Source organism: Nilaparvata lugens, chromosome 5 (assembly GCF_014356525.2).
Source record: "Nilaparvata lugens isolate BPH chromosome 5, ASM1435652v1, whole genome shotgun sequence".
Taxonomy (NCBI): domain Eukaryota; kingdom Metazoa; phylum Arthropoda; class Insecta; order Hemiptera; family Delphacidae; genus Nilaparvata; species Nilaparvata lugens.
The window spans coordinates 21,609,454-21,732,306 of NC_052508.1; the positions used below are offsets into that span (position 1 = coordinate 21,609,454).

The 122,853-nt window shown below is 34.8% G+C and overlaps 1 protein-coding gene across 1 annotated transcript; it reads left to right on the forward strand.

The window, feature by feature from the left end:
• Nucleotides 1-14,709: 14,709 nt before the first annotated feature.
• On the forward strand, nt 14,710-121,437 carry LOC120351581. The gene is made up of 4 exons (XM_039429417.1): nt 14,710-15,042; nt 112,342-112,989; nt 118,458-119,105; nt 121,420-121,437. Exons 1-4 carry the CDS (start codon nt 14,710-14,712, stop codon nt 121,435-121,437), a joined length of 1,647 nt encoding a protein of 548 aa, XP_039285351.1.
• Nucleotides 121,438-122,853: the final 1,416 nt, after the last annotated feature.

The window sequence follows — 122,853 nt, forward strand, 5'->3', positions numbered from 1 at the left end:
CCATTATGTTAATGGTCATTTTGTCTCCAAAATGTATGTTAATGGTCATAATTCTCCATTATCCAGAGAGAATTTGTTGTCTCGAATACTATTATGTTTTAGAGGAATAAATGAATAAATGAATAATAAATAGCTTTTAAGCAAAATTCGTAACATAAATAGACTATCAGTAATAGCTTTTATTAGTAGTATGTGACATATCGCAGCTTACATCATGATATAAATGTAATAAATACAAGCCAAATGACATCCCACTGAACCCGCATCATTTTCATTCTAGAGAGTTATGAGAAATATAATAGATTGGTAAGGACTCTTAATTAATAATATGATGTGCCAAATCTTGTAAAGAGTCTCCCCTTATTCTAAACTGAACTTACAAAAAAGAAAGATACGGAAAACATACCTTTATTGATAAGAACTTCATGCAATTGTTTTATATTTCTTGAATGCCGTCCTCCATTGTTGATCCATAGGCTTGGTATTTCCGTACGTTCTCCGTAAGTTCCAACCGACGTCACCGAATTCAACAAATTTGTTTTCCCCCTTCAAATTCTTTTTTTGTGGCTGTGGAAGAGTAGAAACCTTTTCTTACAAATCTGCAAACATTAGTTTGTCCATAATTTATTATGATAGACGTATACGCAGTGTGAAGACGGCTAGAGCCTATTGATTATCTTTCCAGATGTGCGACGATTATCTTTGTTAGAGTATGATTATCTCATATTAACTTCATTATTGATGTGCTTGAATGGAACGAGTTATAGAATCTCAATACAATCAACAACTTGACATGATTGGATCTAATAGATTTATGCGATTTCAAGCATTATTTATGAATACCGAATTCAAGTTTTGAAGTTTCAAATCTCAATTACCACCAGTAGAAATCTCTATAATCAGATAAATTTACTACGTTGACTCGAATTGGTTGAATGAGCATTATAACTCTCAATTTCCCGTTTTATGGTGTACAAATTGTGGATTTATGGTGCATGTGAGTTTAACGGAGCTGTGATCCTACAAGTAAATTCGTTGATAGTAAATACTGAGCTTGTGGGTGGCAAGTGTTGAAGGTGGGCGGCGGGGGGGTTGGTGGTGAGGAAGCAGCAGCGGAACCAGTCATAACTCTGCTGTATTGTCTCATATGACGCAACGCAACGCGAGAGCGGAATTAGCAATATTGGTAAATCAAGCTGGATCACTGGCTGTCACATAAATATCAATGTGGAGTCCGCAATGGTCATGTTCGAAAAATACAGGCATGTCTAATGATGAAAGATGAATGTGAACTTGTGATTGGGCTCAACATTTTGCTTGTTTTGGTCACGGATAACTCAATGAATCTTTTTGTCATTTTCTCTCTCCTTCTTCCTCATTCTCTCTATTCCTCGTTTTGCATAGACATCTCAACATGATGCATCCCAATCATAACTTTGAATATCTTCAGTCCATGCATTTTGAAATTTATTAAATACGTTTTCTTATAATGCGATGTCAATCATTGCTGATCTTCATAATCCAAAATAAGAATTCAATTTCTTATCATATGGAAAGAAATAACCTTTAACTTTGCCAAAATCATCAAGAACCCCTGCTCGTTAGTATTTATTTATTCACAATGATAATAATTACTTGCAACTAGTTTTTGCTTATATTGCTGGAGACTATTGCTAAAATTGTAAGAGCTATCATAGAACAAAATATATTGTATCCAATGGTGTAATTACCTGAAAATCAAAGAAATGTGTTCCCTTCACATCTTTAATTTCTTATTTAGGCATATATTGATAATTTAGAACTTTCCATTTTCTAATCATTCACCTAACTCCGCCTGATAAAGATCGTTTCCATTTCATTTCATTATATTACATCCATTACAATGATAATGAGTGTTCTTCAGATATAGCAGTGTTATGAATATGTTATAATTCGAATCAAGTTAGTGATAATCTCTATGCTGACTTGTTTTCAGTCATTACATCCTCCATTGTTGTTACGTACAAATGTCCAGGTGTAATGAATTGAACATTAGGCCATAGGCCTATGTCATCATCATGTAAACAGCATCATCATGTCAGCAGAATGGAGTGACAAATTATGCCCTGCTCATCAAAACTGGGAATAGCCTACATCATCAAGCTGTCACAGTGATATTCGAGGTTCAATGTGGTCAATTCACCTGCGCAAATTCCACGAAATGATGACACTGCACATATACTTTTTTATATTAATTTATTATCAAGGATACATGGTAAGAAGTGTCTATTGGAGTACCAAATGACACATACTAGCCAACCTTGTCGATTGAAGCTGAAAGTGTGAAAGATGAGAGTTAATTTCAGGAATAAAAATAAAAAAAGATGTTGATGTCACTACTAATCGGAGAATCATCAAAATTACATGAATTTCCATAAGTGTAGGTTATGAGATGAATTCCACCATCCATTAAATGAGTTATTAAAGAAATATTGTAGTGAAATAGTGAAATCTATCTAAATAAAAATCGAGCCTCAAATTTTGACATTCAATAACTTTTTTATTTGTGCACCGAATTTGATGATTTTTTTAGTTGTGTCCCTTACCAGGACCAGGTTTATGGACTATCAAATTTATTATCCGACTTCAGGACTCTTTCCTACGGTCCTTCAAAGTTTACATGTAATCCTTATGGGAGAAGATTTTTGAGCTGGCCACACACAGAAATGAAAATCAGCTATTATAATCAATGCGTCATCCAACAGTCGTCCAAAGATCTGTTTTTCAATTTCCTTTCCTAATGTTTCAAAAAATTTCAATTCCCAATTATGCCGCGGTACGAACGACGTCCAAACTTGGGTTGTAGAACTCAAAATGCTGTAAATTTAGAATATATGCACGGGAAAATCAGCAGCAAGGAGATATACCATTCAATTCCCAGCAAGCTGCATTCAAATATAACTGAAAATACAAACTGCTGCTCAACTAAGTAAGCACATAGGAAGTCCATATTAAGATATAAATGTAAATACTGATTGTTGGATAATTTTCATAAAAATTAGTGCATCAGATTAAGCTAAGACTTAGCACACCTGAGGAGGCGCTGTTTGGTGAGTTTGATCTTATGGAGATTGCCTTATCACACCATTCCACGCCATGCCCGTTTCAGTGTGTGTGAGTTCTTCCATTCAAACTAATAATCAAGTGGCACCTGGATGCAGAATGCCGCATCGAGCCTCCTCAGGTGTGCATCCAGATAAAGTTTGTCATGAGATTCATTAACTATTTGGCGGTACGAAGTTCGCCGGGCCAGCTAGTAATGTAATATAAATGAAACATTAGGTCCATGGAAATGTTTTCATCTCCCATCAATATTCTCACATAATTGTCAATATCATCATCATCATCATCATCTCCACTTCATATTATTATTATTATTATTATTATTATTACCCTCCCACAATACTAGCAGTCACGAAGGCTTCATCCTTGAAGAAACCAATTCTTGATATCTGACAAACTCGGGATTCTTACGTACAAGCTCAAAATAATACTTCTTAGGTATTTATTGAATTAATTCAAATGAGATTTCCTTTGGTTTGAAGTGTGTGGTACCTATTCGATCTATTATGAGCAATATCTGTAGTAGGTAGAACCGTCGAGTGAAACTGCGTTTGAAGACGCGAGTTATGACTGTTGAGCGGCCTTGAAGTGAGTCACGCGCGACCAACAGCGGCAATCGAGGGCAGAGGGCTGAGAGCTGAGCAATGGCAGGCAAGTGGAAGAGACGTTCAATTTCACGAGCCATTAGTTGACTTCTGTTGGTGCAACTTTCATATTTTGCAAGAAAGAGGCGAATAAGCATTTTCGGCTTTTGCGCCGTTCAACCGTCGACTGCAGCCAGCCAAACCCGACCTCCGCATCCTTTCTGCTCGTAAATGGAATTCCCTTGTATCTAACTAAATCCCTTTTCCTCGTATTCCAACCCCTTTCTTCCCTATCTTTTCCTCCTCATAGATATAGCCTAGTCTCCTATTTCACTCTCCCCTCTGATGAACCATAACATTCACTCGTAAATAAAGGTCTTTTTATTTCGTGCTCAATTGATTAATAGGTCAGCAATAGCCCTAATGATGATACATGGGCTGGTCTATGTGTTTCATATCCCTCTCTTTGAATTAACTGTTTTAGAAACCCCCAAAAGTAATCTTCCACAATCTTTAATGTGTTGTAGACTTCATCCTAGGCTCTAGATTTGCGACAATTGTCAATGGAAAATTCTATCGTATACTTAAATTTTTTCACAAGCAATAAACTCAGACACAAAGCACTGTGGCAAATTAGTGTAACAAGAATGAGTAAATTTTGCCAAGCTAGTCTTATGATATGATAGAAATTTCAGGTCGATATGTTATGGCTGATATGGTTTATATTAGTCGATATAATTAATATTTTCCAGATTTCATCTTCGTGCGGTTGACTATAATAGTATTAGTTCGGAAGTAATTATTATCTGATTAGCGAATACACGAGAAACTTACAAAAATGATTGGTAGTATTGATGATGATGATGATGTTGCTGCTGTAGGGTATGATGATGGTGGTGGAGGTGGTGTTGATGGTGGTGGTAATGAGGCTGAAGATGTTGATGATGATGATGATGGTAATTTTGATAATGATAATGATGATGCGGATCGGTGATTTGATTAATGGAAGAAAGTGCTGGAGGCGGTTGGCTTTGTGTTGAATCTAACGAAAATGTTTCCGAAATTCGGCGAGCTGTAGTGGAAGTGGAAGGGATGATGGCTTTATTTAGCAGACCATTAGGCACAGGCACAGGCACAGGCACCAGCAAGGAGTTGAGGTTTCATGAGACTAACAAAGGCTGGCAGGCGTTCACGTGCAACAACAGGTGTGGAGGCACACTCTCGTTGCCATGGAGTAGGGGGCTTAATTAAGGCGTATCTTGTATGTTGGTCAAATGAAAGCCGGTTTTATGAGTTTCGGAAAGCTGAAAAGCGAGAAAATTCAAAACATACTTTGGTTTTAAGCCAGCTCTATGGTGTTGTATCGTATATACAATCAGTCAAACTTCATGTTGGCAGTGCTCTCTCTAATCATGACTCACGTAGCCTAATGCAGAAGATCGAATAAAAGGATGAGTAAGCAGGAGAGGGAGTTTGAAATAGATAGATAATAAATGTGAAACATATTAGACAGAGAGAAGAGACATGTCCAAAGACAGTGTGCACGTGTTTCAGAGAGAGTGGATAAAGAGTGAGTGTGATTGATGACGTGAGTGTTGTAGGCAAGTAAGTAGTAGAAAGTACGGGAGTGGAAAAGAGGACGATAGTGATGAATGTAGATTACCAATATTTTGGTAGAGGAGCGAAATAGCACTCAGGATGGCTGAGTATATCCTTCTGAATGGGCCTGCTGTGTACATGATCGAGATAGTCCTAATGTTGGAACTCATTCTGAAAGAAATTCTACATTTTCAAAACACTCACTTTTGTAAATCCGAAAGTTAGAAGTAAACCATTGTTTCGAGCTGCTTTCTACTCATTCAGCTATCAAATACGGCCGATGCTTCGTATCCAAAATCATTATCATCAGATAATGTGTTGTAGCTTCTCCCATGCATTCAATACTCGCATGCCCATTGCTTGTTGAATGAAATTAAATCAGTCCAAGCTAATGCATGATTCCCTGCTAATTCCATTGGACATTTCAGTTAGCTTCATAATGGATGTAGCACTAAATAATAATGACTGCTGACTACCGAACTGAGGGCTAATTGGTTTGACATACAATCCATTTCGCTATAATGTAACATTTATTTATCTCATATTATGTGTTTCTGTTGGCAAAAGTACAGTTGTGACGCTAATGTGTTGGTGTTGCTGTAGTTGGAAATTGATACTGACAGAAGAATCCATTTCTATCATTTCAAATTAATCAGTGATTACCATCCACCAATTCATTACAATTTTCAAATTTGCTCCTAAATGGACGTACACATAAGTTAGTAATCTATGCTGGCAGGTTTCTCTCTATATTTCTACTATGTCAATAATTATATAATAGATTGGCAATAGATGTTCTACTTCCTTGGAATATTTCATAATTAATAATTGTAATGTATGGGTTTCTGGTAGTAGCAAATTATGTGAAAGATGGTATCAAAACAAAAGTTTTAATCACATCTAAACAAGAGTATTGTTCCAGACCAGAGTTTATGCTACTTGAATTATCCTTATCTAGTAATGATAAATTACTCGTTGGTATCTGTTATCGCCCACCAAAAATAGGTCATTTCACAGATTTCGAAAATGCCTTGCTTTCTCTTATGCCTTGTTATAACCGTATACTAGTTATGGGGGATATGAACACCGACTTGAACATGACGAATCGTAACTTTGACTACTTTCAACTGACTACAATTTCCCAATGCTCAAACATGACTATTTTACCCCTCGATCCAACTCATCATACTAATGAATCAGACACACTCATTGACCTTCTCATTGTTAGTGATCCCAATGAGGTTGTTCAAGCAGGCCAAATCTCAGTCCCAGCTATTTCTAGACATGATTTGATCTATTGTGTACTTTCCCATAAGATACCCAAGCCAGAACAGAAAATTATCACTTATAGAGACTTCAAAAACTTTGATGAAGCTGCCTTCCTGACTGATGTGGCTCAGACTCCATGGCATCAAATTGAAGCATTACCCTCAGTTGATGACATGGTCAAGACTTTCGAGAATTGGACTTTGACTTTGTATGACAAACATGCACCTTATGTGACAAGGAGGATTAATAGAAAACGACGAGTACCGTGGATGACTGAAGACATACTTAAGATGATGGGACGTAGAGACAAAGCACATAGAAAATTAAAAAGACATTTGACTTGGACAGTTTGATAGAGTATAGGAGCCTTAGAAATAGGGTAAACAGGAATTACGGAACTCAAAGATTAGGTACTTGAATTCGTTTATGACAAACAATAGACAAGACTCTAAATCACTTTGGCAGGGAATAAAAGAATTCGGGCTTGGCAAACAGAAATCGAATCCACAAATTGACTTACCATTGAATAATATAAATGACCATTTCGTTTCACACTCTAACCAACGCGACGAAGTTGTCATTGCTAATCATATAGATGATCTTGAAGAGCAGGTTACAAACTTAGATTTACCAATCACTGATCAATTTCATTTCCATCCAATCTCAGAAGAAGACACTTTCAGAGCAATTCAACGTATTCATAGTAATGCTACGGGTGTAGACAAAATTCCTATTAAATTTATCAAGAATATGTTATTTGCTGTTTTACCAACCATTACATACATTTTCAACAAGTCACTTGAAGAAGGCATTTTCCCTGAAAACTGGAAGTTTGCTCTGGTTCGCCCTCTAAATAAAGTTCCATCACCCAATAAAGTTGAGGATTTTAGACCAATCAGTATTTTACCTGCATTGTCCAAAGTGCTAGAAAGACTCATTCATGCTCAAGTTGTAAAATTTCTAGACAACAATAGTAAGCTTCATAACTTTCAATCAGGCTTTAGAAAATTCCATTCAACTGAGACAGCTCTGCTTCGTGTCACTGATGATATAAGGTTAGCTATGGACCAAAGAAAATGCACCATCCTCACCCTATTTGATTTTTCTAAAGCATTCGATACTGTTGATCATACAGTCCTTCTGAATAAGTTTGCTATTCTTGGTTTCAGTCGCAACTCGTTAGTTTGGTTTAAATCCTATCTATTAGGTAGGAAACAATGTGTATCTGTCGGTGACAAAAAGTCAACTTGGAAAAACGTTATGCATGGAGTACCACAAGGTTCAATTTTAGGCCCTCTCCTCTTCACTTTGTATGCTAATGACCTTTCTTCCATTATTAAATTCTCCAGTTTCCATACTTATGCAGACGACCTTCAAATCTATTTAAGCTGTCCCATAACAAAAATTAATGAAACAGTTGGAATAATGAATCAGGATATCAATTCGATAGTGGAATGGACAAAGAAAAATGGCCTTAAGCTTAATCCCATCAAAACACAACCCATTATAATTGGATATTCTCGTCTTATAAACAATATTGACCTTGAATCGATTCACAAAATTAGTGTAGACGGTAATGACATTCCTTACTGTAGCTCAGTTAAAAATTTAGGCATTATTATGAATAATACTCTTGACTGGTCAGAACAAGTGAACAAAACTGGTAAAAAGGTATTCTCAGCCATGCATGCATTGAAGAAAATGCACGATATCCTCCCTAGAAACATTAAATTATTATTGGTTCAATCTCTCATCTTCCCACATTTAATGTATTGTAATTCTGTTCTTAACGATATGCAAGTCACTCTGAATGATAAACTACAGCGTTGCCAAAATTATTGTCTACGTTTCGTCTACTCTCTCCAACGCCATGATCATATCACCCCAGCCCACATTGCTAGTTCAACATTGAAGCTTCCGATCAGAGGCTTTTTCGAATAGTCAAGCTTGTTAGAGATATCTTGAAATACGGTAATCCGAACTATTTTAAAGATGATTTCAAATTTGTCTCTGAAGGTAGGAGGATAGATGCTTCACATACTAGAACCGGAGAAAGTACTTTAAGGATACCCAATCATCGAACTACTATTTTCACAAAATCCTTCTTAGTCAGTGCCTGTCGTGCATGGAATACACTTCCTGTTTCTATCAGGTCTATCGAGAGCCGAGCGAGCTTCAACCTGACTTTAAAAAAACATATTTTGGAGCAAATGACTGAAACTGTCCGGCCCTAGAACGATCACATGACAACCATCCCTCACCCATTCCACCAATATAAACCTTTAAACCATGTTATAGAACGAATTGTATATATATATATATATATATATATATATTATATAAACTCATGTTATTTCAATTATCCACTGCATACTGCTGTATATTACTGAAATTTGATAACCCTGATCTACTTTCAGCCTACTTCATTTTATTAATCAATTATTTGATCTTATCTACCTATATAATTATTTTACTTTATCAATTTTCTGTTTTTTTTTCTCTTCAATATTCATATTGATTAAAACTTTTACAATATTTCCATTAATAAATAAATCCTTAGTTTAAATAACGAAATTAACGTTTTGGTAGAGAGTTAGTGGGGAGGATATTTTTATTATTCTTCCCAAAGAATGGACATTGATATGTCCAAAGCTCCGCCATTTATGTAGATGCATAACAATATGATTATTATCTATAGTTATTATATTACAAATTGCTTTTTCATATCATATACAGTTCTATAGTTATTTTCCTAGTCTATATTATGTAAATACATCTATAATTTTGCTGTATTGTAAGCTATTGTATATAAGTGTATAAGCCAGTATATATTGTAATCTACATAAATAAAGTACTCAATCAATCAATGCATTCAATACTCGCATGCCCATTGCTTGTTGAATGAAATTAAATCAGTCCAAGCTAATGCATGATTCCCTGCTAATTCCATTGGACATTTCAGTTAGCTTCATAATGGATGTAGCACTAAATAATAATGACTGCTGACTACCGAACTGAGGGCGAATTGGTTTGACATACAATCCATTTCGCTATAACGTAACATTTATTTATCTCATATTATGTGTTTCTGTTGGCAAAAGTACAGTTGTGACGCTAATGTGTTGGTGTTGCTGTAGTTGGAAATTGATACTGACAGAAGAATCCATTTCTATCATTTCAAATTAATCAGTGATTACCATCCACCAATTTGTTACAATTTTCAAATTTGCTCCTAAATAGACGTACACACAAGTTAGTAATCTATGCTGGCAGGTTTCTCTCTATATTTCTACTATGTCAATAATTATATAATAGATTGGCAATAGATGTTCTACTTCCTTGGAATATTTCATAATTAATAATTGTAATGTATGGGTTTCTGGTAGTAGCAAATCAAATCGAATCAAATTTATTTACTCGAAATTCATACAAAATATTCAGAAAAATATAGAACGAAAAGTTACAAGTGAACAAGATACTACTCACAAATACTACAGTGAGTTACTGAACTTTGTTCGCGAAGTCAGTTTTGTTCAAAAGTTGCTCAGCTACAGTACACAATATTGAAATATAATAAATATAATTAACTATAAATAATGTGATGAATCGTTTTAAATAAACCTCATAAGAGGAAAGAACTAGCCAGAAAATTGTGATTACCCTTTTTAAAATGAAAGAATTTGCTAAAGGAATAGTTAGCGACCGAGCGATAAAGCTTCCTTATCAATAACTGTATATCAGATAAGAGTACCGTTCTGTACTGCATATTTTCTAAAGAATTATTTAATAAAATTATAATTACTCTGCAAATTGAGCACGAACCATCTATGAACTACTCATTGAATTTTGAGGTTACACTTTGTTTACTATTGATCAGATGTTTTAAAGCAGCTCAAACACAGCTGACTGATTCAACATATTGTAAAATGTCATGCCAGATTCCATGCAAGCTGTAATATTATTTCTAAAATTAAAAACTATCGATGAAGGACCAAGAATTTCGAATAAAAAATAAAATGTATGTATTATTGTTGAAATTATTTACTATTTAAGAAATTTCAATTCAATTTCAATTCAATTTCAATTTATTTTCCTTTACACACATACATAAAATACAAGTAATATTAAATTAAAACAAGAATAAACAACTAGCAAAATTAGTACAAAAAAAAAAAACAAAAATGTCCGTACAAGATGCTAATTCAGAATTTGGTGTAAAGGAGTGGGATTGAAGCTCTTCCAACTATGGTTACCCATGTACTAGGAAGGCTTTCAATCCTTGAGAGGGAAATAAAGGATAGGAAAAAAGGTGAGGTGGGATGATAGGATAGTTAATTAATAAAGAAAAATAAATGAAAAGGTCCACACTAGATTGGTAAGTGAGCACACAAAAACACTAAGTTCCTCTTTTACTTTGTTTAATTTACAGGTAGAAAAAAATAGTTCGTTTTAATCCAATACTAATATCATGTTTTATTTTTTTAGTCAACTTTGCGCAGCAGATATATTCTTCAGGAATTTTATTTATCAATTAAGTGCTTAAATATATAAGTTGTCTTCTGATGGTTTCAATGTTTAAAATTATATTATAATGTCAAGTATTATTGTAACTAACTAGGTCATAGCATGAACATTATATTTATTGATAAGAGCAGCAGAAATTAATTATAACAGTCTCAAACATAATAAGAATTGTATAAGAATATTAAATTATTAATTATTGTTTCAACTGAACCACATGGTGATTGAATCTCTTTGGCAAGTCTAAGCCAATCATAATGCATAGAAATAGCACCAAAAAGGTGATCGTTTGAAAACAACATATGTTAATCTGTTATCAGACAACAAACCTGCCTTATCATATATGCTAGCACATGTACACTATATAAGAGGAACTCTATCTAGAGAATTAAGTAGTTTGAAGAATTATACAAATCAAAGTATTATTGTGATTAAAGGAATTACATTTTACTGCTTGCCACTGACATCATGCCTACGTCATAATCGTTCTACCAATGGCAAATTTTCATGCAAATTAATTACACCGAGATTCTCAGAGAAAGAAAGTTCTATCCAAGAAGCTTAGGAAAAGACTACACTTCCCTTTTGAAATCCTCACCGTTCAGACCTCGTGAAAGTTACCAAGATCTATTTGTAAAATTTTCGTTCGATTTTATATGTTTTATTTGTGAGCCAATATTTTAGGCTATCTTATTTGTTATTCGTAAATCTATTTTCATCAATCGATAAATCAAGAGTTTAAAGTTAAATTATCCCTTAATTAATTTGGTGAAGGAGATTTCAAACTAAAATTCCCCACGTGCTGAGACCAAAGCCTGGACCCGCCGCCGATGAAACGAATTTGATCTAAAGAAGAAAACCACGACCGCCAAGGAGTTTCACGTGAGTTTTACAATTTAAAGGGGCCCCAATCTACGCTTCGAAAAGTATTACAGTGCAGAAAGATATAAAATTCTCTTCATTAAATTATTGGCCACGCGGACAAGTGCTTATTAACTATTAAGATACTAGAATTTATTTGATTTAGAATTTATAAGAACTTGTAGTTGATTAACTGTCCTCCGCTGCCAGAACCACGGCCCCGAGCATTTTAAAATATTTTATAATTTATTTTCACTATTTTTTCAAAACTGTTGAACTTTATCAATTGTAAAATTCTGTGGAATCATGCATGGTGTCATGCAAGTGCAAGAGAATTGCTAATCATTTTGTTAATGTTAAACCACTATCAATCTGTAAATCAAATTCTGAATCTGCACTGTGAGATCATATATTTTATTATAATATATTTCAATTTTGTTAATTCGTCTTCTGAGTTCGATTATTTCTTAAGCCTGTCAATTATTGTGTCTGATACGTTCTATATTATCAAGAACCGATCGAATAAGATCATTGAAATAATTGAAGTAAGCTGGATATTGGAACAGGTCTCAGTGGATGTAGTGAGTGGGGTCAGATCGGGATTATTTATTCTCTGTCCTTACCTGCTCATATATCAGCTTTTATCTGTTACCAACCTCGACTTAGGAGCGAATACATCAACTGTACAGCAAATGCAGCCAGAGATCACATAATTTCCTACAATAGAGCTTAAAATCCGACAAGACTCTGTTCTTGAAATATATTCCGAACGATATCTGGTCCTTGTACCCTATCTTAATCTTCGGAACTTATTAGAGACGCAGTCCCATAAATTATCTACATCTGGATTTTTGCTCGACCTGTATGATTTTGTATGCTCTTTCATCTCAGGTAATAATTTTAAGGTATCCGTATTCAGTGTTCAGCGACCGCTACACTACTTATAAAAATTTCATCACCATACAATCTGTCATAAGAAGAATCAAGGGTGAGCGAGCATTTAGTCCTCCTGCGATTCCGACAATTGTATTGAATCTTGTAGTGAACCAATCAGTCTGGTGTACACTTAGCGTCCATGCATGCAGTTACAAAATTTATAACCTCGACACTGGTGATTCAGTGCAAGATTCACTCTACGTATGTGAGGCGAGTAAAAAACCGCTTTAAACAATTTGCCGACCCAACGTGAGGCATTTAAATACAGCACTACATGATTTGGCCAGTAACGTGGGACTATTTGCATTCCACATCTGATTCTTTTTATGTGTATTGTCCTATCCTTGGAGGTGAGAGTGATCCCCCAGGAAACGCTTTACATGATTTGGCGCCCAACGTGGGGCATTGATGAGGTGGATAATCGACTACGAGGATTATATGGTTGCTCAGTATACTATAGCGCTGACAACGGGAAAATTTTTTGAAAAAATTCATGGTTGTGAATTTCTTCAAATTTAATATCAACTGTTCACTAAGTTATATAAAACAGCAAGATGTGCCATACACAATTTTTTAACAGAAAATAAATTTATCGATTGATGAATTTTTTAGAGAAAAAATCGAACTCAGAATTTCATTATTGTGTTATTCGAAAATTGGTCATATTATAAGTCATAGGTATAAGAAATACCATAAGAAAAGTCATATTATTTTAAGAGTATTAGGTCTACACCAAAGCAGTTTATAGAAATTTACAGAAAGAGGATTGAATTCATTTACTGCATTTTTAAAAAAATTTTTAAGGCATAAAGAGGGAAGTAAAATTAAATCACGGATATACTGTGGAATAATTCAAGCAGAGCATCACTGCTTTTATATAAAATTTTTGCGAGAAATACTAGCCCTATATATAATTGCAGCAAGAACTTATAAGATTAAAATATTTATAATAATAAGGATAATAAATTATAAGAGGCGTACCTGCGTTACCGCATAATTATCCATTGTGTATCCCTTATGTTATTATCGTTTTATGTTAACGATATTGCTAATTTGATTCACTTCATTACTGAACGTATTATTGAACCACACTTTTGTATTTTTTCATTTGAATGAATTCTTTACTCTATTTCAACTTGTGATCATTCATTTGTAATCATTCACATAACATCACATGTTCGCGACCGTTTCACTGCACTCGCATCATTGTATCATCCAATAAATTATGGAAGAACCACACTGCATCCTGGAGTCCACATCGGCGACTTCAAGGACAGAAGATGTCGTGCGGGAGAAACGCCCATGCATCGCCGTTCCAGAGGTCCGGACGCCCGCATCCCATGTCATAGAACCATTGCCGCCAACCGAAGACCACACACCCACCCTTTCTGTGCAAGATATAAACATCAGACTGAAAGCATTCAACGATGCATATGAGGAAAGCAAACGATCAAAGGAAGACCATACGCCCGTTGTCATGCTGGATTGGAACATCATCCTGGAAGCAATAAAGCACGTGATTAAAGAAAGAGAACAAGCAAAGGAAGAATCAAAGAAAACACTAGAAGCAATAAACGATATCGGGAAAGAACGCAAACAAGCAAATGAAGAACTGATCAAAGAACACAAACAAACAAATGAAGAACTAATTAAAGAAAACAAACAAGCAAGAGAAGAAATAATTAAAGAAAACAAACAAGCAAGAGAAGAGATAATTAAAGAAAACAAACAAGCAAAAGAAGAAATAAAGAAGGAATTTCAACAGATGCGGGAAACAAGTGAACAAGGTTTTGAGAAACTGGATCAACAGTTGAAGGAAGCAGCGGAAAGAAGCAGGATGTTAGGATGGCAAATCGAGGAGAAACGTCAGACAATTAAAATCAACATTGGACCAGAGATTGAGCCCATGCATGCTAAAGCAGACATACTCGAAGGAGAGGTCATAAAACAGGTAAGTGAACATGACACATATGAGGAAGACCAACCCACCAAGAATATTAAGACTGAGATCGCATCGCACCCCGCAGAACGCCGAGAGGAGCCGGACGACATCACCAGCCAAGCTGAAGACGTCATACATGGCATAGAGGGACAGCCCGTACCACTGCGCACAGGATGCGGAGAGGAGCCGGACGAAATCACCCGCCAAGCTGAGGATGACATCCATCAGGTAGAGGGACAGCCCGTACCACCGCGCGCCGGACATCAGGAATCCAAGGACGTTGCCAACCAAGTTGAAGAGCAGCCCGGACCGCCGGCCGCACGTATCTCCCATCCACCAAAGATAGCACCTGCAACAGATAAAACCAGTACTCATGAAGATAGTTCACTAAACAATAGAAGTAAAACGGAAACCCACAACAAATTGAAATCACAACTGAAAATAAAAACCTATAAATCAAAACCATACACAAGCAGCAAAACAATTCAAGAAAGAAGAAAAATATCTGAAAGGATCTATTTACACAGCCGTCATGTTAGGCTAAAATCTTACATCAAGCTTTTTACCAACATGCAAAAAAAAAGGAAGACAATATCAAGAAGAACCTACAACCACCGCAGTCATGTCCGGTTAAAATCAAGCAGACTGTACACCAGCATGCCAAAAAGAAAAATATTATTTGGAAAAACACACAGACACCACCGGCATGTAAGGTTTAAAAAGATCAAACGACATGTCACCAGTCAACAAGGAAGGATAACATTGGCTGAAGAGATCTACCTACTCCGTCGGCACGTTAGTTTTAAGCCAAGTTTGATAAAACGGATAGTTGCAAATCTGAATTGGAACTTGAAATAAATCAGAAATCAAATTTAGATGGGGGCTTGAGGAAATAGTAATCTTTTAATTAACTGGAAGCTACATTGTGAATTACACAAATTATCAAACCTTTCCTAATCACAGCCTACCCATTGAATCATATCTTTGCAGATTGGCATCTTTCTACTGCAGCCTAATCAATCAAGATAACCTAACTTCGACGCATCTCTGCTAATAAGGAAATACTATCAATCTACTTCAAATGAAGGAATTATTATCAACTCTAAGTCAAGAAAATAAAACTGAAAACAACCTTAAAAATTACCAACCTGATCAAGCCATCTGCCTCATGCTACAGTCATCACAGAAACAATCGCCTAGTACCATCTGCCCAACTGAAAAACAGAACATAAATTATATTATCAACAGAAAATATTTGTAAATTAGAAATCAGGTGAAATTAGTAGTGAATAGGAGGAAATGAAATAAACAAAGTTTATTTGAAAAATGCGTAAATATAACCTCGAAATACAGAATCGATCAAGAAATCTATTCAGAACCAAAGCCTGTTCAATAATTTTTTCGTCACACCAACCAATGTGTGCGAGATCACAGAATAAATTGTTATGAATCATAGCAATATCGTTGTTAACTGTTATAAACTATTATTTAATGTGAAATTATAAGTGAAAAATGCAACCAAAAATATATATTTATGTTAAATTGCACGAGAAATGTGCATGTTCTATTGTTATATGAATGTATCTCTAAAAAGCTCAAAAGAAAACGAAATTCTTACCTTCAAATATGAAATTTATTATTGTTGCATTAAAAGATCATGAATTGTAATTCAAATCAATGAAAATAATCTTGAAAACATAGTATTTGTAATCAGCATCGATAAAAATCAAAAATCACTTCAAGTGTCACCCTGTTTGTACACAACATACCAAGCGTAAAAAAGGGATTGCTCGAATCAAGCGGTAGACAATTGTCAAGTCACCGAAATTAATCACGTTCCCACCCAATATATGTAAAAGCCAGGACAAAGAGTCGAAACTTGTAATAATAATGAAAAATTATGAAAATATATATTTGTTGCGAATATTGCTAGAATCCTAAGAGGATAATATGTTGAAATTTTGTTATATTTGTTATAGTTGTGGGTCTGCTCATAAGCCACCTGTGAATGGAAGTTGTGAAGTTGTTTTAATGAAGGATCCAAAGAGACCTCATTAATTATTGTATTTAGATTGTATCCAATGAAAGGAACAATCAATTATTCATTTTCTTGTAGCCAAAAGTGCACGATATATTGTTTTTAGTGTAAAGTGTGAAGTTTTTGTAGAAGTAAGGAGATGAAATGGTGTATTCATCACAATATCAGATTTTTCAAATAGTCATTGTTTCGACTCGTCTCCCAATTACCTATTTAAAATATCCAGGGGGCTTTTGTGTGATGAACCGTTTTAAATAAACCTCATAAGAGGAGAGAACTAGCCAGAAAATTGTGATTACCCTTTTTAAAATGAAAGAATTTGCTAAAGGAATAGTTAGTGACCGAGCGATAAAGCTTCCTTATCAATAACTGTATATCAGATAAGAGTACCGTTCTGTACTGCATATCTTCTAGAGAATTATTTAATGAAATTATAATTACTCTGCAAATTGAGCACGAACCATTTATGAACTACTCATTGAATTTTGAGGTTACACTTTGTTTACTATTGATCAGATGTTTTAAAGCAGCTCAAACACAGCTGACTGATTCAACATATTGTAAAATGTCATGCCAGATTCCATGCAAGCTGTAATATTATTTCTAAAATTAAAAACTATTGATAAAGGACCAAGAATTTCGAATAAAAAATAAAATGTATGTATTATTGTTGAAATTATTTACTATTTAAGAAATTATATTATAATGTCAAGTATTATTGTAACTAACTAGGTCATAGCATGAACATTATATTTATTGATAAGAGCAGCAGAAATTAATTATAACAGTCTCAAACATAATAAGAATTGTATAAGAATATTAAATTATTAATTATTGTTTCAACTGAACCACATGGTGATTGAATCTCTTTGGCAAGTCTAAGCCAACCATAGTGCATAGAAATAGCACCAAAAAGGTGATCGTTTGAAAACAACATATGTTAATCTGTTATCAGACAACAAACTTGCCTTATCATATACGCTAGCACATGTACACTATATAAGAGGAACTCTATCGAGAGAATTAAGTAGTTCAAAGAATTATACAAATCAAAGTATTATTATGATTAAAGGAATTACATTTTACTGCTTGCCACTGACGCCATGCCTACGTCATAATCGTTCTACCAATGGCAAATTTTCATGCAAATTAATTACACCGAGATTCTCAGAGAAAGAAAGTTCTATCCAAGAAGCTTAGGAAAAGACTACACTTCCCTTTTGAAATCCTCACCGTTCAGACCTCGTGAAAGTTACCAAGATCTATTTGTAAAATTTTCGTTCGATTTTATATGTTTTATTTGTGAGCCAATATTTTAGGCTATCTTAATTGTTATTCGTAAATCTATTTTCATCAATCGATAAATCAAGAGTTTGAAGTTAAATTATCCCTTAATTAATTTGGTGAAGGAGATTTTAAACTAAAATTCCCCACGTGCTGAGACCGAAGCCTGGATCCGCCGCCGATCAAACAAATTTGATCTAAAGAAGAAAACCACGACCGCCAAGGAGTTTCACGTGAGTTTTACAATTTAAAGGGGCCCCAATCTACGCTTCGAAAAGTATTACAGTGCAGAAAGATATAAAATTCTCTTCGTTAAATTATTGGCCACGCCGACAAGCGCTTATTAACTATTAAGATACTAGAATTTATTAGATTTAGAATTTATAAGAACTTGTAGTTGATTAACTGTCTGCCGCTGCCAGAACCACGACCCCGAGCATTTTAAAATATTTTTATAATTCATTTTCACTATTTTTTCAAAACTGTTAAACTTTATCAATTGTAAAATTCTGTGGAATCATGCATGGTGTCATGCAAGTGCAAGAGAATTGCTAATCATTTTGTTAATGTTAAACCACTATCAATCTGTAAATCAAATTCTGAATCTGCACTGTGAGATCATATATTTTATTATAATTTTCAAATTTGCTCCTAAATGGACGTACACATAAGTTAGTAATCTATGCTGGCAGGTTTCTCTCTATATTTCTACTATGTCAATAATTATATAATAGATTGGCAATAGATGTTCTACTTCCTTGGAATATTTCATAATTAATAATTGTAATGTATGGGTTTCTGGTAGTAGCAAATCAAATTGAATCAAATTTATTTACTCCAAATTCATACAAAATATTCAGAAAAATATAGAACGAAAAGTTACAAGTGAACAAGATACTACTCACAAATACTACAGTGAGTTACTGAACTTTGTTCGCGAAGTCAGTTTTGTTCAAAAGTTGCTCAGCTACAGTACACAATATTGAAATATAATAAATATAATTAACTATAAATAATAAAATATTATAGTTTGTAGAATCATTTCAAATTAATCAGTGACCATCCTCTGCTATGATTATATCCAACAGGATCCAAGGAACAAAAATTTGAGGTCAACATAAGTTGCATTGCTTGATTAATCAAAAGCACGTTTTTTTAAACTGAACCATCATGGCTGATTCATCAATCAGCCATGATTGATGAATGTGGTTATTAAATAGAAGTGGTTATTCATCAATAACCACTTCTATTTGTGAAAATTAAAAGTTCAATGGAAATCCGTTAGTAGAGTTGTTTGAACACTTGCTCCAACCAAAGGTCCCAAGTTCGATTTTCGGCCGGTAAGATATTTTTCGCGGGCCACTCCCTTGTTACGGATAAACTTGTAGAGACAATGGTCCCAGCTACCTAAAAACAGTCATATAGTCATGTCAGTGGCCCTAAAATCAATCAGGTGTGACCTGAAAACTCTAACAACAGAGCTGTGCCAGGTATATTGTTGGAAATATCGTGACTTGATATCTATTTAAATAAATTTAGTTAAACCACTCGCATAGTTGATAGGGGCTCAGTCTAATTATAACAATCTACATTTTATTCAAAATTCAGATTCAGTTACTTTGAAGAATTAATTCACCAGTCATGAGAGCGGCTATCTCAATGGTGGAATTCCAGTTGTGCATCAAGACTGTGAACATTCCAGCTAAGATTTATATTGATCTAAAATTCAATAACGATGTGAACTGTGTTAATTCCTCTAAAAGCTGTTTTCCACTAGCTTGACATCAGGAAAAAGTGGACGTTCTCCATCTAACTCTCAAGTCCAGCTTAATAACTGAGCTGTCGTAAAAAGGTGTGTAGCACGACCACAAGCTGTGTTTGTGTGCTGACGAAGTCGCTGCTAAATGAAGCGAAATGAAATGAGAAATAGAAGGAAGAAAGTTCACGACCGCCGTAATCCATGTCGGGCTGCAAGCGCGATCGCAACCGACAGAGTGCAACGGAAAGAGTGCACAACTGGCTGCAAGATTAACGTTGTCTTTAACGTCAAACGCAATGCCTGACCGAATATTGGTCTGAAGCCACTGGCCAGACGCCTTCTCCTCACACCCCTTCACCCATCACCAACCACTTATCGCCAACCCTTGGGGGGGTAGGGAGTTTTCACCACCCACAACTATCATCTCACTCTTGTCCTACTTCACAAGATCCCATATCCCAACTAAGAATAAGTCATTGAAACACGAACTTAATCCGCCAACGCAGCCTTACGGTACCCACTATAACGTTCGACTCCACTCTATTGTACGGTCAGTCTTATCTCCAGTCGTTGATGACCTCCTATTACCTTGATAACAGTTAGACATGTCACTTTGTATACCTATATCCATAGAGTTATTGATTTTAAAAATTGGCTCTTCATGAAGCCGTTCCTACTTTGTTTGATAAATTTGAATCCTCCACTCAAAGGAGTGTTGAAATAAGCATCAAAAGCACCATTTTCCAGATAAAATATATTAGGAACGTTTCTTCCTATCCAAGGCTCACATTTCTTTCGGAATTATTACTCAATACCATTCCTATCCCTCTATTGTACTTGTTTGATATCTCAGTCTTTCCACTATCCACTTAGACTACAGGTTTAAAATAATGAATCATTGTTCACGTTTCTTAGAGTCCTTACTATACCATTTACTATGATTTGTGAGATCTTTGTGTAATTTAATTCCAATTATATTCGTAATTGAATTAATTTTGATTAAAAATGAGTATTTCTATCTCTTCTTGAAAGATTACTCATTTCCCAGTTATGTTCTCAGTTCCCAGTATGATTATTCCCCTTACTTCAATCCAGTTCTCATATTGTTGCGTGTTTCCCAAATTCCCATTTTCGAAAAAATAATGTTTCCAGATGAATATGTTTTGAATGACTCATTCCAATGATGACTGTGACTGAATGAAAATTCTTCAATCTGAAAGAATTCTCTCCCGATTCCAACCAGATAACATTGATAACTTTGAAACTATTTCAATCAGATTTGCTCTATTTGATGATTTACTGAAGTGACCTGAGTTTGCTGATTGCATTAGAAAACCCACATATTCGTGATGAATAATATAGAGAAACAAGTGGAAATATTAACGTAGAATAGCAAAAGTGGATATTGTTATAATAGGAAATGAAAATGAGAAATATTAATGTAGAATACATTCGATCCCCTATATTGAAAGTATGGATTTTTCGAAGCAACCGTCTCGGTTGACGGTGACGATCTTTGGTTGCGCACAACACGAGTACATTTCGCCGGCTGGAACAACAGAGAGCGGCCAGTCCAGTAGGAGTGCGGATGGATGGAGAGCTGAGTAAATATTTTTGCTGTGATCGTGTGGCCTACGCACTCAAGTGAAGAACAGACCAAGCACTGTGGTGGCGAGGGTCGATCCCGATGATGATTTCTCACTGACACGGTGCTTTTCCAGCGCTGCTGCTGATGCGTTGTGTTTCCAACTGTTTCGAAAAGACCGTCTCCGACTAAAATCACATCATCGGGCCCCCTGTAAGCGCAACGGTGAAGGGATGGGGGTGAGAGGGGGGAAGTTTAGCAAAGCCCCACCGCCCCGAGTAAAGAACTGACAACCGATCCGATCTGGATCCACCTCGATACGTCCGTCCCCTTCCCCGTCACCCGGTCCCGATTCGTCGCGCGTTCAAATAACGGTCGCAAAACAAACGAGCAGACAGCAGAACGATAAATAAATATGTGGATGGACATGGACAGCTCAATGAATAACAAAAATCTCACCCGTGCTCGCCCGTGTAAGCTCAACTTGATAAACCCTTTGCTAAAGAACGGCTGCATTGGTTTTGTCCAAATAAATATTCATTTTTCTTCGATGAGATTCATTATTGTTGCATTATGCTCGGAAAAGCCTGATAATATAACCTTAATGTTTGAACATTGTAACTATCAAAATTTCTTTGGCATAGGGCAGTTTTATACTGCGCCTGACTGCCTGTTCCAGTTCCAGTCAGTTCAAGAATTCAATTCCAAACCAATTAATCTTCACTTCAATGATACGGTATAATCATTTCTATGACTCATATTATTATAGATTGATAAATTAGGTCCGTTCAACCACTGAATAATCGAGAAATATAGTAAGACAGAAAATGCTAGCTAAAACTCCTATTACAATATCATTTGAAACAAGAATGGAATGCAAAACTTATGAACCTATCAAAATCTCCATTAGGTGAATGGTACATGGATACAGCCATAATAGGATAATCCTGAAATTCCACCACTGAATTCATCACAGAATTTTGGAAAAAATATTGATCACACCATAGCTTGCTTCTCAATTTTGTTCAGCTACTGATTGATGTGAATTGGAATTTCAAGTGATTGAGTTTGAAAAATATTCGCAAATCTTCTCATATGATACACTGTGTAACGTATCAAAATCTGATGGGTAAATAAAATCCCTATTTGAAAGAAATTTATAGGTCTAAAGTGGAATAATAGTCTAGTATCGCCGAATGCGATAACGTTTTTAAAGATTAGATAATATCAGGTATCATGGCTAAATTTAGAACAGCCGAATAGCAATAGAAATAATTTGCTACTTATATAATATTATATAAAGTATTGAAAATTTGAGGTTAGGCTTAAAATATCTATTGATCGGCGACATAATGATCGATTGAGTCGCATAACGTAAAATCTAGCCAGACACCTTGGCAGAAATTTATTGTAACTAAATGGTATGCAACTAGAGGAACTAAAAAAGCACATGGCTAATTGTTATAAAGTGAGAAACAACCTATAAACATTAGAAAATTGTATTGCATGTAAAAAATGTACTAAAAACCCAAAATAGAAATAAATTAATGTATTAAGGAAGTAGGAGGTTTGTAGGCGCATGTATACTGTAACAAATTTGCATGAACCAATCAAATGGTAGTAATCGATGGGCGGCAATAGTGAGCCGATTCAAATGTATTTATATATATTTCTAAAAATGATAAGATTTTGTAAATGTTTACTGTTCAGTATTGGATATGGCCCGAAGACAGATAAATATCAGATGTGTGACATAAGTAATAATTTAATAGATTGGCACGAACTATTTGAACCTTTAAATGGCGTAGTAGCAAATTATTCAAATTTTATGTAAATTTGCAAGTCAGAAATGAAAATTGTAGAAAGAAAGGTAGAACTTGCCCACTTGCATGCCAACCACTACCATTGAATGTCACCAAAATTTGTAGAGCACAATACCCTTCATTGTATATTTTAAAGACTTAAAGTTTTAATGTAATTATTAAATGTCCATAAGACTTTGTGATGCTGTTTTAAAGCAAAAGTCATGCAAATATTTATTTGATCCCTTGGAAGAGACGACTTCGGCCACCAACAGTCCAGGACCACCAGGAATTTCGGATCGTCGCCGACAACTTATAAAAATTCAGCACGTGAGTGAAAAACAGTTGAAATAAAAATAGGGCGCTCTCAGTGCTTCAAATGAAATAAAATAAAAGCTAGCTCGTCAGAAAGGTTTTAAATATTAAGAAATTAATACAAAAAACTTGCGCAAGTCTTAAAAGGGTATAAGAAATACTTTATTGAATAAGAACGAGTCCATTTATATATCAAAAGTACATCAATTAAGAGAATATAAGTTCTAAGCTTGTAATGCTAACATTCACCCAATCATTGATTTCAATACAATTTGTAATAATATAATGTAGCTCTGGTTCTTTGGATGAATTGATTTATCTAATTCCATCAGGTGCCGAATCTTACACCCTGAGATAAATGTATTTATTATAGAGATATTTATTGGAAACTATAGAAATTAATATATATTTAATTATTGATTTGTCAATTTATCATGCTCTGATTTGGGAAGTAATATGTAAAGTAGGATTATCCAAATCGACAAGCAACAGCAAGTTGATGTCAAAGCTACATGCAAATAAATGCATATGATCAATGAATTGAAAAGCACATGGTAAAGTTTCGTGCTATAGAACTGAAAAACAGTGTACTGATCTGTGATATTTTATTTGATTTCGTTCTTGTTTTATTGTATATTTTGTTGCTCTATATATTTTCTATATTGACCTGATTTTTTAAAAATATTCATCTAATATATGTATCAAATTTTTTATGGTGTACCATTCATTTTTACTCCCCAATACCATAGAGTATAAATCTTATATATATATTTGTTAATAATCAGTATTAAATTATTGCGAGAGCTCCTGTATGAGCCTATTAAGATTTTTAACGAAATTGTATCCTAGAAAACGACGACCAGATTTTATAGTTTTTAATTCTCATGCTCTACCGATTGACGCCAAGCCGAGGCGAATCGTTATTCATTATAAAAAATAACGTCAGAACTGTAATGCAAAGAATGTTCGGGTGAATATTTTTAACGATATGCTTATGCTTAGTGTTATCAAGTTCATATATGGTTTTAGGCTGGATTAGGCTGGATTAGGCTGTAGTTTATTTAAATCGGCTAAGATCCTGCCGTTGCCATGTCTGTATATCCTAGAGGATGCATTGTATGGATTTTCCCGCAAGGACGAGTGGACTACAGGCGCTACCGTGCATGGCTACAACACACGGGCAAGGAATATGCTGAGAAATGAATCTAGTGAAATATTATAATAGTAAGGGATGATGTCATCTTTATCTTTTGGATTTCAAATATTCAAGGACATTCTGATGACCTGACAAATTGTATGATTCTATTGTAACTGACAAATGCAAAACATTTAATATAAAATGTACATGCATGAATAAATATTATTATTATTATTATTTCTCTCCAAAATTTTTCACCATGCGCCATGAACACGTGCATTTCTTCTTTCATCAGATGATAATTATTTGAGCTTATCATATTTGTATTTTGTAATGGTGCATTTTGATACACCTTCAATATTATTGACGAAGAGGATTAACTGGGTCTCATGGAAGGAAACCAAATATTATCAATCAGCTGTACTATCAACCAACTAGATAGATAAGATAGCGAAGACTCTAAATACTATGATCATTGGCAACGGTATAAAAAATAATTTACTTTTTTTAACTGTTTAATAATAACAAGAATTGAGGTTAGGAACACCAGTATTCCTACTACCTGTCGGCCATATCAACAGCGGTCAAGCTGGATACATAGAATTCCATCAACCACTTTTGAGCAAAAATATTTGTATCTGAATAGTATCTTTGAAACAAGGACCAGAGGGGTTTTTTATGGTATAGCATTACTTATAAAAGATGTGAAACGTTTAGAAAAAAAACTATTATATCTATTTCAATAAACAAAACAATTTAGTAGAAAAATCATAATAAAAAATAAAGGGAAATGGGATTTAGTTTTAATGAGTGCAGTAATACAGAAATTTGTGGAATGTACCAATCAGAGTCTAGTATTTGGTAGGCCTTAAAAGTATATATTTTAAAAAACTACCACATTGTCTTGAATAAAAAGTTATAAAAATATGTTATCATTGTAAAATTTTTGTATAAGTGTGATTTGCATGAAGCCAGAGTCGAATATAAAAAATATTTTTTTATTTTAGTATAATTTATCTTTGTATTGCGAACCATTTGCTATAGCCAAATCACATCATGGGCATTTGGTGAAAATCCACCAATCCTAGCCCATAGTCAAAGTTGAAGAAAAAGGAAGTATCGTCAAGAAAGAATAAGGGAGGATCACCTGCCCACTTGCTTGCCGAGACACCAACCAAATATGAGAGCATTGGACTGAACCCCTTATTATAATATAATTTTTTTGCCAAAGTTTAAATTAAAATGTTCCTATTAAGCAATCGCTATAACTCAGTGGAGTCGCTGTATGACAAAAGCTATTAAATAAAAATGATTTCCACTGGAGTGGAAATTTTTATTTTATTTTAATTGACGCCAGCCCACCAGACCAAAGGCATTGGACACACAAGGCAGAAACCATGCTACTTTGCTAAATTCGAAAATCTTTGCACGTGAGTTATAAAATATTTTAGAGGGCCCTCAGTGTTATGAATTTATAAAAATTAATAAAGCTAGCTCATCAAAGGTTATATTTGAAAATCAAGCTTGATTCAGGATTTCTTGTGCATTTTATTAAAGATAAGGGAAAGTCTTATTAAGAACTCTAATGAGAATCAAAGATTTAAGTAGCCAGAGAACTATCGTATAAAATATTAAAACTATTTTATTAGCTCAAATTATCATTTTTAAAATCATTATTGCATTGAAGCAATTAGAAAGTGGCTCCAATAATTTCAAGATTATTTATTCTATCTAAGTTCCACTGTATGTCGAACTCAAGCCCTGAGATTCATTAATATTTTAATGACTAATATTTTATTGGAATATAAAATTATAAATATAGTCGACAAGCAAATGCAAGTCGAGAAATTGAGCCTATATCTATGTGCAATTAATGAACTATAAGATTAATTTATTATTTAATGCTAATAAGCATAGTAAAATTTTAGTGAGCTACTACTGCGATATTTTTCTTTTATATATTCTCATATTGCTTCATATTTATTGTCTCAAATTTTTATTATCGCTCGTTGAATCCCTATATAATATAGGTCTATATTATTTTTATTTGTTGTATGGTATACAGCATTGATCACCAAATCTTCAGAAATATTACGTTCTCAAGATTTATCCAAGTTATCCAGAATCATTATCGAAACTGAATTGATTGGAACAAAGGTTAAATATTAAGTTGAAGCAGCAGCATAGATTTATAGATATTACTAGCCGTCAGGCTCGCTTCGCTCGCCATATCCGTCTAGCCAGGGGGCTCCGCCCCCTGGACCCCCCGACTGGATCATCCAAGAATGATATCAGCAGGCTCGCTTCGCTCGCCTGCACTTTTCATTTGAGCATTTTTATCATATGTTAGAACAATCCAGTCGGGGGTCCAGACTAAACGTCTGGCTAAACGGATATGGCGAGCGAAGCGAGCCTGACGGCTAGCAATATAATATTCCCAGGATTGAAGAAGCAGTGTCAATCAATTTTTCCGCGATAAATGCATTCAAATCTTCAACTTGGTGCCAACCTAACAAAGTCAACTCAACTTAATGCCAACCTGACAAAATTATTATTTTAGTTGCCAGTTAACAACTGTTTCGAAGAGGTACTCTATCTAGATTATAGTTCTATAGTAACATATGATATGGAAATTTCAATTATAATTAAGAGATTGGGAGAAGAAGAATATACATGCTAAAAGACAAACTTTAAACCCTCAAAAACAACCCTTAGAGTTAAAATATTGCCAAAAGATTTCTTAGTACGCCTCTAAAGGGCCAACTGAACATACCTACCAAATTTGAACGTTTTTGGTCCAGTAGATTTTTAGTTATGCGAGTGAGTGAGTGAGTGAGTGAGTGAGTGAGTGAGTGAGTGAGTCAGTCAGTCAGTGAGTGAGTGCCATTTCGCTTTTATATAATATATAGATATAGATATAGATAGATAAGGAATTCTAAATTTGTATCAGCTGCAACCCTGCTCAATATGATCTCACACTGTTGAACTTTGTCAGATGGTAACGAGTTGGTTTGGAGTCGGTGCTATATTGTCTTATACAGTATTTGGAGACCTTATATTCATCCATCTCTTGAGCATCTATAATTGCGGAGTCATCCAGAGTAGCCGTAAGAGCTGCAGACCGATAATCCGGCAGCAGTTTGCAGCGATTGATAGCAGAATTTTATATAAGCTCCTTGAAGAGCTGGTAAGAACCTTGTAGTATTTTTATTTCAGCAGGAGTGAACGTAAAAATTATGGATCTCATTTGCTCTACCGATTACAGCTAGCTAGGCATGTGTGCACCAAAAGTGACATCACAATTTGTAAAGAAACAGTAAGATGCAGACATAATAAGAATCAGCTGATTGAAGCGAAATGCGCGTGTTCGTGGTGCATAAATCTGTACGCATCCATAAAAATGTCCAATTCACTATTCTCAATGACAAAATATCATTTATCAAATGCTACTCTCATTTTCACATATCTTCTTCATTAAAAGTTTTCTGTATTGGATTGATTATGCTTCAAGTGAGTTTGGAAAAGGCATAGGAGGCTTTACATGATGTATTATTGTATTATGTGAAATTGTGGATGTCCAGACTTTAAGAAACTATAGTTTGCTCTTTTCAATTTCCGGAATAATTATTTATTTATTTTATTTTTTGAAAATATATTACATGAAAAACTTGTGAAACATGTAAAACAAGGTTTACAGCTAAACGGCAAAACAACTCTCATTTACATCAAAAGTATGATAGAAATGTTCTAGAAATAATATTAAGAACTTAATATTAAAAGGCAAAACAAAACTAGATAATGAAAACAGAAAAAATGTTGCTTGGAGAAAAGTTTTAGAAAACTATCTAAAAATGTTTCAGAAATAAGAACATGATATTAAAAATTAAGACGAAAGTTGATTAAAAATAAGAACTAAATATAAAAAATTGAAACAAAACTGAATGAAGAAAACGAAAAAGTTGATAAAAAAAGAACGGGGTAAAAATGAAAGGCAGAATATTTTGTAAGGTCTGCAAAATAATGTGACATTTAAAATTGAACAGCTTGCATAGATTCAAAACAAAATTTGCGTATATATTATTACCAAATGCGTCAAGGATCGGGTTTAAACTTTTGTACAGGTGCAATGTTCTTTGAAGGAAACGATTTGTATGTTGCACTGTTCTAGATTTTTCTATTGCAAATAATATGTTCAATCGTGGTTTGTTTGATGGGACAAAGAAATACATTTATTGAATTAAATGAGCAACATATTTCTGACTATCAAGAATTCTATTTAGCACAATTAGTGATAAATATCCATGTCCTTTACTCCAAGACATTATTAAAAATCTGGTGTGGCGCACTCACACAACTTTCCTTGCCATTATGAAAATTGATCATCTGACGCTAGTGTTCACGCGCATCTCAAGTCTACTATTTAAAGATCTGAGCCAGCTGGTGACATGACAATATCAGAAACTCTTAAATACCAGGAGGTCCTGACAATATTTACTCATTTTCGACTTTAGAAATTTTGCATGAAATGAGATCGCATAAACATCTGCTATGATCAGATGACAGAGATAGAGTTTAGAAGATAAATACTTCATCATTCGAGACAAGATGATTGAAGTGGAGAGCAAATAAGGAAGAAGAGAAATACAATCCACAAAAATACTTGAACGAATAAACTTGATTCTAGCACAAAAAAAAAAAAAAATTAGATTGCCACACATCAACGGAAAAGATTGAAGGGCAAAAAGTTGAACTCAAGCTGTGCGAAAATCGTGGACAGAAAAAAGAGGGAGAAGTATGAGTGACGTAAAACTAAGAAAAGTTGTGGAAAGAGAGGAGAGAATAGTGAACTAGGAAACTGACTTAATTTCCATGCGCAAGACGAAGAAAGAGTAGAAAAAAGAAGAAAAAAGGAAGAGATTAGAAAAAAGATCGGAGTAAGGCCTGGCAGAAAGTGTGAGTGAGTGATGCTAGAGTGACTGGGTTTTTTGAGTGAGCGAGACAGCGATCACGCCTGCTGGACTTGGAAGGGAGGAAAGAAAAATAAGGCGTCAAATGAAGTGAACAGACGTGAGAGATGGCGAGTTGCTATTTGCTGGCAAAACTCTGTGAAAACAGTTCTGACCACACGTGCCTATGCTCCCCACACAAATACAATCGGCCATATTTGTGAGTGATAAGGTGCTAGACATGCGTCAAATCTACCAACACAATAATGGGGAGTTTTGTTTGAAGCGTGAGTCTACTTCTCTGTTCAGATTTTAGTTCAGGCTGCAAATTATAGAGTTTATGTGTCGTTGTTTTGCTTCTGATAATTATTTTGATAAATACAATAAGAAGGACACAAACATTATCAGAAATAGTTATTTGTATATCTAGAGTGAAAAGTACTGTTTTTTCTCCCTGAGGGAAAAGTTTGAAGCCGAGGCAAAGCCGAGGGCATCAATTTTCCTGAGGGAGGAGAAACATTTTTCACTCGTAATGTACACAACATTTTTCCTCCACCTACATTTTTATAAAAACTGCAAATAAAATAATTTTCAAAAACTCACGTGACCAGTAAAATGTGTTATAACATAACTTAAAAATTAAACAGCTGTCTTGTAATCACACGGTTCACCGTCGACAGCGCTATCTGTCGACAAAAGTTGTAACAACACTGGCCGCCGACTCGACTACAACACTATGATGAAGTTCCCGTTTCATATTTGATTAGTTAATGAGGAATATTCGTTGGTTGATATTTTGAATAACATAGAATAGAATAGCATGAAACATATATTTCATATTTTGATCAAATGTCTGGTTGAGGTATTAAATTTAGTTGGTTTAATGACTACTCTATATGCTTCCTCATCTGAGCTTAGACCCTCTAACCTATTTCAAATGTGAGTTTTCAGAATAGAGTTGCTTCCCATGTTATTTAAACGGAGTTACTTTTACGCTCAAGGGAGTTTTTCTGTTTTTTCCTACCGAGAGCGAAAAAGTGACACTTCAGTATTATGTTTCAGGGAGTAAAGTAGGCTCTTTAGACAGTAGGTGGTAGAAAAGAGTTTTTGTTTAGTTTGTGCTTTGTTTCTTCTATTGCGCGTATGTTGAGATTTCAAGTAGTAAATTTTTATTACAAGAGAGCTGTTACAACAGTGAAAAAATATCAGATCACTTCCAAGGCTATCAGATTCACTGGAATGATTGTTATTGAAAATTCATCTCAATCTATTCCTTGTGTCAGAAACACGTTCCTAGGTCGTAAAAATCACTTGTTCTTCAAGTAAAGATCATTTATGAGTCCAAGTTTTCAAATATTTTCACAGAGAAAAATAATTGGATGAATTGTTTCAAGCAAGAAGAGAACTTCAACATTTTATTACTGATCATCTTATTAACACAATATAGGTTTTGTTCATGATCGTATCTATAAATCTAAACTAATCTTGGTATTGATTTATGAGGTTGGTCTGAATTATGCTTATCTTCGAATGCATCATAATATCGAATAGGACAGATGCGTGATCCCCTTACAAATTTCTCTAATCACACATCGAAGTAATAAGACTGAGATACTGAAAATCACCAGTTCAACATTTCCCTCAGTACATTCATGAGTTTCCTTTTGCAAACAGAAGTGTAATGAACTGAATTGCATTAAAAGATAAGCAAATTTAGTATTCCCAGAATACTCAATTATTTGAGAATTGAGATTTAAATACAGAAATTTGGTCAATCTGAGATCAAACTTTACGATTGAAGCTTTTGACCACAGTTTTTGAAATGCTGTTACTGGTAGCAAGAAGAAGAGTCAGGACACTTTGAGAACCCAATGATTGAAGCTTTAGACCACACTTTTTGAAATTTTCTTACTATAGTAGCAAGTAGAAGAATGAGGACACTTTGAGTTAAGAGAGGATCAGCTTGACGACCAAGAGCTAGGAATACTAACTTGTGATGGCTGGCAATTTAAGAAGTGAAATCTTCTCTCACCTCATTTCGTGTCGTTTACCAAGGTAAACAAAGCCCGAGCAGGGCGAGCGAGGCGAGTCGTGTTTACTCTCCTCCACCAACAAGCTAACTCACTTGCAAACGTTCCGTCTTCTTCGAAATTCTAATTTGTCAACTTTGTTTATTTTCACCTCATACTCTTCTCATTTCATCACTTACTCTTCCCTTACCGATTATATTAGAGCCTTTATTCAATTTACATCTGATTTGTCTCCTTCCAAAAATGCTCGACTTCGAAATTATCATCTGCAGAAATAGAGACAAACTAGAAGGAACCCGTGCTCCGCAAGGATCTATTTTCAAATTGATAATCTGAAAACTTGACGTAATGAAATTTTGAAGAATTGAAAATAGGCCTATAACCATCCTTGGTTAATTAAGAATCTAGCCTATATGCAAAATTTCAAGTTAATTAGTCCAGTAGTTCAGACGTGATGATGCGTCAAACATAATTTTCCTATCCCGTACGTGTATAAGCCAACTCTTTATTTTATTATAGATATGGTTAACGACTGCAAGAGACAGGAGTGTGGAACAGAATAGTTGTGAAACTATAATAGCGCCAAGAGTGTCTGAAACATAATAGTAGGTACTACATAAACTTTTTGAAAGTGATTTGAAAAAAAAAGTTAAAACAACAGAACTGGAAGTTGTCAAACTTATCATTCTAACTCAATTTAGAGAGGCTTTTGTTTGAGCCGAATGAAATCTTCTATATCCAAGTTTCATGCCGTTATGTCAAGTATTTTTCAAGTCTATAGGGAACAAACACACAAACAGACATTCATTTTTATATATAGTATAGTACTCTCTATTTTTATATAAATATATAAAAATGAATGTCTGTTTGTGTGTTTGTTCCCTATAGACTTGAAAAATACTTGACATAACGGCATGATACTTTGGGAATACGTTGTGTGAATATTGGGGATGGTTTCTGACCAGAAATTTTAATAGGGTGGCTTATAATGATTAATTATTAATCCATTTTACTGACCTATGCTTTCGAAATTGTCGGCTTAACGGCTACCGAAGAACGGAAAGATGATCATGATTCAAGATCATATTGGTATAATATTCAATTCAATTATTTAATTCAATCCAATTCAATTTATTTGCCATATATACAAGATTTATACAATTACAAATTCACATAATAATTGGGTTCATCATACAGAAATTCAGAATATACTCTATTCTAGAAATAATAAAAATAAATTAGATATAACATAACTGAAATCCCAGTTGTACTCATTTCACCGGCAATAATTGCTAGCAGAGACACGTGTCTGATCGCTAGCAATGAGTTCAGTTCAAATCATTGAAAGATTTTTTTTACTGAAACACAAAAAAAGAACTTTGTTGAAATTCACAATATTATTTTAGGTATTCACCAAATCAATCTATTATGTGTAATTTTATGATTAAAAGTCTATTTTGAAAAATATTCTAGTTTTTACTCATTCATCAATATCTTTTGTAAGTTTTTTGTTTATTTTATGGGTGAATAAGTTTAAGGGAATCATATTAATCAGCATATTGCAGTTGTGTTCATACTGTCATATGATTTAGCATCTAAAGTTACCAGCTGTAATAAACACGTCACCCAATGATAAATTGTGTAGGCTAGGTAAATTTGGCAAGGAAAGAGATACATAATGCTATTTATTAATAAGGATAGCTGTTAATAAAAGTGATACTGAAATTATTAAAAAGAGAAAAGTATTTATGTTGAATTACTTTCGATGTGTTTATTTCATTAATTTGTTTCATGTTAATAAAGTTAATTTGATAATTTACATTTTTTCAAAGAGAAAGTGGATTTTGTTTAAAATTTCACATTTATTGAAGTGATAAAAAAATCAAGATTTTATATGGTTGAGGCTGTTCGGTACACCTTTTCATTTAAATTGGATAACATTTTTCAATATAATTGTTAAGATCATTATAAGAGTGAGAAAAAGTGACAACTGAAATTTTTAAGTGGTCTAATAAGCGAGATATGGGTTGTTGAAGTGCTAAACTCCGTTTTCTTTCCAGATCATAAACGGTTCCGAATTTTCCATTGGAGTTTTTTTTAATACATTCATTATATCATTGGCTTAGTTCTAATATGCGTTTTTTCGCGATTAATGCCAAATTCAACAAGTTATCAAATTTACAAAAAATGTTACTTTTTTGAACGATATGGGGAATAAAATGTTTTAGTTTGGAAAGATACATTTTATGAATTCTCAAGAGAAGTTCTAATAATATAGTCGAAACCGTTTATGATCAGGAAAGAAAACGGAATCTGGAAAGTTAGCACTTCAACAACCCATAACTCGCTTATTAGACCATTTAAAAATTTCAGTTGCCACTTTTTCTCACTCTAAACAATCATTTCGAAAAAAATTATCCAATTTGAATAATGAAAAAAGTGCACCGAACAACCTTGAAATAAAATACTGTATTAGTATATTGATTTAAAAAAATATATTGATTTTGAAAAAATAAATATAATATGATTTTTGCCGATACCACATCCTTGGTCAGCTTGGCAAACCAGGGAGAAGGTCCAGGTCCTGGTCAGTCAGAGTTTTCAGGAGGCACAAACACGACGGAGAGAAAAAGTGGGAAAATCTAATATGAAAATGCTGGCTGGTGGGGAGCATGGAAAGTTCCACCACTCTCAAGCTCAGCAGCGATTTTTTAATCAAGCAGCCCAAATTGGCTTTCTGGTGATCCAAAATTTACTATGAAAATTAAAGGAAAATAAATTTAAATTTCGATTTTCTTGAGGAGCTGTCAAAACCCATGGTTTATGTCAACTTGAATATTGCTCGTCACAACCCATACCTTTGCACAACACCTGCATACAAGACAATAGCAGGGCGCTCATTCACATTACTAAGTGGTAAGTGAAGCTGCTGATCCTTGCCTTGCTGTATGAAACATGAATGAAGAATAATATTCTTGACGGCCGGCGGCCATTTTTTCTGCGCGCTGGGCTGAAAATTCGCCAGCTATGAAAACTCGTTTCTACTGTTGCATTCAGTAATCCCGTTGTTTTTGCTGGATTATAAACTCCGAAAAGAAGAAGGCAAAATACGCATTCACAGTATGAATCTGAAGCACGATTCATTCTTCTTTAGCGTTTGCAGCCCTTCAAAAGCTTATACACGGTTCTTTACCACGTTTCCCAACAAAATATCATTTTTGATGAAGTTCGAAATAATCTGAGCAGCTTATAAATAACTTGAAATTAGTTTCCAGCTTCAATGGTGAGCTCATTTCTCAGGGATGTGCAGGGCTGCTGTTTTTTGAAGCGAGAGTGATTTTCTCTCTAGTAAGTCCATTCATTACTCCTCAAGTGATCTCTGCGTAGGAATTATTTGTTCCAATATAGTAAATAAAAATGTTAGAGTTGTTATCGACGCTGTCATTTTCTTCCAGCATTTACAGGAATATATTATTTTGAAATTAATTCCTTGAATAGGATTAGAATGGTATTGAACCTATTGAGATTATTTAGGAAAATACATGTTATTCCTCAAGAAAGATAAGCTAGTGACTACACGATATCATCATGAAATATCCTGATAGAATAGGAATTGAAAAATATAAACTTATACTGAAATTTAGAAGTTTATTTTTAACACCTAAATTGTTAATAAATTAAATATATTTTAAATTTATTTTTTGAATGGTACAACCTGTACATTTGTAATTTTTATGAAGAATTATAATTTCATGTATATTGTATTGATTCAAAGTGATGGATTTCATAACAAATCTGTAAAAATAGAAGTATTGTTCGATTATCTATGCTAACATCCATTAGATTCATTGTTTTATTAGATATCAATGGCTTCCAGCTGAAACTTTATTTTTAGAATTAATGAAAATATTGTACTGAAACATATTCTGAAAAAGTAATGTTTTTTTTTGGTTTATAATCAGTGGTGAGTGTAAATGACTGATCTAGAAATGCTTATTTTTGAAATTCTTCAAACCAACTATAATGGACTATCGTCTGTTTTGATCTCTTCATTTAAAGTTTGAGTTCGTCTTACTTGCTGTCGCTCTTCAAGACGGAACAGAAAGTCAGATCCATTTCCACGCTTGGGTGCACTAAATTTTCAATCAAGATATTCGCTTAGGTCTACAAAGAATTTCAATAATCATGAAGTTTGTTCTTATCATGTTCTACCAACCACTTTTTCTATCGTGGTCTCGAGTTACCGTCATCACTGATGAGTGAACTTGTTAATTACAAAACTTTCATTTGGGGTCACGAAAAGGAAAAAAGAATAATTAATAATAGTTTTGATAAGAGTGAATTGAATTAGAAAACACGGAACAAGAAGTTTTGTAGCCGTTCTCCGCAATTAAATATTAACATCTGCACTCTTCACTGCGTCCTTTGGAATGGTGAAGAACGTCTTCGCAAACTTCTCAAATGAGAAAGCACTGCCCGGAAAAAAAACCATCTTCAAAGTATTAGATATTTCGCTTGTTGGAGACGTTTGTCTTTTCAAAGTCGTATTTCTTGGAAAAAGTGGAGTTTTCTCATTTCCCGATGAATATTGTTGAAATTGCTCTTAGGAAACTGTGGGGAAGAATAAGCTTCAGATTGAATTAGTTGCGGGGTTGTTTGTATATTTCTGCAGGAAAAACTCTAGATGACTAAGTAACGTACTTTTGCATTGCAATTGGAGAGAAATTCTGAGATACAAGTATCACTGAAAGAATATCACTAGAACCTGAAATTCTCATTTAGTTATTGCAAAAGAATTGCATGGTTGCCTATAAAGTCGGTATACGGGCGAAAGTTTTACGTGACAACGACTTTGAGTGGTAAAATAATTTTAATGTGAATATTCATTCGTATAGTAGGAAGAAGGATGAAATAATAGTAACAATTTAAAACATTTATTTATACAAAGAATTATATTGAAAACATTAATTTATACAAAGAATCTCGCACTGAACCACAACATTGTGATTACTACAACATTCACTTATGCATGATTATGTGATTATGCATTATTGTGATTACTACAACATAACCTATTCACTTATTCACCTAAGCAGGCGTAGTCGCAGGAGATTGCTTGCGGCGCCTGCGCAGGTTGACTGCTCCGTTTCACTCTCTCTCCAGGTGAATGCCTTCGGGTTGCTGCGGCGTTGCTCGCCACTGCTCCTATTCGTGCTCTTTCCAGACGACCGTGAACCGAAACGAACGCTCTCACTCGCTCTCATTGTGAGCGCATAACGTGAGAACGTAACGCAGTTTCTTGAAGTGTCACCCGGCAAACCAATTTATAAGACGTTGTCACGTCAAAAATGCTTTTGTTCGTGGTGCATTTCACTTTTCATCAGATGATGCTTTGCTATTTATAATACTGTTTTTGTATCATACTATTCCTGTACAAGAATCTTCCATGGAATATGAATGCACTCATCATATTATTATGTACTCCAGCTATTGTGTAATAGTTGTATATAATACAAATCTTTAGCAAATACAGCACATACTATAGGTCTTATCAGATAAAAACTAATATAATATTTTCATACCTGAGAAATAATGAATTTCTACAGTTGGAATTATAATACTATATGGCAATAATTCAAGTAACGCTTACATTCTGATTGTTATATTAGATTAATTTATGTTCTGATTTTAGCACATGGTTACTGGATATACAGTATAATCTATCATTCTAAGCACTTTAACAAATTATACCACACATGGTGGTAATGATGGTGTATTTTTCAATATTCAAGTGATTTTTGCATAAAATTTACAATTACAAAAATAATTTTCAGAAAATGCAATTACACTGATGATATTTTGTGATGATGGAAGAAGTAGAATATATATATAATAATATCGTGTGACCTGGCTGGCTCAGGTCTGGTGTCAGAGTTTTCAGGTCGCAACTGATCAATTTCAGGGCCTCTGACATGACCTAACGACTGCTTTTTAGGCAGCCGGGACCGACGGCTTAACGTGTCCATCCGAAACACGGGAGTGGCCCGAGAAAAATATCTTGCCCGGGCTGGGATTCGAACCCGGGCCTTTGGATTACAAAGCCAGCATCTAATCCACTCGACTACGGCCACTCCAGAAGTAGAATAAAAGTGATGGTATTTTAACTTTATTCGAACAGCTTAGGCTCTGTGGGCTCGAGAACAAGAGACAGCTTTTTCGAACATTCTTCCATCCACACGTTGAGATTTTCCTTGAGGCAGGCCTTCGTATTGGCAGTTCACTTGAGGGGGAGCTATCATCCAACACTGAGTGCAAGGGCCACCTCCAATGTAATAAACTCTTCTGCAGCGGCTGTAATGTGGTACGTGCGATAAAACACGAACGTCTTCTTCCCTGGAAAGCGTTTATAAATTCTAATTTCTTTTCCAGATGTTGTTACCGTTCTGCTCGTGACTGCAATGATAAAAAAATAAGAGACAAGACATATGTACATGAAATACCGGCCACTTAGAGGATTATTCTTGAGATTGCATTGCCTATTGTTCGCTCGCAGCCATGTGACTAACAACAACCACTGCAATGTAAATCATTGCTTCTATTTTCTGTTCCTTCTTTCTCACCAAGCTATTTCCCTGTCATTTCAGAGGATAATATGAAATCTCCCTACATCGTGAGACAACCAATTCCCAAACTAATAATACTGTACTTTTGGGGTTGACTGAATGTTAAAAAAATATGAGTAACTGATCATTTTCCAACTTTGAAACTTGGTACGTTCCACATTAGCAGATAAAAGGAACCATGACAGTTCTAAATTTCCAAAAATTATCATAGCCACGTACTTGATTTTCCTCGATCATTATAATAAATTATTTAATATAATACAACAGTTGAAAACATTCAGTTGGAACTTAGATGTTTTTAGTGCAATATATTTTTCGATGTAACGTGATAACAAACCTATCTAAAGAGAATTGGATCGGACTTTGATGACGATGATTGTTGAAATCATACATAGATAACAAAGGTATCGAATTGAATCAAGTTTTATTCAATGAAATCATCATATCCTCAATAATCAATTGAAATGGTCAGATGTCAACTCCCTAAGCTTAAATATTAAAAAAACAAAATATAACGCATTTTCAAGAAATATCTCTGGACATGAAGAGACAAATTGTACACTTAAATTGCATTTAAATTGTAATTTATTAGACGATGCTCCCTGTAGATGTCCTGAGATTGAACGGACTAGTCAAATAAAATATTTTGGTTTGATAATCGAGGAGGGATTCAAGTGGAGAAGGCATATTGAATACCTATGCCATAAACTAAGGTTTGTCTCCTATAATTTTTATAAGTTGAGGTCGATACTTGATTTATCAAAGTTGAGAATGCTTTATTTTGCAATTGTACAATCTCTATCAAATTATGGCTTGGCGGTTTGGGGAGGTACTTATGAACTTATGACACTCTTTTGTTACCACCATTCATTATACAGAAAATTATCAAAAAACCATATTAAATAAACCCATATTGTTCCCTCAAAAAATTGCATTCAGTGAATTGAGAGTCATGTCCATCCGTCAACTCTATGTGCTTAGCATGTTTAAATATTTCAATAAACATAGAAGCTCATTTTCAAGAATCAATGTAACTCATAGAACAAGATACAATCTACATAGATATGTTACTTATGATTCGAATTTAACGGTTATTCGTAAGCAGCTGGTACCAAAGATTGTAAACTGCATCCCGAACGAGCTCATCGGTGTACCTATTAAGTTTGTACCAATAGATATTAAAAACTGGATACTTCACAACTATTATTTCCATCTTAATATTATATGAGTTCAAAATTTTTTTTCAGCTTTTAAAACTATTCATTATTGTCAGGATTAATTCACAATTAATAGCATTTACTTCAAATATACTTAACATTGTTTGAATAAAAAGATGTCATTTTAAATTATTAGCTTAATATTTAGAAACAGTCAAGTCTCTACTCCTACTGGCGAACAAGTGTTTCACCTATGCCAGTAGTTCTTCACCTCCAGCCGTATTTTACAGATAGATGATATAGATATTTAGAATAATAATTATTGTTTTTTTCTGATTGTCACATCTTTGTACTGTTTTTGTGTTTTGGTGGAATAAATTGAAAATTGAATTGAATTGAATTCCAGTAGAGCGAAAAAGAACTGTCTGTAGTACAGAGAAACATAAATACTCAACCTTTATCCAATGTACGGTAGAATCGTTGAACGGATCATATTCCATCAGATATAACGATGTCAGCTATCTCTTTCTGTAGGAGGAAATGGCAAGGCAGAGAATGAAAAACTCTGTTCTCTATCTTTCTCATATGCCATTATAACGTGAACCTCACTATAGAACTCATGAATATTCTCAACCATCCATTCCAGTTAAAAATTCCCCGGTCTAATCACTGCGACAAAGACCTAAAAAACTGAACCTGAAACTGAAACTTCAGCAAAAAAAAATAAAAAATAAAAAAATAATAATATTAAATAAGAAATATTGTAAATCAAAGAATAACTATAGATTTCCATTATAATATATATTTATCTGTCTGTTCTCGAAGATTGGAATATTCTCAATTGAAATTGTAGCCTACTCGACTCGGGAGTATTAGAGGTGCATTCTTGTGGAAGTGGTTCATGCAGTGATGTGCAGCGCGTGTGTTTGCGTGTGTATGTCAGCACGAAGATGAGTTCCAACAATCATTCCGCGCCCAAGCGCAGAACGGCAGATGAAAAGAGTGCTCCGCTGAGCTTTTCCAGACCGAAAGTTATGGAGATAGTTCAAGATTTTAATTTCAGATCAGGCGCTCTACAGTACTTCATTTTTGTTATCCGGTTTCAGAAATAATATCCGAAAGGGAGTGAGAGCCAAGCAATCAGCAGTTTTATGAGTCGAGGCGGGTAGAGGGAACAATTTCCACATTGTTTGTGTTTCCGCCTAGCCAATCTGAACTTTGTCTTTATTCCGGCTCTATTTGTTTCACTCTTCGAATGTTATAACTGTTCCAAGTACCACTGAGCGTGGTCGGAGGGGAGGGGTGGTTTGGTTGGATTGTGTGTACCAATGGGAAGGGGTCTTTGCAATACCGCGAACAAACTTCACGGGTCACATATTTTTATTGACAGTATTTGTGTTCACTATTGGCAGGTTTCATATCCCTTCAGACCAAACTATATAACACTGGAATAAAGTTGTGGAAATATAGTGAACTGTATTTTCTCATATAGAATTTCGTTTTCTCTCTTTCTGTCAAACGTTATTAGTTGTTCTCGTAGCGTTCTTGAGCTTTGTGAACTGTTCCTCTATGTATTTATACACTGTACTTCAATCAAAAGTGCTAGATGCGCATAAGGGGTCAAGGTTCACGCTACACAAATCATGTGGAATGTTAATATTTTCAAAAGTGTTCATGTGCTTTCTATTGCAGTACATAACATTATTGTAATTTGGAAATGTTAATTAATTGTTTTTTGAACTTGCGTGGTCGAAATAAATGGGCCCGTTCTGGGTACATAAAATGTGGTAAATTGTCCGATTCACAATTTACCCGGTAAAAAGTTCTGCGTCCCATAAGAACAATCTTGACAGATTCTGTACCAGAAACATGTTCCAGTAACATATCTCTGCCCCACAGTCGCAGCCTGGTAAATTGTTACAGTTCCAATTTGAGGAGCACTCATTGGTCGATTGAATTGTAGTATGCGCATTCGCAGGCAAAACAACATATCTTCTGCTTTCTCCACATCATTTTTACTCATAGCCAACTTATCTGCTATAGAATATTTGCGTGCACCAGCACCAGCTACTTAATTTAAATTTGTACTATGGCTTTAAATCATGAAATTAATACAATAACTGAAATAGTTATCATGATAATACACTACAGCGGCCTTTGTTAATTCACGCAGCTACTCTAAGACACTTGTTGGTGGAAATTAATTTCAAAAAAGCGCGCTCAAAAGTTGAACCGAAGATCTGAAGCATGGAAGTGGTGTTCCAGCAGCTTCTCTTTATCTCAGATACAGAGTAACGGCCAGCAACGGTCACAGTTATCACATAGTTATTCGAAAGTATTCTTTGAGTATCTATAGTGAGGTCCACGTTATAATGGCAGTGTATGATTTGCAATGGTGTTGCTATCCTTGTGTATCATTCAACAAAGCAGATGGCGCTATCTCTTTCACCCATTGCAAGGTTGCCACAATCAACAATGTAGAAATTCAACTAAATGACAAAATAATGGTTGAGGGTTTTATTTAGATTATATTCAATAATGTTTCATAAGGATAGGTTGGGTTTTTGCTTTGAAATTGCAATATGCTAGAAGGGGCTAGGGTCCAGGTAGAGTTATGTTTTTTGATATTTCAAAGGTGAAAAGATAGGTTAGGGGGTAAGGATTTTGCTTTGAAATTGCAATATGCTGGAAGGGATTATGCGTTTTTACAAATATTTATGTTTAATAATGTTTTAAATATAAAAGGGGAGGTTAGGGAGTTAGGTTTTTGCTCTGAAATGACAATATGCTGACTTAGTTATAGTGTTTTCCAACATTAGTTAAATAACAACCGTTATATTTCATTGATTATATTATTGAAAACTACTCTTTCTGTTATTGAATGAAATGATGATAATATATTGATTATTATATCGAATTTAATGATAAATCATCATTGGATAATAATATCCTCATCAACATGGAATGACGGCTCCAGTTACGGTGTTCGGTAACCATCATCACAAATAACGCTACATTTAAAGATCTGACTGAATGGAACGGGAAAAAACCGTTACTAACGCATGCGCGATACGGTGCTGTCTGAGACCGAGAGTGGTTTGTGGTGTTCCAAGAGAACAAACAGTCACGTGATCGGCACCAGTCACGTGATGAAACAATCTACGAACAATTTACTGTTCCTAGAACGTACACATTATGATCATAAATTCCAGATTGCTTGGTTTGAGATTCTTATTTTAAGCAGTCCTCGGAGAATACCAGAAGTAATTTCTATAAAATGCCTGTATCATTGTTATTATAAAAAATTTATTCTTCAATGTTGTTCTCCATCACAAACTGCTTATTATTAAATGACTTTCTTGCTGTTAAAAAGAATGACTAGCAGTCAGATTTTTCAATGAATGAATTTATTCAATTACTGTGACAACGAGTACTTTCAGCAGTTTTGCCATTTCCTAGTTCCGATCATCAAGGAAGATGGCGGACCTGCCGAAAGTACTCGTTGTCACAGTAAATGAATTAATTCATTTATTGAAATTCTGACTGCTAGTCGTTCTCTTTAATAGCAAAATAAGTAATACAAAATTTTATATTGTGACTAGATGAAATAAATGAACATTGAAGCATCAAACAACAACCAGGCATGTACACTTGTACAGTTACTATGGGCATCAATCTTGTAGATTGGAGTTGGCATCTCCATTGCACAATCTCTCTTTTCATACATTTCATAATTGATTTTAATGTTTTTTTTTGCAGCTAAACGGACGTCAACCATCACAATTTGATCAGTCTTTTAACCCTGCATTCATGAGATGAGCGTGTTTTTCATGTAAAATTATAGCTGGTGAAAGTTGAGAGGCAAGGAATCATAAAAATCTAATAACATGTAAAAATAACTATCGTGCCACTTAAGTAACGGTATCCTCCGTATCATTTCCATTGAAATTTCAAGTGATTTCTAATTGATGTCTATACCTTTGATAATCATTATTACAATTCAGTACTGTATACACTTGGTATTTTTGCTGAGTATATCTTTTGATATGGTTAAGAAGGCCTATTGATTGAAATGAAGAAGGAATCATTTCCATCAACTACAATCATGACTTTAATGTACTATCAATACAGTATCCCAATAGTACTTTACGTCACAAGTCCGGCAACGATAATTTACTGCATGAGTATGATTGTTTCTGCCCAAAACGTAGTTGAGGGCAGAATTATTATAGGAATGTGGTAAATACGTTACCATACAAGTTACAATATTTTTTGTTATACTTATCCAAAAAAGAATAATATTGCTGAGAAATAGAAACCATTACCTGCAGCTGCTCGAGCCACTGCATTCCATACATGACCTAGCCCATAGTACCTAGTTCATAACAGACAGACCTATCGAGCTCAAATAAGATAATATGGGCCTATGTTATAAGATTTCAGATGATTTCCAATAATATTCGAGTTACTCAGATGTTATTAGAACTCAGTGGACAGTGCCTCAGAGAGCTACTTTCTAGAAGGCAGAATGAGGCACACACTGTTGGGAATTTGCATCTGGAACAACTTGATTGGAATAAGAAACTCATTCAGATGTTTTTGATCATAAAGGTCATGGAGGTAATCTTCTCACTAGAGTTCACAACAATAAGAAGTATTTAGCATGTTGCTACCAATATCTTCTTTAGATTGTTATGACAAAAAATAGTGTTCGTTACTTGGACGTGAATGTCTCTTGCAGGGCTCGAATAAAATTCTAGTCTCGGCTAACGCCTCTACTAGAAACATCATCCCTACCCTGCAAACGGGCCCTTCCCTTCCAAGTGACGTAAAATACTATAACAATAGTGTAGTTTAGTTATTTTAAAAATCTTTTCATTATTCAAGGTATTATTTTAATCATTAGAGGTATTATTTTGATCATTTATAGGCTTTGCTATTTTGAAGCTCTGTTATCAATTATTTGCAGGTAACACATGCTCTGCAAGGGATTTATCAAAAACTTGAGGAACTAAGAACTTTATGTATCGAAATTTTGTTGATTTTTTAAAATTTGAATTTGAAATTTCAAGTTAATCAGTCCAGTAGTTGAGATGTGATGATGTGTCATTCGTGAATTTCTTATCCCGTACATGTATAAACCAATTTTTTCCTTTATTCTATATTTCCCGTTATTATAGATAATGCAGATGAAACTGACAAATTGAATCTTGTGATGCCAAGCTATCCGATTGAAGATGTGAAGGATGTGACAAGACCGCGCGCGGCTTGTTGCAATAATTGACTTGTGAGCCCATCATCAAGGCTCATATAATTGATGGGATCGGATTGCTGCGGCTGTTCTAATGAGATGAGACAATGGCGCTGGCGGCACAGTCGTGTGCGGTTAGGGAAACTCAACAGCTGACGGACGGCGAGCTTGTAATCACCGCACCGCACCGAACCCAATTAAACGAATGGTCGCCTGGTCGTGTACAACGACAATCCCCATCCAGGCGTCGCCTTCCAATTTATTCTGCTCATGCTTGGCGTGATTCAAGCCGCCTGCAATCCGCTCGCTGTCTGCTCTGCTCTGCCACACTGGCAAGACACTTTCGGCTCACTTCGCTCTGTTGTGCGCAACATTGTTTCAAACTCACTAACTGAGAACGTGTCTCAACCGACCTCAGCCCCTCTAATAGCATTACTATTATTAATACTATCACGTTTCGGCTATAAATCAAGCGATAGCTTTACTAATATCGCCAGAGATTTTATGACTTTTTCTACTGAATGCTGATGGTGTACCGTACTAGGCCGGTGTCTGGCTCAACAATGATAAATGAGTAATATCGGTGAAGAAAGGATGATTGGAAATGCTACGGAAGATGCAAATTGATACAAAGGATTAGTAATAAAAAATATAAGAGGAAATATTCGAGCAACAACAAAAGTCGATGAGAGAGTGCAACGTGCAAGGGTATGTAACTTCAACTATATGCGGATAATGAAGAAGACCAATATAGCTCTGATATCAACATCTGATCTTCTAATAATTGTTAATCAATTGAGAATCAATTGGATTCTATGAAATGAATAGTAATTTTTATCATTCACCGAAGACATGCATGCAACCGACATTATTATACTGATTGGTATAATTTTCTAGTTGAACAATTCTGAAATAATTTCTATACCATCGATTGGACTAGATATTTGAATAACTATTATTGATATCATTGATATCTGGATAAGCTTTACCAAGTATTCATAGAGTGCTAGTATATTTATTGTGACATTCAGAGACCTACTAACTAACTTAGACATGAAGCAATTTTAGATATCATATGAGACAGTCTTGGAATAGGGTTGCTGTAAAGTCTTTACATAATGCCGTGGCGTGTGAGTTGAACTATCATGGTGTTATGCGAAGACTCACTATTTTGTGGAAACGGCACTAATAGGAGTGATATGGGGAAAGCTTGAAAACAGGTTGGCTATCGTACTAATTAAATATTCAGCCGGTTGCCGCGTTGTTGATAGAAAACTTAATTGTTGCACTCGTCGGGGAAACTCAGCCGACAGATAGTGTTGGACTCGAGAGGGGCGCATGCGCAGTACAGTCGTTGCGCAGGACTGGTCGGGAGCTGAGTAGGCAACCAGTCAGTCAATCTCGAACCGCCGGCTAGATGAGATGTACGGATACGCGGCGCATAACGCAACCCGCTTAACGCTTCCGGTTATATTCTGGTGCATGAAGCCAGGCTTATTAGCCAGCTACGATGTGAGTAACAATCCTCTGAAATTATAACGATACTCATTAAAATGTCTGTCACATCATTGTCAGTTCATCATTCTCAACCCATTTCTTATCCTAAACAATACTTTCAAAATAGTTATTTTTCATCTCAATTTGTGGAATGCCAGATAATTAATATTATAACCTTACATTATTTATAAATATTCACAAAGTGTCTCATAGCCAGTTATTTGGTCGAAAGTTTCTTCTTTTCATTAATTCATTCACAAAAACACACAAAGGAGTCAATGATTGGGAGAGAAATAACATGATTACTGCGAGTCATCAAGATTCACTCCTGAATTTTGATGGTTAATATAGTCCAAATAAAGTTATGTTCCCAGTCCGTATAATTATGTAAGTGATGTCATTGAATGAAACTTGATTTGAATTGATTTGATTAACACAAAAATGTTGTGATGAGAATCAGACTCAAGATCGGAGGGTCAATGAACTAACTCAAAATAAGTTCAATTACGGGAGGTTAAATATACATGTTTACATTAGTATCTTTCTTCAAAAAAGTTAATCAACAAATGAGAAACCAATGAAATGTGATACACGGCACCATCGTATGGCCATAACAGTGAGGTTCACTTTATAATGGCAGTTGAGAAGATGGGGAAACAGCGTTGCCGATCTTCTACATTGCCACTGCCCTCTAAAAAGGAGCTGATACCGTATATTCGACGTAACTGTTCATTCTTGTCTAGAATAATAAATTATATTTTATTTGTCAAGAAAATATGATTTTCAATGATTTAATGATACATTTACATACTTGAAATTGGATATTTTGTTAATTAATGTCACTTCCATATTGTTAGAAACAATCTGGCAATGTTGCAGAGCTAGAAAAGGAAAGCTTTATCTGTCTTTTTTCTCTAGGGCTACTTAAATATGAATAATAATATAATTATGAGTACCTTTTGAAATTATTTTGTCACGACATGTTTCAGCTACTAACGCCATTTTCAAGTCAATAGTAATGCCACTTCAGATTTCTATCTCTATTTATAGGCTCTATCTGCTTTGTCTTGGATAATAGACAAGGATAGCAATACCAATGTTAATCAAAAACTTATAACGTAGACCTCACTACAGCAGAGTACTGTGCTCGATTCCCAATCCATTCATTGTATTATCTCTAGAAACAATAAATGATTAGATAATATAATGTATTTCCAAAAATTATAATCACTGAATTCGTAATTTTCATAAATGCTTAATTAACCATTCTAAACTTATATACTAACGTTAATAGCAAATATCGGGGACCGAGCTCCGCTCTGGAGTACAGAAGCATAAACAAATTATTACGAAAGAAGAAATTATAATAATATCCATAATTAATACAGAAATGTTCTATCTGATCACAGAGAATTGAGATTAATTCCCAGAGGAATGCAAAAATTTCCCTCACGAAGGCCCAGTTGCACAATAGCCGGTTGAATTTTAATAATCCTGATTAATTTCACATAAATCAAATCAGAGAAGACCAATTCAAAAAGATGGTTCTACTGGGATTAATCAGGATTGAAAATAACCCGGCTTTTTTTCAACTGGCACTAAGTACCTGATTGAATGATTACGAAAGTTCAACAGCTGGGTCATAATTTTGACACAGTCCCACACACATGAACTCGCACACTCACTTCCATTATCAACAGACGATAAAATTATTATTATCAGCTGTTTTTACAAAGATGGATAATAATTATCCTTTTAATGTCCTTCAGCGAGTTTTCCCAGGGATGAGGCCTAGTGCAATCGAATATTTATATTAAAAACCCACAATGTTCCGAATTCCGTGAGAATAGTTAGAGCCGATTTTGATATCCGGTGAAATACAAACATATAAACATCTAAAAATCTAAACATCTAAGCATGTAAATAAAATTGCTCGTTTGATAGTATAGGATGGATAAACTCATTTGGCGTTCCATCATCATTCTTTGAATGATGCTTAAAGAATGAAATTCATAGCTTTTTGTTGAAATTTGTTGGTTAGAAAATGAGTAATAACTCTTTGGATAATCAGGTACACTAGTTGAGTCATAGTATTAATAATAAGTGACAATCTATCAAAATGTAATTCACAATTAGAGAGTTATTAGTCTTTTGTTATCATTCTTCGAATAATTAAGATAGAACGAATCATGGATATATGTCTTTCATTGAGAAGTCCTATGTGAATGATCTTTCATCAGCACACTTTGCAATTTTTAAATCAAGTGTTTCTCCTGTTTATAAAATATCCATTCACACAGTGTCAATCTGATTTCCTCCAATTAAGGTAAATATTCAATAGTCTATGACTATGGATACAAAATGAGGACAATACAAGGATTTGGGAAAATAATAGTTCAAAATAAATCATTTGTTCATAGTCGAGGTAACATAATCAATATCATTTGTGATTGGTACCAGCTTACCAGGTGAAAATATTTGATCGTTGCAGGATCAATCCAAAAAGGGGTATTATTGTCATAAGGATTCCAATAAGATCATTATAACATTGCAGAAAAATAATAGGAAATATGACATGATTCAACTCTCATGGAATAAAGTGGAGAATGAAATAAGTCCATTTTGTTTTGTTTCATTATTTAGGAATGAATTGATTTTTAATTAATAGTGATTGAGTTAGCGTGATGTTTGAGTTGCTCAACAGACTTTATTGACCTTGTTAGTATTACTGGAAACATGGTCACTTGATGTTTCCACCATCATTATAATGGATTCAAACCATTGGGCAGTTAGGATTGAGACAAACCGCTCCAGCTTGAAGCTTCACCTTTTTGAAAGATAGTTGAACTGGCTGTTGAAAATTCTGAACATGACAGAGTCAAGATTGCCTTATATGCTACTGGATTCTATGTCAAGCTGAATATGGCAGGAAAGATAACTGGGTGCACTGTATTTGGAGAAAGATGAGGGACATTTGTTCGAAAAGTCCAGGGTTTTCGAATGAGTTCGATGGTTTTGATGAGTTTGATTCAAACAATTCTTATGCAGCTATTTTGAATACAGTAGCTAATCATGGCTGCTGAGGGAGGTTAATGGGCAGAGAGCGCTTTGGTCTCTTACTTGTCAACGATATTCCAACTTTCGAAACAGATCAATTGACTTTCCCAATCCCCGTAAATAGAATGAGATGTCTGACGCAGCTGCGTATACCAACGACAACAGGTGTGTATTTGTACTTTAATTTTACAAGTAAGGTGAAGGGCTTTTATTTTAAAGGATCTCAATCTAGAGAAGAGGTGTTTAGCATGTAACTCAAAATTTGAAGCATTGGAGCAATTCTTTATTGAATGTAGTCAAATTTTCATATCTACTACATTCAATAAAGAAGTACTCCAATGTTTCAAAATCTGAGGTCCATGCTAAACACCTCTTCTCTGGATTGAGATAGCCCTGAATGTAGTAGATAAAAAAAATTGAGATCACAGTATCTCATGGAACACATAGAAAACATAGTTAATCCATCAGATCAGGTGCTGGTTTTATTAACAAACCTAAATAGTGAGAAAACTGAAAACGTCTACTTGTATAGTATCGAGGCTATCAAAGTAAGATCCAAAGAAAGTGATTTGTTATCGGCTTGAACTAATAATTATCATTATCATTATTATGTTTAAATTGTTGGTTTAGTGTGACAATCTATCTTATTATATTCATTGCTATTCGTGTCATTTGTGTTATTCACTATTTATCAATGTGATTGCATTAAACAATTTATATTCATGTTCTTCATAACATTATTTGTTACAAGGATTGCTTGTTAAAATTAACTAAACTCTGTTCTATTCAATAATCAATTCACTCGTCATTTTTATTACTATCTTGTCGTTTTCATAGTTTCTTACTTATGACGTCTCGTCAATTATTGTTCGTAATAATTCAGACTTTCTCACATTATTATAATGTAGGAAAAGAATAGAATTCTACAGCTACATAGTTCTTCATCTAATATCAAATTGTTGGATAATTTTAATATGGCTATATCTAGAAATTACTATCAAATTCTATTCCAAGTGCTTGTCAGATTTTATATCACTATAGCCAAACTATTTTTGTAATTTCTTATTCCAGTTTTGAATTATATTTTACTAGTAGTTCTGTGAACAGTAGACCTCGCGCAATTAAAACCCACAGCCTCCTCTAATACTGTCCATCCTGTATTATGTCCTGTTCTGACGTGTCGGTGTAAAGCTATATATAACTTAACAATTAAAAAGGAAAACAAAAGAAAATATATCGAACATTATCAAAATATTCACAACGATTCAGTATAACTGATCAGATTAGAAGAGAACGATATTTGAGTTCGATTCAGGAAAGTTAGTGAAGGGGGTATGAAAAATATGTATATATAAAGAATAAAAAACTATTGGAAAAAGAAAGAGTTAGTAGAGCTCAAAAATAATAATTTGATCATCAATTAAGCAGCATATTTTTCACAAGATTTTCAATGGGGGGGGGGTCAAGAAATGGGTTCAGCCTATTGTTTTATTAAGGTAGGAGTTGAAATTATGAGCGATTCTGACAAACGGTATTTGAAATAGCATATTTAAGTCTTGATCTATTGCCTGGAACATGGAAATTCTACAAATTGATGAAATATGGCATGAATATATAATTATTTAGAATTTCATATAATAACATTAATGCTCTAATGGATCTTCTGGTTTTTAATTTTTGGACAAAATGTATTATACTTTTTGAAATAAAGATACCTCAATAACTTATTTTTAATAATCTCCAAGTCATTAACGGCAGTGCTTGACGGCATATCGGTGTGTAAACAACTAATGGCTGTTTGGGTTGTTATATCGACAATAATTTGTTGTAAACAACTATGCTACTATCATCAAAAGCTTACCGAGTTGAAAGCAGAGAAAAGTCGGGAGAAAATAATATGCTACTTCGAGTTATCAATTGCATGGCTCATTAATTGACTATTAATTACATGCTTGTAATTAATAGTCCACACGACAGCTGATTTTTCACCAAGTTACATTGAGATATATTCTAAAGTCTCATTTTTAGGGCAATATTGGCGTTCAAGGGAGACTCTTTTTCCTTTTGTATTATCCTTAAAATTCAAAATTAAAAAAAAAAAAATTGTATACGTCGACGCGAAATTCAAAAAGGAACATACCTGCCAAATTTCATGAAAATCTATTGCTGTGTTTTGCTATAAATGCGGAACATATGAACATAAATAAAAACATATAAACAAAAGTACAAACATAAAGAGAAATGCAAAACTGTCGACTTGAATCTCAGACCTAACTTCACTCGGTCAAATATAATAATATAACATACTATGTTAACAGGGTTTTGTAATGTTCGTGTCTTGATGAAATGTTCTGTTAATCAATGATTTATTATGTATTTGATTAGAATAGTAACTCCTATTTGTATGAGAGCTTGCTCAAGAGTAAAATAGAACTATTTGAATTTGAATAATGGATCCAAACAAAAAGTATACTTAGATTAACCTGAGAATCAACTCGTTTTCCATTTATATTACTACTTCGCATCTGAGCTAGAAAATATTATAAATTGTTTATTGAATTTATAGTCTCGTGGCTGATAATTAAATCACAATATGAAAATCTTGTAAGTTACCTTCTTCCAAAGTCTTTTCCATAGTGTATTGTAATGTTCTTGTTGAAGCAATATTTTTCATAATGAAATATTGATGTTATTCAACTCAATTTCAATTGAAGCGTGTTCGAAAATTTCAAATTACATCAAATCATAATTTAAAAAACGCAATCAACAAAATAATTCTCATTTTTTATGATCTTAGTTGTGAAATCTATAAGTTTATGAAAAATTGAATTACAAGCTCCCTAAATATTTGTTGTGGGAGGATCTGATTGGAATCTATGTCAATCAAGATAATTTTATCATTTGGAAAACAATCATTTTAGTCTTTCTAGTGCGACAAAATGTTATGGTGCATTCACATCCAAAATAAGAAAAACAAACACTCCTGTTCAAATCCCATGTTCATCTATTCCTATTTCAACTCAACTTTTAATATGAAAAAAATATTAATGAATTACTAATAGTAGCATTCTGCTTGTGTTTGCTATATTATACACTAGCCGGCAGGCTCGCTTCGCTCGTATCTTTGGCATTATATTCTGAAGTGCTCTTAAGAATAAATTTCTTGACCCTTGCTGAGCTTATGTACGAAATTTGAACATGATCTGTCAATGCGTTTTTGAGAAGGGCTGAAAAACGAAGGTAAAACGCCGAAAAACCGCCGATCTTGGGCGGAACTTGGGCGTCTCAATTTCAGGTGGAGCTTAACTACCAATACCACTCTTTATATCTCAGCTGAGCCTGTGTACCAAGTTTGACCTTTTTTCCCAGTTAGTTCTCGAAAGAGCTGAGAAAACGCAGAAAAACGCTGGAAAAACGTAGATTTGACAGCATTTTAAAATCCGTTCTTAGTGCGCTTCTATATGGCCAACTGAACATACATGCCAAATTTGAACGTATTCAGTTTAGTAGATTTTTAGTTCTGTTGATTATGAATGAATGAATCAGTGTCATTTCGCTTCTATATTTATAGATTTGATGAGCAAAGTAGATCAGTAAAGAAACAACATGGAATCTCGAAGGTCCGCAAAGAGCTGATTATGTTACCTTATGGTGAAAACTGAATGCGGCTTGAAATTGTGAACCTGAAATAGATGTTATTGATAATTCATATTCCAATTAATTTGTAAGTTCAGTTGGGCCATAGATGATATGTCTATTATTCTGTATTTGTTTTCATTCGTGTCAAATTTATATTATTATGAAGTCTAACTGTGATTACACAAGGCAGTTAGTTGCTCTAAAGTTTATGTTCCTTTACAGATCATGCAACATCGAGTTGTAAACGATTCAATAATATCTGAATCAGATATTATATTGAGTATAATAATGATAATACGTGTAATATCGAGTGACCTGGCTAGGTCAGGTCTGGTGTCAAGAGTTTTCAGGTTGCAACGGATCAATTTCAGGGCCTGTGACATCACCTAACGACTTAATATGATTATAATGCTTGTGATAAGATAGATGTTGTGAGTTTAATTATATCGAGTAAATACCGGTATTAACTCTTGAAAAATAGCAAAAATATTTCTGAGCGTTTCAAATACTTTTTTCATTGTCCAATTGAAGGTATTTTTGGATTAAAGGTATTCTTCAATTGATCATCACGTAATTCAAAATCAATAAAACACACATCCTTTATATTTGTGTTTTGTTCGTCCACTTAATTATAAATCCCCTTTTTTTCATAATATTCATTGGTGTATTTTCATGTGAAAGTGTTGGTTGTTATTTCTCCTGAGATCCTTGTCAACCAGTTTTAATTATTCGTAAATTTTCGATTCAAGTTTACTCGAATAGAATGATCGCTTATAATCTTTTTTTAATCATAATTTGATGCAAATGGATTGTTTTCAATTTCCTTAAAGAAAAGAGATTCAATTTTTCATCTTATGAGGAAAGAGTGTACAATTTCATGTAATGTCTCAAGATATAAATAGTTATTGTGCTGGAATCTTTGAATTGAGAATCGTGACTGGATCAAGATTATGAAACTATTAATAACATTATGAGCTCGCCATGTATCCAAAGGTCACATTCTAGAACTTGAAAAACTACTGACTATTTAGTAAATAATTATTTATAGGTGCTCTGATAAAACAATCAACATTGGATATTCTATATAAATTGGTGATTATTTATAACGATAAATTTGATGATAAATCTCAGTTTGATTAGTGAAGTACTACCAATTCCCAACATGACTATATTATATCAGCATATTGAAAGACAGATGAATTTTCTCTCAATTAGTAGGAAGAGAGGAATTCTCTTGAATTGGAGACTACCATGATTTGGAGCTCACTAGCACCATATCGCAACTGAAATTGAAAAAGGTGATAAATGATTTGACCGAATTCAGATGCAGAGAGCGATTCGAGTGAACTCAATTCTGGTCACAGCCAATCCCTAAGGGTGCACTTCGGCTTAGGGAAAGAAATTTCTCAGAAGAAAAGTTGGCTGGATGGCTCTAAATTTAAATGTTATATTGGGTCTCCCAATGCGCTGGAACTCCAGTGAAAGGACCAAGTTTTTACGATTCTTGTCGAATACGAAGATTGGTAAACTACTGAACTGCATGCTGAATTTATTGAGAATGCTATCAAGGGAAGAAGAATTATGTTCTCTCGCAGTCATGGAGATTATTTGCCAAAAAAATGGGTGTTTAGTAATCTCCGAGCAGAGAAAATGTTTATTGCTCCCACCCATGCTATTTCAACTTGTAATAGTGGTCTATCCATTATTAGAATGTTTGCGAAAGCTCTTGAGCGTAAAAGCATATATCAAATCACAAAGGATGAATTATACATTTTTAAGCACACAATTGGCAACTTGATGATGTTATTGTTTCCAAGAGATTAGTTGTCAATAAATAGTAGAAATTTATTGCTTCAGCTAATGGTTCTTGTGAAATATTCGTCATGGAGCTCCACACAATGCTTGAACTTCTCTTTATGAAACTCACTCATGGTCTATATAATCTTCCTATCAATTTCATAAATGAAATTAAGTTCCAATTCCTTCAAAACATTTCATTTGTTGAATAAGTTTTGAAAAAATTGACTTTTTCATTCGGTCTCGAAATCTACCATGAAGGCGGAACAGAATCAAGCCACGTGATCAAATTAAGATAACGGATTGGTTGGTCCTGGGTGTTTTTTTGAGAATTCATCAATATTGCCGATACCTCCTCGATGCCAATGTTATGTTCTGCTCTTTATATTTCAGCTTGGAAGTGTATTTCTCAAGGTGTTTTAGACTCCTATCAATTGATGCATGGGCGATGGCTGGGTGATATAGACGGTGCATCATTCATCTAATCAATTTCGTGGTACTCTATTTCTATTCCATCAATGTTCATCAATAATTGAATACATGGAAGAAGCAGGTACACTTAGGTCCAATCCGACTTACTGTAGATAAGTGAATAAGGTGCCCACTTCAAATGTGTTATCCACCTATTGAGACGAAATTTTTATACAAACCACTCCTGCAGCTCAAGTATTCTCTTCTATTGAAGTTGAAAATTGAAGTTTTTGAAGTATTTGAAGAAAATTGTTGAAGTGAAGCACTCTCGTTTCTTTCGGAGAAACCTTTCCAACTGAAGAAAAAACGAACAGAAGAAAGTAGTGGTGATGGAAGTAGTATTAAGTCGGTTTTAAGTGAAGAGTTTGTGGAGAGTCCTCGACTCAGGGGTCTAAACAGTGTCAACTGGAACACTTCCAGGTCCTTTGTCCTCTCATGGCGGCGGCACTGCTTCACTCACTTCATTCAACTTTCCTACGCACGCCCACCCGCGACCGCTACTCTCCTATCGAATCCTTGAGAGTTGAATTCTTTAATGGAGTCGTCAATTCAATAGGAGTGTTAATGCGGTGGTCGAATGTATCACAAATAATAGAGTGGACTGTTTTGATATTGCGGTAAAAACTTACTGCAATAATAGGCTGCAGAATGGAATGAGTAAGGTCTCAATGCATTCCATGCTCATTCATGGCCTGAGAATAAGTAAATCCTTTTATTATTTGGATATCAAAATTCTTGCGCAAACCAAGGCACTGTGAACATTAGACTGGATCGCAAATCATTGGCGGTTCATATAATCAGATAGGGTGACTGCCAAAGAAGTGCAAGTTTATTTATCATTTGAAAAAAGTATATTGAGTGAGAATGAACAGTGGTGTACCTCGCGGATTTTTAACAGGATTTCTTGGAGTTGAGTGCTGGATAGAGTATTCCAATAAAGTGGACAATAGTAGTTGTTGTTGATTCACCCCATATTTTGAGTATCTATGATTAGAGAAAATGAGCATAAAATGAGTAATGGTACAGAACTCGCATTCAGCGATTTTCATGATGAAAAACAATTGCCGTTCTCATGGAAAACTTCAATTCCTCACAAAAATGTCCTACCAAATTATTTCTACAGTATTGAAACAGTGACCTCGTTACTATCTATTTATATGAAGGATTGACTGTAATTGATACTGTGTGAGTTGGAAAACACAATCGTTGAGGAAAATAATAAACTTCAAGATTTATTTTGAATATTGAAAAGCTTGTGAGAGACCGAAATTTGTAGGTCATGTCCTTTGTCGCAGTGAATTTCTCCTTAAATAGTCACTAATCAATCATGAATAATAAATTACAATAGAGTTGCGGCAGAATGAGAAAGGATGTATCATTTGGATAGAGTTGAATGGATTGGATAACAGATACAGATACAATAAAGTTGATAATAAAGCCTTGAACATAATATCGACGCAGGATGAAAGAGGGAAGCGGGAGCTGAACGATCATTATTATAAAATAGGCTTTGAAATCATCTCACTTCCTCTTTCGCTCTCAAATAACGGTGGTGAGCGCAAGGTTTGAAGAAAATAATTGATAAATTAAATCAATAAATAAATGCATTTTGAAATATACGAGACACAGTGATGTGTGGTGGCTCACGTTAGTGACTGACCCTGCACTGAGTTCAACTGATCTCAACTATCATAGATAATAGACATCATTTATGAAGTAAGGCGGAAGTGTGATGCAAAGGATGTACCATGTGCATGATTGCCTGCCAAGCACACAATAAGGTTGCGTGCTTCAACGAGGTTATGTTAATAATTCATTAGCATAGTCAATTATGAATGCTTTTCGGAAAAAACACAGGCTATTAACAAGACTTAATGGGTTGTATTTCATCTCATTTTATGGCATGTTATAAGCCTTTTACCTATAGCAATTGCTACTTGAACAGCTCTCACCCTATACTTCATCAAAGGTAAGCTACCATTCTCACGAGATTGATAGTAGTTGCTCCATAACTACCCGATAAGCTGTTCCTTCAGACGGCTTTTTCGGCTTCAACTCCCACAACAATATTATCTTCTATCAAGGGTCACAATCTCAAAGGTGGGCGGAAATTTATTAGGGCATGAAAGATGAGAATAAGTCACCGATAAATGTCCGACCAGAATCTAGTTCATAGTAAGTTGAGTCCACCTCAGCTCTGTATCAGCAGAGGATAGAATCAATATCGGGATAATTAACTAATTATTCCAGTATAATTATGCTTATAAAAGAATGGAATAATATATCGATTGCACATTTCAATAATAAAGTGGAAAATTTCAAAATAAAAAATGTGCACCATTACAATCTATATCACATCTAGATCATAGATAATATCCGAGAATAAAAGAGATCGGATGACAGAGAACTTTTGATTTAATTCATGGTACAGTAACTGTAGTAACAGTTAGGGCCTACTATAATAATATATATTATGAAGATATTAAATAAAGACAATATAAAAACTTGTAGTACCCTTTACTACAAACTTTAAAATATTTTAACGACTAGTTTCGACATTTATTTTATGTAGATATTTATGTAGTAACTGTTATAATGGTAATGTTCTACAGATGTTTTTTCCAGACTTAGATTATTATGAACATTGAGTTTTAAATGGGTTTGGAGGAGGTTTAGAGGTACGTTTGCTGCGTATTCCTTCATCTGTGATGTATGTATACAGTGCATTTGATAATAATAATATTTTTAAACGTCCATTCTTTCTTTGGTAGATTTTTAATGAGTGTCCACTTAGAATTTCAATTCTATTTTCGGATATATGTGGTCAAATATCACCAGGCATTGCTTGATTCTGGAGTTTTTTTTAACGTGAAAGAAACTAAACTAAACTAATGAATGACATTGGTGAAACTTTCAAATATCACACTATGATTGTATTGTTAAATAGGAGAATATCATACTTTTATTACTGTGTTTTGATATATTTCTCCTGATCATACTTCTAAAAAATGAAGATTACGTTTTTACTCGATCTCTATTCTCTGAAGTCAGAATATTCTTTGAACTCCTTGAACTTGAACTCTCTGCTAGGGCTTCAGATATTCCAGGTCTTGAACAAACTGAAAAGCAATATCTAAGCAATTGAAATCTGATTAATTACAGACTCTTGTAACTACGAGGATGCTATGAAATTGGTACCAGATGAGTAGAAATGTTTAGAACGTTTCAAAGTACTTCAGATTGTAGCTTCATTGCAGAGAAATTCGCAATTCTAGTCTTTGAAAACCAATTGACATTTGCTTTTCAGTTTGTTTGGGAGAGATGGCTGCATATTGTATTGAAATCATGCTCAGAGGTCGTCGTATTGTTGTCAAAGGATTGAAGAGAGAGGGAAAAGCAAAAAAAAAACTTGAGTTGATCCTGGGCATGAAACAAAGAAAAGCAGGATGATGAGGAGGAAAATGGAAAGAGGTTGAAGAAAAGGGTCGAGACGAATGACTGGAGCAGATTTATTCATACATTGTGAGCTGAGGGTGAATTTTAATGAGCCTATTAGTGTATTCATTTCATTAGTTTTTGCTCTTGTGGACGTCAAGTCACTCTCATCCTTTGAGAGAGATCATTATCTTTGTTTTTGTTTGGTTCGTTTCCCGGTATCGGCTTAGAGCAGCCTCACTCGCGAGGGTGGAGCGGGTATCAGAGGTAGAGGTCGCTGGCCCAACCCCAAGTGCTGCTCTTTAGTTGAAGATGCAATCCTGATGTCGTTATCCTCCTTTCCCCTACCCATCATTTCACAAAACACACCCCCAACCACCGATCCACTCTGATTCTTCTTCAACATTTCCACAAGGGGCAAGACGTTTTGATGTTACATGAACGGAGGAATCATCGCTTCACTAGATAAAAGTCGTGGGCTTCATCGTTCTCATTCAGCACTTGGCACCGATATTCTCTCATACCTCCTTTGTCCTGAATCTTTTGACTCATAAACTCTGTTCCGCTTGCTTTTTCTTCTGGTTATCAGTATTGAAGTGATGAGATAATGAAGAACCTGAGGCCATTGAGTTCTCGCTCTTATGTTAAGAATATCCATTAGCATCTACTATCCTTGAGAAGGAATTAGTGGAGTAAATATAATATAATAATCGGATAACAAATCATATAACAAAATGATCTACATCAGAAGTTACTAGAATAATTCAGAACTGTTTACCTCGAATAATCTCTCTCAACTCATAAATCAGGGAACTTCAAATATGATATAAAATTAATACTTAGAGTTTCAAAATTGATAGAGAGGTTTTAACATCACATTATTCTAATTATATAATTATAACAAACTTACAGCCACAAGTCATATTATATCAAATGAAAGGGAAACATGTTTGTTTGTTTGCTTATGGCAGCAGTGCACATGTGTTCGCAATGTTCCCGCTGCAATCCGCTTGAAAGCGTTGAAGATAGTGACTGAAACATTGAGATACAGTAGATGTAGCTATCTTATTTTATGTCCATGGACAAAAAAACAGAAAACGTATTGTGTTTTACCGTTTGCAAATACTAATGATGCACTACTGATGCTTCTATTTATACTAATGCACTATTTATCGATGTACTATTGATACTACTAATGCACTATTTATCGATGTACTATTGATACTACTGATGCTACTATTTATACTAATGCAATACTGATGCCAAAAATAAACTGTCTGAGTCTCTCTTCCATTTGATTTATCACTTGTGGCTGTAAGTTTGATGTAATGAATATTATAACATGCTAAATCCCATCTTTATCCATTCATTTCCAAACACTCTTTATTATGGAGATCACACATTCGATGCTCTAGAAACAGTAATCAACGAGCTCCTTTACGAACTCATCTGATATTAATTTTGAGCGTAAATAACACTGTGAAGTATTACGTTTCCAAATGGAAAATGTTCCTGCATTTTTGGGCTAAACCATAAAATTTCGGGTGTGTAAGGTCATGAGACCTTCAAAGGTCTCACCTTTGTGATGATTCAAAAAGAGACAGATAATTACTATGCACAACAAATTCAAGATCATGGTGAAAAACCTCCTTATTGTTTCCTTCAAGTATTTTTCCGACTCACATCTGGAGATCAAAGCTGTAAATACGACAGGAAAAACGATTGTCATTTGATTCTACATCCATAGTATAGCTTCAAGTTATTATTACTATAATATGATTTGGAAGGCTGGCTCCTGCTGTGTTGGATCCAAGACCCTGTTCATTTTTCAGAAGGCCTTCCAAGTTTATTATAATGATCGCTGCGGCAAATGGGGTGAACGAAATATTCGAGATCGTTAGATGAAGTTTATCTGATAAAGAAGCGTGGAAGGACGAACATATGAAACTGTTTCAGACGTTGACTTCCAGTCGTTCTCTTGTGTTGCGGGAAATTCAAAGCGTTGTCGCGTTACAGTTTCGGGAAACTACCAGAAAGTTTGCTCACATTTGGACCCGAATACAACAGTAGTACCCTACCACCTCCACTATTTCTCTTGCATTTTCTCTCTTGCTTTCTTTGCTCTTGTATGTGTGATCTCGTTCCTTTCTCAATTACACCTCCTCCACACTCATTCCGTCTTACACTCTTTCAATTATTACTTTCTCGCTCACGTTTTCCTTCTTTTCCAACGATCCCTTCTGGCTCATCCACTGCGGATATAGCGAGAAGAAACTGATACTAACATAAATACGCGTTTTTTCACAGCATGGATGCTAGCCTTGTTCTCAACACCATTCGGATGATCGCACTGAAACTTCAGTGTCTATAACCAGGAATTATTTCCACTGAGAACGTTCCTTTCACCTCGTATCATTGTGAACACCCTTGCTTTGCAAAACATCTCTCATGAAAAACTTCCAATATCATGTAATTTGATAATTATTTGTATTTGAACACGCTCAACTTGGCAATATTTGATTCTTGAACATATTATTTGGTTGTAGACACTTCAACCTGCGTCACTTGATACAAAGAAGAATAAATTCCCATTTAATTACATAATTGTAATAATGATATACAGTATGTAGTGACAATGAAGGAAGTCTATTACTGTAGTCAACCGCACGAAAATACTCCGATGGAAATTGGAACAGATGAGTGCAATGTTGCCAAATAAGAGTTGAGCAACTTTAATTGAATAAATGAGGATTTATTGATATTTTTAAAATACACCAGACGAATTGGCAACGTCTATGGGTGCTGGGCGGCTGTGGAGGGACTCATCTGTTCCAATTTCCATCGGACTACTATCGAACTATTGATTATAGTGAGCCCCTGGGCTTTAAAGCTCGATCAAGATACTGATGATATTCTGTCAGCTGTTCTATCAAACGCAGTGCTAATTGAAAGTAAAGCTATTAATTGTATGCAAAATTGCATGAAATTAATCCAGTTGATTCATGATTTGTAATTATTAATAATCCAGCGGATTTGTGATTATGATAAATTACTACAATTTTCTTGATGACATTTGTTTGTGTAATGATTTGAATATGATGTGTTGATAATTTGAAGTTGATTGAAGCATTCGAAAGTTATAGTCGAACATACCCATAAATCTACAACTCGATAATATATTAAAAATTAGGAGCTCACTAAGCTAAGCTCGCTCAAAACACTCGAGTTTTGTTTGTGTATCAACATGAATCAGATTATTGGAGATATCAATGAAGTTCTAATCACTTAAGAACACTTTACCGCTTCACTTGATACGAATCAGATCATAGTTCCCCAATAATATTGATGCTTTTAGTGATTACAATAAATTTTTCATTGATCATAATTATGAATCAACATGGATGATGTACTGATAATTCCATGCGGAGAGATTTCGAATATTCTGGAAACTGTTCTCATGGTACGATAATGTTGGAAATAGTAGTTCTATTAACTATTTTTCCTGTTTAACGATTCAAATAGAAAAATATGTTTGGATACAACAAACCAATTAAATCGAAAAACCATGAAAATAATAGTTTTTGTAGAATTTGTATTCATTTATGAATAGTACAGGAATAAAGAGAAATATAGTATAAAAGAGAGAAATAGTACCGGTTCAGTCTAGTTTTTGCTTCAATGTCATATTTTAATTGTGATTGTAGAATTTTTTACAATAAATGAATGAATTTTTGATATGAATTTCTCCTGGTGATAATGGGGAGTAGAACAACAGGCTCAAGCCAAATCTTAACTAACATGATTAAATGAATAATGAGCATATTATAAGTTTGTATTTCCGCACTCGCTCAGTAACAGGAAACACTTCCTGTCACTTCCTGTTCTTTCATTAAGAGTATACAGCTAACAAGGGAAGAGATACACCTCTTAAGATATTGAAAGAGTTTTAATGGAAAGGTGAATGTGAGGTGAGGTGAGAGACAAAAGGAATCTGACAGAGATGCCAATCAAGATATTGGGATACAGAGGCAGCTGAAGCCACCGATTGAGGCCTGTACCTGGATGGAGACAGTTCAATCCAATCTGATATCAATTAATGATTTCGCCAGCTTTGCTTTGCTTCAGTCAGCATCTATCCAGTTCAGCTGACTCATTCCAAGGCGAGCGAAGCGGCACGAGCGGGTTTCTCTACAACTATGAGTAGTTGAGTAGCTCTGTTCCCAATACTTTGAAATTTCGTACCCGAGCAGGGTATGGTTATCATTAGGTACGAATAGTTCTATATTTCCAATACTTTGAACTTTCCTGCTTGATTCTCCAATTTAGGTAGACTGTTACAGGTAGAAGAGCAGCTATACCAAGGACACCTTTGATTATCCTCAATCCTCATATTCCGACCAATTTTAGAGCAAGATGAATTTGATGAGAATTGTGGCTTTCATGATAGAACGTAATTCAGAAGAAATGTTTATTTGACTATATGTTTTAATAAAATTTAGATCATTTGAATGTCAATTTCATATGGATATAGAAACATTAATTGAACATGCTATTATGAACATGAATAATCTCTATAAAAAAAGAAGAATTTTAAGAAGGGTTTAATAATTTCAATATTTGTCTTGAACGATTCTTAAACATTCGAAAAATCTATAATTGATCTTCGTGAATTATTGGAAATCTACTATTCCCCTGAAGATGAATAGAACATTAGTACTCTCACCAAGTTTTGGTACCTTCTCCATTCACAATTTCTTATAGTAAATGATTTGCAATTATTCTCATTGAACCTTTTTTATTTCAATAATACTTTTGTCTCTTGCGACCTGGTATACAATTCAGTTCAACTATAACGAGAGTGCGTTACTGACTTCATACTGATTAATAATCAATTTAGTTCTGGAAGAAAATAATTCTATGACGTATGTTGTCAATTTTTTTCATCGTAATTCCCTAATCTATCTCAAATATTCACTCATGAAGCCTGGCAAGTATTTAAATATGGTCTAATCTCATTTAAGAGTGTCAAATTTCGGAGTCATGTGAAATTTCACGCAATCATTCTAAAATCCCTACAGTCTAGGCCTCCCACCAATGCAAGTGGAATATTTTCAGCTGTTTCTATGACCTTCAAGATGACCTTGGCGCATTGAACCTACCGTAATCTATTGAGTCTTGAGTTTGATAAGTTGTCAATGCGGTCGTTCCAAGGTGGATGTCATGGAAAGATGAGGAGATATGAGAGAGAAATATAGTGAGGCCTTCAGTAAGAGAGCTCAGATCATTAAATTGACAGATTTCATTTCCTAGCTGAGTTGACATTGGAGCCGAACAGCGAAGCGAGAACCCTACAAAGCCGGATGTAATTTTGCTTAATGTAATAACAGACTGAAGATTATACGGAATAGGAAACATAAATGGATGGGATTTGAAACGCTGCTGCCTGGCGGTAATGTGGGTGGGAGCTTGGCAAGGAGGGGGGGGGGTGTGGTTCATGACCTGAGGCTGACGTTTGCAGTTCGTATGTAGTCCACATCCGAGGCAGACTGAATTCAATTAAGGTCTGCAGTAAATGTCATGTAGACCAAGACGTCTGCTGTTGAATATCACTTATGGGACTTTGTGCACTTGTATTACTCAGAGCTGGAGTCGTTACTGCACCCGACTTAATGCAAGTGCCCTGCCACACGAATAAGTATGTGCCCAATCCACCTCGTTACATTTTCATCTTACTATTCCATTCCAATAAATGGCTACAATTCACTTCTCATCTCTTAAAACTCTATGCATTGTGAATCCAACACATTATATACCAGTATTGAGTATACTAATAGCGTGATGCCTTGAAACTTTGTAAATTCTAAACTTTTAATGGAATAACTCAGTTTGCTTTTACAATCACTCTCATCGCGGTCGAATTGATTCACACTCACTTTAATGTATCACGACGTCACAACTCATTCCATTCTTTGGAGACTTGCGTCCCATTGAAGTGCGCACTGAGTCGTCCTCTATGACTCTCTTCTCCATTTCGTATGAGAAAATATAATTGCGTTGAGTTTGAAATAAATCAATAAATGATGATTTCTTACGTCTAGGAATATTCCACAAAAATTTATTTTATTTATCTTTTTGGTAAAATTCAAACTCCATTTTCGAAAACTGGAAAACCTATACTGGTATTATTGTCATAGTAATTGGAATAATGACCCTATAGGAAATTTGGTTTGTGGATTTCCAATGATAAAATAGGTTGGATAAAACTGGATGAATTAGATGTTTTAATTTTGAGATGACAAAATTGAACTGAGAAAATATTAAAATAAACTGATACAATTAATAAACAAACTAATGCAAGTTGAAAACAGGTTGTTAATCACAGGTGGCAAATAGCAGATGATTCACCACATTACCCCCCCCCCACGGGCAGACGATTTGGCGAAATTTTGAAGCTCACTTTTCCCTGGAACAGGGTGGGAAGGCTGAGGTGAATCGACTTGAAGGATGTATGCTGGCTTCACCCGGTCAATGGAAACAAAATTTCCACAAGAAGCATGAACATGTCAAGTAATCTCTTATCGTTGACGACCAGTACAAGCACGAGCCCAATCTCAACATTTCTTGTTCATGTTTGGCCAAACAAATGTGTTGCTGACTAACTTGAGTGAAGCATTGGGTCCGGGATGACTCAGGTTATGGAGGCTGTCAGAGACTTGTCGTCTAAAAGGTTGTGTAAGAAACGGTCGAGGTTTCCTTGTAGATACATACATCACAGAGCACAGTAAGTGGTGATCCAGGAATGGGTACACGTTCCAATGAAAGAGAAGAACTCTCTGGTCCTATCTTCTGGAGTTGGGTACCTCTGACATATTGTAAATCCATCGAAAACTCAGAGATGAATGATAATTGGATGAGTTGAATTGGTGGAAGTTGATTGGTTGAGTTTGTGAAGTTGATTGATTGGTAAGCATAGACTAGAGGCTTGTGGTCTGTGTAGATAGTGAAGGGATGTCCTTCTAAGAGGCGGCGAAAATGCTGTACCGCTACATAAACAGAAAGTAGCTAGCGATAATTCACTGGCCAGCAACTTTCTTTCAAAGATATTTTTTTTTTGAAAAGGAAGCAAGAGGTTGACATAGTATACTGGCCAGTAACTTTCTTTCAAAGATATTTTTTTTTGAAAAGAAAGCAAGAGGTTGCCATACGCCTTCAACCAGTTCTAAGCATTCTCCAACTGAGTGGTTAGAAGCATCAGTAAATAAACCAAGTATTTCATCCTCGAATGTTTCCTCATCTTTCCCATTCCTGAATTACTGTCATTCATCCATGCTTCATCAAGCTATATTGCTCTCTCAGTCCAGATGTTTGGCGGTATTCAAAAAGTGTTTTCTTCTATTATGTTCACTACTTGATTCATTCTTCAGAAATGTAATTCTATTTTTGTAGAAAATAAAAATTTCTATCCACCATCAAAAAATGTTCAAAAACAAAACTTGAAAGTGTTCAAAATTTTATGAATAATTGGAAACTTTTTATGGGTTAACAAAGTTTTGAAAATAATTTTTGGAGTTTTAAATTCTCGGGAAAATTTAGAACAATTGATGCAGTAATTGTGAACTGTGATTGTGAATTGTAAACGCTGAATTGCTGAACGACATTAAAAGGATATTCATCCTTGTCTGAAACAGCTGTGGATAGTAAGAGAGTGAGTGAGCGAGTGAGTATTGTGAAGAATCAAAATATCACATCCCCGAAATTCATAAGATGACATATAGCCAGCTGTGAAATATAAACACGATCATTTTAGAGAATATTGTGTTCTGTTATATAAATAAAAATAACGAGCGAAGCTCGGTGCCCCGATATTATTAAAATAAACTGATACAATAAAATAATAAACAAACTAATGCATGTTGAAAACAGGTTGTTCATCACAGGTGGCAAATATCAGATGATTCGCCACAACCCATTATAAGTGAATATTCAATATTCCTTTTATTCATTTTTCATAGTACTTTATTAGTTGAAATACTGCAGTTTGTCATCACAATACACAATGTAAGTATCAAGGTAAGGTGATAGAGACAGTATTTTTTAATATAGAAAGCATTTTTAACTACACAAAACATTTTTTGTTTGGGTTCAATTATTAACAGTTTTGATTTTGTAACAAATTCAATATCCAGAATTGAGGAACTGTAGTTTACTGAAATTCATTTCTTGCTTACAATGATACTTCCACATCAAATGAAGTTATTGTACAGCTTTAAAGAGACATTGTCTCGAGCACGAGTACAAGACACAAAATCCGTGTCGTAATTAGGATTTATTTTTCCAAGAAAGTCGGCCTGTTCATGCAAATAAAGACCGCTGCTGTAAATTGTTGGTTTTTCTCTGCGAGGTTCCTAATATCTCACAAAGGGTAACTGCTTCCTTTATCTTGCGGTTCCTGGACAGTACTTTCGCAGAAACTCTCCTACTTTTTCACTCGCTCAATTCCCAACTTGCTTTATCCGTGCAATCACTCTCTTGCTATTTCTCTCCCCCTAGTTCTTGGTTTCGTCTTATCATCTTACCTCGTGCCCTCTGGCGCAATCCTGGCCGCCATCCTTTCTCCTTCAGTCCGGACTGATTTTAGCAGATTCAAACTCCGGCATTCTCCCTCGAACATAAACTTCGCTTATCCTATTTTATGCGTTGAATGCGGACCTTCCCCTTGTTTCTTAACCAAGGCGCAACGCGTCTCTGAGCGCCCCCGCTACCTGTGTACTTTATGCCGCCCCATAACCTTTGTACCAGGGCTATTTTAAAGCAGCTACGTGCTTCGGAATTCGAATACTGCACAATCCCTCGCACGTATCTTATATACAGCTCAGTCTTTGTGTTTATAACGGCCAAGTGCTGAAGGGATGCTGATATGCTGCTCACAGCTGAGCAGAGGGTGGGTGGCAGCGGGTAGCAAAAATGCCTCCTACAAAGATAAGACTCTTTCATTAAAAAATTACTGCCGGCTCCAACCACAACTTCAAAGGGATCCTGACTGGGTGGTAGCTCAGCCAATTCTATGAATGCTTAGGATGCTCTTGCAAGATCCGATATTGTTATAAATTTCATTCCTATTCTATCTTCATAATATCATTCCCTTTTATTCTATTCTCAGTTTGCAGCATTGCATGGCAGTTTCCCTCCCATCCCCAAACATTTTCTTGTTACATTATAGAATGTATAAAATGCATGAGAATGGCCAAAAAAATGATTATAAATTTGAATTGAATAATATTCAACAAGCTGATATTTCCAATAATCATGAAGTTTATGTCCCTCACTTTGAATTATCTGGATGAGTCAACAAAAGCTGAGTTCTATGAGTCTTATTAGCGGCGGGAAATTGCTGTATTTCGAATTAGCCAGTTGCGTTATTACAAACAGAAGATTGATGGCTATAACTCTTGGTAGTATTATATAGACTGAAAATTTCACATTGCGATTGAAGGATCCATGAACACTGGTTTTGGAAGAATATTTCTTCTCACAATTACTGACTGTATGATTGAATTCATGAAACTTGTGCGTTGAAACGGGGTAAGTTATTACGCTGTATATTATTTTAACACACCAGTTTGATTAATTCGTGTTCAAGGAGAGTTTTCTGCAAGAAAAACAGGAAATGGTGTGACACGTGGATCAACAATTAATGCCAAACAACAGAGCAGCTAGACAAACAAAGGGAAAGGTAGCAAGAAGGCAGGCATGTTCGACGGGTTGACATGTTTGTCATGTTTTAACCATAGAGGATTGGACCAGGATGGAATAGTAGGCAAGAAAAGAAGGTTAGAAACTTTTGGATTGAGAGAGAAGGTGGTGTTGAAGAGTTTCACACCCCGAAGAATGTAAACAGGCCTGTCGTTAGCCTACCCGCAACACTTGTTATGCCGAGCCAGGCCAGCTCTTGTCTGAGTCGGTGGCGAGGTTAGGAGGACTCGCGTGTCGCACGAACATTGGCTGCTAACCTGGCTGCTATCCCGGACACCGCCAAAGTCGCAGCACCAACTTCACGTTTCACGTCTTTCGCCATCGATCCACAAACAGAACATGTTTCTTCGCCAAGTTTTACGCGTCACGTCAACTCTTCATATATTCTCGCTGTTACGACATTTCACTCTCTCTTTCTCCTAAGATGCCGCTCTCTGCTGTTTATACTTCGCATCTCACCTTTCTCCAGTAACACGGCACAAACAGAATAGTGTGCTCACTTTTTGTCGTTCCAAAAATAACGACAATTTCCGACACGTATGTTTGAACTTCTGTCTTCAAATTGCTTGTTCATTCAAGTGGAAGTTTTTGTTGTGAGTGTTGAAGAACTTTGTTAACGGAGTGCTCTTACTGTTTTTACATGTGTAATCATTGTTTTATCGTTTTTGGAGAAAAATAAAGAACTCACTTGACAAACATGATTATAAGATATCAGAGTTATCAGATATCCACCATACACAGGCTGATACGTTATAAGTGCACTTTTTACATATTATGCATTGGGTTGAAATTACCAATTTCCTACTTAAATGAATTATAATATCTAGTTGGAAATTCAGTTGGAAATTGATTTCTTATTTCAATTCTGATTCTTCAAACAATCATAATCTATGAAGCGCATTATAAATTATGTTGAAAACATATTCATCTAATTTATCGAGACTCAAGAAGATAGATTGAATGGTTATGACCCATCCTATTCAACGATTGAACTTCTACTGCTCTACATTCATACAGCTGCCTCATGTCAGGCATAATCTTGTTCTCATTGTTTGATTCTGAAATTAAGATGCAAATGAATTGAACTCAAAAACTCGATTAAGTAACAAATTTTGTGGAGAATGAATTTGGTTTGCACCTCACATTTTCCAGAAAAATTGAACGAAACTCCAGAATTTCAAAGTATGATCAAGTGAATCATTCCAGGTAGCATCAATTTGAAATACTGTAATCCGTATAGAATGGTAGTTGTTCAGTATGACTAGTGGCAAGGGTGTTCCAAGATCGTGAATGAGTAGCATTTGGAGAAAGATAGGGAGAGAGTAAGTGAAAGAGAGAGACGAAGAAAGAGAGGAAAAGTGAGCGATATATAGAAATAACGAGTAAGTGCCGTTAGGTCAAAAGAGCAAGTTGGAATTGAGGTCGGGTAGATAGGTGTTATAATGTAAGGAATCAAGTTAAGACCTGAGCACTTACTCAGAGGGCAACCCGAAGTATTAAAATGCAAATGTGAATTGCAAATGAATGAAAATCGTCTCCCTCATTTCTTCCCTGGAGGTGTTTCGTGTAACAAAGTCATCTCTGCATCGTACACCATTTCTCTGGTTCCACCTCTCAACTAGACCCTCGGGTAGCACATATCTGCTTCTACATTACATTAAATTTGACTATGCAAGTAAACTGGCATATAATTATAGAGCAATTCCCTGCACTCGAATATTTAAATTGATTAAGTGTTCATATCTGAATTTTAGAATAGAAACAAATCGACAACAGTAATTTCATACTGTTTGAATTGCGCTAGTACAAAATCCTATTATGGTGTAAAAGATTAACTTGCCTCTTGTACACTATTGTTTGGATACACCAAGCGAGATCAATAACTCCAATTATTGTGGATCAAAGTGATCCCATGTATATTTGATAAACTGATCCTAGATAGTTCATTCCAATCGATTGATACAAGCCATAATAAATATAAACAACTTGAAAATAGAAATTTTTTTCAGTATCGTATAATTATGTATGGAACGTTTTCCTATTTGCTATTCACCTTGGTGTGAGTGAAAGGAATCCCCACAAATTCCTGCAGCTATTATAAACTACTAGTATAGTTCTGTGACAGTAGACCTCACGCAGTTTTCTCATCCACAAGTATCTGATGTCACCTGTTTGAAATGTTAACAACCTCAGTTCACGTTTAAATTTGTATTCCATATAATAATTCAATCAGTTCCGTGATAATCTTTCCATCTGATGAAAATTATTTTTCACTATCAAAAATATAAGGATACCTTCACCTTATTTAGTTCCTTTGGTTATTTTTGATAACCTATCAATAATTAGTTTCTTTTCATATGTGAGAATATTGATACTGATGGGCACGCATAATAAATACCATGACTGCAAAAAAATCTGGTGTGGCACACTCACACAACATTCCATGCCGTTCGATCACATGACGCTAGTGTTCAAGCGCATCTCAAGTCTACTATTCAAAGATCTGAGCCAGCTGGTGACAGGACAATAACGCTGGAGACTCACGAGGTCTGCTATCTCTTCATAGTGAATGATTTAATAGAATCAACAGTTGCCAACAGTTCGCAATTGAATAATCACATTTTCTCGAATTTCGAGTTTATTTTCAATTATAGGTGAAAATGTTACTGAATATTAACTGTAGAGATTTTCATGCTCAATCTTCTCGGTTTAAATTGTATCTGAAGCCTAATAACTGGGAATATGAAATCAAACTTTGCATAGATGGACCGCAGCTCCTGAAATTTTCACAGATATGGGACTAGTGGCAGTTGATAGAGCTTATTAATGACAATTCCAGGTATAAATTTGATGGAAATCGTTGGAGCCGTTTTTGAGAAAATCGCGAAAAAACCCTGTTTTTGAAGAATTTTTGTAATTTTAGCCGACATCTTGAATTGCATTTGATCGAAATTGTTCGTTCCGGATCTTTATATTGTGAGGACCTTGAGTTCTAAATTTCAAGTCATTCCGTTAATTGGGAGATGAGATATCGTGTGCACAGACACATACACACACACACATACACACACACACAACACACACACACACACACACACACACACACACACACACATACAGACTAATTAAAAAACACTTTTTTTGAATTCAGGGGACCTTGAAATGTATAGAAATTTAGAAACTGGGGTACCTTAATTTTTTTCGGAATACAATACTTTCCTTACCTATGGTAATAGGGCAAGGAAAGTAATATTGAGACCAAAGTCCTCAACGATGCATAACTCTTCAAGGTTTGGAACTATATCTCTATACTTATAAAAGGCTAAGCCCTGACAGACTGAAATCACACCACAGCCCAAACTACTGAGCCTAAAAACTTGAAATTTCGCACGATTGTTTATGCTAGCCTGAAAACATCCACTAAGAAAGGATTTTCATAAATTTGCCCCCCTGAGGGAGTTAGGGCCCCCCCAAAATTTTGTACTTTTTAACCGCTCATTGCACAGCAAAGTCATGAGGAACTTTTCTGTTCAGCTACGAAAGAAAATTAGATCTATGTAGAAAAATTTCGATCAGGAGCACAGGGGGGTCCAGGAGAGGGCATTTTTCGAAAATTTTGATGTAAAATCACACTACAGCTCAAACTAATTGTCCTACAGACTTGAAACTTTGCACACATATTCTTCAAACATGCTAGACGCGCACTAAGAACGGATTTTGAGATATTTTGCCTCTAAGGGTTTCAAAGGATGAAAAGGATCCTATTAAGTAAGGTTATGAACATGGTAAGGTGAGTGCCATATGGAAATGAATAATTTATTTATTGACATGTGATATTCTAACATATGTTGTAATCATTGGAAATAACAAAATATTATGATAGAAATTCAAAAAAGAACATCTGTTCTGTTATTGCTTTCTACCTGATTCCACTCAACTCAATAATATTATTCTGATAATTGATAAATATGTTAATATTATTATTAATATAATAAAAGTATTGTTTTGATAATCAATATTTTTTCACAAACTCTGTATAATAATATGGCGAATGTGAAACAGCTGCATCAAAGAAATTATGTCAACAACATATGTTTAGGAAAACCATAGTTTTGAACTTCATTTTCCTGATGCAATGTATGGATTATTAATTTTTTAGCTAGAACAGTTTTTGAGACTGCTAAATAAACGTCTACAGTTTTATCAATGCTGTAACGGCAATACAAAACGCATGCAGTTAATATGTCTTTAAATAAAGGTGTTTACATTCACATGAATTAATTATTCTCTACCATTTTTATTTTATTACAATTTCAAAATTATTCGAGCCATGATAGAATTATTGACTCACTGTAGAGTCAGTCAAAAATTTTAATATTGAAATTAGGGGTATTTTGGCAAGCTGAACAAAAAATAAGATCCTATGCACCTTTTCGATATTTCCTCAAATGAAAAATGAATTTGTGGGTTGTCAAAACTCCTCCTGAAAGGGAAACTATTCAACTTATTCTATCGTTTAGTAAATTAACAATGATTTCTGCGTTGAATAACATGTTTCTTGCCAACAAGAATCGAACTCTCTAAATGGAGGTAGAATGATAAGGTTGACAACTTTCAGTTCTGTTGTTTTAACATTTTTTTTAATCACTTTCAAAAAGTTCATGTAGTACCTAGTCTACTATTGTGTTTGTGCCGGGCACTCCTTTTAATTCAGGCCTTTTCCCAAGTTATAATAGTAAATTTAATACGCAATAGACTAGAGCCATTATTGTAAGTGAGTTAGCGAAATAAATTATTTTCTCTCTCTATTATGAACGGCCATGACTTCGAGTTTCCCATGATAGATATTTAAAAATTGTGGCTCCGAGTCGTCGAGGAATGTAGGTTATGGAATTATCTCTAAAACTTAGCCTTCCTGGCGCGACATAAAATGCGATAAGTTGGAAAACAGCAGCAATGAATTATAACAAACTACCGATTTTGCAGTTACTAGTTGGTCCAAAGGCTCTAGAAGCCACGCGACGATTGGTCCAATTGATTCCGTTCGCCCAATAGGAGACCTGTTTCTAAATACAGTAGTGGGATTCCCCAGTCGAGAGACCAGATTACGTTTCGGAGCACACTTTGCTAGGAGCACTACGAGAGTAAAGATGTAGTCACTATGTTTCCCCTTTTGGGCAAGTTTACAAGTATTTCATTAGTTAATGTAGGAGCTAGTTTTATTTTTATTGAAGTTTAAATTTTCTAGTAGTGCCATGTCCTGAAAAGTTTAATTGTGTTTCTTCATCATGTACGAATAATTGTTTCTTCAAATACCGCTAAGGTACGTAAAATAAGGTTAAAATATAATTTAGGGAATTTAATTGATTGAAACTTCCATAAGAGTATTGAATTAATTAAGCCTGTTATTTTTCAAGTTAATAATATTGATTGAGAATAATCCTTTTGATTTTATTAGTGATGGAAGATAATTATAAATTTTTTTTCTACAGAAGTATAGAAAGTTTTCAGTTACTTACATTGAGTTATTGTTTCTGGAGATATATTATCGTAGAGTAGTTGCTGAAAGTCAGGAAGATAGCCTTAAATTGGAATGACATTTTTAAGATTATGTTCATATTGAGTTTATGACATTTTTAATTTATATTTTTCAGACTCTGTTTTCTTTGTCATTAAGGCTTTCGAATGATTTAGTAATTTTTTATGATAGAAATCTTAATAGACGAAGAAGAAAGTTTTTCTTTTCCAGGAAATTAATGTTAATGAATGTTCATTTTTAATTAAGGTTCTGAGCAGTTTTGGGCGAATGCCCGTTATTTACACTTGGATTGCGTCCTAAAGTTCATAAATAATAAATAAAATAAATGTTGCTAGCGCACAAGTTTCCAACAATACTAGCCGAGCTACTATATGAAAAATATATTTGATTTCGCAAACCAAACGAAAAATATCATATAAGTTAGCATCATTTCAATTTGAATATTGTGAAGAAAGATCCATTAATTCTGATAAAAAGGAATCAGTAGTTTAAAGATAAAAATCTATATAAAATGAGGATTCAAATAGAATGAGAGAATTTAATTAATTGTAATCAATAGATAACTCCTGTTTTAGCTTTTGATGAATTGTAGGAAGAGTTAGAAATTAATGCTGTAATACATTTATTTACAGCGGTTCATGTGTGTCCCCAAACCAACTTCATGTACCACCCCTTTGGTTCCGCAACTTTATGTAACACGGCTTCAAGACACCCGTTCAGACGACAGGTCTAGGGACGTAAGAGGACGTCGCCGTCAAGCCAAATTCAACCGGTAAAAGCTCACCGCCAAAAACAAGGTACTGTAACCCCGACGATAAAGCAACGTACAGACCAACGAAAGTGCAGTGTAGTGAAACAAAGGTTCATTCGAGAATGTCAATCAGAAGTGGGGATTCAAAATTATTGTGAAATGGGTTATATGGGTTACTATCGACGAAACTTGGGTTCAACGGGCTTTTTTTTCTGAGTAATTTTATGTTGAAATTACTTGTTGTTATTTGATGACTGAATTGTTTGGTTTTGTGACGTATTGCTATCTAACGGGGATAGTAATGCGCCCCTGAATCAGATGAAGAATGTCAACAAAGTAACATGAAATTGTTGTTTCTGTTGTTCGATTTTAGCTGCCAATGTTTATTGAAGCTGTTTGTATTTTTCAATTATTTCAAATTGTAGTGTTATTCTATAGTATAAACCTATTAAATCAGGCATGGCAAAATTAATTGAAGTTTTCTTGGCTCTAGCCCGTTCACCTGCATGAATTAGGTATAGACTCAGGTATTTTCTAGATGTGTCTGCCTATTTCTAAATTCTAAATTTTATTCAAAATTATCTTCTTAGGCACACAACTGCGCCGACTCTGCTGCCTAGAGATATTTAAATCTCTGGAATTCAAATTTCCTAAAAAAATTAAATTTTTCATAACTTACTCTAATCATACTAGATCAATTTCTCTGAGTCTATACTTAATAATTCATTCTGTGAACGTGTTAACTGTCAATATTTTGGGTTTGGAGGTGAATGAATAATTTATAGTTGCTACTCCAATTTTTCTGATGTTTAAATAATTGTAGATGAAATAGGGAAGTTATAAAGTTCAGTAAATCCATTAAAATGAAAATCTTTTGAAGTGCTTAAAGGTAAAGTTAGGTATCATTGATGCTTAAGTTGAAAGTATTCTAAAACTTAATATTGAAATTGATTTTTGAGAAATTGAAGGTTTAACGGTAGAATAAAAATTAGTAGAAGAAACTAGCATAGGTGAGAAACAACTGATTCTGAGTGCTGAATAAATTTTTTGCATTCTGTAATTCCGTGAATGATGATAGAAATTATTGTGATGTCAACGTACGTATTCTGGTCTCACGCAACGGGTACTTGAGTATCATCATAGTATAGTAGTAGTGAAAGTGAATATTGAGATTTTAAAGGTCAACCCAAGTAATTAGGAAAATTCGGAAATTATTATGGGAGAATGTTTGAGGAAAATAGGAAATTTTTTGATAAGTTTAGGTAGATCGAAGGTAATCAGAGAATAAATAGGAAACTGTTTTATTAGTTATTGTTGATATGTAGTTTTGAAAATTTGATGAGTAGTTGGGCCTTGAGATGTTTAAACTAATAATTAGATATTGTAGATTAAAGTTGAAACGATAATCAAATCCTTGGGAATTTGTATGAAATTTGATTCAGATGAGGTTGTTAAGTCCCTTTATCAGTAATGTTTATTCTCGAAAAGGTGAATCAGTTTTATTATTGGAAATATTTTTTTTTAGGTGTGATTTTTGCGGTAGGCATGCGTAGTGATAGTGTAAAGATCCGTTGTGTTGGTAACGTTTCCTGTAGACTGTGGGGAATTTTTTTTGTTTGTTTAGTTGAGACTCAAGATTTAGAGGAGGACAAGGGGATGTCCGCCTGTTGTGTTGTTGTTGAATTTAGGTAATCGGCGCGAGTGTAGGTCCGTGTCCAGAGAGAACGGAGCACTGCCCGAAAGTTGTCCATGTAACAAATCAAGGAATCTAGCTGTGACTAACCTTGCAAATTTGTACGGTGGAAATGTTTAATTTTAGCGAAAGGCACCGAAGATGGTGTGAGCTAAGATTTTTTTGTATCTAGTAAACGGTCTGGTTCATTCGAGAGTTATGGGGCTCGTCAGTAGAATAACGTAAACCGAAATCTAGAATATTTAGTGAGTCTTCGTAGTGATTGTAAGGAAAACAATCAGCGTAATGCAGTTTAGGGAAGCCCAGTCAAAAGGTTCGTTAATGTTTGGTAGGAAAGTCAGCCGCAAAAACACAAGTAATAATTGGTAAAAAAAAGGGGTATTATTGAGTTTAAAGTTGCTTTGAAATTTGGTATGGTAACGAAAATTGAGGGTGTTAGACAATGAATATTTAAAGTGATTAGTTAAGGTATACAAATAAAATAACAGAGAAACTTTTTCGAGTACCTAGGTAATGTTAAAATGGTTATCAGTGAAAGTAAAATAAATATTGGAACACTAATGAACGGGTTAAATTAAAATAAAATTAACAGTGAAATTCTTCTAGTTGAATTTGAAATGAAAAGGGAAAATCTCTTGAGTTAAGCATGAGTTTAAATTATTCTGTAGTTGAGAGTTGAAAGGTTGATTAAAAGGTTAATTGGGGATATGAAAGTAGAAATATGTAGGAAAATTCGTGTCAAAAAGGAAATAGAATTTTTTTGGGAAAATTAAATTAAAGTAATTACCAGTATAGTAGAAATCTTATCTTGGCCATAGTAGTTAAATGCCGGGTGAACTGATGTAGGAGTCTTGGTCTAGTTCAAAGGAAAATGGAGAATGAAGAGTGAGAGAGTTTTCCATGTGAATAAGTTGAGATATTTTGAGATCTAGTAGAGTAATTGAATCTAGTTGGATATGAAGTTTATTGTTGAGAAATAATTATGTGAGGCTCCAGTAAGGTTGGAAATGTCAGTGCACTTGTAAATCAGTAATAGTGTAATAGTAGTCTATTAATGTGTTAATGTATTGGTAAATTCCATAATGTTGATAATCAGAAGTCAAGCAGAAGCAGTCCAATGCTAAGCTAGTTGATCGAGTTGAATTTCCATATTATTAAATCATGCGATGAAAAGTATGCTTCCAGTGTTTAGAGAAAGTGTCACGTACTCTAGATAAAATATATTCTCATTCATAAAATATAAGGATATGTCTAAGGCCTCATATTTATATTCTATTCGCTTTATATTTCATTATTTTGTTGATATCCTATTCTTTATTAGTTTACCTTCCATGATTAATACAATTATAATCTTATCATAGGTGTATTCAGTTTAACTGATTCCGTTTTAGTTCACTTTAATACAATTCTGTGGTAGAGATTTCCGGCTGGAATACTATAATGGATAGAAAATTTTCATAGCTACGGAATGTACATCAACCGTGTGTCATTGCTCTCCGATGGCTCGCTAGCGTTGCAGTTTCAACCATTATTATCTTTGAATCGTAGCCTATGTAGAATAGTATTGCCTACTGAATTGCTTTATATTGTTAAAAATATGTTGCACTCTCAACTCTATAGTAATGATAGTTTGATTTCAATACATTCAACAGAGTGAAAAAGTTTCATCCTTTACTATTATAATCAATGTACTTCATATTTTACAACAGCAGAGTAACATAGAACCAATTAAAACTATGATGTCTTTTAAATGTTTTCCCATGTTAGAGTTTGCCAAGAAAATAACCAGGGACTCAATAAAGTGATTGAAGTATTCAAAGATTATTATACTCGGTCAATCTTTAGTGCCTACTTGAAAAGTGGACACGCCCATATTGTTTTGTCCTGACTCTTGCCACAGTTTTAAAGTCTCTTGCCACAAATCTCAATTAGTTATACATTTTGCTGAATTTCGGAATGATTAAAGAGATTTCTTTTGAAGAGGGCCCGCTTCAAATTGGATCCTACTATCAATCCAGAAATTCGACTCTCCAAATCATACAGAATGCCTCTATGGTAACATATCCTGATTAGATTTCTTTTTGCGTGTTTCACACCGTAAGGAGGGGGAGTGTGCCGGGCACTCCTTTCAATTCAGGCCTTTTCCAAGTTATAATAGTAAATTTAATACGCAATAGACTAGAGCCATTATTGTAAGTGAGTTAGCGAAATAAATTATTTTCTCTCTCTATTATGAACGCCATGACTTCGAGTTTCCCATGATAGATATTTAAAAATTGTGGCTCCGAGTCGTCGAGGATGTAGATTATGGAATTATCTCTAAAACTTAGCCTTCCTGGCGCGACATAAAATGCGATAAGTTGGAAAACAGCAAGCAATGAAATTATAACAAACTACCGATTTTGCAGTTACTAGTTGGTCCAAAGGCTCTAGAAGCCACGCGACGATTGGTCAAATTGATTCCGTTCGCCCAATAGGAGACCTGTTTCTAAATACAGTAGTGGGGATTCCCCAGTCGAGAGACCAGATTACGTTTCGGAGCACACTTTGCTAGGAGCACTACGAGAGTAAAGATGTAGTCACTATGTTTCCCCTTTTTGGGCAAGTTTACAAGTATTTCATTAGTTAATGTAGGAGCTAGTTTTATTTTTATTGAAGTTTAAATTTTCTAGTAGTGCCATGTCCTGAAAAGTTTAATTGTGTTTCTTCATCATGTACGAATAATTGTTTCTTCAAATAACCGCTAAGGTACGTAAATAAGGTAAAATATAATTTAGGGATTAATTGATTGAAACTTCCATAAGAGTATTGAATTAATTAAGCCTGTTATTTTTCAAGTTAATAATATTGATTGAGAATAATCCTTTTGATTTTATTAGTGATGGAAGATATTATAAATTTTTTTTCTACAGAAGTATAGAAAGTTTTCAGTTACTTTACATTTGAGTTATTGTTTCTGGAGATATATTATCGTAGAGTATTGCTGAAAGTCAGGAAGATAGCCTTTAAATTGGAATGACATTTTAAGATTATGTTCATATTGAGTTTATGACATTTTATAATTTATATTTTTCAGACTCTGTTTTCTTATGTCATTAAGGCTTTCGAATGATTTAGTAAATTTTTTATGATAGAAATCTTAATAGACGAAGAAAAGTTTTTCTTTTCCAGAAATTAATGTTAATGAATGTTCATTTTTAATTAAGGTTCTGAGCAGTTTGGCGATGCCCGTTATTTACACTTGGATTGCGTCCTAAAGTTCATAAATAATAATAAATAAATGTTGGCTAGCGCACAAGTTTCCAACAATACTAGCCGAGCTACTATATGAAAAATTATATTTGATTTCGCAAACCAAACGAAAAATATCATATAAGTTAGCATCATTTCAATTTGAATTATTTGTGAAGAAAGATCCATTAATTCTGATAAAAAAGAATCAGTAGTTTAAAGATAAAAATCTATATAAAATGAGGATTCAAATAGAATGAGAGAATTTAATTAATTGTAATCAATAGATAACTCCTGTTTTAGCTTTTGATGAATTGTAGGAAGAGTTAGAAATTATGCTGTAATACATTTATTTACAGCGGTTCATGTGTGTCCCCAACCAACTTCATGTACCACCCCTTTGGTTCCGCAACTTTATGTAACACGGCTTCAAGACACCCGTTCAGACGACAGGTCTAGGGACGTAAGAGGACGTCGCCGTCAAGCCAAATTCAACCGGTAAAAGCTCACCGCCAAAAACAAGGTACTGTAACCCCGACGATAAAGCAACGTACAGACCAACGAAAGTGCAGTGTAGTGAAACAAAGGTTCATTCGAGAATGTCAATCAGAAGTGGGGATTCAAAATTATTGTGAAATGGGTTATATGGGTTACTATCGACGAAACTTGGGTTCAACGGGCTTTTCTTTCTTGAGTAATTTTATGTTGAAATTAACTTGTTGTTATTTGATGACTGATATTGTTTGGTTTTGTGACGTATTGCTATCTAAACGGGGATAGTAATGCGCCCCTGAATCAGATGAAGAATGTCAACAAAGTAACATGAAATTGTTGTTTCTGTTGTTCGATTTTAGCTGCCAATGTTTATTGAAGCTGTTTGTATTTTTCAATTATTTCAAATTGTAGTGTTATTCTATAGTATAAACCTATTAAATCAGGCATGGCAAAATTAATTGAAGTTTTCTTGGCTCTAGCCCGTTCACCTGCATGAATTAGGTATAGACTCAGGTATTTTCTAGATGTGTCTGCCTATTTCTAAATTCTAAATTTTATTCAAAATTATCTTCTTAGGCACATGTTCGAGAAACTTCTGGGGCTATCATAGTTTCACAACTATTCTGTTCCACACTCCTATCTCTTGCAGTCATTAACCATATCTATAATAAAATAAAGAGTTGGCTTATACATATGTACGGGATAGGAAAATTATGTTTGGCGCATTATCACGTCTGAACTACTGGACTAATCAACTTGAAATTTTGCATATAGTCTAGATTCTTAATTAAACCAAGGATGGTTATAGGCCTATTTTCAATTTTTCAAAATTTCATTACGTCAAGTTTTCAGATTATCAAATTTTGAAAATAGATCCTTGCGAAGCACGGGTTCCTGCTAGTACCTTTATAGAAATAGACACGGCTTCTCCAGAACAACTGTGTAATCCACTTATCAGCTGATTAATTATGGATAATTCTATAGTCTGATTAATCCTATCTTCAGAGTAGATGGTATATATTATAGTGATATCGGATTATGGAGGAATTCCTTCTCTTTTCATATTATCCTTAAAAGGCAAAATTTCAAAAAACCTTGTGTATACATCGACGCGCAGTTGTGAAAAGAATATTCCTGCCGAATCTCATCGAATTCTATCGAAGCGTTTGGCCGTAATCGCGTTACATAGCGTCCAAAAACCAACATCTCATTCGCCCAAAAACATACACCTCACTAAGTTCGGTCAACTATAACATGTGAAACGTCCTACTATCAAAATAATTCCACGTTTGTTTCTTTCTTCGACATGAAGCTCACTCATGTTCTTTCTTGCTACGCAGATAATTTACTACCTAGAAATTCATACTGTTCAAATCTCATGATTGCTTCAGTTTTTATCACTGGATGGCTAGTGAATTTATGAAAGTTCATTTTTCTATCATTCATATTTCAAGATCTCAAATCATTCCACCAAAAACGAGCGTTCACAATATTGTGGCCATCTTTGGGAGATATAAACTGGTTATATATACTGTGGCCATATATACATATAATTTTGGGAGAATCCACCTCTGATGATATTCCACATTTATAACAATGAATAACTAAATATATAATGAAAAATATAGCTATCCAATAATGCTACAAGAATGATGCTTCATAATGCTTGAATAATAATTTATATGAATTATGAGTTGAAATGAAACATCAATGAAATGTTATTATGTTATGCGTATAATATCATTATTATTAATAATAATACCATATTAATTGACCGCATAGACAATTCTCAAGTGATAGGCTAGTTTTTAGAAAGTTAATAATATGCACTTTTACATGAGTCATGATCTCTTTACATAGTCGAATATAATATACAGTCTATGCCACATCTGTGGTTCACTAATCATGATGAATGAACGAGACTTGATCATTCCAAGATCTGTGATAGTAGGGATTGCAGTGAACGTTTTATGGGGAGGCGCAAATGTTTCATCATTACTTAAAAGTAGACAGTAGGTTTTACAAGAAATAGATTTCGTAACGCATCTAGTCTGTGAAACCAACAGTGAAATGCAGTAGCCATTCTCATGAGCACCTATAAAATATAATGATACATAATAAAATGAACTCGCCAGTGCGGAAACAATTATGCCAGCATGATATCAATCATATGCGCTCTGAGAGATATAAGATGGCGGAGCCGAGAGAAGCATTAAATCGGCCATTTATCAAGACACTCGGGTGGCAAGCATATTCAAGACATTGTCTTGTGTTTTATGTGCAAGCTGCCTGTGGCACTGATGGATTTGCTCGATTGTTCCCTACTTGATGGTATCATTAGCCTCTCATCACTTTGTCTCACCATTGTCTCTTTCTCCCTTGCTCCAACTTTGTCCCTGATCTCTTGCCACCCTCGCATATCATTTCTTCTCCTGCCCACACTTGTTTTCCTACGCTCCTTCTTTGCTGTAATCTTCTTCATCGACTAGGCCTAAACAATATTACATTGGAGTTGGGAACAACTTGCACTGTACAGGATAGTTCTTGTCTGAAGACTGAGATGTTAAATCAAAAATGATACAGCCCTACTAACACGTATGTTAGAGATTTAAAGTTAGAAATTCAAGACATATTTTCTTCTTTAGAAATTTGTAGCTCTAGTATATAAAGTCAAATATACAAGAATATAGAGAGTCAAAAAAGTAACTGGTTAGGTACGGCGATATTAGAATAGTGTTTTCGGACAATGTATTTTAACATTTGAGATTTGTTGTCAATAACCCCTGAACTTGATAAGAAACTGATAATGAATTATAAAAAGGAAAAAGGAAAAGTATGGGATGATTGATGATATTGGCGTCAAGTATGCGTTGCAATATATAATGATTTCACTGGAAAAGCGTAATATAATGGAAAGCTGCTGTAGAAGGGGAGATACTAGTTTATAATAGTTTATATTAGCTATTAGTTTATTACTAGTTTATATTAGCTATTCTACTTTGTTGCTAGAGAATCAATTTCTTGTTATATACTGACAGTGTGTTTTTTTGATTTCTGATTGAGGAAAAAATCAATCATTCGAACCATGTATTTTTATGTTCAATTGTCTAGTGAGATAACAAAATCAAGCAAGTTATTTACGAATTTTGAGGTTCCATTCAATATGAATAAAAAATTAGCTCGTATCACTGGGAAGTCAAGTATTTGACTCATTTGTGTTTGACTCATGAGTTTACAAAAGTATTATTACAATAGTTTCCTGACCAAATTCATATTGAAGAATCATCATCACTTTCAATACATTTAATTGCTCTACTCTACTGTTCTATTAAACTGTACGTTCCATGTATTTTCATTTTGATTCTGCTTGACATGGAATTGGATCTGAACTCTCCCTCAATCCCTATCAATAAATGGAAAATACCTTGAATCAATAGTTACAGGAATAATGAATTTACATTATTATTGAGGTTGATCCTTTGGTTTGATATTGGGTCTCACATAAAGCTAATTGATTGCGTAATCGGTGATGGTTGCCACGACCCATTAAACAGGGAAGAGCTGAATTGGGCTGCCTCTGCCGCTAATGATTATTGTAGCTGATTCGGTCGATAGATTCTCGTCATTGTTCTCAACAACGTTTAGCAATATCAATTTTAACAAATTGCTACTGCAACCCCTACAGTTCGCTTGCAACCCATGAATGTTGATAGTTGCTGTCACATTTTCCAAAATGAGAATTAGGCAATTATCGTATTTCCGAAATTTCGCGGTCATAAAAGCATTTCCAAGTGTGGTTATAGGTTGTAGTCGCCATCTAGACTGTTCGTCTGTTATCATAGTCATTCTGTTCAAATGCTTTTTTTGGGTAGCACAATAGATTTGTGTATAAATGGTTATTTCTATGTCAATGGTTATTACTTCCTAGACGTTGTTTTCCATTTTGCATCCATCCTATCCATTCAACTCAATTAATTATATATTCATCCTCCATTCAATGAATTATTAAAATTGATATAATGAATGGATCAACTAACTCCTCATTCAAAGAATCAATATATTCAACCGAACCCATCGCCAGCACTTATTATAAGAAAGATAATGATGTCATCTTCAAAAATCCACTATCTTCTTTCTGGTGCCACACTCTTCCTTGATTCATTTATCAAGAACCATCCATCCTTTGTTGGGATCAATCGGTGAAGAAAATATGTGTGCTTACAAAAGTTGTTGAATTCATTGTTTATTGCGAATTGTGAATTCATGTAACATCCTTGTAACAAGTATCTGAATATCACAGTCCAAACAATGAGTGAGTTGTGGTATTACATTGTATACAAAAGTACATATGAATCACAGTCAGCTGTCATAGTTTCAACGTTTAACAATAGATTATTCTTTACAAGTGGTAATTTAAAAGCTTTATACATGAATCAGATATAGTTCAAGTGGTGGCTTTATTTATTTCTTTTAGGATGTATCCTGGTGGCATCAGTTTGTTGTGGGTTTCTAGAAGGTTGAAGGTTGGCAAAGACGTGGAGGATTCAGGATAGACGAACAAGAGATTGGGACTGCCTCTGAGAAGCGATAAGGATTACTGCCTGACTGAGAACAGAACTGCTCGAGCGAGTAACCAGATTAGAAACAAGTGTTGATTCTCCCAGCTCTGAATTAACGCCCGCCCCTTCACTCACTCACTCACACTCTCTATCCACTCTATTATCCTCTCTCTCCCTCTTGTTTCTCATACTATCTCGAATCCTCAGGGCAGAATCCAATAGCGGATTTGACAGAGATTGTTGTATTCCCAAACAATGGTTTTCATTTCCACCCACATAAACACCCGATATTGGCAATTCCAATTATAGTAGACTGAAAACAACAATTCGTTCCGGCTGCACGTGAGTAGGTGTACAACAATGAGAAAACATGCAAATTATAATAATTGGTATAAAGTACTTCATATATGCATGAAATACAGGCTCTGAATTGATAAGAAATACAAAAATTGAATGCCAACACTGAGTAGAATTGTGCGTGGTCAATACAAGTGCCCTGGAACCCTAATAATAGTTTACATACTGAATCATCAATTATTCCATTATAACATGCAAATTTAGTTCAATAAACTTCACTTTGAGCTCAAAAAACCTCAATCTCCAGAAATTAGGTTTCTAAGGAGTGTATTTGACTGCACTAGAATTGATAGAATCAATTGACAGGTTTTTCGGTTGCTGCTCTGCATGGAGGAATTATACACAATAGACGCAACTTGTGTAGTCATTTGAATAAATGCCACCTAGAAGAATACCACTTGAATTCCAAAACTATAGACTTAATGGAAAAAGAGATGTAGGAAGGCCAAAAAAGGGATGGGTACCGGAACAGATTAATTAATAAATCTAATCCCCGAAGTGAAGATGATGGTGAACTTTGAGGATATGCTTCCTCTAAAAAAATTACCATGATTATAAGATATTTTTAAATAATCTCTCAAATAGCTGGTTAATATGGATAAGGTACCTCAATGAGAACATCACAATGGGAAGAACCGTAAACTATAATTCTTACAGAATAGTGTGAGAATATTTCTATTTTGAATAGCCATTATACTCCAGCCTGTTGTATAATGCTTATTGAATATTACTGCTCAATAAAATCTTATTAATTCTCTGACTTTTTCTAATTAATTAACTCTCTAATTGACTTCCTGTTTCAGGTAATAAAGCTTTTTCCGAGAAAAGCAAGCTTCACAATTGAAAGTGAATGATAAGGTAAGATTAAGTAGTACGATTCTCCTGGCATAGCATTATACCACCTTGTTCAACTATCAGAAAATAGTTGAACAACTGGTCTAGAGAATCAGTGTAGCTGAGTTTTCATCTTCTACATAGTTTTTTTTACTAAGTTGATAGTTATACATGGCTCCATCATGGTTTGATAAAGTAACTATAAAACATTGCTGATATATATTAGTCAAACGTTAATATTTCTAGTGGATTCAGCTTAATTAACTTTCAAATTTAAATAAGTTGCGAATTTGAAGCAGTTCTTATCACACAAGACCTTGTATCCAATATTTATGGTGATAATGCCTATCAAGTTGATCATCCTTGTTGATTGGATCCACAGTCAGTCACTAAATACAATGTGGAAAGTTTTATTCAAGTACATTCTCATTGAACAAATAATTCTCAGAATTCCATCAATTTTTTTATTGACACTTTAGTCAAAACGAAAATGAGGGAAAACATAATCATTTCAATGTCAATTTAAGTTCATTCAATCATCATGTTTGTTGTCAAGTTCTTTTGTGAGGAAATATTGATGAAAACAATATAAACAGCAGCTTTTTTAATTTGTTACACTCTCGATAAGTTATAGGTATTCTCATCTGTATTAATAATATCCATATTCACCGATAATATTATTCGCAGTGGGTGCCTCATGGAATGATGTAGGAAAAACGCAATAATTGAGAGAATTTACAAAAATCTACTGCTCTCCAGGCACATAAAGTAGTGAGGTCCACGTTATAATGGCAGTACTATTCGATTAACAGTGGTGTCGCTATCCTTGCCTTTCATTGAGCAAAGCAGATAGCGATATCCTTTCCTACCTCCGCAACGTTGCCAAATCGTTTTTATCAATCGAGAAATATAATAAATCAATAAAATATTCGATGTCAACAATGGACATTCATTGTTAAATAATTAAAAAATATATTTTCTTGACAAATAAAATTTTTTAAAAAGAATGAACAATGGCGAGGCCAACACTGGAAATCGGCAACGCTGTTCTCTTATTTTTCTTCAATGCCATTATAACGTGGACCTCACGATAGATGATAATTATGAGTCTTTTTAAAAAGTAAATTCAATGCCAAAATCTTCAAAAACGCCAAAGTATATCCAAAAGTATTACATAGTGCTCTTCAAACACTGATTTGTTAATTTGTAAAAAAATGTTGTTTTTTCTAATTTTTACTGTAAACTATTCTTTGAAATAGGTTTAATCAATCAATCAATCAATCAATCAATCAATCATCAATCAATCAATCAATCAATCATCAATCAATCATTTTATTCAGTAAAATGCATTACAAAATTGGTCCCGCTAAACCTAAAAGATTTTACAGCAGGTGCCTACAAATAATAAAATACATAAATAGAATGAATGCTAACTTAAAAAATAAAGTAAGGAAAAATTTTTTCCATGAAACTGGGAGTTTAGAAATTTAAAAAGGAGTATGGGGTATTAGATGAACTAAGGATGATTAATAGGGTGGTATATGGTTAATGGGAATTGGAAAAAAATGGAAAACTCAAAAACTTCAAATCATAAAACTAAATTAATTTCAAAATAAAATAAACTTGATACTCTATAGTAAGTAAGCATCAAAAGATATTAATCTTATTCAGAATTAAGGATAATACTAAATAAAAAATACAATAAGTGATCGGGAGTCTCAAACGTTAATTATCCATCCATATAGTATATGAAAATTAAATGATATATTAATATTATATTATGAAAAATTCTGTTCAAACTGTATTTAACGCCAGCTGTTGCGTTTAGCAACTGAAGGTAATGACGAAATATAATACAGGTGATTACGACAATGAAGAATACGATGTAAAAGTGACATTCAGTACAATTGGATAATCAATAGACGAGAGTGAGCGATAAAGTTATACAATTTCAGAATGAGATAAATGTACTGCATTTAACCAACTGTGAATTATTTTCGCTTCGATGTTTTTTCGAAAACTTTATCCGGAGGAGAATGTTTTGTGGCAACAGAATTTAATTCATCGAGCAGAAATTTTGTTTGCCAAATTTACATGGAGCTTCGGAGCGGCCTGGTGGATCCGGTTTTGCATCAAAGGCAGTTGAACATGTTGGATCGTGGATGAAACTCACCAACTTCTCGTTTCATCAAGTTTATATTTACATCGGCTGCTCTCGCACTCTGACAGACCGACCACAACACTGTTCCCCACTAGTTTCATCCAAATAGCTCTTCTAGCCTCGCTCTACTCTCGGCTATTCCCAGTAATTCTCCAACTCTACTCACCCATCTGCATAGACACTCTTTCATGCCTCTCCACTCCGAAATCCCTTATGCACAAGCATTTTTGCCTCCCCCTTTATGCATCATCCCTCATCCTTCTAAAGCCACACCATCCCTAATTGCTATCCGGCACCTCAAACAAATCAGACTGCACCTTCTCCTCTTCCTTCTCTACTACATTCTCCTCCAACTTATCCACCTCCTCCATCACTCCTCCATCTCCTCTCCTTCTTCTCCTTCACCCCATTCATTCCATCTTCATCTCCGCTACCATCTTCTCCTTTTGATCCTCCACCTCTTCCTCCGTCATCGTTAAGTTAATCACAATCTGGTGTTGCTTGTTACATAAAACATGGATATCGTCTTTATTTGCTTTCGAAAGCCGGCCGCAAAAACTCATAACAGAGTCCCGTCAACTCTATGCGTACGCATACTAATAACTGGTGATGAGCTAGCTAGCCTGCTTGCATAAATAATAATAATTCTCTTGCAATATTTATCCTGGCGAACATTATCTTTCGCAGATTAATAAAATACTGCGCATAAATTGACGAGCTTCTCTCAGTAATAACATCCCATCAACTCCCAAAGCAATCGTGGTTGTAACCCGATTCCTTCATTTTTGATTTTGAGAATATTTATAATCATCATACAATTAGTTCAGTCACTATATATACATTGGTGCCTGCAATTTATATTGTAGTTCTGATTTTTCATTAGGGTACATAAGAGAAGTCGAGAACCAATTTCTTCTTGTAAGTGATATCATTTAATAAAACTTGATTTGATTTGAATTTCCTTGTTCTAGATACAGAATGGCCCAAAAACCTCGTATTTTCGGCTCATTTTACAGTTTTCAGCTATTTCTCTCAAATATCGTAATCGGACAGAAAAACTTGTTTCTGCCTTTTTTTAGATTTTAGAATTCTAAATGAAATGAGATCATTCGGAACTCTCTATCTCCAATGAGTACTGAGTTATGATTTTTCAAACATGAGTGAGATTTGAAGAAAAAATAAATTTTGATGAATTTTACTTTTTGATCAACAATATTTTCCGATTGTTACCATTATCATTTAGATGTATAATTCAAAATCCCCCTGGGCGTATTTTTGTGCTCTACAATCTGAGATCAGGTAGAGCGCTCTATCTCATATAGATTTCCAGGTACACCTGACAACAATGCTCCTTATATTGTGAAAAACACCTAATTTACAGCTTAAACTATCATCACCAACTTCATTGTCCTCACATTGATATTTCGCACAATGACATAAGTCCATGAGATTATGTTCTATGAGAATCACCCGTTAGATGCACTTCATTTCAGTATTTCCTAGTTGAGAGGCGCGCTTAAGAACACCTCAAGGATCAAAATTTTAAACACTTATAACTTTTGACATAATGCTCAGATTCCATCGTACTACACTTAATTCTTCTCGGCTCGTCAAGGCGGTCCAAAATCATGCATCATAAGTCAAATTCGGTCGAAAAATGCAAGATTCATTGTTGAGTGTACTTAAGCCCATAATTCCAATACACAAAAAATGGCCAATTTAGAAATTGATTATTATTTCTCTAAGACCATGCTCCAAAAGTGAGAGAAAGTTACCTCCCCACTAGCGATTACATGATTTGATTGGAGTCAAAAGAACTCAAAGAGATTAAGAGATTGCAGCAAGCAATAATCCTCTCTACTAAATTGGTATATTATCATTCGAAGAAAAAATAGCTGCTCCGAGAATGATAATTACGCTGCACTGAAGTTCCAACGTTATCATTTATCAAATTTTAATTAACCTTTGAAATATTAAGCACTCGCAACTCAACATGTGCTTTGATGTTGCTTCAGTTCTGTAAAAGAATTTGTGCAAATGATTCGTGGAATTTCAGAGAATCCACCAATTTTCCTAATAAGCTCGCTGTCTCATCGAAGCGTTGAATTCCCTCGTCTCTTGAATCTCATTGAATCAACTACTTCTTTATTCATCTTGATTACTCATTAAGAGTATTATGTATAACATGTTCTTTATTCTTTATTCATTTTAGAATATTCAATTAGAGGAGTTGCTGATATGCTGGGTAATGTGAATTGATAGCTCCTGGATTTTGTTTATTAGAAGCAATCACGAAGAAGAGAATTTGTCCAATTGATTGGTACCTGGAATCTATCCGATGCTGATTTTCCTAGAACTCAACTGCTTATTATTTAGCTCGTATCCAAACAGCTTTGCTCCACTGCACTGCCCTACACATGATCCTCCATGCTATGCTTCTAGAAATCATACTATGGACAATATTATATCTCTTTTACTTATGGTGTAGATGATATTGAACTTGTTGAACTATCAAGAACAATTTTAACAAGAAAACTACTCTTATGGATGCACTACACGTACGCATATATTATTGAATAACACAGCCAATTTTTATACCTCAGTTTGACTTCTACACTTTGATTCTCCCAAAAGTTAGCTGCTCTACTATAAAAACTATAACTACTACTATAAGAACTCAACTTATGGTATAACTAGATCTCATCCTGCCTTTTCCAATGTCTAGAAGCCTTTAACTTGTGACACTATTCTATGAAAGCTCATCCTTCCACTCACAAGAGGACAGCATGTTCAGCAACAATACTTGTTTATCTCACTTTTTAATATTTATCATTTTTACTTTTTAATTTCGCTATCAATAATTTGTAGTTTCTCCCATCTCTATCAACTACTTCCAGATCTTCGTGTATTGTTTTCGATATATTTTAGAGTAACAAGCTGTTGTTTTGCATTATTCATATATCTCTACTCTCTTTGTCTAATACAATATCGGATTTGACGAAGTTTATTATTGCGCAGTGCAAGCACATTGGAACAAGTGAGGAGCTTTAAAATGAGACCCGCATCAGGATTCGGATCACAAGAACTTGGAGAGGGAATCGAGCATGAAGGATTGGATAAAGGAAAGCAAAGAGTTGAGAAGTTCGAAAGAGTAGGGTCGGTTGTGAGATAGAGGGCTGAGGAGGGGTGTGCCAGTAAGATGAGCATTGGACCATCTGGCGGAGTGCCAGAGAAACAAATATTTGTGTCGGACATATGTTCCACAAAGTCAACACGAAATCGGCTATTCTCACCGCTCGGCTCGGCTGCACCATCTCTTCCCGAATGTCCGCGCTCGTGTTGTACAAACACTTGCTCAAACAGACTGACCTTATCTAGTCTTTTATACTCACTGTTTGACTTTCAGCATCTTTGCGCATTCAGTGACCACTGTAACTGGGAGGTTTGCAAAACTTACTTACCCTTGTTCAACATTGAGTTCATACCTTCGAGAGATTCTTGAATAAAACAACGATCCTGATGAGCATGATTTGTGAAACTGAATTGTAAAACATTGAAATTGCATACTATTGAAGGCTTCTGGAATAAAATTGCGTTTCTAAGGACACATTCAGAAATTTATTGAAAATATGAAGATACGATATTTCAAAAATGTTGTATGTATAACTGTGATTTCTTAAATTCTATCCGATTGCGTCATAAACATATTTTTGATAATTCACTCTCCAGTTCATGCAATCAACATGAATTTTCATATTGTTTGTCATTGCAGTCTGAAGGTTGAGTGGTAGAGAACTTGCAAGTCATAACTCAGCCTGCTGTTGAATAGCATTGAGTTGGAGCTATGGAGCTTCAAATTTCTCCTGAATGATACTGATACTCTTGAAAGGCTCGGAATAAATGATAATTTTGATGAGGAAAAGGGTAGTTTATAATATAGTGACTGACATCGATTGCTTCATATTACACAATGTCCTCAATCCCAACCACAACACATATTCGGTTAAACAGGCTTTTCAATAGTGATTTCTATCTTGTAGTCCGGGCGCAAATGTCATGAAAAAGGCACTCCGTGGTCATTTTTGGGTAACAGCCGCGGAAGATGTCTCAATTTCTTTGTTTTGTCATAATGAGGATCGTGATGATGATAAGTCGAAATCACAAGCAAACACCTCGGAAACAAAATGGCCGCCAAAATTTTCAGGATTTTGCTATATCGCTTGCATTTCAATAAACCTTTCAAGATATTCAACCGCTTTTTAACGAAAATATTTCTAAAGTCCTCCTGTACAATTTTTTTTTTCATAGAATGTCCCTCTTATACACGTATTTCATTAGTTAAAACCTTCAAAAGCCAAAAAACGTTTTTCTGAACTTTTTCAAATTTCTTTCTATTATAACTTTTTTCTGCAAGGAATAGGCCTACAGATAAATTTTAAATATATGAAGTTTAGATCGTATCTTCAGCTTTGAAACTGAAGAATTGCTTTCTGTATCCTGAATATTATCTTCATGTACGTCAACAAATGTATTCTCCAGCGTCCTCCAAAGAAAGCCCTGCATGATTTCTGATGCGTTTTTCCATATACGCATGAGGTAACAAGCTAGAACTATAAAGCCGATTTTTCATGACTACTTTAAGATAGAGACTTGCAAATGGACTCCATGTCTTCGTTACAAGCCGAATATTGATGATGATAGAGAAACTATTTTACATTGATTATTTTACACTGAATACTGATGATGGAAACAACGAAAATATTCGACATCACTGAGAATTTAAGATGGCGGTCATTATTGACAGGATTTTTTATATCGCTTACTTTTCAGTTATTGTAAGAGATATCGAGTTGGTTTTACCACCTTAGTGTTGAGTATTAACCAATCTATAATATTCGATAGAATCGACTCATTTGGACTACTTTTTTCGTGATTAATTTAACTTCAAAAACTTGAAACATACGTTTTTCAGGGACAATATTTCACTTTCAACTCTGTATATGTATTCGCAGTAGACAAACACTAGGATTATTGGCACAGTGTTGTAGAATATTTCCAAAGCTTCAAAATGACACCTGGTTGGAGGCTGTAAGTCCATATTTTACGGCTGGAGCGTCATCGGAAAAAGAGCAAAAAGTACTGTTTGCAGTGGAAAACACGCTTTTTCCACCAAATGCCAATCCCAACAATTGGAAAACCGTGTAGCTCATGACTCCTTGAAGGTACAGACTTAGAAATGGCATCAATCTCTTTATAATGAGTTGTGGAAACAGAATATCCATGATGGCAATCTCAAAAATATTGGATCAATTCAGTGATCTGGGGGCTCCAAAATAATCATACTACAATATTTGAAAGATTCATCTCATTCCAACAACTTATACTATGGTAAAATTTACCATAGGTTTGGTTTAACACACAATGCCTATGCCTTCCCAATGATAGCTCTTACTTGAAATTGAAGGCCGCCATTGGGGTATTTTAGCACGAGATATTATATCTATATATTTGTAATACTATAGATTACAAAGGCATTGGTATGTAATAATCTCACAGGTTGCCCCCTCAATTGCCGATTTCAATTCCAAGTACGACACTAGCGCTGTATGTGAGTCTATGCATCTTTAAGGTCTTTGCTTCAAACACATAAAATTTGATTTTAGGGTTGAATAAATACTGTGAATGTTGAAATTAAATGATGAGAAATGATTCCCCCTTACACACAGACGAAAAGTCTTTAAGGGGGTTCCCTAACATATTTATTTTATCGTGTATCATGTAATTTTTTAATTACTTTGGAAATAGAACGTTTTTGATTTGATTTGAGACTTGTGTCAACAAAAAAGTAGATTTCTTGAATGTTGTTTTCCATCACGAGCTGCTTATTATCAAATGACTTTTTGCTATTAGAAGAAACGACTAGTAGTCAGATATTTTACAATAAATGAATTAATTTTTTTATTCGGATTTTTCGAGTGGAAGATGGCAGATATGCCGATATATCTCGTTGTCACAGCGTTAAATTCATTTATTGTACAATTTTGACTGCTAGTCGTTTTTTCTAATAGCTAAAAGTGATTTAAAAAAGTAGATATTGGTTATGGCCTGGTGCGTTACTAAAACTGTGAATCTTGTTGCCCAGCTTGAGACTTTGTGTTTCGATATGGCAGCAATAGAAGCGGACGATAAATAAAAAAAACCGGCGAATTTTTTGACAAGAAAGTGGAAGGAGAGGGTCGAAAGGAAATGGGGGAGAGGGTCTGTCGTTATAAATAACGCTTTGAAAAACAGCAAGCAACACTGTCTGCAGGATGCAATAAGTTACCGCGGACAAAACAATTACCAGACGCGATAGAGGGCTCGCATGGCCGAACGGTAAATCACATCACCGCCAAACCGGCAGCTCATATTTTCCAGCTTTTCCTTTGCGCTGTTTAAACTGTCGCCTGAGACGCCCGGACCGTTAATCTGGAACTGGCATGATGGCTCAGGCTCACCCTGTGGTGCACCATGGAAATCGCCTAAACATCGATACAAAGAACAACAGCTCCTAACTCATCGACACAAACAATAACTGTTTACAGTCCACCCCCTACAAAAATATTTATTTGTTATTCTAGTGACCTGGAATCGGATTGCACAAACAGAGCATTTTTCATAAGTCTTTATCTTATTCGATATCACAAGAGTACTTAGTTCCAAGCTGTTTCTCTTTATGTCTCCGACTAAATCATAGGAGATGACTTTCAAAAAGTGGAACAGCTCAACAAACGTCTCGCGCGGAGATATTCAATGCCAGTTTTACTCCCACTTCCTTGTTCCTATTGACAAATTCATCATTTATTGGAGTGATGGCATTATTTATGATACTGCCTGCTGTGAATGTGAAACTTCCACTGTCATTGTCAGTATTCAATGCCAACTAACAAAATAATCTCATGGCTAAGATGGGAAAATGGCTCACATGATAGTTGACGTGACTTATTCCTTTTTTCCACCCAAGGTGAAATTATTAGAATCCAATCATGGATTAAGAATGAGTTTTATGAATAGTTTCCATTCCTTGACAAACTTTAGATACAGAAAATGATGTTTTTGGACTTAAGAGACCTAACACAATCATATAGAAAACTTGAAATAGCCGGCCAGTTTAGTCGAAGGCTTTGTACCGTTGATTCGAATCCGCAGGCAGGCATGGACGTTTGATCATCTCATAGAATCTTCCACTCTCCATCACCTATGTACAAGCTAGAAGCTTATGTGGGCATCATCCGCAATAAAAAAAAAGTTAGGGTGGCCTAATTTTTCTTGAAAGCAATACTTTCCTTATCATCTATGGTAGTAGGCAGAACAAGGAAAGTGGAAAGGATGTCGATGTTTCAAATCATGGGAGAGCAATCACAATAACTTGAATTGATAAAATAAAAACCCTAGGCTAATAAAAATGTACTTTTTCCAATATTGTAATTGATAAAAATGAAAGTAAACAGAGGTAGGTAGCCTATACATTGTAATCATTCTAGAATACACAACGACAATTCGTGATTCGTGAATCCAATACAGAATGAAGCTCCCAATATACGTATACATTCATTCTCGCTTCTCACACGTAGGATAGTGTACAGATGGAATTAATATTGTACAATAAAGTCTATGATTTGCCAAAAAATTATAATTAATATAATACGGTTCATTATACATCAATCAATACAATACCATAGAGATAAATGGCAAAGAAGTTATTAATATCGGGGGACCGAGCTTTGCTCTGGAGTGTAAAAGCATAGAAAATTTGTAACAAAAGATTGAATTTATAGTTTATATTTATTAATTTTCTCAGTCGTACAATTATTTTTACAGTTATATGAGGAGGCACAACAGGCTTATGCCCGAAACTGTCCCTTTTCAAATTTATACAAATATATATTCTATGAATTCGATTTAGAATGATGTACAGTACTACTATTCTACACTAACGGCAACCAGTTACTATTTTGGACTTTCTGAAGTAAACATGTTTTCTAAAAAAAGCGAAATAAACGAAAATAAGTTCCTCTTGCTGAATTTTTCTTCTCGTGAGATCAGCTGGATGATCCCACACACATGCACTCGTTCACCCTCTTCCATTACGGTATCGACAGGCCACAAAATTTCCAGCTGTTTTTCCAAGGACATATTTATCCTTTTAATGTCCTTCAGCGAGTTATCCAAGGTTTGAGACCTAGTGCAATCGAATCTTCATATCGTAAACCTACTTTGTTCCAAATTTCGTGAAAATCGTTAGAGCCGTTTCCGCAACCACATAACCAGATAACCACAAAACCATATATATATATATAATTGCTTGCTTATTATAATACGATATCGGGGCACCGAGCTTCGTTCGTTATTTTCATTTATTGAGGAACAGAACACAATTCTTTAAAATGATCGGGTTTATATTTCACAGCTATACATCAGCTTATGAATTTCGTGGATGAGATATTTTGATTTTCCACAGACGCACTTTTTTATCATCCACAGACGACGAAAGTCTCAGCTGTTTTTCCAAGGATGAATTATCCTTTTAATGTTGTTTAGCGAGTTTTCCCAGGGATGAGACCTAGTGCAATCGAATTATTATATCATAAACCTACTATGTTCCAAATTTCGTGAGAATCGTTAGAGCCGTTTTTGAGATCCGGTGAAATACAAACATATAAACATCTAAATATAAGAACAGAAATTGCTCGATATAGGATAATAAATCTGGTGTGGTGCACTCACACAACTTTCCTTGGCGTTATGAAAATTGATCACCTGATGCTAGTGTTCACGCGCATCTCAAGTCCACTATTCAAAGATCTGAGCCAGCTGGTGACAGGACAATAACACTGGAGACACAAGAGGTCTGCTATCTCCTCATAGTGAATGATTTAATAGAATCAACAGTTGCCGACAGTTTGAAATAATAATTGAGTAATCACATTTTTTCGCATTTCGAGCATCTTTTCAATTTTAGGTGATAGTGTTACTCAACATTAATTGTAGAGATCGATCTTCATGCTCAATCTTTTCCATTCGAAATTTTTTGTTTAAATTGTATCTGAAGCCTGATAATTGGGAATCTAAAATCAAACTTTGCATAGATGGGTCGGAGCTCCAGAAAGTTTTACAGATATGGGATTCATGGTTGTTGATAGAGCTTATCAATGACTATTCCAGGTATAAATTTAAACAATAGATCAAAATCAAATTTGATCAAAATCGTTCGAGCCGTTTTCGAGAGAATCGCGAAAACCCCTGTTCTTGACAACATTTTTGCCAGTTCAGCCGATATCTTGAATTGCATTTGATCGAAATTGTTCGTGTCGGATCCTTATATTGTAAGGGCCTTAAGTTTCAAATTTCAAGTCATTCCGTTAATTTGGAGATGAGAATTTCGTGTACACACACACACACACACACACACACTCACACAGACACACACATATATATATATATAATATATATATATATATATATATATATATATATATATATATATATAATATACAGACCAATACCCAAAAACCACTTTTTTTGACTCAGGACCTTGACACGTATAGAAATTTAGAAACTGGGGTACCTTAATTTTTTCGGAAAGCAATACCCTCCTCACCCATGGTAATAGAGCAAGGAAAGTAATAAAATTAATTTTGTGAATCAGTTTGGAGTGACTCCAATATGCTTGTAAAATGCATAACAGGCTTCTGTCGCTAAGGCTGGATCAAATGACCGAGACTGCCGTAAAGCTAATATATAACTGGTGGTTATGGAGAGTCCGTGAGTGGATGTGGGTGTGAGGGGTGTTAGGTGTTAGTGGGAGGGGGAGTGAGAGCTGTAGTACAGATAATGGAAGCCGTGCCTGCGAAAATGGAAGTGCTGTTCAAATTACACAAGAAGGCAAGAGCAAGAATAAGCGAGGTTACCAGTCAGAATCCTGCAAACAGGCAGCGAAGCCAGGCTTAGGGCGGAATTTCAATTGCGGTCCCGTTGTGGTAGCCCGTTTATCAGCTACCGAATGAGAATATGCCGTGAGTGTAGAAATTAGATTCGACCTCACGGAAACCTTATTCGCCCATCTCTCGACTCATCTGTCTTCATTGTGTGACTTTGATTCCATACTACAACTTGCCAGCCTTCCTTCCATTTGTTCACAAGGCATTTACCCCAAACTACAAGCCGGCCATTAGCCACCTCCCTTCCCACTATCTTATCATCTCATAATATTCATCACCCATAACTGCGTCTGCAAAGATCTCGTGGGCGAAGAGGAAATTGAAAATATAATACAGTATATCCTAATTTTAACATATTTGAGCAAAACTTATTAAGTGTTTTCTAAGAAATACAATTCTGGAAAATCCTCTCATCTACTTCACATCTTTTTCCGTTGAGAGAATCTCCTAAATTTTCTCTTATTTTAAGCTTCTAATTGGATATTTAAGTTTCTCATCACGTTTTAACATAATAGTTCTTACACTTTTCAAGTGAGCAAAAATGATAATATCATGTAAAACTTTAATGGTATCCATGACTTTCAATCTCTGGTTTCTGTTGATACATTTTTTATGTTGGTCTCTACTATAGTCACTGTCTGGGATGAAGTTGAGTGGTTTGAAACATGAGCAAATAAGCATAATGATTTGCAAGACAAGATGCCATCAAAATCCATTCTTGGCGACACATCAGATGATCAGACATTATCCACAAGATGGGGAATATACAGTTTCAGGTGGCTCCTGAACCCCTAGTACTTGAGTGTGTACTTGAGGATGTTTGTTTAGAGTTAATGTGAACGTTTAAAAATGGTAATGTGAGAAGGGTAGAGAGAATAAATCTTACTGCCCATCGCGTAAATTTTATTAACACCGAAAAACAGTAATTTCTCGAGGACGACATGCTAAGCCTAAATTACACACATAATTTTCCCTACAAACGACAATCTCCTTTTATAATGGTACAAAAATACTTGACGATATCAATAGCAGGCAGGTCAGCTAGTAGTGATGAACAGTTGCTTTCATGATTCTTCTTCTATAATAAACGAGTGAAGAAAGAGAATTAATGAAAGTAGGGTAATGAAAGAGTATGAGCTGTTTGGCGCATTCACACCTCAACTACCAAATCGACTCACTTGAAATTTCGCACAAACTTTCTGAATTCATCAAACATGGTTATAGCACTATTGTTGTTCATTGATACCTGAAGACTGAATATATATGCTTCTCCCTCAGGGGCCCCCCTGAGGATACTAATGTCAAGAATAATGTCAAACTGTTGGGATTTACATTGGAGAGAAGATTTGGTTGGGAGCCTCATATCTTGAGTTTGTGCAGGAGACTCTCTAGAGTTGTTTTTCTTTTAAGGAGACTCAAGTTATCTTTGAATGCTGAATCTTTGTTACTTGTGTATTATGGACTTTTCCAATCCCTCATCTCCTATGGAATTCGTCTCTGGGGCAACTCTTGTCATGCAACAAAGGTTTTCATTTGGCAAAAAAAGGCAGTGAGAGTATTGAATAACTTGAAGAACAGAGAGTCTTGTAAAGAGAGTTTTCGAAGTCTGAAAATTCTAACGTTCCCTTCTTTCTTTATTCTTCATACCTTGCTATATGTTAAATGAATATAGAATCTTTTCCGCGACTGGGAGCCAATCATTCTTACTCCACCCGACGTGGCAATGATCTATCACTGCCTCAAATTAGACTCTCCAAGACAAGAAATAACCATATTTTTCAACAAGCCAAAATTTATAACAATCTTTCTTTAGAAATTAGAAAGCTGCCAATCTATGAATTCAAACAAATTTGAAAAAAAATAAATTGACAGAGAGTGCATACTATTCGGTAGATGAGTATTTTCAGTCTACAATATTATGAATGCTCATGATGCAACATTTACATTTTAATTTTTGGTAAAACTGAATAACTTATTAATATGAATTGTAGTTTGTTCCTAAGACTAAGACAAAATAATAAGACAAATTGTTATTTTAATATCTTCATATATTATACGATTTCTTTTATCATATGCTCAATTTTATATCATAATTTATCTTTTATTTCACAAGTGTTATATTATTGTTATTATTTTTTGACGTGCTCATACAATGTAAAGTTGTTCTGGCAATAAATAATCTTGAATCTTGAATCTTGAATCTAATTTTTATAATATCAAGAAATGTTTATCTCGTTTTTGAACATAGCCAACAGTGTTGAAAAACAATAATAAATAATCCTCCCACTAACTACCATACATAAATATACTTATCACGTTTATTACTCCGAGGTGTGGGCCTAATCTGAAAATTAGTGAACAAAAAACATGAGTCAATTGCGAAATAGCTTAAGAGTCAATAAAAAGGGGTGCAGACTTATAATACTGGAAAATTCAGCTTTCTTAAAGATATAGTAAGTATGCTACAGAATAATACTTTCTCCTCAAGAGTGAACTATCAATAATTATAAAACATTATAAGATTGCTGAAAATAAGTTAACGCGCTAGAGAACACACTTAAGAATAATTTAACACGCTTTTCACAGCTAGAGAATGAATAATATACATCTCAGATGGTTAAGGCAGTGCAGTTTATGGAGAAGAAGATCAAGACTGAAGGAATGAAGAAAACGTAGAAGTTGTGCGTCGGGCAACTGTGATGAATAGCGCTGCAACTTTTATATTTGCACGTGTTCCTGTAATTTAAATACAGTTGAGAAGGACGAAATTTTTATCCAGAATAAACGTTGGAGGAAGTTACGTATTCCTGTCGTAGAGTCAAGAAAGTGATGCCGTGGTGCGGTTGAGGGTGGGGGGTGTTATAGGGAGGAAAGTGATGGGCTTGCTTGAAAGGTCACACCTCGTCTTATGAGTCACGTCGTTTTTGATAGGTGAGCAGGGTGACGGCTTCGGCAAAGAAGGTGCTGACGTCGTCCAATTCAATATTAGCGCAGGGCAGGTTTAATAACAGTTCGCGCTTGCTGCTTGAAATATTGATGAGGACCACCGCGCGTTAATGGAGTGATCCGTCTCCAGTTGGCAGTCAGTAGTGTGTCACTAGACTGATCCACTTCTGCTGCCACTGACGATGATGAAAAACCAGCGACAAAGAAAAACCTGGATTTTTCCTGCCGTGTTTGTTTTTAATTAACAGCACCTGCCTTCAATACCACCCAGCCATCTCACATTGTGCTCCCTCCCGACGTCGGTACTCCAACTCAGACCTGAAAATTAATTCTTTTGAAAGGGTTCATCGTAATGCTGGCACGGCAGCCAGAATTGTTATGGAGAAGCGGTGCAAGGGAATAAACCAGAAAGGAATACATCCAAATCTAATTTACGCTAGCATCACGAGCCAGAACTAACTCGACTCGCAAAACTTCGCGTCTTTGCTCGGTTTAAACGAAAATAAACACTGAATTGGAAGTTCATTTATACTCAAGCGTCCGAATTACACCTTCATTATACTATGCTGCTCTCAATCTTCAATGAGAATGAGATTTGTGTTAGTTCAGTGGTTTCTATCATCTATTTATCTTTTTTATTTTATTATTAAATATGGAACTAAATTATAAAAATGATTTTTATATTAGAAGAGAGCCAAAAAAGTGAAATTTTTTATGATGGGGAAGCAGTTTAAGAAAAAACTCAATAATCTCAATGTTATTAGATGATTCACGATAACCAATTTATCTCACCATCAAAGTTCCTGAGTAAATAACTTATTGAAGATCTGTGACCAAGATCATTCCAGATTGGCTTTATACCTGAGAGAGGTACAGTCCATTGGTATCCCTCCCACCTCAGTCAACTTTCAATGGCAAGATACGAGTAATATGAAGCCCTCAATTTGACTTGAACCCTTATAGTAGCGATCGAAATTCAATTACAAACCCTGCAATGTGTACTCCTTTCAAAACGATTATAATGATGCATCAATCTATTTCACTCAAACTTGCTTTCAACTTTCATATCATATATAATTATACAAACCAGGATGAAGTCATCAATGATCAGACGCAAGATCATAATAGTTCATATAAGTTTATATGATCCTATAAGTTCATATCACCTTGAATTGAAAGATCATTAAAATTTTCAAGAAGAATCTTCTCATCATAATAATCACATCAAGCTTTGAAAAATTCAGTAGAATAGAAACTTGCTAAATTAGAATAATATTCATAGAATAAATTCCTTAGAAATATGATAATCCATTTTGCAGCATATATTTTAAAATATTATTTTGTTCCAATGTTGATCTTCATCCAGAGTAAGGAGAAAATGCCTGATAAGAAGTAAACTGTTTATTTTACAATGTGAGGATGTGTTGGAGAGTTGGTTGAATAGTGTCTAGATAAAATATATCATATAGCACGTGCATTGTCCACTGTAATTCTGAACGAGTTTGGAGTCTGATATCCACGACATTCATAAGCTTGGCAATAAACAGCCAACTATTGTGAGAGTGTCGCATGATGAATGGAAGGCTCATGTTGCCTTTGACAAGTATAAACAAAGTATGAAATTTAATTAAATTTCTCGGACATTATGTAGGAGGGTACTCTTGTCTGTCTACAGAAATATTCGATGCAGTGTGGGAAAAGGGAAGTGGATACTCTGGTCTGGAATTGTGTCATGAGGCGAAACTGAGCAGAGAGCAGCCGGCTTTTGTGAGAAGATTGCGGGGGGTGGCTGAGAAAGCAGTGGTGGAGAAATCGACCCAGGCTTGGGTTTCACAGCAACCCAACACACTGCTCAGCGAGACTCTCTCAATTCTCCAGCTCTGCAGGCGTTATTCCACAGAGCGCAACTGCATTTACGAAAAGGTTATGTATCTGGTTCATACTGTAGCCATGTTCCAGTAAGGACCAACTTACTGCAGTCGGCATCGGGTTGCGTTGGGTCAAGTTCATAACACAAAAGCGCGAAAACAACTCACTAACTCTAATAATAGAGGAGCTCTCGCCATAGTATGTCTAATAAATTCTTGCTGGGTCACGCTTCAGAATTCCCTGGACTCTTCTGACTCTCAGTTTTGGAGAGAGGAATTTCGCTGTCCAAACTCGCAGCTTGGGCTCTGCGGTGCATTTCCCCAACAAGTATGATCATGATTAGCTTTCACAGAACAAGTTATCCTAACTGAATTATATTAATCAGATTCCCAGTTTGTCTGTCTCTTGGAAGAAAAACTGTTATCATCTCTCATTTCATTGGTTCTCATTTTCAATCATTTTATCGGAAGTACTTTTGATTGAAGATCTTTAAGAAGTTTCACGATTCTATCTATTCATTTTCACAAAAACTTGCCATGAGAATGACTGGATATGAATAGATAAAGGGTGGAGTCCACTTATTGTATTCATTTAGTAGTTGAAATATGAATACAATTCTCGAATTGATTCTTCCACTTTTAATCATAGTTTAGTTTCAAAAATGTTTATAGTGTCACGTTATTTTTTATAATTAAATAACGATTAGCCTCCTGCTTGGCATCAGTCGGTAGAGCATGAAATATTTTTAATAATTATAAAAATCAGGTCGTGGTTTTTTATAGGATATAGTCTCATAGAAATCTTTATAGGCCCAGATATGAGCTTCAACAATAATTCTGATAATTCATTAAAAAATATATATATAATACTTATCCTATAGTATTGAGGAATAAAAATAAATCATACACCATGAACAATTTGATACATATATTAACAAATATCTCAAAAAATAAATCAGAGCAAAAATATATAGAGCGACAAAAAATATATAATATAAGATGAAACAATAATCGAAATCAATAAAATATCACAGGCTAAATACTATTCTTTAAATTTTATAGCACGAAACGTTACCATGTGCTTTCATTTTTATGATCATATGCATTCATTTGCATGTAGCTGCGATATCAGCTTGCTAATACTTGTCGACTTGGACAATTCTATTTAGACTAAATTCTTAGGTCAGCATGATAAATTGACAAACTAGTAATCCAATATATATATATATTAAATTCTATAGTTTTTAATAGATTTCTTTGTAATAAATATATATTTTATCTCAGGGTGCGAGATTCGGCACCTGAAGGAATAAATAGAGCAATTCAACTAGTGAATCAGAGCTACATTAAATTATCGCAAATTATATTTGAATTTATATTATATCGCAGAAATTAATGATCATATGAATATTGTATTAACAGCCTAGATCTTAGACTTCTTTGATTGATAGATCTTCTGATATATGAATTGATTCGTTACTTTCCAATAAAATACCTTTTATACTATATTTACTTGCACAAGTATTTTTACCAAATTCTTAATTTATAAGAAACCCTTTCGACGAGCTAGCTTTGATTCTTATGTAATTTCGAAGCACTGAGTGCGCCCTATTACTATTTCAATATTTTTCACTCACGTGTCGGAATTTTCTTATGAGCTGCTGATGTCGATCCAACTCCTGGTGGTCCTGGATTATTGTAGCCGGAGTTGTCTCTTCCAAGGGGTTACAAAATTATTTAAAAATGACTTTTGCTTTATAAGAGCATCACAAAGTCTTATAAGAGATTTAGTAATTCAATTTAACTTTAAATTATTACAAGGTATAGCAAGGTATTACGCTCTATAATTTTTGGTGACCTCTCATGGTGGTAGTTGGCAGGCGAGTGTGGTTCTCGTTTCTCAATTTTACAATTTTCATTTCCGATTTCTAAATTTGCATAAAATTTGAATATTCTATTCCTCCGCCATTCAAGGCTCAAATAGACCGTACTAAATTATTAAATTATTACTTATGTTATATATTTAATAATTTCTTTGCCTTCGGGCCATATCCAAAACATAGACTATGCAACAATTTTTTATAAATTCTTATTATTTGTAGAAATATATACAAATATATTTGAATCGGCTCACTATTGCCGCCTATCAATTGCCACTATTTGATTGGTGCATGCAAATTATTACAGTATTCATGCGCCCAGTAACCTCCTACTTCCTTAATACATTTAATTATTTTTGTTGTGTTTTTAAATATGCTCTTTACATGCTAAGTAATTTTTTATAGATTATTAGTTGTTTCATACATCACAATAATTAGCCACGTGAGACTTTTAGTTCCTCAAATTGCATACCGTTTTGCCACAATAAATTTCTGCCAAGGTGTTTGGTCAGATTCTACGATGTATGGCTCGGTCGATCGTTAGGTCGCCGATCAGTAAATGTTTTATGCCTAACCTCAATTTTCAATATTTTATATGATATTATATAGTAGCAGAACTTATTTCCATTCCTCTTAGGCTGTTGTACAGTTTAGCCAGGATGTCTGATATTATCTAATCTTTACGTTATCTCTTTGGCGATATTAGCCAATTACCTCACATAAATATTTCAACTAGGGATTTTCATTTATCAATCCAAATTGAAATATGTTACAATAGTTATTTCAATATTGTATTCTCACTAAGAAATGTGAAAGACAATATTGATGAATCATGAGAATCTCGATAACAATAATACAACTAGGAGAAGTGATACAGAGGTATAGGTACTTTCCAAGTATTCCAATTAATTGGTTCTTCTTATAAAATTACTTCAATATTGAGATCCATTGTCCTTGATGAATCTGCTATCAAGTTTATAATATCACACCCTTAGTACATCAATGATCGTATCCCGCATCACCATATATCTGTGATCTCGCAATGTGAATTAGGTACTTGGAGAGAATTAATTCGTGGAAAAAGCTCACAGCAAATAACGGAGCGACAAGATAGCAGAGCCGAGCCCGCATTAGCCGTGAATTTGACACGATGGCTCTCGTTGCTTGTTGATTTTGGTGGGGTTAAGGGGGGGTGGAGGTTCAACAGACACGAAACAGTGTATTGCATCATTAACTATGATAAAAGTAATGCCGTGTCGGGGTCTGTTACCTCTCTTGCTAATGAATATGGTACACGGCTATTTGCATACGACAGCATGCTAGCTAGCTAGCAGTCGGGTTTCAACCCCATACTTGCACCAAATACTAGCTGAGGAAGTTCTTTATTAGATTTGCTGCTTTCGGTCTCTGTTGTTCCCGCCCCCTCCCTCTTTTGGCGGGAAAGATTCCCGCGATATCTTTAACGAAGAATGGCGGCTGCACGGCATCTTTTCTCCAACTCTTTCTCTCCCTCACTCACGTGTCCTCTGCAACGTTCTCTTTCATGCTTCCACACAAGTGCCAGCAGCATGTCGTTCCACTTCATCTAGTCAGTAATTTATGTGGAGGCCGGCTGCCGTAATTCACGCCACAAAAGATCCGCCTCAAACACTGTTAATAGCCATAAAACTTCACTAGCCGAATTTATTTCAATTGACTATACTGCCTTCTTTACGACACTGTAGTTCTGTTTCGAGTACAGTGCACTGATTCATGTGATTATTCTGTTGGAAGTAATCGATTTTATCCATTCCAATTGGCAGTTTGTGGATTGCCACTAATGTACAATGCAAACGTTTCTCAAATGGAATAATTACAAACAGGCCTTCTTGTCTCTGCTACACTGATGATAATTGATGGGGAATCCGGAAGAACAATTCAAGGAATTGATCTGTAAAAAATTGAATTTTTCCCATTCACAATTTTGAAATTTTATGAAGTATACATATACATAAGAAAGAACAGGGAATAAAATATTCATAACACTACGATAGAAATTAATAAATAATTGATAAATGGAACAGTGACGAACAGTCCAATGGAACGATAGTGTTAAAATACCCTCCATTTGAATCTCAGAATTGATTGGAAACATGAACTCTCAACCCCTAAAACTGAAAACATGCCTCTCAAAAGACAAATATTGTGTCATGGTTATCAGGAATTTAATACTTTACCTGATATGTTCACTGGGTTATCCTCATTGGATTATTAGCTCCAGAATTTGTTGAATTATTGATAATATAATATTATGGAACGTTTTTTCTTGAATCCCCCAATCATCATCAGTGGTTAACCAGGATGCGGCGAAGGTTGGAGTGCAGGGATTGTGCAAGGCTGTGACCCATACTGGGTTGTAAAGCCAAACAAAAGGAAAGCATAATTATAGAAATTATAAACGAATTGCAGTTGCTGAAACATTTATGACACGCTCTAAAAACATGAAATCTATTTCAGTTTTAGATTTTCAGGAATCAATATGATGTATTGTGTTCCATTCTCTCTCAAATGAAATGTAATGAAATTTCTACCATCGAATGAACGAGTCTGAAATTTTGGTTAAAGATTACATGTATAACTATTTGAATTACATAGTCTCGATGAATCGTTAAATTTTTCTTATCACGATTCAAATATTCTATTATAATGAGTTATCATTATGGGAAAGATATCATAACGTTTTCAGTACTAATCTCCAGGTACATACAGACTTACGCACCACGAACACGTGCATTTCACTTTTCTTCAGCTGATGCTATGTTTATGAAATCTGTACATTATTTTTCTGTACAAATACATATTATAATGGGAATAGCATCAGCTGATGAAAAGTGAAATGATCGTGTTTGTGGCGCATAAGTCTATACGCACCTCTGACCACACCATCTGAACTACATCAAGATTACCAGAAATGGTATTTTCTCAAGTTATTCTTCATCTACCAGCTAATTCATAAAAAAGTATGCCCACATTACTTACACATGTTATTCGGTAGCTTTCTGACGAATGCTAAAAATAAATTCACTCACAAGAATGGGAAAGTCATAAATTTCGCAAGTTCTCCGTATGTGCTGATAAAGTTTTCTGTGGGCAGAAATTTCTGTTGAATATCCTCACACGGCACCAAAAGAGTGTGAGTCCATCCATCTCTATGGCTCCACGCTAGTTAGGTGATCTATCAATTTGCTCTCTCAACCGACCAACTTCCCAATATCTTATCTTTTTCCTAACTCTACATCGTCAACAACGTGCCTTTATCTATCATATTTTGTCAGAATCTTTCGCATTCCCAATATCTCTACTGGCGGTCGTGTTACTCTCAATTCTTCACCTCAAGAAAACCATTTTCCAAATTGCATATATTTTATATATGAAATATGTTCTGAGATGTGGAAAATATGATATGATGAATACACTCTCTCCCATTTGTGAATTGGGTGCGTTGGGCAAATTCGAGGTGTTTGAATAAAAAAGTTTCCCATGTCAAATATCAATATCGGGGCATCGAGCTTTGCTCGTTATTTATTTATTGACTTTTGATAAACCGAACACAATTCTTCAAAATGATTGGGGAAGTACTAACAGGCACAGTCCAAAACTGTTTCTTTCCCGAATTTTGATTTATACACTATAAATAGTCCAGAAAGTAGGTTATGTTCCATACACTTGAATTCAGGTTCAATTTCCTGTTCAGACATTTGAAAACAAAAAAAATATAATTTCGATTATATACAAACCAAATTAAATAAAAAAATAACACTCACTAATCACTTGGAATTATCAAATAATGATCAAACTTTGAAAATTATGATATACTCTAGTTTAAGAGAATTATCATGTCATGTCAACAAATCACATCATGTTCATCAAATCGATTAAATTGTCTAGCTAGGTAAATTTTTTCGCTCATTCTCGATTGACTATTATTACACAGCTGGAAATAATTCTGTCTCTCTCCCACACAGGCACATGCATCTTCTATCGAGAGACGACGAAATTATCATCTGTTTTCCAAGGATGAATTATCCTTTTAATGTCATTCAGCGAGTTTTCCAAAGAATGAGACCTAGTGCAATCGAATCTTTATATCATGAACCTACCATGTTCCAAATTTCGTGAAAATCGTTTGAGCCGTTTTCGAGATCCGTAAAACATGAATAGCCAGATATAAAAATAGCCAGATATAAAAATAACTAGTGTGATGAATTTTTTAAATAGACCTCATGAGAAGAGAGAAAAATTGTGATTACCTTTTAAAATGAAAGAATTTGCTAAAGGAATAGTTAGCGACCGAGCGATAAAGCTTACTTATCAGTAACTGTATATTAGATAAGAGTACCGTTCTGTACTAAACGTTTTCTGGAAAAATTATTCAATAAAATTATAATTATTCTGCAAATAAAGCACAAGTTATTTACGAATTGCTCATTGAATTTGAGGTTACACTTTGTTTACTATTGATCAGATGTTTAAAGCAGCCTGAACACAGCTGACTGATTCAAAGTATTGTCAAATGTCATGCCGGTTTTCATGCAAGGTATAATATCATTCCTAAAAATTATAAAACTATCAATAAAGGACCAAGAATTTCGAATAAAAAATAAAATGTATGTATTATCGTTGAAATTATTTATTATTTAAGAAATTATATTATATGTCAGGTCTTCTTGTAACTAACTAGGTCATAGCATGAACAGTATATTATTGATAAAACGGCAGAAATTAATTATAACAGTCTCAAACCTAATAAAAATTGTATAAGAATATTAATTTATTAATGATTAATTCAACTGAACCACATGGTAATTAAATCTCTTTGGCAAGCCTAAGCCAATCATAGTGCATAGAAATAGCACCAAAAAGGTGATCGTTTGAAAGCAACACATGTTAATCTACTGACAACAAACCTGCCTTATCATATACGCTAGCACATGTACATTGTATGAGAGGAACTATGTCTAGAAGGTTAAGCAGTTTTAAGAATTACATAAATTGAATTATTATTGTAATTAAAGGAATTATATTCTCTTGCTTGCCACTGACGTCATATCTACGTCACAATCGTTCCACCAATGGCAAATTTTCATGCAAATCATTACATCGAGATTCTCAGAAGAAAGGTCTAGCCAAGAAGCTGAGAGAAAAGACAGCACTTCCCTTTTGAAATCCTCACCGTTCAGATCTCTTTATAGTTACCAAGACCTATTCGTAAAAATTCTTGTTCGATTTTATATGTTTTATTTGTGAGCCAATATTTTAGGCCAATCTATTTGTTATTTGTAATTTATTTTCATCAATCGATAAATTTAAAAGTTTAAAGTAAATTATCCCTTAATTAATTTGGTGAAGGAGATATTTAAATTAAAATTCCACACGTGCTGATACCGAAGCCTGGACCCGCTGCCGATCAAACGATTTTTGATCTAAAGAAGAAAACCACGACCGCCAAGGAATTTCACGTGAGTTATAAGTTTAAAGGGGCCCCAATCTACGCTTTGAAAAATATTTCAGTGCAGAAAGATATAAAATTCTCTTCGTTAAACTATTGGCCACGCCGACAAGCGCTTTAGCATTTAAGAGCCTAGAATTTATCCATATAGAATTTCTAAGAATTTGTAGTTGATTAGCTATCCTCTGCTGCCAGAACCACGACCCCGAGCATTTTAAAAATATTTTATAATTCATTTTTCACTATTTTTTCAAAACTGTTAAATTTTATCAATTGTAAAATTCTGTCGAATCACGCATGGTATCATGCAAGTACAAGAAAATTGCTAATCATTTTTGTTAATGTTAAACCACTTTCAATCTGTAAATTATATTCTGAATCTGCACTGTGAGATCATATATTTTATTATAATATATTCCAATTTTGTTAATTCGTTTTCTGAGTTCGATTATTTCTTAAGCCTGTCAATTATTGTGTCTGATACGTTCTATCTCATCAAGAACCGATCGAATACGATCATTGAAATAATTGAATTAAGCTGGATATTGGAACAGGTCTAAGTGGATGTAGTGAGTGGGGTCAGATCGAGATATTTGTTCTTTGTCCTTACCTGCTCATATATCAGCTTTTATCTGTTACCAACCTCAACTTAGGAGCGAATACATCCACAGTACAGCAGATGCAGCCAGAGATCATATAATTTCCTACAATAGAGCTTAAAACCCGACAAGACTCTGTTCTCGAAATATATTCTGAACGATATTTGGGTCCAAATACCGTATTTTAATCCTTCAGAACTTATTAGAGACGCAGTCCCGTAAATTATCTACATCGGGATTTTTGCTCGACCTGTATGATTTTGTATGCTTATTCTTCACAGGTAATAATTTTAAGGTATCCATATTCAGTGTTTAGCGGTCGCTACACTGCTTATAAAAATTTCATCATTATACAATCTGTTATTAGAAGAATCAAGGGTGAGCGAGCGTTTAGGCCTCCCGCGATTCTGACAATTGTATTGAATCTTGTAGTGAGTCAATCAGTCTGGTGTACCCTCAGCGTCCACACACGCCATTGCAAAATTTATAACCTCTACACCATTGATTCAGTATAAGATTCACCCTACATGTGTGAAGCCTTCAAAAAACGCACCACATGATTTGCCGGCCCAACGTGAGGCATTTAAATACAGCATTACATGATTATACATATGTGAGGCGAGTAAAATCACGCTTCACATGATTTGGCGCCCAACGTGGGGCATTGAAGAGGTGGATAATCGACTACGAGGATTATTTAGTTGCTCAGTATACTATAGCGCTGACAACGGGAAAATTTTTTGAAAAATTCATGGTTGTGAATTTCTTCGAATTTAGTATTAACTGTTCACTGTTATATAAAATAACAAGTCGTACCATACCCAATTTTTGAACAGAAAAGAAATTTATCGATTGATGAATTTTTAGAGAAAAAATCGAACTCAGAATTTTATTATTGTGTTATTCGAAAATTGGTCATACTATAAGTCATAGGTTTAAGAAATACCATAAGAAAGGTCATACTATTTAAGAGTATTAGGTCTACACCAAAATAATTTATAGAAAATTTATGGAAAAGAGGATTGAAGTTATTTACATTTTTTGAATTTTTAAAGCATAAAGAGGGAAGTAAAATTAAATCACGGATATATTGCGGAATAAGTCAAGCAGAACACTGCTGCTTTTGTATAAAATTTTGCGAAGAATACTAGCCCTATATATAATTGCGGCAAGAAATTATAAGAGTAAAATATTTATAATAATAAGAGTAATAAATTGTAAGAGACGTACCTGTGTTACCGCATAATTATCCATTGTATATCCTTTATGTTAACATCGTTTTATGTCAACGATATTGCTAATTTGATTCACTTCATCACTGAACATATTATTGAATCACACTTTTGTATTTCTTCATTGAACAAATTTTTCACACTATTTCAATTTTGATCATTCACTTATAATCGTTTCACATAACCTCACATGTTTACGGTCGTTTCAACGCACTTGCACCTTTACATCATCCGATAAATTATGGAAGTACCACACTGCATCCTGGAACCCACATCGGCGACTTAAAGGACGGAAGATGTCGCACAGGATAAACGCCCATGCATTGCCGTTCCAGAGATCCGGACGCCCGCATCTCATATCATAGAACCATTGCCGCCGACTGAGGACCACACACCCACCCTTTCCTTACAAGAAGTAAGCATCAGACTGAAAGCATTCAACGATGCATATGAAGAAAACAGACGATCAAAGGAAGACCCTACGCTCCTTATCACGCTGGGTAGGAACGCCATCCTGAAAGCAATAAAAAATGCATTTGAAGGAAACATACAAGCAAATGAAGAAATAATTGAAGACGTCCGACAGGTGCGGATAGCATGTGAACAAGGTCTTGATCTTGAAGAACTGGAACAACAGTTGAAGGAAGCAGCAGAGGAAAGCAGGACGGTAACACAGCAAATTGAGGAGGAATGTCAAACAACTAAAATCAATATTGGACCAGTGATCGAGCCCATGCATGCAAAAGCGGAAATAATCGAAGGAGAGGACATAAAACAGTTAAGCGAACGTGACACATGTATGGAAGACCAACCTACCGAGAGTATTAATACTGAAGTTGCACCGCACGCCACCGAACGCCGAGAGGGACCGGACGACATCACCAGCCAAGCCGAAGACGTCATCCATGGCATGGAGGGACAGCCCGCACCACCACCCGCAGAATGCCGAGAAGAGCCGGACGACGTCACCCGCCAAGCTGAGGACGTCATCCATCAGGTAGAGGGACAGCCCGTACCACCGCGCGCCAGACACCAGGAGTCCAAGGACGTTGCCCACCACGTTGAAGAGCAGCCCGGACCGCTGACCGCACGTATCTCCCATCCACCGAGGACAGCACCTGCAACAGAAAAACCCAGCACTCATGAAGATAGTTCGCCAAACAATAGAAAAACAAAAATCCACAACAAACCAAAATCACAACCAAAACTGAAAACCTATAAAACAAAACAACACACAAGCAAAATAGCAGTTCAACAGAAAAGGAAAAGCATTGATAGAGTTTATCTACATCGCCGTCATATTAGGTTAAAATCTTACATCAAGCTTTCTACTAGCATGCAAGAGAGAAGAAAATCATCAAGAAAGGCCTACAACCACCGCAGTCATGTCCGGTTAAAATCAAACAGACATTACACCAGCATGCAGAAAAGTAAAGCATTATTCGGAAAAACACACAGACACCACCGGCATGTAAGGTTTAAAAATATCAAACTGCATGTCACCGGTCAACAAGGAAGAACAACACTGGCTGAAGAGATCTACCTACTTCGTAGGCACATCCATTTTAAGCAAAGTTTAGTAAAACGGATAGTTGCAAATTGGAATTGGACCTTGAATGACACCGAATCAAATTTAGATGGGGGCTTAAGGAATAATTTTTGAATCGACTGGAAGCTACGTTTGTGAATTAAACAAATTATCGAACTTTTCATGATCACAGCCCACCCATCGAATCATATCTTTGCAGACTAACATCTTTCTACTGCTGCCTAATCAACAACATAACCTAACATCGCTGTATCTCAGCTAATAAGGAAATATCAACAATCCACATCAAATGAAGAAATTATTATCAACTCTAAGTCAAGAAAATAAAACTACGAAACAACTTTAAAAATTTACCAACCTAATCAAGCCATCTGCCTCATGTTACAATCATCACAGAAACAATCGCCTGGTACAAGCCGCACAACTGAAAAACAGAAACAAAGGTTATATTATCAACAGAAAATATTTGTAAATTAGAAATCAGATGAAGTTAGTAGTGAATAGGAGGAAAGAAAATGAACAAAGTTTATTTGAAAAAATGTGTAAATCTAACCTCGAAATACAGAATCGATAGAAAAATCTATTCAGAGTCAAAGCCTGTTCGATAATTTTCTTCGTCACACCAACCAATGTGTGCGAAATCATAGAGTCAATGTAAAGGAATCAAAGCAATATCGGTATTTATTATTGTAACCTATTATTTAATGTGAAATTATAAGTAAAAAACGCAACCAAAAAAATATATTTATGTTAATTTGCACGAAATACGCATGTTCTATGTCATATAAATGTATCGCTAAAAAGCTAAAAAGAAAATGAAATTCTTACCTTCAAATGTGAAAATTTATTATTGTTGCATCAAAAGATCATGAATTGTAATTCAAATTGATAAACATAATCTTGAAAGCATAATATTTGTAACCAGCATTGATAAAAATCAAAAAACCATTTCAAGTGTAACCCTGTTTGTACACAACGTACTAAGCGTAAAAAAGGAATTGCTCGAGTCAAACGGTAGACAATTGTCAAGTCACCGAAGTTAAATCACACTCTCACCCAATTTATGTAAAAGCCAGAACAAAGAGTCGAAACCTGTAATAACCATGAAAAATGATGAAAATCTATATTTGTTGCAAATACTGTTCGAATCTTAAGAGGATAATATGTGAAATTTTGTATATTTGTTATAGTTATGGGTCTGCTCATAAGCCACCCGTGAATGGAAGTTGTGGAGTTGTTTTAATGAAGGATCCAAAGAGACCTCATTAATTATTGTATTTCGATTGTATCCAATGAAAGGAACAATCAATTATTTATTTTCTCGTAGCCAAAAGTGCACGATATATTGTTTTTAGTGTTAAGTGTGGAGTTTTCGTAGAAGTAAGGAGATGAAATAGTGTATTCATCACAATATCGGATTTTTCAAATAGTCATTGTTTCGACTCGTCTCCCAATTACCTATTTAAAATATCCTGGGGGCTTTGTGTGATGAATTTTTTAAATAGACCTCATGAGAAGAGAGAAAAATTGTGATTACCTTTTAAAATGAAAGAATTTGCTAAAGGAATAGTTAGCGACCGAGCGATAAAGCTTACTTATCAGTAACTGTATATTAGATAAGAGTACCGTTCTGTACTGAACATTTTCTAGAAAATTATTCAATAAAATTATAATTATTCTGCAAATAAAGCACAAGTTATTTACGAATTGCTCATTGAATTTGAGGTTACACTTTGTTTACTATTGATCAGGTGTTTAAAGCAGCCTGAACACAGCTGACTGATTCAAAGTATTGTCAAATGTCATGCCGGTTTTCATGCAAGGTATAATATCATTCCTAAAAATTATAAAACTATCAATAAAGGACCAAGAATTTCGAATAAAAAATAAAATGTATGTATTATCGTTGAAATTATTTATTATTTAAGAAATTATATTATATGTCAGGTCTTCTTGTAACTAACTAGGTCATAGCATGAACAGTATATTATTGATAAAACGGCAGAAATTAATTATAACAGTCTCAAACCTAATAAAAATTGTATAAGAATATTAATTTATTAATGATTAATTCAACTGAACCACATGGTAATTAAATCTCTTTGGCAAGCCTAAGCCAATCATAGTGCATAGAAATAGCACCAAAAAGGTGATCGTTTGAAAGCAACACATGTTAATCTACTGACAACAAACCTGCCTTATCATATACGCTAGCACATGTACATTGTATGAGAGGAACTATGTCTAGAAGGTTAAGCAGTTTTAAGAATTACATAAATTGAATTATTATTGTAATTAAAGGAATTATATTCTCTTGCTTGCCACTGACGTCATATCTACGTCACAATCGTTCCACCAATGGCAAATTTTTCATGCAAATCATTACATCGAGATTCTCAGAAGAAAGGTCTAGCCAAGAAGCTGAGAGAAAAGACAGCACTTCCCTTTTGAAATCCTCACCGTTCAGATCTCTTTATAGTTACCAAGACCTATTCGTAAAAAATTCTTGTTCGATTTTATATGTTTTATTTGTGAGCCAATATTTTAGGCCAATCTATTTGTTATTTGTAAATTTATTTTCATCAATCGATAAATTTAAAAGTTTAAAGTAAATTATCCCTTAATTAATTTGGTGAAGGAGATATTTAAATTAAAATTCCACACGTGCCGATACCGAAGCCTGGACCTGCTGCCGATCAAACGATTTTTGATCTAAAGAAGAAAACCACGACCGCCAAGGAATTTCACGTGAGTTATAAGTTTAAAGGGGCCCCAATCTACGCTTCGAAAATATTTCAGTGCAGAAAGATATAAAATTCTCTTCGTTAAACTATTGGCCACGCCGACAAGCGCTTTAGCATTTAAGAGCCTAGAATTTATCCATATAGAATTTCTAAGAATTTGTAGTTGATTAGCTATCCTCCGCTGCCAGAACCACGACCCCGAGCATTTTAAAAATATTTTATAATTCATTTTTCACTATTTTTTCAAAACTGTTAAATTTTATCAATTGTAAAATTCTGTCGAATCACGCATGGTATCATGCAAGTACAAGAAAATTGCTAATCATTTTTGTTAATGTTAAACCACTTTCAATCTGTAAATTATATTCTGAATCTGCACTGTGAGATCATATATTTTATTATAATATATTCCAATTTTGTTAATTCGTTTTCTGAGTTCGATTATTTCTTAAGCCTGTCAATTATTGTGTCTGATACGTTCTATCTCATCAAGAACCGATCGAATACGATCATTGAAATAATTGAATTAAGCTGGATATTGGAACAGGTCTAAGTGGATGTAGTGAGTGGGGTCAGATCGAGATATTTGTTCTTTGTCCTTACCTGCTCATATATCAGCTTTTATCTGTTACCAACCTCGACTTAGGAGCGAATACATCCACAGTACAGCAGATGCAGCCAGAGATCATATAATTTCCTACAATAGAGCTTAAAACCCGACAAGACTCTGTTCTCGAAATATATTCTGAACGATATTTGGTCCAAATACCGTATTTTAATCCTTCAGAACTTATTAGAGACGCAGTCCCGTAAATTATCTACATCGGGATTTTTGCTCGACCTGTATGATTTTGTATGCTTATTCTTCACAGGTAATAATTTTAAGGTATCCATATTCAGTGTTTAGCGGTCGCTACACTGCTTATAAAAATTTCATCATTATACAATCTGTTATTAGAAGAATCAAGGGTGAGCGAGCGTTTAGGCCTCCCGCGATTCTGACAATTGTATTGAATCTTGTAGTGAGTCAATCAGTCTGGTGTACCCTCAGCGTCCACACACGCCATTGCAAAATTTATAACCTCTACACCATTGATTCAGTATAAGATTCACCCTACATGTGTGAAGCCTTCAAAAAACGCACCACATGATTTGCCGGCCCAACGTGAGGCATTTAAATACAGCATTACATGATTATACATATGTGAGGCGAGTAAAATCACGCTTCACATGATTTGGCGCCCAACGTGGGGCATTGAAGAGGTGGATAATCGACTACGAGGATTATTTAGTTGCTCAGTATACTATAGCGCTGACAACGGGAAAATTTTTTGAAAAATTCATGGTTGTGAATTTCTTCGAATTTAGTATTAACTGTTCACTGTTATATAAAATAACAAGTCGTACCATACCCAATTTTTGAACAGAAAAGAAATTTATCGATTGATGAATTTTTAGAGAAAAAATCGAACTCAGAATTTTATTATTGTGTTATTCGAAAATTGGTCATACTATAAGTCATAGGTTTAAGAAATACCATAAGAAAGGTCATACTATTTAAGAGTATTAGGTCTACACCAAAATAATTTATAGAAAATTTATGGAAAAGAGGATTGAAGTTATTTACATTTTTTGAATTTTTAAAGCATAAAGAGGGAAGTAAAATTAAATCACGGATATATTGCGGAATAAGTCAAGCAGAACACTGCTGCTTTTGTATAAAATTTTGCGAAGAATACTAGCCCTATATATAATTGCGGCAAGAAATTATAAGAGTAAAATATTTATAATAATAAGAGTAATAAATTGTAAGAGACGTACCTGTGTTACCGCATAATTATCCATTGTATATCCTTTATGTTAACATCGTTTTATGTCAACGATATTGCTAATTTGATTCACTTCATCACTGAACATATTATTGAATCACACTTTTGTATTTCTTCATTGAACAAATTTTTCACACTATTTCAATTTTGATCATTCACTTATAATCGTTTCACATAACCTCACATGTTTACAGTCGTTTCAACGCACTTGCACCTTTACATCATCCGATAAATTATGGAAGTACCACACCGCATCCTGGAACCCACATCGGCGACTTAAAGGACGGAAGATGTCGCACGGGATAAACGCCCATGCATTGCCGTTCCAGAGGTCCGGACGCCCGCATCTCATATCATAGAACCATTGCCGCCGACTGAGGACCACACACCCACCCTTTCCTTACAAGAAGTAAGCATCAGACTGAAAGCATTCAACGATGCATATGAAGAAAACAGACGATCAAAGGAAGACCCTACGCTCCTTATCACGCTGGGTAGGAACGCCATCCTGAAAGCAATAAAAAATGCATTTGAAGGAAACATACAAGCAAATGAAGAAATAATTGAAGACGTCCGACAGGTGCGGATAGCATGTGAACAAGGTCTTGATCTTGAAGAACTGGAACAACAGTTGAAGGAAGCAGCAGAGGAAAGCAGGACGGTAACACAGCAAATTGAGGAGGAATGTCAAACAACTAAAATCAATATTGGACCAGTGATCGAGCCCATGCATGCGAAAGCGGAAATAATCGAAGGAGAGGACATAAAACAGTTAAGCGAACGTGACACATGTATGGAAGACCAACCTACCGAGAGTATTAATACTGAAGTTGCACCGCACGCCACCGAACGCCGAGAGGGACCGGACGACATCACCAGCCAAGCCGAAGACGTCATCCATGGCATGGAGGGACAGCCCGCACCACCACCCGCAGAATGCCGAGAAGAGCCGGACGACGTCACCCGCCAAGCTGAGGACGTCATCCATCAGGTAGAGGGACAGCCCGTACCACCGCGCGCCAGACACCAGGAGTCCAAGGACGTTGCCCACCACGTTGAAGAGCAGCCCGGACCGCTGACCGCACGTATCTCCCATCCACCGAGGACAGCACCTGCAACAGAAAAACCCAGCACTCATGAAGATAGTTCGCCAAACAATAGAAAAACAAAAATCCACAACAAACCAAAATCACAACCAAAACTGAAAACCTATAAAACAAAACAACACACAAGCAAAATAGCAGTTCAACAGAAAAGGAAAAGCATTGATAGAGTTTATCTACATCGCCGTCATATTAGGTTAAAATCTTACATCAAGCTTTCTACTAGCATGCAAGAGAGAAGAAAATCATCAAGAAAGGCCTACAACCACCGCAGTCATGTCCGGTTAAAATCAAACAGACATTACACCAGCATGCAGAAAAGTAAAGCATTATTCGGAAAAACACACAGACACCACCGGCATGTAAGGTTTAAAAATATCAAACTGCATGTCACCGGTCAACAAGGAAGAACAACACTGGCTGAAGAGATCTACCTACTTCGTAGGCACATCCATTTTAAGCAAAGTTTAGTAAAACGGATAGTTGCAAATTGGAATTGGACCTTGAATGACACCGAATCAAATTTAGATGGGGGCTTAAGGAATAATTTTTGAATCGACTGGAAGCTACGTTTGTGAATTAAACAAATTATCGAACTTTTCATGATCACAGCCCACCCATCGAATCATATCTTTGCAGACTAACATCTTTCTACTGCTGCCTAATCAACAACATAACCTAACATCGCTGTATCTCAGCTAATAAGGAAATATCAACAATCCACATCAAATGAAGAAATTATTATCAACTCTAAGTCAAGAAAATAAAACTACGAAACAACTTTAAAAATTTACCAACCTAATCAAGCCATCTGCCTCATGTTACAATCATCACAGAAACAATCGCCTGGTACAAGCCGCACAACTGAAAAACAGAAACAAAGGTTATATTATCAACAGAAAATATTTGTAAATTAGAAATCAGATGAAGTTAGTAGTGAATAGGAGGAAAGAAAATGAACAAAGTTTATTTGAAAAAATGTGTAAATCTAACCTCGAAATACAGAATCGATAGAAAAATCTATTCAGAGTCAAAGCCTGTTCGATAATTTTCTTCGTCACACCAACCAATGTGTGCGAAATCATAGAGTCAATGTAAAGGAATCAAAGCAATATCGGTATTATTATTGTAACCTATTATTTAATGTGAAATTATAAGTAAAAAACGCAACCAAAAAATATATTTATGTTAATTTGCACGAAATACGCATGTTCTATGTCATATAAATGTATCGCTAAAAAGCTAAAAAGAAAATGAAATTCTTACCTTCAAATGTGAAAATTTATTATTGTTGCATCAAAAGATCATGAATTGTAATTCAAATTGATAAACATAATCTTGAAAGCATAATATTTGTAACCAGCATTGATAAAAATCAAAAAACCATTTCAAGTGTAACCCTGTTTGTACACAACGTACTAAGCGTAAAAAAGGAATTGCTCGAGTCAAACGGTAGACAATTGTCAAGTCACCGAAGTTAAATCACACTCTCACCCAATTTATGTAAAAGCCAGAACAAAGAGTCGAAACGTTTAATAACCATGAAAAATGATGAAAATCTATATTTGTTGCAAATACTGTTCGAATCTTAAGAGGATAATATGTGAAATTTTGTATATTTGTTATAGTTATGGGTCTGCTCATAAGCCACCCGTGAATGGAAGTTGTGGAGTTGTTTTAATGAAGGATCCAAAGAGACCTCATTAATTATTGTATTTCGATTGTATCCAATGAAAGGAACAATCAATTATTTATTTTCTCGTAGCCAAAAGTGCACGATATATTGTTTTTAGTGTTAAGTGTGGAGTTTTTGTAGAAGTAAGGAGATGAAATTGTGTATTCATCACAATATCGGATTTTTCAAATAGTCATTGTTTCGACTCGTCTCCCAATTACCTATTTAAAATATCCTGGGGGCTTTGTGTGATGAATTTTTTAAATAGACCTCATGAGAAGAGAGAAAAATTGTGATTACCTTTTAAAATGAAAGAATTTGCTAAAGGAATAGTTAGCGACCGAGCGATAAAGCTTACTTATCAGTAACTGTATATTAGATAAGAGTACCGTTCTGTACTAAACGTTTTCTGGAAAAATTATTCAATAAAATTATAATTATTCTGCAAATAAAGCACAAGTTATTTACGAATTGCTCATTGAATTTGAGGTTACACTTTGTTTACTATTGATCAGGTGTTTAAAGCAGCCTGAACACAGCTGACTGATTCAAAGTATTGTCAAATGTCATGCCGGTTTTCATGCAAGGTATAATATCATTCCTAAAAATTATAAAACTATCAATAAAGGACCAAGAATTTCGAATAAAAAATAAAATGTATGTATTATCGTTGAAATTATTTATTATTTAAGAAATTATATTATATGTCAGGTCTTCTTGTAACTAACTAGGTCATAGCATGAACAGTATATTATTGATAAAACGGCAGAAATTAATTATAACAGTCTCAAACCTAATAAAAATTGTATAAGAATATTAATTTATTAATGATTAATTCAACTGAACCACATGGTAATTAAATCTCTTTGGCAAGCCTAAGCCAATCATAGTGCATAGAAATAGCACCAAAAAGGTGATCGTTTGAAAGCAACACATGTTAATCTACTGACAACAAACCTGCCTTATCATATACGCTAGCACATGTACATTGTATGAGAGGAACTATGTCTAGAAGGTTAAGCAGTTTTAAGAATTACATAAATTGAATTATTATTGTAATTAAAGGAATTATATTCTCTTGCTTGCCACTGACGTCATATCTACGTCACAATCGTTCCACCAATGGCAAATTTTTCATGCAAATCATTACATCGAGATTCTCAGAAGAAAGGTCTAGCCAAGAAGCTGAGAGAAAAGACAGCACTTCCCTTTTGAAATCCTCACCGTTCAGATCTCTTTATAGTTACCAAGACCTATTCGTAAAAAATTCTTGTTCGATTTTATATGTTTTATTTGTGAGCCAATATTTTAGGCCAATCTATTTGTTATTTGTAAATTTATTTTCATCAATCGATAAATTTAAAAGTTTAAAGTAAATTATCCCTTAATTAATTTGGTGAAGGAGATATTTAAATTAAAATTCCACACGTGCCGATACCGAAGCCTGGACCTGCTGCCGATCAAACGATTTTTGATCTAAAGAAGAAAACCACGACCGCCAAGGAATTTCACGTGAGTTATAAGTTTAAAGGGGCCCCAATCTACGCTTCGAAAATATTTCAGTGCAGAAAGATATAAAATTCTCTTCGTTAAACTATTGGCCACGCCGACAAGCGCTTTAGCATTAAGAGCCTAGAATTTATCCATATAGAATTTCTAAGAATTTGTAGTTGATTAGCTATCCTCCGCTGCCAGAACCACGACCCCGAGCATTTTAAAAATATTTTTATAATTCATTTTTCACTATTTTTTCAAAACTGTTAAATTTTATCAATTGTAAAATTCTGTCGAATCACGCATGGTATCATGCAAGTACAAGAAAATTGCTAATCATTTTTGTTAATGTTAAACCACTTTCAATCTGTAAATTATATTCTGAATCTGCACTGTGAGATCATATATTTTATTATAATATATTTCAATTTTGTTAATTCGTTTTCTGAGTTCGA

What these genes read in the sequence shown, in the direction of transcription:
- LOC120351581 (XM_039429417.1), top strand. Translation starts at nt 14,710, where the DNA reads ATGTTAGGATGGCAAATCGAGGAGAAACGTCAGACAATTAAAATCAAC. An exon ending in CTGAGGATGACATCCATCAG is followed by an intron (nt 15,043 to 112,341) that starts GTAGAGGGACAG and finishes GCCGTTCCAGAG; the next exon opens with ATCCGGACGCCCGCATCTCA. An exon ending in TCACCCGCCAAGCTGAGGAC is followed by an intron (nt 112,990 to 118,457) that starts GTCATCCATCAG and finishes GCCGTTCCAGAG; the next exon opens with GTCCGGACGCCCGCATCTCA.